General features: G+C 39.4%; 3 protein-coding genes across 12 annotated transcripts; 1 reads left to right on the top strand and 2 right to left on the bottom strand.

Annotated features, from left to right (window-relative positions):
• The first annotated feature begins 2,647 nt into the window (after positions 1–2,647).
• Positions 2,648–37,967, top strand: MIER3 (MIER family member 3). 8 transcript variants are annotated; one of them, XR_012671081.1, is made up of 16 exons: positions 2,737–2,861; positions 3,645–3,669; positions 5,783–5,928; positions 7,823–7,957; positions 9,349–9,469; positions 11,733–11,818; positions 12,012–12,084; positions 14,580–14,731; positions 15,220–15,301; positions 19,555–19,649; positions 21,533–21,660; positions 21,845–21,990; positions 22,074–22,916; positions 26,039–26,166; positions 27,386–27,461; positions 37,726–37,967. XR_012671081.1 is itself a non-coding variant. In XM_075138345.1 (13 exons), the coding sequence occupies exons 3-13, from the start codon at positions 5,830–5,832 to the stop codon at positions 22,529–22,531; spliced, it is 1,575 nt and encodes a 524-aa protein (XP_074994446.1). In that variant the 5' UTR covers positions 2,648–2,861; positions 3,645–3,669; positions 5,770–5,829; the 3' UTR covers positions 22,532–25,990. The 8 variants fall into 8 exon arrangements, 5 of the variants coding, with proteins under 5 accessions (XP_074994446.1, XP_074994442.1, XP_074994444.1 ...); XR_012671080.1 differs by lacking the exon at positions 37,726–37,967 and adding an exon at positions 32,305–32,871; XR_012671082.1 differs by lacking the exon at positions 37,726–37,967 and adding an exon at positions 32,305–32,871 and having other exon boundaries at positions 26,039–26,158.
• On the bottom strand, positions 33,125–41,113 carry SETD9 (SET domain containing 9). Of its 2 annotated transcripts, XM_075138346.1 has the most exons (6): positions 40,971–41,113; positions 39,842–40,206; positions 37,963–38,086; positions 36,618–36,733; positions 35,314–35,419; positions 33,125–33,269 (listed from the first exon to the last, which is right to left on the bottom strand). In XM_075138346.1, exons 1-6 carry the CDS (start codon positions 41,054–41,056, stop codon positions 33,182–33,184), a joined length of 885 nt encoding a protein of 294 aa, XP_074994447.1. In that variant the 5' UTR covers positions 41,057–41,113; the 3' UTR covers positions 33,125–33,181. The 2 variants fall into 2 exon arrangements, with proteins under 2 accessions (XP_074994447.1, XP_074994448.1); XM_075138347.1 differs by lacking the exon at positions 35,314–35,419 and having other exon boundaries at positions 40,971–41,098.
• Positions 41,114–45,152: 4,039 nt separating this feature from the next.
• On the bottom strand, positions 45,153–109,982 carry MAP3K1 (mitogen-activated protein kinase kinase kinase 1). 2 transcript variants are annotated; one of them, XM_075137848.1, is made up of 20 exons: positions 109,847–109,982; positions 71,726–71,876; positions 68,965–69,171; positions 66,986–67,186; positions 65,952–66,068; positions 65,244–65,392; positions 62,695–62,816; positions 61,876–61,957; positions 61,566–61,743; positions 60,493–60,783; positions 59,955–60,076; positions 57,194–57,285; positions 56,760–56,949; positions 55,159–56,437; positions 54,093–54,245; positions 52,585–52,747; positions 50,906–51,037; positions 49,762–49,904; positions 49,151–49,282; positions 45,153–47,834 (listed from the first exon to the last, which is right to left on the bottom strand). In XM_075137848.1, exons 1-20 carry the CDS (start codon positions 109,852–109,854, stop codon positions 47,685–47,687), a joined length of 4,062 nt encoding a protein of 1,353 aa, XP_074993949.1. In that variant the 5' UTR covers positions 109,855–109,982; the 3' UTR covers positions 45,153–47,684. The 2 variants fall into 2 exon arrangements, with proteins under 2 accessions (XP_074993949.1, XP_074993950.1); XM_075137849.1 differs by lacking the exon at positions 109,847–109,982 and adding an exon at positions 108,674–109,179.
• Between the last annotated feature and the right edge of the window lie 34,197 nt (positions 109,983–144,179).

Here is a 144,179-nt window from a genome sequence, read left to right on the forward strand (position 1 = left end):
AAGACACCTTGAAATACAGAATTCCACACCGTCTTGTATGCCCAGCAGCTATGGAAAACTGCATTTGCATTGATGTAATTATTTTATTCCCTGTATATATGCCATACACATGTTTTGTTCAGCCATCTCTAATTCTGAGTCCCTGCAATCTCATGTTGCCTTTCGGCTCAGGGAGACGAGGCAGAGAGCAGAAGCACACCCGTGAAACCACTGGGCTCCAGTGGAAGCTCCATACCAGCGCCATACCAGACTCCACAAAAGCACAAGGTAGTTTGGTTTCCAAGCTACACTTTAAGAGCATACTACGCTCTCACCCGTTTCTGGAGAAAAATGCTAATGGAGAAAGAGGTGGTGCAATCACATCCTTGTTTCTTTCCATCCCCTTCAAATGAGCTTACGCCAGTAACTTCACCATCCTCACTCTTTATCTTGATCTATACTCAGTGAAAACCACTGAGAGGTAAAACATGTTGCAACAGCATAGAACATAATTGCATTATAGATATTGCTGTCAAAATCCAACCCCCACTCAGACACAGGATCATAGCAGCCCTTTTCAATTCTTTGGGATCCTGATTTTCACCATCATTTTTTGTAGGTATTGGAATCTGCAAGTATTTGTAAGCTTTTCTGTATACCTGCAATTTCCAAGCGCAAAACTGAATCTCAGGGAAAGACAGGAAAAGAAGATGCTTGGTTTTTTCACTGTTATGCTTTAGAACCCAGTAGGTTTTACTTTTTTTTTCCTCCTGTCTTGCAACCCCCTGTCCACAACTCTGAGCACTAGTTTTTCCAGAATTCTTGCTACAACTTATACAACAGCTCTGAAACACACCTCATGACCTGCCGTGGTAGAGCTATGAATTTATACTATTTTATCAAAGTGGTCTGAATTATAATTAAAAAACCTCAGTTCTAAATCTGACAAAATATTTTAAGTGGCAAATTAACAGCAGAAGATTTTTCTGTAAAATTTCACACAATTGAAAAACTTAATCATGTTAAACAGTTGAAAGACTGTGAAGTAAACTGCTTCAGAAGTTAGGAAATACCTAATTGCATCCAAATCGGGCAGAATTCATATTAAGAAAGTGCATATAGTAGCAAATACGTACTTCCCTAAGTTGGGGATTCTTCCTGCTGCACTTTCTGTGCTATTTTGTTGATAAGATGAACAAGTCTGTGTATGTGTTACACATTCTATGTTCATGAGAAGCTCTTTAGCCTTACCCGAGCTGAGGCTTCAAGGGAATAGGGATAGGAATTGGGTTTGGTGTATCTGGAGGAAACGAAACTGGAAAAGGCTAAGGAGCATTAGTGGGTTATAATGGCATTCCAGACCAGTCAAAGGTGAAAGGGATTAAATCTTCCTTCTTAATTTTTGAGTACATGCAGTGTGCTCTGACATAGCCTGCCTGTCTGTCGCTGATCATTTTTACCAAAGACTGATCAGGGATCAGAGGATGAGGTACTGCTGGAGCTGCTTGTGACTGTGACAGCTTTCCTAAAAAAATGAGTTTCTGCAACATCTTGGGATTTTTATGTTGTCAACATCTTACCTCAGGTACATCAAGAGCAGGTATGTCTACATCTTAGGCTGCTGTGTAATTTGGAGGTACACAAACAGTTTATATACTGGAATTAGACTAGACTCAGCAGTGCAGCACGTGACCCAAGTTAGTTTACTCTGTTTCTCAGAGCAACAGGTCCCAGCAGAATAAATCAAACAGTATAGAGCTCCACTGTGTAAGTACCTAAACTAGCTTGGGATCTTTACACTGTCTGCAAACCCAACTCAGGATGCATCCAAGGAAGCCGTTCACTTTGGGATCCAGCCTTGAGCCCCCAACTTCCCCAGGTGGGACACAGTTTGGGGCACTGTTGCACCTGAGTGTTGCTGTGATGCACACCACCCCTCCCGCAGAGCAACATTTGATATAGCAAGTATGTCAGATGCTATTTTAGCCAGAAGCAGAAACATGTGACTCCAAAATGAAAAGCATGAGTCTTTATAGCCTGGGATGAAGAAATCAAGCTGAAAACAGTCCGATTCCCACTTCATGTATACTGGGACAAAAAATACCACTAAAAAAAAGGAGTAGATTTTACTTGCATGTAAAACGCCTCAACTGTCACCTAGAAAAACCCACTGCAAAGTAAATTTCGCTTTCTCTGCTTAAGCTACAACAGGCAACCAACAACAGGAAGGTTTGAAGGCTCCAGACACTTCGGATGTTGGGTGTCAGCGTAACCGCTAGCCCTCCTCCACACCAGCACCCAGGAAGGGGCTCGATACCGAGTGAAGCGCAGGTCACGCAGCCGGGTTCCGTTCCCGCTCGGCAGCCCCGGCCCCGGGACAAGACGGCAAGCCGCGGCAGTGACAGACACGCTGACCCAGGCGGGAGGTTACCCGGGCTCCAGCCGGCCGCGGGGCCCGGCAGGCAGCACGACGAGGGCGCCGCTGGCTGCCGCTCGCCTCGCCCCGGGGCGGGCTGCCTCTGTCGGCCCAGGCTTTCCCGGGCGGGGCGGGTGGAGGGCGGTGGCCGGCGCCGCGCCCCTCCGGCCTGGGCAGGGCGGCGGGCGCCCTCTCCGGGCGGGGCAGGGCCGGGGCGCGGCGGGCCGGGGCGGGCAGAGCGCCCTCGCCGGCCGGGGCGGGAGGCCGCGGCGCCCCCGGAGGTGCGGTCCCGCGGCTGCCCTTGCCCCGGCGCCGCCTCCTCCGCCCCAGCCCGGTCCCGCCGGCCCCTCCGCTCCCTCCCCGGCCGGCTCCGGCTGGGGCTCGGCGGCTGCCATTGGCTTAGCGGCCCCATCCGGGCACTCGGCGCAGCGCTGTTCCTCAGCCCGATCGTCCCAATATGGCGGAGGTGAGCGGGGAAAGCGGGCTGGGGCGCCGGGGTTCGGCCGGCTCCCCGCGGGACCCCGCCGCTGGCAGGCCCCCCGCGCCCGCCTCGACATCCCCGTAAGGCGCCTCCGGGGCGGCCCGGCGGCGCAGGGGGGCCGGCGGGGCGGGGGGGCGGCCGGCGGAGCCGCCGGCGCCGGGGCAGCGGGAGCCTGCGCGACTAGGCCGCACGGCGGTGCGCCGCGCAGCGCGGGTGCCGGGTTCGCAGCCCGCGGGCGGCCGACAGGCCGCGGCCGGGCGCGGAGGGGGGCGCGGCCGCCGCGCCGGGCCCCGGGGAGCGCGGGACGGGCCGGCGGCGGCGCCGCCGCAGCACGGGCGATGGAGAAACGCCCGGCGGGAGGGAGGAGGAGCGAGCCCGGGCTGGGAGCGGGGAAGAGGCGGCGGCCGGTCTGGCTGCCTCCGCCGCTGCCTGCCCCTGTCATGTCCCGCCCGGCCGGGGCCGGAGGGAGTGGGAGCGCCGGACGGGCCGGACGCGGCTCCTGAGGGGCTTCTGTCAGCGAAGGAGCAGGGAGGGAGAGCGGCAGGCGGGGAGCGAGCGGGGGAAGGAGGGATGGGAGAGGGTGAACGGGATGGAGGGGCCAACAGGGCGGGACGCAGGGGCCGAGGCCGGCGGGGAGCGTTGGAACGGGGGGGCGGCGGGGGAAGGGGCAGCTCCGGGGCCGGCAGGCGGGAGCATGAAGTGAAGACCCCTGCCTGCTGCCGGGCCGGAGGGAACCCGCTCTCACCTCGCTCTCTCTTCGCCCCGCAGGCTTCCTTTGGGAGTTCGAGCCCAGGTTCGTCCTCGCCCACCTCTTGCTCCAGCACCCAGCCTGCCGCCCGCACGTCGCTCTCTCCTTCCTGCTCATTCCCAAATTTATCCCTTTACAGCTTTCCTAATGCTTCATGGGCACGCAATTAACTGCCTGCCTTAAGAGAAGGAGATGTGTGCTGTGGAGTCCTTCCCTTAAGTCCGGTTGCAGTTAGTAATTGGCTGCTTGAAACCCAAAATGAAAAGAAAGTTTTGTAGCACTTTTAAGTCAGCATCTCACTAAAGCCATATAGCCTGGAGAGAGACTGCTGCTCCTGTTGCTGATAACTACAGGCTTGTGTAATTTTTTGACCTCTTGGTAATAACAGAAAATGTTTAAAATCATAATGATAAGTAAATTTTTAAGGCTTTATCTGCTGTTAAAGTTCTGTGGAATACCTTACGCAAGCAAACATAGTTAACATCAGCAGGGCTACTCTAAAAGAAGTATTTGGCGAATGTATTTGCTTCTGTGTAACTGCCTTCTGAATTGGCTGTTTGTCATCTTTTTTAACTACTCATGAAATTTATTGAGCTTTTATTTTTGAATATGGTTTTAAACATTTTAAATGGGATATTGAGCATTCAGAGCTACTAAAGAAGTGTGACTTTTTTATCTAAAGTCTGTGAGTGGAATAGAACTTCGACTTGAGTTATTCAAACATAAGATGAGTTAGAACAGCGATTAGAAGCAATAATCTTGAGCACACATATATAAAAAAATATGTATTAGATTAAGGCAGTTGACTTCCTTAAAACTGGATCAGGATGTGATGGCCAACAGCAGGAAAATTCAACACATAATGTCATTATTGTAATTGGAGTAGTGTTATGAGCTATACTGGAAGTTCTATGAGACGATAATATGAATAGCATGTGAATAAAAAGCATTTTTGCCATGAACGTTTCTCTACAGTATGATCTTACAAACTTTCACAGTGTTGTCTTAAGCCAGCTAAACAGACAAAGTTTACTTTAACTACCTGCATAGAAGGAATGGAGGATTGAAAATTTGTAGCTATTTCCTTCAAAACTTCTGAAGAAGTTCTTACATGGATATAATTCTTAATAAACCTTTTCTTTGCTGCTTGTAAGCCAAGGATTCCAACAGAGCACTAGTATGTAAGAACTAGAAGAGGAAACCAGAAGTGAAAGAGAAATATCCTAATCTGTTTTTTTTTTTTGTCCATCCTGAAAACCGTAAGAAAGTGAACATTGTAAAGAACAAAACAATCCAGTGTTCATTGTAGAACACTGACTTTGCAGTGCAGAATATTTGCATCTTTCAAACTGGTTGAATCTAATGATAACCTTTCTAACAGTTGACAAAAGGCACTTAAAATAATAACAGTACTTTTTTGATGACTTATGAGTATCCTCTTGAGTAATGAAAAAGTGTCTGTTGGACTACAGAGCTGTTACAATGGCTTGTTAATTAATGTGATCTATTAGAAGCATTTTGTTATGTCCAGTATATTTTCCTCAATATTTCTTGTAACTCTGCTATGTTTATTCTTCCTCTCTAGATCAAGTGCTAAGAATTAAATTAGTTTTAATAAAAGATCCATCTGTGAGGCTAAACTAATCTGAAGGGAGTATCACTGTTTATTTTGCTGTTAGTAGAAAGCTGCTTCGTAACCTAAGTTAGCTGTTTACCTGTGAAAAACTATGTTCGTACCATATAAATCACATAAATAGAATCAGAGTCTATAAATCACAGTCTTGCAGCATCTGAAATCTTGTGACGTGTGTGCTTTGTACCTTAATGATCATTTCAAGGATGTTTTGAACAATCTTTTATTCAGTAAAACACTAATTTGGCATTGTACTTTCTGAAACTTTGTTTTACTAGTTCAGGTACTTCTCCCAAGTACTCTATACTGCAAGAGGGAAAATGGTACCTGTTATTTACAACTACAAAAAGGGAGGGCCAGCTAAAACAGCTGAATTTGTCAAGTAGTTAGGAATTTGTTCCAGTTATTTCATGGAGAGTTCTGACCCTATATGTAAAAAAATTCATGCAACTGTATTTTTTTCTGCGATGTAATTTCATATGTTGATACAGAAAAAAAATGACTCAAATTAGGTTTTTTTGATAGTTGGCTCTTTATCGTCTGAGGATCATGACTTTGACCCATCTGCTGAAATGCTGGTACATGATTATGATGATGAACGAACTCTCGAAGAAGAGGAAATGATGGAAGAAAGCAAAAATTTCAGCTCTGAAATTGAAGATTTAGAAAAGGTAAGAGTGACTTGCTGTCTTGTAAATGTCCATACGTGTTGTAACTTTTCCAGTGAAAAGAACACTCAACCTGTTCTTCAGTTTGTATTGTAATATGCAGTTTCCTGCAACATGCCTTTGCAGCTTGTTTAAAAAAAGAAAAGAAAATCAGGTTTGGTTAGGATATAGCAGTGCATCCTGACAAATGGCTGAACTTAGCTTCTCAAGGATATTAGTGTTATGTTAAGTTCCTTTTTCATTTAGTAGTCCTTTCACTTTGGTAGAGAAATCACTGAAGCAGGTTTTAGAGTCCTACCATCTAATATCGCTTACCACTTCTAAGTTTTGTAAGTTAGATATAAGTTCAAACTGTACAGTTTACATACTATTAAGTGACAGCTAGCTGCATTTCGTTCTGTTGGTCAGGTTTTGCTTTTCCAATATGCAAACAAACAGTCCTGTTTTAGGCATGATGGGTGCCATTCATTTGCTATATAAATGGTAGTTCTATGTCTTAGTTTAATCAGTTTGGCATTCGGTGGGTGTACAAAATGACCAGCATGCTCCTTGGCGTTTCCTATTCCATTTTACACTCTTTAATTACATGTTTTTCCTATTTACACCTCTTGTTCATCTGTGGCAGTGCATCACACGTTTTAAACACCTCCTAAATGCTGAACACCCACAAATTGATGCTGCTTGCATTACTGTTCGGTGACCCACTTACACCACTCAGCGTAACTGCAGATTTTGGTCAACAGAGTTCCAGGAAAGTGTAATTTTTAGCATCAAATATGAGACTGTGGTTTTGTAGTCCATGTGAAAAAAAATTTTTTTTTTTTTTTTTTGGTCCTGCTACCTTTACAATTATATTTTTGCTGATTATGAACTTGCAATAATAATAGTGAAGGAGCTTGCCAAGTCTGGTGGTTAAAATGGAGTTGTTACTCCACAAAATTATCTTATTGCTTCTATAATAGAAGGAAGAAGAACTGAGAGCCACTCATCTTAAACACTTTATTACTGTAGGTCCCGATCCTGAAAAGACTTGGACATGAGGTTACGTTTACCCATTGTGAAAAGTCTTTGCAGGACTAAGACCTTAGCTGACTAAAGAAAACAAGTAATATAATCAGTATATGAGTTCAACAAGAAATTTTTAAAGGTAATATAACTTTTAAAGGTATAAATATTGGAAAATATTTTTAATATTTGATGACTTTAATCAGGTAACTAAAAAAGTCTCCACTGTTTATTGCTTTATTAATTGTATTAGGATGCAAGTATGATGATACTTACTAAAATGACTTGATCAAAGGCTGTTGGAAAAAAAACCTTATAAATCAAGCCTTTCTCTTGATTTTTGCCTTCTGTATCATTAGCTGTCTTTCTCCTGTTACCTTCTCAACTGTCATTATAAAATATATTGTGCAGGAGATGGAAAAGAGGGCTTAAAAGTTGCTATATCGGTTTACTTTAGTGGGTTTTTGCACGCTCGCAGCTGTAACTGTAGGACTAAAGTCTTCAAGTTTTTCTGCATTTCTTTCTTGTAGGGGAGTTGTTAGTGTTTCTAGGATATCTTCTGTCTTGAAGAAATACAGGCAAATCATGCTTTACAGTATGAATCAGATAAGGAGGAAATTTTTAATCATTACTCTTTAGTTTCATCCAGTAAACAGTTTTCTTCAATAGCTTGATGGGACTTCACTATATGCCAAGAGACATGGTTATGAATTATTTCAGTCTTGTGCCTGAAAATATTTTAAATCTTTAATGAAGATTCCTGCTTTCAATTAAGTTTTTCTTTGTTTGTTTTTTACTTTTGTTCTTCAAAATACATCTTATCCTTTAGGCCTTATCCTGTTTACAAGTATTTGGCGATATGTTGAAATGTTTGTAAATCCTCTTGTTTTAGGAAGGAAACATGCCATTGGAAGATTTACTGGCATTCTATGGCTATGAACCCACGATTCCAGTTATGGCAGGTTCCAGTGCGGATAGCTCTCCAAGTGAACTTGCTGATGAACTTCCAGATATGACTCTAGATAAAGTAAGTCAGAACCGTTTTTCCCTGTATTATGGTTTAAGAGCAGAAATCCAGGTGACCTTGAATTGTACTTCACTATCTCTTGATATTATAAAATATGTATCTTTGTTAATTTCAATATACAATATTACTCTGAATTCATTCTTTTTCAAGGATATTGAGGATCTGATTCTAATTATCGCACTCACAAATGCATAGCAACTTTCGTGGCACTATATAACTACAAATGAGAAATGAGTAAGTTAACAGTTGTTCTAAAACACATCCAAAGAACTTTAAATAGGTGGTGGGTTTTTTTCATGAAAGTGGGATTTTTTTGATAATGTATGCAATGTCCAGAAATAACAATTCTGGCTTCTAACACACATGTCAAGTATCAAAACATTTGTGGGTAACTTGCACTCCTGAATGTTTTGGAATGTTGCTTTCAAATGCATATCATTTGGAAAGGTCTCAACTTTGGGGAGTCAGAGAGATTGTTTTACGCACAGTGTTGGATTGCTGATGTAAAAACCTGAAACTTCATGTTTTGTCATTTGCAAGCTAACTTTGAATTCTGAGATTTTAATCTGATTTTTGGCTATAAAGCATATGCAGCTAGTAGTTTGGTTAAAAGTATGTAGGTAGTAAGTATATGTCTTTTTTTTTTTTTTTACTTTCTGTGAGTATGATGTAATGGTAAACTCCACAGAAAGTAGGGTATAATGATGGCTCTGCACATCTGATTCTCATTAGGATTCACGATTGTGTTGAGGCTACAAAAATGTAGTCTGCTTGTTGTCTAATACAGTTCTTTCCCCTCCTAACCTCTATGCAGAGGGGTTCAAACTAGTGTCTGCTAGTGGAGGAAGTGTGCTTTTTCTTTCCTAATATCTTCTTTTTTAACCTACAGAAACGTCAATTTTTTTTCTGTTTTGGGAAGATAACAGGTTGTCTGTTATCTGTAACTGTTCTCAGCAAAAGTCTACAAAAGTGCCTGGCTGTTTTATTTTTTTTTCCCAGAGTTTAGGGGGTAGCAGCCTTTTAAAGCTTCGGTATATCTGTGATGCAAAGAATGACACAATTCTAAAGATTTGTGGCAGTTTCATTGGAAGCAGTTGGAGGAACATCTGAGATTGATGCTTGCAGAAGTTACTTCTTGTGCATTTATTTTAATAAAAGACAAAGGGGAAATGAACCTCTATGCGCAACTCTGAAATGAGTGGTTATATTTGTTCTTAGATTTAGGAGGAGCGAACTAGCTTTTTAATTAAGGGAGTATGGTCTGCTAAATTTACTTATGGTAAAATAATTCATTTTAATTAATGAGACTTACAATTTGATGAATCTAAATGCTCTCAAGTCTATACTTAATAGTCAGTCTGAGGTTTTATTTTTTTATTTTAATGATACAGGAGGAAATCGCTAAAGACCTCTTGTCGGGTGATGATGAAGAAACACAGTCCTCTGCTGATGACTTGACACCATCAGTTACTTCACATGAGGCTACTGACTTCTTTCCTCGGCCATTAAGATGTAGGAAACCTAATTTTATAATAGTACTCAAAAACTCTTAGCATTATATATAGCTTCCTAGCTTAAAATATAAAAATTGCAGAGTAGTGCTGACTGTATCGGGAATTGAGAAACAGTGCTTTGCAGGATGTTGTACATGAATGTTGTCTTTGATTGGTATTACTCATTACCTAGAAGACTTGTATTTGCTACTCTGCTCAAAGCGCAAGTAAAACTAATTTCTCTACAAATACAATAACTTCATAATTAATAGTTAATGTGGCATTGAGGAACACCCTTCATGATTTTCAATATGACAGTGAATTACATGAATATGTAACCCATTCTTTTAAATAAGTGTTTCTCTGCTAAAATTTTTGCTGCTGCTTTTAAGCCAGCGACTCCTTTGTGCAGCCTGTGGATGTGAACTGGGACGTGGTTTCTTTGTCATTATTTCCCTTCACACATTCAACACTTTTCCATAGGACTTCACGGGATGAACCAAAGTGATTTTTTGTGGGATGGGGCCTTTAAACCCACGACCACAAAATTTTACTACCCATGGAGCTATTATGGGAAAGATCTGAGAACCAGTGGTTCAGTTACCTAACCTGGACAAGATACCCCTCATTGCCTGTTGCAGCTCATTTGTTCACTGGTATACTAGAGTTAGAGCGATGAGGAGGGTTTTTATCACAGTTCTGATTTGTCAAGTATCTTAAGCTATTCCTGGGGAATTTCATTCCTCTAGAGAAGGGGGATGATAAAGGGGATGTGCTGTCTCAGTCATCAGTAATCGTAGCCCTTTGCGTGCTGCTGATTGTGTAATAAATACAAGGCATTTGTATTGAAAGAGACATACAAAAATGTTAAAAATTATAACGCCCTTTTTTCAGTTAAGCAAACCCCAGACTTGCTGGCACTTAAACATTGCTTGTGAACTGTTAATGAATACAACACTGAAAAGTGTGGCAACTTTATAGAAAAAATGATTAGCCCCTTGTCTTACTGAGGATTAAGAAACAGTCATCTTTGTTTTCAGCTATCACGGTTTTCTATGAGAATGTTACTTTCTCTATTAAAACTTTTTGCCGGACATTTTAAAATGGAATATCCACCATTTCAGGGAGGAAAATGTCAGTTCTCTGTGCTGTTGGCAGTTTCACCTTTTTTTCTGATCTCTGTCCATTTCTCAGATATTGAGATAACATTAAGAAAAGGTAAACATGTCTAATACATAATATGGGCTATTTTATTAAATTTGCCTTAATTGAAAAAAATAATTGCCTGTAATTATCCAATCATATTGTTATTTCATGCATTCAGGTTAGCTTCTTGCTTGCTACTTCTAACAACAAAAAGAGATAAACTGGTGATTGTAGTAATGACTACAGAAGAGCCTCAGTCCATACAGTCTTGGATGTTGTCTCTGATATTGACAATTCTGTTTAGTTGTGATGAAGCTAAAATTGCAACCCTATTCATGAGCATGTTGTTTCTGAAGTTTGAGAATACAAAATAGCTTTAATCATATCAGAACTGTAGATTCCATTCTGCCGGGGATTATACAGCTATAAAAATAGAATTACTTCAGAACCCAGTACCACAGCGTTCCAGATTCTAAAATATGAGTTCTTCTATGCAGTGCTGTATTTGAATTGCTTGGAATGCTCTGCTGTATTTTCTCCTAAGGAAAATTTAAAAAAAAAAAAGATTAAAGAGGAATAAGCAGTCTTTGCTGTATTTTGCTTATTCCGTTTTGTTTCTCTCTCCTGTATCTTCACTCTATGCCTAGGCAGCCTTGTTTAAAGGAATGTTTTGAATGCCCATTAAAACTTCTGATGAAAGGTTTTAGTAGGTAATAAAGGCATGCCTTCAACTGTACTTTCTTTGTCATTAACCTGAGGCTAAGTCATAGACCTGGAAGTTTTCTGTTTGTCTCATACCTTTTCTGTAACGTGTAAGCCTTTATTGGAGAAAATTGATGAAGAAAAATTATCTCATTTCCTTTTGACTGTTAGAAATGTAGTAGATTGTCTCAGATGCAGTGATGATAAATGTTTCAGTTCTCCAGTATACAAGTACTGGTGCCTTCTGACTTCACGCTAGTTTGATAGAAATGTAGATTAACAGACTTCTGATAGAAATGTGTATCAACAGACTCATCATAAGTGTCTTCCAGAATAAAAGCAGGTGCTCCTTTCAAAAGTAAAGGGTATCTTGTGGTTCTGTGTTTGAACTGAAAATTCTTTCTAGCTAAAAACAAACTTCTTTGTGTCTAAAGCAAACACTACATGTGATGGAGATAAGGAATCAGATGGCGAAGATGTAGAGGCAGACAATGGTAATTCATCTGAAGATTTGAGAAAGGTAATAATTATATCTTTAAAAAAAGTCTAAAAAACTTCACTGTTAAGGAAAATACATTAAGATTTTTAGTACATATCTAAAATAGTACCTGAATTGTGGATTTCTCTGCCAAAGGTTTATGGCATTTTTAATGCTTCCGTACACAAAATATTAAGTTAATACCTTTCTCTTTTCATTTTTATTACATCTTCAGGAAATAATGGTTGGTTCACAGTACCAGGCAGAAATTCCACCTTACCTTGGCAGATACAATGATGATGAAAAGGGTAAGTTCTTCTGACTGTTTTACTTCTTATTTTATATTTATACATAGCACTTGATGGGAGAATGTTATTTAAGTTTATAAGGTAAATTCAGTGGCTTAGTTGAAGTCTCAGAGACCCTGAAAAAAGCACTAGAAAACTGAAGTAACACAACCACATAACTGTATTTCAGAAATGTGAATCTTCAACTTTGAGAGGACATTCTCAAGAAAACGTCAGAGGGTGGATTACCATGTTAATTCTGAAGTATCTAGTAATATTAGGAGACAACAAACTGTGGGTCAAGAAGAAAATATTTTCATCAGAGTATCATAACTGGGCTATGAGCATGTGACTTAGTTTACATTGAAGATCTTCAAAACAGTGTTTTTCTTTGCTTGGTTTTTGGGAGGCACAACAGTGTGGGTTACAAAATGGATATGGAAAACAAAGCAATAAACTATTTAAAATTTCCATAGCATAAGTAGAAGGTCCTGAAACACTGTCTTTTAAAAAATATGTTTGAAGTATGATGTTATTCCAGTGTAAATTTAGGTTAAAAATTGCAATTGTGCTAGAGTAGAAAAAATAACTTGTTTAATAGAGTTTTATTTGGTATCTTTAGAAACCTTCACTATGAGAAAAGTATAGCACATATAGCTGTGGAATTCAAAAAGCAAATAATGAAAGAAATTTGCTCGTGGGTGGAGCAGCTGTGAAATTAAGGAATAGTTTGGCAATACGTTAATAAATGAAGGGCATTCTGTTTTTTCCTATAGGTTTTCAGTGTTCTGTAAGTTGCCTGTGTTCGAACTGTAATTAATTTCATGGGAATATTATTCTAGTGAAGTATATCAAGTCTTTTCACTATTACCAACTGCTTTTTTGAAGAATGATCCTTTGCAATAGAGAAGAAGAATGTTTGGTATGGATGGAGTTGGAAGCATTAGCAAGTGAACATCTCTTGGGTTAAGAGACCTAGGGAAGTCTCCTATTTTCTAAGATTCAAGCATGATGCTTATGGGTTGTAAGAAATGGAGGAGTAAGAACTGGATTTATCTCGATAGTCCTTTTACTATTTACACATCTTGACTTCTCCTCAGCCAAGAGTTAGAGAAGGGCCAATAACCAGATGATGACCAAGAAGGGGTTAATCTGACAACGTTCTCTGGAATAAGCTGGTGCTAGAGAGAACCAGTGTGTCTTGTCTGCTGGCATGGCTAAGAGCAAAGAGGTAGCTCCCAGATCAGAAAGCCCGAGGAGCTCCTTTTGAGATTATCAGTTATGGACTCCAGCAAGAAGTGCTGACTTGTCTTGGTTGATAAAGGAGGTTGAAGGTGAGCGTCAGCAGTGCTCGGAGAGGTTGGACTTGGCTGTAGGGGTGGAGGATTCTGTGAAAGCCTCTTCTGTACTCCCTAAAGAGCTTGAGATGGCAAACGGGCTTTTATTTCTGCTATGTAGTCCCAGCTACCAGAATTGTGCTAGAAGACAGTTCTGCTCTTCTATGAACCTTAGACTTGTAACATTTCATTTGAAAGCTTTCCATGTTCTTCAGCTGTAACAGAACTTTCAGAGGAGGTGTAATTTTCTTCTTCACCTTAGCTTAATACTGTTTTCCTGCAGTTTTTTGAGAGATTTGAGAATCTTCATCTCTTCTACTGTAACAGCTTGTGTGTGTTTGAATTGAATAACTCTCTAATTTTGTATCGCCAAGAGAGTACGTGAAACATGTGCAACGTTAACCACATCTATTGATCAGAGTAAAGGATTTATAGTTTAATCTAGAATTGAAACGTGCACAGACTGACAAAGGTTCAGGCCAACTCTTGCCTATTTCTAATATACTGTCTTTCAAATAAGCTACTTAAAAGGTGCATACATGATTTCAGTATACTATGAAGGAAGATTATACATCCTGATTGCTTGTAAAGTATGCAACGTACAAGTTCTTAACAGCATTGAGTTGTTAATGAATGGAAAAACAAATTACCACATTGAGACCTAGATTTCTATCCTGTTAAGTAATTTTTGGCAAATTTTAGTTGAAAATGACCAATTAGCCACCTCCTCTTTTTTTTTTTTTTGACATGTAATATTTGAAATATTAAACTAATAGCCTGCACTCTTTTACTGTAAACTATAGTTTATTTTTTGAAAACAACTGAATAAAACTGTGAATGGTTTTGCTGGTTTGTTTATATGAAGATGATTACATATGCATAATTTGACTTGAATCATCTAGCTGTCAACAAGCTGCTTCTCTGTAAAGATTCTTCATCTCAAGAGTTCAGTCCCTTATCTCATCCTCATGGAACCTGAATCTCTTTGCCATGCCACACTGCAGAGTCTGTCTCTTAACTGAAGCTTTTGGGGAAAAATTGAGCTGCAATTTAAAAGTGGCATGATGGTGCTTGATTTGATTATTTCTGTGTTCCTGTTCTTTGTCTTTGTGAAAGAGCTTTTAATATTATAGCCTTAAAAATGTTGCACCTGGCATTAATGGATTTCTGTTTTAATAGCCTATGAAAATGAAGACCATTTACTTTGGAAACCTGATGTAATCTCAGAAAGTAAAGTTAAAGAATACCTTTTTGAAACCTCCTTAAGAACAGGAAATGAAAAAATGATTGGCAGAATTCCTGAAGGACTACATACGCGGGACAATGAACAAGTATGTTTTATATCCTGTTCCATTTGTGACATATTGTTTTGCAATTAACATGTGTTCTCTTTCTGCGCCTTGTATTATGAAGGCAGCAATACTCAATTTCTTTATTTTTTTAATTAGATGTTATTGGGGTCAGGATCTTATTTCCAATTTTAAGCACATGCTTAAAATTACGAGTATTTGAATGTTGGTAATGTTGTGATCTGTGATGTTTCTGATTGACGTGCTGTTGACAAATCCAGCTTTTTTAAATAATTCCATATAATATTTTACATTTTCTTAATTAAACCTTGCCTCAACTTTTGGATGGCTTACCTTGCCTCAACTTTTGGATGGCTTTGCTTTTGGTTGTTACTTTAAAATTTTCATCATGTATAAAGATAAATCCTCTTTTTTTACATTAGATATGCTCACTGAAAGGCTAGTTTTAGAAGTCTAGATTGGATATTTGCAAACTTCAACTCTTTCTAAAGACTTTTTCTGTTTTATAGGCGCTGTATGAACTTCTCAGGAGTAGCCATAATGTTAAAGAAGCAGTTGAGAGATACTGCTCAAATGGAAAGGCATCTCAGGGTAAGAGATTTCAGAAATGTGTGTTTGAAAAAAAAAAAAAGAATAAAAAAAGGTTGTGTAGAAAAACCTTGAGTAAGAATCAGATTGATGAGCACATCCTTTTCCATGATGTCTTTAGCACAGATTAGGTATAATCTGACTGTTGGCCAGTTGGAAATTCCTGCTAGAGAAATTTGCAACTTGTATAAAGGTTGCAGGGTCAGCTTTTCACCTTCCCTTCTTTCTTCCATTGCTGTTGTAAGAATGGTACAGACTGACAACAGGGGTGGGGAGAGTGGTGAGTTTGCTCCCATGAGGCAGTTCTGAGGCAGTTCTCACCCACAGTACAGTATCTTTTTGAGATCATGATATAATCTGATGACATCTATACAAGAATCAGGAGAACATAGCTGGCTATATACATAAGCCCCACTTTCTTTCTCACTGTGCTAACATTGTGCTATATCAACCCTAAACTGGTTCTACCATATAGTTCTATACGTCTTTGGTAGAGCGTGGAGAGCTTTGCTCAAGTTTACAGTGGAAAATGAGCTTCCATCTTGTTTATCCCTAACTTTATTATTCCCTTAAATGAAAATCAGAGTTTATCATTTAGCAAAGACAGTTCTTTGTCGTGTATTTTAACATAGGTGTAACATAAAGCAGAAATGGAGTAGGAGCCCTGGTATAAGTTGATATTCTGGCAGATAGTCGCTACTCAGAACTGTATCCAAAGGGAACTTGAGCGTTTACAAGTTAGGTGCTGTGAAAGCTAAGTATCTAAGGTAAAGCTGAAAGGGACAATAAGGGCTCGCAGAGCAGTGTTTCAGAAAGGTCATGTACAAGAGGGATTGTGTAGACCTAAACGATAAGGAAGTATCAGTTGCAGGGTTGTATCCTAAATCGCACACCTCTCTAGGATTTAGATTCCTGTTTCGGGTTTGAAAAATAAATACCACTGCCCATTTGTGGTTCAGAGCCCAAAATTCTATCCTAAGGACTAGTACTCACACTCCCCCCTCGCCTCAAGTCAGATGGGACTTACTATACCCTCATTAAAAATGGCAAAGGATGATAATCCTGTCAGTGCCTGTCTCTTAGAGTAACCATTATGCTATGATCTACTCTACCCACTGAAGTTCACTGCTATTCTCAAGATGGGAATTAAAAATCCACCACTTCCAAGATAATTTCTTAAGAGTGAGACTTTACATGGGGATCTTTTCTTCTCTTTGAAGCTTGAGAACTCTCTAGTAAGGAGTGCAAAATTAATGGGGTGAGAAAGAAAGAAAATGGCCTTGCAGTGGTATGATTATCACCTTCATCTGGGAGCAGAAAGGTCTTGGTTCCAGTGTCTGCTTCCAGAAATGTTTTGAAATGTGGTTTTTCCCCCCCGTTGGCCTTAAATGTCAGCTGAACGGAAACTTTTTGGATCACCATTATGAATGTAAGATGCCTGAAATATCCCTTCTTAATTATACATAGACCCAAAGCCATAATCAAGATGGGAAAGCAACAATACTTGAGACAAAACTGACCTATTCAAATAGTTTGAGCTACTCTTTTTTAAAAATTTTACTCTTTCATAGTGATTTTTTTTGTTGTTCGTGAAACTAAAATTCAGTTTTAGAAACTTTTTATCTTAAAAAAAAAAGAAAGAGATTTGCAGTTCCTCCTTAAGCAGTCTGAAAGGGTTATTCGTGGGATCTTTAGGAGCAGATAGTTGTTTAGTTTGTTCCGGATTCCCGATACCCTTGTTTTTCAAAAGCCTGGATCAGACTAAGTATAGGCCCAGTCAGTTGGCCCTGTATGGCTACCCGAGGCAAGCCTAGTGCTAAGGCTCTCCTCCACCGCTCATTATGCCTTTTCTGGGGGTCCACTACCTCACCAGGGCGTTTATGAGATCAAGGAAAGTGTCAGGGGTTCTGGGGCGTCTGTGTTACTTGCCGGATCCATCTGCTGTCTGTGTCAGCTCAGGATTGCCCTGCTGGTGTTGGTTCATCCCACGCCATTTCTCAACTATGATTTACAATGTCATGCATCAAGTCTGCCCAGCTCAGGATGGGTTGGAGGTGGGGTTGGCCATCGTGACCCTCCTGAGCATTATGTTGTACATTTGTCTTATTTCATCCCTTTTTGCAATGAGGTACAATTTTAAAACAGCTGGGGCTCTGCTTATTAGTGGTTTCATGGCTTTGGGGTCTACAGGGGCAGAGATAGCATAATCACCATGTGCCCCTCTGTCATTTGTAGCCTGAAGGCCGGCTGCTTTTGTAACAGCAGTAAAAAGCTCACTTAATGATCTTATTGGTATAGCAGTGGGCTCCCCGCTATCCCAAGGGTCTGTGCCTCCTGCCCAATACACTACTTGACAGATAATAGAGTATGGTTCAGTGTTAGGGGATGGTTCCTCGTTCAAGAACACTCCTGGTCCCCAAAAGCCATCCTAATCTAACATAATACAATCTCCTCCAGTTAAGAATGCATGCCAGAGATATTCAGTCTTGCTTTCGCCAGGCTTCTGCCCATATTTTTCATGCAGGTTGGCCAGTTGAAGGGGGTCCCATAGAGTGGTCTTAATGTTATTTCTCTGGTTGCCCCCTTGAGGTTCAGCACATACCTCAGTTTCAATAATAGGGGCTCCCTTAAATTCTGATTCATCTAATTCACTCTCATCGCTAAGTTCATTGGGGTCCTCCCAAATATCTTTGTCCCAATCTTCTAGGGAAATTACTAGCTTACGAATTTTTACAGGATCTGGGCGGGGTTGGGGCCCGAATTACCATAAGTTCTAGTTTATCCTCTACCTTCCTGCAGTTTGTTTTTCTCCCCCCCAGTTGTTTAAGCAATTGGTCTATTCACAGAGGTAACAGCATTTCTTGTCGCTTCCCTTGTTCAACCTCATCTTGTAATTTCTTGTTCTTCACACTTCTTATACTGATATGCAGCTCCTAAATTCCTCTTCAACATCTTGTGTATTACTATTACCTTCTCTTTACCATCTTTGAGTTTCCCTCTTACAAAGTTCAACTGTTCTTTTATCTTATTCCAATTATCCTGCTTTTCACGCACCCAATCATCTGAAAATTTCGGTGAAGGGTTAATTCCGTGCCTCTGTAAGTAGCCAGTGATTGAATCTGCCATCCTGCCGACTATGCCCAATTTTTGTCGCAGGTGAAGTTTTAAGAAAAGTCATCATTATGGGGTTAACTGAAAGGTTTTATTAATGATTAAATGATCAAATTATAATTAATCGATGATGAGTAATTAAATTGTAATTAAGCAAGAATTGAACGGTAATTAAATAGTGATTTAACAATGATTTAACAATCAGTAATTAGGCGGCAGTCAAACACTCTGCTACTTACTACACTTCTAATAATTAAGTTATAGCTTGATATATATACATGTTGCTAGCATGCAATACACTTTTAAGCGTAATGTAAAATGTCACTTATCTTGCTACAGCCATCAGGTGCTGGGTAAGCGTTGTCTTAACCCTGAAGGGTAACCTTGAGGGTAACCTCCCCCTGCTCAAGCGGAGGTCAGCTCTGTGCAGCCTGCTGCTGTACAGGAGAGCTCAGTGGGCTCGGGGAGGCCACAGATATTTATAGCGTAAAGTGACTGACTCGTAGTCAACCCCCCGTTGGCGTACATGCAGGTGTGCAGCTGTGGCGGTTTTAGTTTTGTCTAGTGCCGGCTCGGGCTGGTGCTGTTAGCTGCTGGTAAGACATGGCCGAGACTCCTGAGTTGTGAGAAGACAGGGCCTAGCACAGCTCTCACAGTTTGCACAGCAGGGCTGATTTCAGTCAGGCCCGCTCGTCGGTGATGCCTGAATTGAAGTACTGCTCACTCAGTCGGAGCGGGGGCATCTGTCACAACAGGTTGTTCCTTCGCTCTTTTTTCCAATAACCACTGTTCTTTGTATCCTATGTGAGAAGAAAAATTATCTCACTGATATCTCTGTGATGTTATCACGCCTTGTTTTTTTGATGACAAACTTATTAAGAAATAATAAATCAAATCTTTTGAATGTGCTTTGCCCTCAAGGATAAAAGATTTCAAACTCATTTTTATGAGTTTTTGTAAAGAAGAATGTTACATTTCATGTAGGATAACTGTACAGCAGAGGAAAGAACATGGATCTGAATAACTGAACTATTGTTTTTTTAGAATGCATTTGGATATTCATCCATTAGCAACAAATACTTTATTCTTTGTAAAAGGTTAGTGAGTGAAAGCAAGTTTATCATGCTACTTTTGTAATTGTCTAGAAGAGATGACAGCATGGACAGAAGAAGAATGCAGAAGCTTTGAACACGCACTTCTGATATATGGAAAAGACTTTCATCTCATACAGAAAAACAAGGTTAGTATTTTACAGTCAAATGGAAGAATTGGTAGATGATACAATGCTGGAAATCTGTAAAAGCAATACATTTGTCAGAAGCCATGCAGAAGAGTGAAACAAGGACCAACATATTAAAACCAGCTTGGTATTTTTGTGCTAATTTTTCCTCGGATGTCATTGGAAAAGCTAGGCATTGCAAGATGAATCAATGTATTATGTCTGAAATCGACTTATGTTGACATTACTTCCATTTATGCATTTATATTATAACTTAGTTTAAATGTGTGCCTCTCCTAGAAGTACAGTATTTCCATACCGTGGCTGTGGGAGGGGAAAATGCATCTTGTTTTTGTCACCAGGAAGGTACAATTTTACAGAAACAGGCTTAGCTCTTTGTGTTTTCAGAAAATGTAGTCATCCATCAGTACCCTGCTTTCTGGCCAGCAAAGGAGTTCTAATCTTGGTCTGGATTGCTGCTGATTGACTCCTCTGTGCCTGAAGAATAGGGCTTTTTTTTTTTTTCAATCAAAAAGCAACAGTTGACAATATGGATGTTTCCAAATTTTCTGCGTATCTCCTTTATGCTTTGATACCATCTTGAGGTTTTTTTCTTTAGGAGTCTGGTGGTTTTGTTGTATTTCAGGTAAACTTTATAGGGCCATGGTTGATGTTCAACAACAGTTAGCTAGTCCTGCTCAATACTTGGTTTAACCTGTCCTAAACAATATTTGTGTGGTTCAGATTTTAAATGGACCTTACCAATAAACAGTAATTCATCAGAGATGCAAAGAAATAATTTTAAAATATTTCTTCCAACATGCAAGAAAGTACATGGGTTGATGTATCTGTTACTATGGACCAGAATTTGTCTAAGAAATCCACTGGGTTTCTTAGTGGGTAAAATGCCAGAAAGTTTAGAGAAAGTTCTGGGACACAGCATAAGCTGATGTCACTTGTATATGGGAAGTATCAGCTAGACAAGATTTAGTGCATGGAGAAATTTAACGAGATGTTTCCTTATCACTGTACTGCAAAGCGTTGTTAACTGGGACTTTATATACTAGCATATGGACATCTGTTCATTTCCTCCCCTGCCTGCTATGTTTGTGTCTAAACTAGCAAGGTTTACTACTACACCCGAGGCATTTTGGATTTGCCTCTGATGTTTCTATAAGTTTGATTAAGCTCAAGTATAGTTTACTGCCAGACTGTATCTGGATAGAGTGTTATATTCTAGTTGTAAAACTTAAACTGGAACTGAGGGCTGATGATGATGTGAAATGTTTCTGCATCTAAAAATGGGTATAGTTTATAAGAATATAGGTAGAAGTAGTGACTTTTTCTCCAAGAATCTGACTTCACATAGCAACCTCCATTTTGGGGAAAGAGACAAACAGTTAACATAGATCAAAATGAGTCTTTTGAATCCTTTATACCTTCTCAACAAGATTACAATTTTATTTCGTTGTTTAGGCATTTACTGTTGTGATTATCTGTTGTCAAAGCCTCCACAGTTCTGGACTTTCCCAAAAGGAATAAGTACCCAACGTCTTTTCTGGTTCACTTTTCTTAGGTCATTGATTTGCTCAGCTTTTTTCATCTTAAGAAAGAGTCTATCTTATAGTTTAAAAAATTGTTATATATACTTATATATATATATAAAAATGCTTCAGATGTAGATACAGTTTCAATCTAGTTTTAAAAAAGCCAATAATGATACAATAGAACAAATGTAATACTTACTTAAAACGGTCGATCTCTTTGAAGTCTCCTAATTTAATTGGTTTGTTCCAGATACTAGAACAATAAAACTAACAATATTGTAGGAATATGGGAATTGGGGAGATGGCAAAATGTAAGTATTTGCATTAATCTTGTCAATTCTTCTTGCCTTCTTTTAGGTAAGAACCAGAACAGTTGCTGAGTGTGTGGCTTTCTATTACATGTGGAAAAAGTCAGAACGTTATGATTACTTTGCTCAGCAAACAAGATTTGGAAAGAAGAGATATAACCATCATCCAGGAGTTACGTAAGTAAAACGTTCTTGGAATATGTTTTCTGTTGCAAATCATAAATTTAAAAGAATTTTTTTTTTCCGTCTGTCATTGCAGTGTAGTGCTGCAGTGGCTATGGCAACTGAAATTAAATCCATCATCATTTTTAGGCCTTGTTTTCCTGTTAAATAATACATTATGAATGCAATATTCTTTTAGGGATTACATGGATCGTTTGGTAGATGAAGCAGAAGCCCTTGGTGGAGCAGTGCATTCTTCAGCCTTAACATCTAATAGTCGAACAGAAACCATTCCTGATCAACAGCTAAGCATTCTGAACTCTATCACTGCCAATGAGTTGACAGGTAAATCAAGAAAAAAAAAAATCTTGTTGTTGTAACTATGCAAACAACTATTTCATTTGCATTTGTGTTCCTCTTTTTTCCAGCATTGACAAATACTGTAGCTACAGTCTGCCACACTTCAGATGTGAACTGCCTGGATGACACCTTTCCTCCTATGGACAGCTTACCCCGAGCATCAGTTAATCATGTGCCTGTTGGAACAGAAGAATTGCTTAACTTGCCTAGCAATGGTGAAAGTGATTGTTTTAATTTATTTGAGACTGGCTTTTATCATTCAGAGCTAAACCCAATGAACATGTGCAGTGAGGAGACAGAAAGACCTGCAAAGAGATTGAAAATGGGAATTGCTGTCCCAGAATCTTTCATGAATGATGTCTCTGTAAATAACCTTGGTGTGGACTTTGAGAACCACACACACCATATTACCAGTGCCAAAATGGCTGTTTCAGTGGCTGACTTCAGCAGTCTATCTGCAAATGAGACAAACGGTTTTATCAATACCCACACTCTTCACCAACATGCTGCCCTTCACTCAGAATGACTGTGGAAAACTAAACAAACAGTGGGTACTTTATGCAGTAGTAGTAAACTTGATGGGAGCTATCAGGTTTGCTTAGTCTTTCACTGGAAGTTTGAACTTTATGACATCAGTGATGTCTTTGTATGTATAGAACTATATCTTGATTTATCAAGAGTAATTTCTTTTTTCAGTCCATAAATGTGGAAATGTCATAGGATGTTTGGCAGAGTTTGGGACTAAGAGAACTCTGTGGTGCAGCTTTAAGCTCTGCTTCAATTTTTTTTAAAGCCTGTAGACGGAGGCCACCATTTCAAAACCAGCACAGAAGTTCTGAACGGATTGGAGTGGCTTTTTAGTCTAAGTTACTTTTGCTGTAATGGATGCAGTGGAATAACAATGTTTACAGGTACCGATCCTGATCCCTGCTCAATGTAGCAATTTTTTTTTTCCTTATAAAGGCAGGGATGGGTTTCTTTAATTTAAACTGCACAAACATACAAGGATGTTTTTTAAATGGAACCTTCTCTCATGTGATACTAAACTAGAGCACTTCAGTTTACAAAACAGCAAGTTCATCTTGGTGGAAGCTAGCACAAGGGACTTAACATGAGTAAAGTGTGAAGACCTACACTTCAATGCTGTTGCAAAATTATAGGCCATGGCTACCTTACACAGAAGTAATTATGCTGCCATAGGTGTCTGTGTACTTTAAACTTACTTACTGGCTGAAACAGGTGCATTTTAGACTATATTGTATTCGGATGGGTTTTGTCCACGACTTTGAAGAGTAATATAATCAGGTACCTTAACTTTCCTAAGGCAGCTGACGTTGTATAAAGCTACAGGCTGCACAGCTTAGGATTTACCACTAAACAAACGGTGTACATTTGGAAGACATCTTAAATTGTTTGGAGCACTGCAGTTCAAAGTGTTACAGTTTTGAGGGACTATCTAGTTTATATAGGAATAGTGGAACCTTGAAGTATGTATTTGAAAGTTTTTCTTTAGTGTGGATTGATTTATTTGTTTTGGCTCAAAAGTCATTGCTCAAAAATGGCACTTCACTACCTTGGTCAAATAGGAAAGGATGAGTAAAAATGTTTCCCATAAAAGCATCTATTTAACTTCAGTAATTTTTTTATTTTGAACATTGAGTGCAATTTAGCCATCTAGGAAGTTTGTCTTGCAAACGTTTGTTCTAATTCTTGCAGAGTCAAACCAAACATAGTATTGGCTTGTAACATGCTGTTGTAGCGTATAACTTGCAGTGTTTTTTAATGAGAATCTGAACCTTACTTCAGTAGGACTACCCCTTTCCCTCCATACTTTTTCTTTGCACTGTTTGTATCACAAATTTAATTGCCACTAATTTGTTTTCATTATTCAAGTGATTTAAGTTTGCGTTTTTGATATTTGCTTCAAGGTTATGCTGAGTAATTAGAATGTAGTGACTTTAATATTTGAAAGGGAAGAGGGTATTTATTATGCATACTGTGAACTGCATTGACATCCTGAGGTTCGGATGCAGCATATGGAGTTTTCTTTACAGCATTGTAATGAAGATTGCTTTGAAGTGTTTACGCAATAGCACATTTACCATATTAAAAACAAATTAGTTTAGCACAGTGGACAAAAGTAGAGATAATTTTGTAATCGGTTCTTAACTTACACATCTGAAATATGTAACTTCAGTAAGTACACAGTAAATAACGGGTAGCCTTGGCCCTGTGTTGTACTCTGACATTTTTAGCCAAGTTGTCAGCTTCTTGTTGCTGTGTTTTGTGCTGAACTTTGTACCTTGTTTCTTTTGTTTATGAATCAACACATTTTATGTAATTTTGTAAAATACTGGCCATAATCCTCCATTGTTATACATTCAAGTTTATCTATGGGTTTACAGTGAGTGGCTGGTCTGTATAAAAATCATTATACAAAGATGACTGAATGCTTATACCAGTTGCACTTAAATGAACATGCCCATTCTCATTAGCTGATGCAGTAATATATTCAGTTTATCTATGCATTGCTGGGCTCTTAATGTAGACAGAGACTTGTCTAAGATTTGGGTTGTCAGCAAGTTGAATGGACACTTTAGTTATTTAATAAAGACTTTTGACCAAAATTCAGAAATTGATATGAGAGAAAAATGAATTCCGGCTAGTCTGATAGATTTTTAAATGCTGATCTTATTTAGCCTGTTGGCTAGCTAGCTGGTATCGTTTACTTTTAATTCCTTGTTAAAATGAGGCAATAATTTGCAAGATTTTGTAAATATGTAAATTCTTCATATCTTTTTAGATATCTATTTCAATATTTTCTGACTACTTCTGTGTATAGTAACATTTTTGTGCATGCTTGATGTGACATTCATAAATTTGTACCACTATGACTTTACCCATGTAAAATAGCTATTTATTGAACTTTTCTTTTAAAAGCTGGACTTACTTATTTTTCTCTCAGTTTAAACATTTAAATGGAGAACTTGTTACTGTTTATTAAAAGAATTGCGTTTTGAAAGTCAGCATGAAGATAACTGAATTGCAACCATATGAAGAAATTACTTGCCTTGGTTCTTAGATGGTGAAGCACAATTCTTATAACAAACTGTGATGAATTCTTTGTCCTTTGCCACACTTTTTCTTCATACAAACAAACCAAAAAATCCATAATGGGCACCTGCAGTGTTGGTAAATGTATGTACAGGGAATCTGAAGAGGGTAGCTGATTCATTTAGAAGTGTAACTGGTGCTGTGATTATAGCAATACTTTTACTTTGGTTAGTCATACGTCATCTTCTCATGCTAGGTTTTTAAATGTTTAATTTTCCTCTTGTCATGGTCAAACTGCTGAATTTACTTGAAGGATGTACAATACTGTTCGAAGAATACTAAATTGTGTACAATTAGGTCAATGAATTGTGCAATTGTTTCCTGTTTTTAATTTTTAAAACTAAGGGTCAAAAATATAGGAAAACTTCAGATCAAGTAGAACATGGTGATACTACTTAATTTAACCAAAGTCTCTAGCGAATATTTCAACTTTGAATGTAAACTAATGAATAAACTGACCAACAGGGACACTATTTGCCCAGCATTACAAGCACATTGTCTACAGACAGGGAAACTAAATACAGTAATTTATAAAATAATGACAAGGTTACTATTTTTTTTTACTCCTATTTTTCACTGAAAGAAGAAGGAAGATACTATCAATTGTAAAATACAGTAGGAATGGTTATAGTCCTCCTAATAAAACAGAGATTCCAGTTATTCTCAGTTCAGAGTAAGTACCCTGTGCGTAACAACAGATCTAGTGACAATCGGAACATGTTTTAGTATCAGATGTTCAAGAGGAAGTCGCTATTGTTGCATTGGTTTTAATATTTGTACATAAACACTGATTTTTTTGAGCATTATTTTGTATTTGTTGTACTTTAATACCTGGTGTACAGTTCCAGAAATAAATGTCTGGAAACCTTTACTTGTAAAGCTTTTCATGCATCTGCACTGTTTGCTACTTCATTTTCAGAAATACTTAGCAGTAACTCTGAACACGTTTTAAGAACTCCGGGTACCGCTAACGTGCACGCTACCGCACTACCTGATGTTACACAGAGGAGAGTGAAAAATGCAGCATGCAGCAATGCAGGTAAAAGAGTAAGTAATGATTTCCCTCAAACATTAAAACATTATGGCTTAAGTACAGCAAAATCTTAGATGGGATTTAAACTTGGCTTCAGAGTCACGCATCACAGCAGTACAACCCGGTATTCAAACTACGCGGTAAGCTGGGGCGGAGACATTCCTGTTCTCTGGTGTAAGAAAACTGGCCCAAATCCTTAAATCCCTCTCACAGGTGTGAATACAAAAATTTCACTTGGCTTAGGCCTTATTGCTGAAGTTAAACTATTTTAAAACCTTTTTGTCTTGATTTTCTTTTCCTTCACGAATCTCGGACCCTGAAAAGCACTGTATTACTTCTAAGATCTTACATACCAATTCTGTCAATTCCTAGGCCCAGTGTGCTTGTTTTTGCAATGGCTGGCACAATAAAGCTTTGGGTAGACAAATGATTACTTATTTTTTAATTAGATAGGAATGGAAGCTGATAAAATTCTGAATGGCAAAAGTTGTAATTTGCCAAGTAATGTAATAAGCTTGCTTTCCCTGATGAAGAGATGCAAGATAAGTGTCTTTGTAATGATGGTTGATAAAAGGTGTAAAACAAAATACCTATCCAAAACTCTTGGGTGACAAGCTGCACCTCCCTTTTTCTTGTAGTTTAGCATAAAGATCAATGTTGTTAGAACAAATCATAATGACCGACCCCATCTAGTCCTTTTGTGTTTTGATGCAACTAATTGTTAGTCTTGCAATACTGGAGTCTTGAAAATGGTTTTAATTAATATAACGTAAACCTCTTCCCCCAGCTCAGTAGTTACTTTAACTACTTACATTTCCATTAAAGTAATCTTGGGACACATCCAATTCCGCCACTAAAAAGAGAAGCAGCACCTGTAGTCCTTATGGTGCTTGCTGTTTGGTGCCCACGTCCTTGTTTTGTCCACAAAATGCAAGGCAGCAAGGACTAGAAGCACAAACCCCAGCAATCAGTTCGTAGGGAAAAGTAATTTCGAGCTCCCAGCAAATCTTGGTCCTCCGGTACGGGAGGAGGCCCGGATGCCTCAGCAGAAACACGCTCTCCTGCTGCCTCCGTGCTGTGCGGAAGTCGTGGGCCTTCTCCTGCCCTGCAGCGTGGCTGCTTATCCCCACCTGCTCCTCTGCCTTAGCGCTGGCACACGCCTGCCTGCTGTGCAAGCAGATTTGACGCAGTTCATCACCGTGGCAGAACATACCTGGTTTTCTGTGTCGCCAGGTGAGCTCCAGAACTAGCGCGGGGAAGGAGCGCGCAGCCAGGGAGCAGAGCAGCCCGGCAGACGAGGAGCTGTCAGGTAAGTAAGTACAGCATCACCTTTATATGCAAAATAGAAGTGTCTTAAAGCATGGCTTCGGAAGATCCAGTGAGACAAATTGGCAATTTGCAGCCACCACCTATAGGCTTCCTGCTGGCTCTCTCGCTCTGTTTCAGCTCAATGCAATAGCAGAAAACAAAGCAAGCGGGAAAGCCTGGGGCTCGTGGTGGCGGTGTTGCCGTGTTCAGCAAGTCAGACCCGCTCACGGCAGGGTCTGACGAGCAGTGGCCAGGAAGAAATGGTGGCTTTGAGAGCAAGGGAGGGGGGACAGGTCAGCAGCAGCATTTATGCACACTCACAGCTTTCCCCCTCTCCTCCTACCAGCGTGCCATGGGAGTTGCCTGGGGAACTGCAGCCCCTACAGCAGTCCCACTTAGATATATGTATACTTGTATAGAAATACACCTGTATATATGGCTGAATATATACACACACACACATATATATGAATATATATGCACACATACATACCCTTCAGTAGTTTAACAGATGATTATACTTTTTTCAGTGCCTGACAAACTCATTCTCAGCCCTTCCAAATCGGAAGCGCCACAGCAGGGAGATGTGGTTTCTCTTGATCACGCTCTCCATGGCCACGCACGCCGTGGTGACGGATAACAAAACCCTGAGGGAAGGGTGGCCTCTCAGCTGCCACCAATCGCCCCCCAGCCCAGCCCTTCAGGGTGGACTCCCATGTGGACAGGCGTTTCAAACACAAGTGTGCCAGCCAGGAAAGCTGACACAGGCTATTTCATGTCCACCTGCTCTAAATCATACTGGTGATACTTCGGAATCTTGATTACCGAGTACCTCAGTACTGAGTACTTCAGCAGCTTGATTAGGAAGTGCTTTTTTAAAGTGAGTTTCTGATTCTTGTGCTGACCCCTTGCAGCTCCTCCCCCAGCAGACACGTCCCTCTCCTGCTGTGGGCCATCTCTCTCTTCTTTCTGGGAGTCTGCAGCACCCCTGCAAAGTTTGTTAGCTCATCTCTTGATCTTTCAAGCACATCTGTTCTCCTGCCATGCCAAATCAACCGGGATTCCAGTTAACAACTTAACGTCCTGGAGAATTACAGTTGACTGTTACCACCAGCTTTTGGCTTTTGAGCTAAGAAGTCACAAGTCAAAGCCTTGCAGACCAATTTTCTTCAGAGGAGCCTGGTGAGATCAGCTGGGTGACTCTTGATGCAATATCTCATTTATTCCAAAATCTGATTTCACCATCTCAACAGCAGCAGCTGGCCCTCAGCGTTTCCAGATCAATACTGTAGTGTCAAGGGCTCCATCCTCCTGCTCCTGCTGAGGAGGCACATGGAATCAGCCCAACCTGCTACACTTCTCAGTCCTTCAACCCTCCACAAGTCAGCAAGCTGCACTCTGGTGCCAGCAATCAAGGGACTCCCCTTCTGGCAGCACCAGGACCACCAGGACATTTACCACAGGGATAAGGAGTTCCGACAAATCCAGGAAAGATAAGCCTAAAACTCTCCACGCGGTGTCGAACCTTCCCATTTTCCCCATGCACTCCTGGTTTTGCTCTTATGTTGGTGTGGTGGGTTGACCTTGGCTGGCTGCCAGATGCCCATGGGGGCGGGGAGAAATTAAGATGAAAAAGAACTCATGAATCAAGATAAAGGCAGTTTAATAAAGGAAAAGCAAAGGCTGTGCAGAAGCAAAGGAAAACAAAAATACTTACTCTCCACTTTCCATCAGCAGGCGATGCCCAGCCACTGCCTAGGAAGCAGGGCCTCAGTACGCGTAGCAGCTGGTTCAGAAGGCGAACACCTTAATAATGAATGCCCCTCCCCTCCTCCTTTCTCTTAGCTTTTATTGTTGAGTGTGACATCATACGGTATGCAGTATCTCTTTGGTCAGCTTGGGACAGCTGTCCTGGCTGTGTCCCCTCCCGCTGTCTTTCCCACTCCCAGCCTGCCGGCCTTTGGGGCCAGGGGGCTGGAGAACCAGCCTCGATGCTGTGCGAGCACGGCTCGGCAGCAGCCAAAGCACGGGCGTGCTACCAGCAGCCTGCTGGCTGCCCACACAGAGCACGGCACCGCCAGGGCAGCTGCGGGGACAGTTAGCTCCACCCCAGCAGGGCCTGAGGCAGCTGGTGACCCTCACCAAGGATCCCAGCCAGCACATCACAGCTGGCAACAGACTGAAACATACACATTCTCTCCTGAAATAGTACAGTATTTTAACATGTGCGGACTATGGGTCAGCATCTGGGAGGACGACTTTGCGGATCTGGCCTGTCAGTAATTGAAATTACCTTAATTTTTAGTTTGATCTCCCTTTCCTTCTACCACCATTAAGAGTACAAGCATATAGAGGCACAGTTAGCCAAGTTAGCAAGACTGGGGCCAGTCTTGTTCAACATCTTCATCAACGATCTGGATGAGGGGATCGAGTGCTCCCTCAGTAAGTTTGCAGATGACACCAAGCTGGGCGGGAGTGTTGATCTGCTGGAGGGTAGGAAGGCTCTGCAGGGGGACCTGGACAGGCTGGATCGATGGGCCGAGGCCAACTGTATGAGGTTCAACAAGGCCAAGTGCCAGGTCCTGCACTTGGGTCACAACAACCCCATGCAACGCTACAGGCTTGGGGAAGAGTGGCTGGAAAGCTGCCCGGAGGAAAAGGACCTGGGGGTGCTGGTTGACAGCCAGCTGAACGTGAGCCGGCAGTGTGCCCAGGTGGCCAAGAAGGCCAACGGCATCCTGGCCTGTATCAGAAATAGTGTGGCCAGCAGGAGCAGGGAGGTGATCGTGCCCCTGTACTCGGCACTGGTGAGGCCGTACCTCGAATACTGTGTTCAGTTTTGGGCCCCTCATTCCAAGGACATGGAGGTGCTGGAGCGTGTCCAGAGAAGGGCAACGAAGCTGGTGAAGGGCCTGAAGCACAAGTCCTGTGAGGAGAGAACTGGGGTTGTTTAGTCTGGAGAAGAGGAGGCTGAGGGGAGACCTCATCGCGCTCTACAACTACCTGGAAGGAGGTTGTAGCGAGGTAGGTGTTGGTCTCTTCTGCCAAGTAACTGGCGATAGGATGAGAGGAAATGGCCTCAAGTTGCGCCAAGGGAGGTTTAGGCTGGACATGAGGAGAAATTTCTTTACCGAAAGAGTGGTCAGGCCTTGGAACAGGCTGCCCAGGGAAGTGGTTGAGTCACCATCCCTGGAAGTATTTAAAACACGTGTAGATGTGCTGCTTAGGGACATGGTTTAGTGGGCATGGTGGTGTTGGGTTGACGGTTGGACTCAATGATCTTCGAGGTCTCTTCCAACCTTAATGATTCTATCATTCTAAGTATGTCCCTATTTTTAGGGAATTCCAATGAAAATCACCCAGGCAAATCATCTTTCGAGAGAGAGATTGTACTTACTGCAATGAATAATTTATTATTAACAAACCTTGAATAGATTGCATAGAGAATTTTACTGGGTTACTATCAAATTGCACATTACATCTGAAGCAACATCAGAATGCATCCTCCTCTCAGGCACTGGCGGTGTCAGCTCGGTGGTAATGAATGGGCACACAGGGCATTAGAATGACTTTCACCTTTAACGAAGAGATGGGAATGTAAAGATGATATACCTGAAGCCCTTTCATAGGCTGTAGCACTTTACTGGACCGTTATTTCTACTCTTCCATTTTCCTTTCTCCTGCTCAGTCCCCATGTTGTGCTGCTTCTCACTCAGAAGAACCACCTGACTGCACCTCCTCCACCTCCTGCCACTTTTTGGCTTTCTATAGCCACCAGAAGACAGAAATCAACTGCTGCTGCCAGTTGCAGGCCAGGTCTTGCTTTCCCTCATGTATGAGCAGTCCCTAAAGTAGGCCGTCAGGTTTCAGTATTTCGGCAAGGAGAAGCCAGTCCCACATACCCTGTTAGCGATAGGCAGCCTGCACTTCAGCGCTGCGATCCCCCACTCAACATTCACACCCAGGAGGCAGCAAGTGCAGGAAAGCAAACCTTTCTCAGTAAGAGTTGTAAACCTAAGCTCCACAGCCGTCAAACAGGAGTATACTTTCAAATCTGGCCATTTAAAAAGTATTAACAAGTGTATAATGAGACAGCTGAAGTAGTCTATGCCCCCACATGACAGCATCTCAGCCTGGAGAACAGGAACAGCAGCTGCTTCTTCTGGCATGCTGAGACTGGTGTTCCCTACCTACCCATAAACCCTGGCCCGCTGAGCTAAGCAACACTGCAGGCGCCCTGACACCCAGCCTCCTCTTCAGAGATCCAAGAGATGCCCAGCAACCTCCTCCCAGAGACAGCTGGGGAGAAGGCCCAGCTCAGGAGAGAAGGGATCCTCAGAGTGATGGAGGACAAGGGTCTTCTTAGTGGACTGCTAAGTCTAGATCACTGCCTGCTTTCATCTGTTACGATGCAGTGAGGACACAAGGACTATCCCTAGAAGTTGTCCCCAGCACCTTCATAAAACTTGTACAACCCATGCTGAGCTCTGCTATTTAAATCTTCCTGAAAAAGCCAGCCCTCTCTGGCTGAGAAGGACTTCCAGATAAATATGAAAGACAAGGTTCAGGCTTGGAAGGAGACCAAGCAACACAGACACCAAAAAGCTTTGCATTCTGAAAAGGAGACTAGGTGCTTCTGCAGCTAAGCAGGGCACCCTGGCTGCCCCAACCATTACCAGATTTGTTAGAGCACGCCATCTCCGTTCTCATGAGCTTACCCCAACCACAAATTCATTAGGCGGCTTGCTTGGACTTTTGCAGTTAATACTCAGATGGTTTTTCTTTCCCAAGCTGTTTAGCGAGACCGAAAGACTGACAAGCTGTCTCTTGTTTACTTTCTGAAGGCAGTTTGCAGACAGCAGCAAGAATTAATGTGGGAATGGCTGGCTCTGTTTATGCCAGCAACTCACAAAAAAAAAAAAAAAGGTCAACAAAATGTTTGGCATTATTTCCTCCAGCTACACTGCAACATGAGGTTCTCTCTCGTTGAGAATAAAAGCTATGAAAGTTGCCACATGTCAGGAAACTTTCACTGAACCGCTGAAATTAGGATTGGACAGGGCTTCAAGATACACACAGTCTTTCCTCCTACCCCAAGACAGGCTCAAGCTGGCCTCTTGACGACAGCACACCAGGCAGGCACATCTGAAGCGCCTATTAGCACTGTTCCAAAACTGGCTTCATACAGGATTTGGACAACTGGCTACATTGAAATACTTTCTACAAGGAAGAAGATACCAAAGGGACCAACTCCAAGAAAAACAGAACAAGAACTAGTAATTACTGTGAACCATGAGGATTATCTGAGGAATAGTTCATGAGAGGGAAGTGCTTTTTACAAATTGTGTCCATTGTAAGCACGAGAAGTGAAATGGCAAAATACTAAAACTGAGCCAGTTACAGACAACTGTGCAAACTAGAAGATTAAATGACATGTCCAGAATTCAGGTTTTTATTTTATGAGCTATTGTAGGGACAGCTGAACACCAATAAGCAACAATACCAACAACAGTAGACAGCTGAGAACCTAATGATGTAAATGGTTAAACCTTCACCTCTGCACCAAAAATGGAGCATTTTCAGGGAAATACAAGCCTGCAGCTTGCTTTCTGAATGGTAAAGCTACAGCCCTCCATTATGTAAAAATGCTCACGAAGCTTCAAGTACACACACAGTAAGTATTTTAATGACACAGATTTCTTCAGTCTTGAATCTATTAATTCAGCTGACAACAGTGTAGTAATTAGAAAAAAGTTCTTCTCCTTGCTTGATGTCTCTGAGAGTGACAAGCACTACACACCTCGGGTGGCTGTAAAAAAAAAGCAAAAGCAAAACATGTGGAAGCAAACAATTATATTTCCCTTTCAATTTTTCTAATTCCTCATGGCAAGGAGCTAAAACAATGGCTCTCTCTAGATTACTTTTGGGAGTAATGTGCATAATGCAGGCCAGGGAGCCTGGAAAAACAACACTGAAATACAAATAGCAAATGCAAGCAAAACCAATATAATTACCAAAAAAAAGCACAATTATGTTTCACACAATTATTTAGAAATGAAAAGAATTAGTCAAGACAGAGAAAAGACACTTATACAGACAGGAGGAGAAGCTACAGCAAAGTTCACAGAGCAGAAATCATTCCTCTAGACACACCTACCCACAGGTAGTTGGATAAACCCACTCTCAGCCAAACAACATCCAGAGGGATAGCTCTGAGCTGCATCAGAGACCTGCTGCAACCTATGATGATGGGTGAATTCTCCATAAACCCCAAGCTGAAATCAGTGGCTGGCAAACAGTGTTCTTACAGAGAGATTTAGGAACCCACCCCCCTAAACTTCCTTTAAGCAAAGGTCCATGCCCTGAAGCTAAAGTATCTACTATTCTAGGAAGGAGAGCATATTCTTCTGATGCTGATGAATGGGAAAGTGAAGAACAGCATCAACCCAAACAGTCCCCACTACCAAGAACTTTAGCGTGAGGCCATTCTGAAACAAATCAAACAACAACAAAAAGGTAAACAAGTACTAAGAACTCTTTTACAAGACAGAAAAATATTTAGAAACCAGATTACCTGTGTTGTCAGCACTGTAAGTATCAGTATCAAAACAAGATGGGATCTTTTGTCTAGTGGCTGTACTAGGAGAACTGATGACTGAAAGACCGTATTTTCTTGGACAGATTCCAAGGAAGAGAGCAAAATTCCCCCTTCCTGAAATGGTCCCATAGCTTAGCTCTGCTCACTGCGCTTTCACACTTCAAGCACAGCATCCAGGCTTCCTGAAAGTTCAGTCTTACCCCTTCTTTTATTAGCATTTTTTTTATTTATCTGCAGATTTCAAATGCATCTTTAACTTTGCCTCAACAAAGTTTAATCAGAAAAGCCATTCTTCCAATATGCACCATAACTTTCTCCAACCAAATTTCACAGTTTTAAAATAGCTCCAGAATTACATTAGAAGTCCAGATGATCTGCTCTAAAATCCTTATACATCCTGTAGATGAAGCAGATTATTTGATTCCTGAGGGTAGCAACTGGACCAGAAGCACAATTTCTTTGGTGTGTTAAATTCAGGACCAACATTACAACTTATTTTCTCACAGTGTCAAAGTTATTCTTGACTACATGCCAGTACAGGACACTCACTTCCAGACATACTGTCTGTCCTTGTTGTCCATATTGCTCCTTGTACACATTCATCTAATGGTCACTTTTCCCATATTTCCAAACAAAAATCTAAGAAAGGTTTCCAAGTGTTTTGATTTCTAAAAGAGGTGGATTTTCAGGTGATAATGAGGATGTTGTAATTGTATAGTGTAATTAAAAGTCACACGCCTTTAAACTGCATAGTATTTCAACACAAATTAATTTTAGGTTTCTTCTTGCAAATTCATCTGCTTATTCCTCACATACGCAGAAGACATGGGGAACAGGAGAGTAAGAAGCCTAAACAAAACTACCTTAGAAGGGCTTTGATAGGTTAAGGGTTGCTAACTACATTTGAAATACATACTGAAAAACCCCAGTACAATAATACAAGCAAAACATAACTAGTGCTTTATGGGATTCAGAAAAATCGCACTACAGTGTAACCACTGCTTGTGAAATTGTGTCTTCAGAGCTATGTTGATCTCATCTGCAAAGACGTGGGAAAAGGAACAAAAAGAAAGTGTCTTGTAAATCACTTAAAATTACGTCTATTCAAAAAGCTAACTCTTCCATACAGGTGCACACTTTCATGTAACTCATCTTCCTATGGAATAATATTATTCTTCAACCATGTTTGTCTTTTTTACACATACAGTACGCTTTGTATCATACAAATCTATGAGCTCTTTGATTCTCTGCTAACCTCTCTATGTCATGGCTGTAGACGATGTTTGGAAGATACTGTTTCAGTTCTACTGGAAAATATCCCGGCACATCAAACTCCTGATAACACACATTGGCTGCTTTTTCTAGAAATAAGAAAAAAAAAAGTCTCTATAATACTGAGAAAATCTTAAATAAGGTTTAGAGATGTGTAAAAATATCAAATGTACTGCTGCAAAAGTACCAGATGCTTCATCAAGCCTGAAAACCATGCCTCTGTTGGGACCTACTACACTCCTCTGGAGTCCAACTTTGAATTTACACAAGAGATACAAAACCAACTACAGGAGCTTTAATCCATCCTTATTGCATTAAACAGGATGACCTGATTATCAACATGTATAGGAAGGGGCACAACTTGCATAGCGCCAGGGGAAGCTTACAGCATTGCTAAATGTTGTTAATATGCAACATTTGCTTTTACAGTTTAAAAGAAAAATCTTGAAAAAAACTTTCCTGGTGGCAAAGTATGTCATAAATACAGACAGGGAGAAAATCACTATCTGTCCAGAGGGGAATTTTGTTTACATGGACACTGGACCTGGAAGAGAGAGTTTCATGGGACAGCCCTTTGTCTCCTTGACAGTCAATACCTGGTTTGCTACTCCAGCCACCTTTCTGGATGCTACTTGGAGGCAGGGTATCTTTAGTGTAATGCAGGCTCTGAAAGCCACTTAGAAGCTAGGTATGGTAGCAATTCAACTTTCTGTATCTCACAACCATTGCCATGAGTTATTTATTCCCCCAAACCTTAAGACCAACACATACTGTGTGAGACAGAATAAATAAATAGTTCCCCTCTTCACGTCCAACAGCTAGATCATACTAAGAGTTTCCTAGATTTTGCTCATAAACGTAAGAAACTGAGCGGCAACAGAATCTTACTGTACATGTCACTGTGCACATGGTTTTCTCATGAACCATACTGAGGAACCTGATCTGCAACTCTGTGTACTGCCTCAGCCCAACGGTCCTTTGCCAGATACCCTTTCCCACCACCTCACATTTTGGGATGTGTGCCTTTCATTCTACATACCAGGAGTGAGACTGGGGGAGTCAGTGAGAAAAGCACAAGGGGATCTGAAGCGTTGCTGTGCTGAAGGATTCTAACAGCCAGCTGTCACAAAAGGCCTCAGAAACTCTTTATCCTGTAAGTGCTTATCTTGTTTTAATCCACACTGTTGTCCCCAAAGATCAGTATCAAAGATCAGACTCTGTCGCCTCCAAAATAATTTATATCCATAAAGACAAACTCAAGCCTGGAAAATTTACCTGTCAACCTACCATGTGAGCAGTTGTTGACATACTGTCCCATCGCCAGTGGATTTTGCAGGGCAGCTGTGAGCCAGCTCTCATCACTCATTTGAAATGGGCCAAGTTGATCTCTCCTGCAGCAAGACCTGAAATGACCGACAGCCTTAACATGAATCACTGCTCCTTCAGTAAAGAGGTTATCTGTACTTCCTCCTGTAGAAATGGCCACAGTTGCTGAGTAAAGTTACAGCTGTCCAACCCACCTGGGAGACAGGAGAACACTGGGGTGGGGGGGTGCGTGCGTGGACCAACACTGCACATGGTGATACTTTAGAAAGTACATTTAAACCTCCCACTAGTGTGTGGTGTCTTTCAGATTGGTGGAAGAACCTGCACAAAATCACCACGTACAATCCCAGAAATCCACAAACGTTACCATTACAGAACTGTCAACACATCTCGTTCACTTCTAAAGATGTGAAGTTTCATTACAGTATCAACTACAAATTCATTCCCGGAATTAAAATCTGGTATTAGTAGGTATTAGTATTCAAATTAGGTATTATTTTAGATCATTTTGCTTGTTACTGATTTTATTTTCTTTTAATATCATATTTAAACACAAATTGCTACGAATTATATTTTAAGGTAAGCTAAACCAGTCCAGGCTAGCTGCGTGAGGGAAAGTTCAGATTGGGCATTAGGAAAAGGTGGTCGGTCACTGGAACAGGCTCCCCAGGGAAGTGGTCATGGCACCAAGCCTGTCAGAGTTCAAGGAGCATCTGGACAACGCTTTTGGTCATATGGTTTCGTTTTAGGTAATTCTGCGAGGAGCAGGGATTGGGACTCGAAGGTCCTTATGGGTCCCTTCCAAGGTGAGATGGTAAATAATAATAATAATAATAATAATAATAATAATAATAATAATAATAATAATAATAATAGTTACTGCTCCCTTCTTAAGTGCTGCTCATCTGTAGACCAGAGCTGGAGTTACCAGATTCACCTTTTTGGTATTAGTAAGTACATATAAAGGCTTTTTTTTTTTAATCCACTAAGCAGATATGAATAACAGTTCAGAAGCATTTAAAAAATTTTATGCTACATCCTGCTCTTACTAAAACTATTTTCTTTACAGGAAACAGTCTCCGTACATCAAAACACATCTCATTGGCGTTACAGATGAAGACACAACAGGTACATAACAGATCACATCCAGCTCTTACCCTTGTGTTGTTCGCATTACGAGATGCACATAAGTGGATGACATTCAAATATAACTCAATTTAGGGTAAGATAACAGGGAACTGAGACTATTAGTACCATTGTTTTCAATCACCTGAGTGACAATCCCCTACTTCTTTTGACTGCTTACCTGTACACTGATCTTGATAGTCCTTTATCATTCCCATCAATAAGGACGCCATCTATGCACCTAAAAATAAAGGGATTGCCAAGGGACTGGAAAAAGATGGGCTCATGCTTTCTGTATACTGTACCTGTTGCAAGACAGATATGATTATTTCAAAAGAAAGTAAGTTAACAGTCAGAATGGGCTTACAATATCATCCAGTCCCCTCCACACAGAAACTCAAAGGAGACAGTGGGGGTAGGAAGTAACTCCTTTCTCAGTTAGTAACATTAACACTTGTAAACCTACAAGCTTTTAGATGCATCTTTGTGAGATGCAAAAAAAACCTACATGAGCTGAGATATTCCAAAGAGAGAAGCCACTGAAGGAAATAATTAAAGAGACGGCCTGTGTACAGTATCCACATGAGAGGCAGATGAAGCATTACAGCCAACTGGCCTGCTTCAGAGAGGAAAAGGTCAAATGAAGTTTGTTCAGGAAAGCACAGATGAAGATATTAAGCTGTTTTGTTACTACTGTGTCAAGACTCTTTGAAAAGCACACACACAGACACCAAAGAACCTGAAACACCCCTCTCCACTCCCTGATTCAGAGATTTTGGTACAGGAGAAGGAAAATGCCAAACCAAAAACAGACAAATCATTTCAGCAGACCGTTTCCCAAACCTGTGGACAGGACTTAACCCACCCTGGGTTCCAAGCACAAAAAAGTCACAGCAGACTGGCTTACAATTTTTCATGACATTGCAGTCCTGCATCCCTTACACCCACTACTTCAGCAACCCTCTGTAGAAATCCTTCACTGCAATCTCACAAGGAGGTAGGTGAAGGCCCTGCTGGCAGGCTGCACTCACTGCCGAACACCAGGCAGAAGAGCACTGACCTGGTCCCTCCACAGGGTCCCTTCCCCAGCCAGCAGCACTGCAGTTTCCTTCATACCCCTGAAAAAGGAAGGCATTTCAACAGGCTCATCCTCTTGTTCTGCTAGATGAGCTGCTAGAGGAGACTCTCAATGAGCCTACACTCACATTTAGTACATGCTGCAAGGTCGCAGGCTCATTCCCTGATTGTCATTTGACAATTAGTCAGTTTACAGTCAATGGTAATGGCCAGACACTCCTGCTTTGGCACAGCAAAACACGCTCCGCTGCCCAATGCCTGGACTGGTCCCGATCCTGCAATGCTGGCACAAGCTAGAGACCACATGCAGGGGATGATTCTGTTGACAGATGAAACAGAAACAAATCCAAAGCATTTCAGCAGAGCTGTCCTAGTTTGGCCATACTGACAGAATTACAAATCTTTTTAAGAAATGACAGCAAATACAATTAAAAGAAATGAGGAGGAGGAGGAACAGAGAAGTGCTGATTTTCCAAACATGCTTTATGGAAGGGAGTTCCGCTAAATAAAGGTTTTATTTTCGTTCTCCAATTTGTATTTTTGTCCTTTGAAAAAGTTATAGCCTTGTCTGCTGATCTGTGGAGATCTCAAAACCTCATTTTTCAAATCCTTATCCAAAACAGAAACCCCAAAGAATTAAACTACATTGTTCGTTTACTTGAAACTGCTCCTGTGCATTTGTGTTTAAAGAATCTGCAACAACTTTTCTAGCTGCTGAAAAATCAGATTTTGAGTACTGAAAGGTTTTTTTTTTTTTTTTTTACAAACAAAATTACACACCCCCCAGTATTGCTTTGCTTATTTCCAAAAGAGCTCTAGTCAGTTTATAAAGAAATATTCTCATTTACCACAACTTGTGATTTTGTTAAGGAATGACCAAAATAAAACCCGTAAAATAAAAATTAGTGTAGAACTTTGGCATTCTACAGTTAGATGGTTAGAAATCACATCTAACTTAATCAGAAAAAAGAACATTCCATTACCGGGATACATAGATACAACCATCCCTTTCGGTACAAAACCTTTGGTAACAAAGACTCCAGTTCCAGCAGACACCAGGGAACTTCGGTGTCGAGTAATACTGAACCCTAGTGTATTAAACAGAACTTCCTCTGGACTAAACACATGTCGATTCTGATGGTTACATGAATTTCCTTTTGATCGCTTCTGCTCAACAGTCAGTAATTCCAGATATTTACATTTGATTTCTGGAAGTAAGGCCAAAATATGTGCTTGTCTACTTAAGTCATTTATGAACAGAGCTTTAAATATTTTCAGTAGTGTTTCAAAGACATCTTCATCAGAGATAATTTTGTCTTGTGAGCTTTCGGGAACATATCGGAGGGTCCTGTAAAGAAAATAAAATATTTTAAACATTTTTCCTAAATAAAATACAGAAGAGCCATTTTATAGTACCAACTTACATGCACTATTGTTTCAAACAAACCCAAACTCTAAAGAATATTCTTTCATATCTGTCCTACTATAACACCATCATCTGTGTATTTACGGCAAGGCAATTAGGTTAAACCCCATTGAGCTCTTAGTGACAAATATACCAAAAATCAAATATATGTGATTATCAGTTTATAAAAAAATGTAGTTCATTACACTTTAAATGAGGCGAGGACAAACATTATGCTGACTAGGGAGATTTTAATTTATGCTATTTATAACAATGTCGTACTCATTTAAATTCAAGCACTACTTTCACCTTTAAAAAGAAGACAAACACATCTTACCAAAAAAAGAAAAACCCATCTAACTAGTTGTAACGTTAAATACCATTTTAAAGTATCCAAGTATTAGAGTTTTATGCCAGCGAAGTGACACCACTTTCGCTAAGTGAACCACTTTCACAAAGCAGCCACTCCCAGTGAAAAATCCGAGTTAGCTCCTGCGACACCCCCGGTCATTCCTGAGAAGCCGGGAGCCGGGTCTGGGCCACGGCAGCTCCTCGCCCCCAGAGAGGAGCTCTCACCCAGCTCCAACAGCTACTCGAGGCCGAAAAACCCTGCGGGACACCCACCAGGTGGCACCAGCTGCCGCCACCTCACCCCGCCGGAGAGCAGAAAGGCCCGGTGGCACCCAGAAACTGCCCCTCCACCTCACCTGCGCTTGCGGCGGAGGTTGAGGGCCAGCCAGGGCACGAAGCGGTACTTGTAGGCAGCCCACCGCCGCCGCAGAGCCCGCAACATGGCGACTGGCGAGCTGCGCCCGCTCCCTCACGACCGCTCTGGGCACCGCCCTCTCTCGAGCCGCGCCCGCGCAAGCGGTCCAGCCAATCGCCGCTCCGGACGCGCGGCCGTATTTGCGTACGGAGCTGCCATTGGCCGGTGGGTAAAGCAAACGGGCCGCGGGGCGCCGAGCGGGGTGTAGTAACAAGCAAAACCCCACCCCTGAGATCACCTTTTAAGCGGCAGATACCAACTTAATGTAACATAGCTGTGCGCGTAGCACACAGGAAGGCATAATTGCAATCCACATTTTTAAACGTTAATTTTTTCTTAAATTGATTTTTAAAAAGTTAATTTTTCAAATTACAATTGACACAGGTAATGAAAAAAGCCTATATACTTAAATAAAATAAAACAAAGTACAAGTCAGCCCTGGGAACTGATTGACCAGAGGGGGCTTCCTCAGGCTCACCAGGCGCCTGAGGCACCATCTTGTCACCGCCTGGGGAAGGATCCCCGGGGATCAGGGATCTGGCAGGACAGCTGGATGGGCCTGTCCTGCACGACCTACAGCTAGGCAGGGAGCAGCTTTCACACAGCTAAGGAGAGTAGGCAGCTCACAAGCAACGAGAAACTTTTTAATGCAGACAGAGTTGTTGGTCAATGAAATTGGACTAAAGTGGGGCTGGGACTCCCTGCTCTTCAACAGCTAACAGCGCATGAAGAGCTGGCTAACCATAGGTAGTAAAAAGGCATGGTGTATTTGCACCAAAAAAGGGAGAGCTGCAGGCACTGGAAAAGAAACTCACGTCCCTTTGTTGTCCCTCAAGTGTACCCGGTGCAATAAGCCAATCTCACACCCAGAGCCGAGACACTTGTTTATTCCACGTCTGCGCAGAGATGGGTGCTAGGTGGTAACTCCACACAGCTAGCACAGCTCAGTTAACACACGGCAAGCATTTTATATTCTCCGAGCAAAAGTTACCAGTACTTTCACATCCACACTTAGTCATCCTTGCTTCTATTGCCTCGTCTTCACTTCAAGTCACAGTGTCCTTTCTTTTTACTGCGCATATTCAGTGGGGAAGGGGCTTTGTTGGGTAGGGGGTTTTCCTGCCTGTTTGTGGGGTTTTTACTATGCTAATTAGAGTAGGTCAGAATAGGTCAGACTACTCTAGAGGAATTTGCTGGGCTTCTCTTAAACAATGGGGTTAATTGGTAGCTCTTACCTAGTTTCAAGGATGTACCTCCTCACTTACCTCACCAGAGCCCCCCAGGGACCCACCACCTCCGGCGCCTCCAATCCCCAAGACAATGCCAATGCAACCCAAACTATACACCGTGGGTGCATAATTGCATATGTACATACACACACCTCTCTCTATATCTAAATAGTGTTGTATGCTCCTTCTATGTTTTATTAAACAATCCAAAAAGGGAAGATTTGATACCAAAAGGAGATTTTAAAATTATCTAGAAGCAGCGGTTGAACCCCACCTCCTTGACAATTCTGCATCCAGGAGCAATCCCAGCACTATCAGATCACCTTTCCAAAATCATCCTGTGCCTGCCTCTAGTGACACTGAAGACTGTTAGTGCCTCAGATGATCCACATCATGAATGGATCAATAGCCCAGGGCTGAAACCCGTGACATTTCTGTCCACGCTTTTGACTAGTATTTAGCCCTGGTGACAAGGAGACATGAGTTGTGCTTTGTAGCATCATAAGCAACTGCAGCTTGAAAGGTGCAGCCCACTTACTGGTGTGAAACAGCCTGCAGCATTTACTGCAAACCTAACAAGCCAGACAGAAGGGATGTATTACAAATCTCGAGCATTTACGACTTGAGTCGGGGCAGAAGCTCTTTTGGTGCCACCATCAATTGGTTCTACCATCAATTGTCTGTAAAATAAACAAACAAACAAAAAAATCTAGTGAACAAACCAACAGATCAGCAATTGATCTTCAAAAATTAACAAAGGCCCCCAAGTAATTCTTTACAAATCATTAAGTTAAGAGATATCAAGATAAGGGTAATGTTATCATCTCCTTGGCCACTGTTCTCCCTTCTCTGCTTGGGTACCTAGTTTCATAAAACTTTTATCTTTGGATGCTGCGCCTTATCTGCAGTTTTACTTAAAATCTGCCAATGAAGTCAAAAGTTATTGGGAAAAATGAAACAGAACATGACAGCATGGATCTTACTTTCTTAGGAAACTAGTTTAAAAAAAAAATCATATAGAGCTAATGTTTGAGAATTGGTTTTGGGGTGAACAGAGAAATCAAACCTCAAACCACTGTCAAGGCTTATACTCCTATGTCTGGACTTGAACTCTTGCGAAGAGTTTGGGATTTTGTGAGGCAGGCCCACCAAAGCAATGAAACAAGCAGAATTAACTTCCCATCTCAGAGCCTTGCAAATATTTATAAATTGCCTCTTGATTTACTCCATATTCACTTTAATTCTATCGTTGACCTTGCACATCTTTTCCGAGAATAGGAACTGAGTGATGATATGTTTTTTGATTACTGAAATAATTGAGAGAAACAAAAGGAAATGGCACAGTGGCTGCCTCAAAATGCTTTCCTGCCATCTTCTGGAGTTTCTTGGTAATGACAGGGAAGAAAGGTCTCAATTCACAACTTAAATTCTGGATTTCAGCAGCTGTGTGCCATAACAAGAAAACAACATGCACGTCTGCCACAGTATATGCATATTGTGGGTCTTAAAAGCAAGACTGTCACATTCGTGATTCAGTTCAGCAAGGAAGACTAAGCAACGAGAGAAAAGTTAGTAAAGGAAATACGGTGTCTTGGGAGGTGGGCAGAGTTAGGTCAGAACAGCCACACACACAAGTTGCCCACTCAGATGACGAAGAAGAAATATATGATCCTTGTGACACGCCAACATGTTCTGGAAGCAATTGTTACCTTTCAATGAGAACTTGCAAAGATGAAACGCTGTCAGACTTCAACCTATGACCATCACATATAACACAGAACATAACATTATCCCCACGGGAGAAATCAAAATGGGCATACCTTACTATTCGTCTGTGGAAGAACTGAACAAACAAAGACATCTGGTTCTGTAAGTAGGTGTCTTGACATTTACTGCCAACTGCTGGGGACAGGTGATCTCTGCCATCCCTTGTTCCTAAAAAGGAAACTGCAACATTATAATTACCACAAAGTACTGTAAGATTCAGGAGTTCTATAGTAAATCAAATAAAGGAAGATCCATTACACTCAATTTATCTTTTATTTAATCCTTGTCATGTATTTTCCTTCTTGACATTTCAGTTAGTACATTTTTCTGATTTTAAAAATCAGATATTAGAATTTATCTGAAGATTGCTGCTGCCAATTTTTGCTGGTGAATTGGTATGTTCATCTCTATTTGCAGAAAGTCACATAAGTAATGGAGACTACAAAGAGAGTGATCCTTTAAAATGTAGAATTTAGTAGTCACAAAAAAGGCTACAGAACACTTGAACTTAATTTTCAACTATCAAAAAATGGATTAATTTTAAAAATATCAAAAAATCAGGAGAAAGACAAACAACTGAAACAAGTCCTAGCTTTGCAATACATATTCAGATTGCCTGAATAAGGAAAGGTTTATGTTTGCTACTTAAATCACAAGCAACAGAATCATTTCACTGAAAACATAAAATAGCAGATTAACTTCCAAGATACACCTCAATGGCTCCAGAACTGATCTAACCAAATCAGCTCACCTGACTTGGTAATTAATAGTTACATTTGCAGTAATGCAAAATTTAGACATCTAATGTTTGATCTAAGGGTATAAGCAAGTGAGGTTCAGAAATACCGTGTTGTCGTAAGAGAAGTTCCTACCTTTATTATCGATTAAAAAAAAAAAGTGTTTGTTGCTGCCCTTTATCTAAGCATTCTTTATTGATACACCTAAGATATATGTATATCAGCCAATACTCATTCATATGTGTCATTTAATATTAGAAACTAAGTCTTGATATATTGAGTGTTGCATATGAATTGCATGTGAGTGTATAAACAGTGAAGTGTACCAGAAATATTTTATTCACATCAGTAAACTGAACGCGTTTACATTACAATAAGCATAGGACACAATTTGTTCAAAAACTTTTATTTACTATAAAGACAAAAAACACCAAAATAGGTACAAATTATACTATATAAAATTGGTTCAATGGGGTAAAAACTTTTAATTAAAATATCTTGATATATTTAAAATAACAAAGGATACAATGAAGCCAAATTTCTTAACCCAGAGATTTCTGTAAAATTTGCTTGCACAGTAAGGTGCTAATAGAAGTTAGCCCTTAAGCCCTGGAAGTCTTAGGAATCAGTCACATAGCAAATATAATTTCATTGTGAAAGTGAACTTTGGTAGAAGAAACTCTATAGGACACCTGAGGTAGTAGAAACTGGAATAAACAGCAGTAGACGTTATTTACAACTTAAGTACCAAATAACATTAAGAACACAAAAAAATAATTACACAATACAATTTTCAGTCCAGCTTTGATCCAAAGAAAATAAGAATATTACATCACATCTGCATTTTAAAAACACCACAATTACCAGCAAGCTGAGGGAAACGCAAACTCAAACAAATGCATTTGGACACCTAGAGGCAGTTTGAGTTTGAAATGTGGTAGGCATGGTGATCTGCAAAGTAATACTGATTAGCTGAGGTTCATCAGTTTATACAGTTTACATTTCTGCCAGAAATAGTATTAATCTGACAACTGATCTTCCAGTATATGAATTGGCAAGAGTGCATCCTTTAAAGCTTGCACATAAGAAAGACATGGAAACAATCTTATTAGAATGAGAAATTCTAAAGTGGTCAAAAAAAAAGTCAAGTACAAACAGTTAGAGCTACCAAACTTCACATTTCAGTATTATCTTTTTAACTCTTCGAAGTCTGCCAATTTTCTAAAACAAAGGAATGTAAAATTTTCAAAAGAAACACATTCACAACTAATGACACTGCTTTTTTTATTAGGATGAGCACTATCATTCCTGTAAACTTATCTTTAAGATGTTTTACTTCCAATTTGTATTGTACATTTTTAATGTACTATAGCTTATCTAGTTTGTCCTGAGTCTTTGAAAATAACCAATTCTGTTTCAGTCCAACAATCCAACTGGCTTCTGAAGAGTTAAAACATGAACAGTATTTTTTTTCCAAATGGATTAAACACAATCAGTATTCGATATAAAAAGATCCCCTTTCTTAAAAAAGCAAAAGAAAAGCTGCCATTTTCCTTCAGTATTACATGCATCAGAGTCTAAAAACCTGCCTTTAAAATTATTTTAAAAACCTGTTTTAAAAAAAACACACCTGCTAAAAACCACAAGTTTTGCACTACAGGTGAAGCTTTTCTTCACATTTTACTTTATCTTGCTTTTCAAGTCCAAGTTTGTTTCTTGTTAAAATAAATACCTTTCTTATGGTAATATTTTTAACATTTTCAAATTAAATTATCACTAATGGCTACAGTAAATAGATGATGTATGGCAGAAGGAAAACAGCAGGTAAAACTTGTTATCAGTAGAGAACGTGACCTCAGTTTTGTTACACAAAAAATGAGATTTGCTCATAGTTGGCACCTGCTCCCACTGAAGTACAGGACAAAGTCTCCCATAAACTTCAATGGGAGCTAGGTTTGGGGCCTTAGACATGAAACTTCTCTACATGATTTGCCAGAAGAAACTGCTATATGAAAAGAAGGCTCAACAACTTTTAGCATGATTCAGACTAAGTTGTTTTATGCTGAACAATCTTGGTTTTTTTTTTTTTTTTTTTTTTTAAATAACCTACAGTATCAGAGCCTTCAACACTGCCTTGTTGAAGGTGGCATTTTATATTATTCCAAATCTCCAGCAAATCTGTTTTTAAAACTCTTGTGTCAGCACAATGTTCCATGACACAGATTGCATCTTTTTCTAAAGACTATTTTAAAAGATCACCTTTCCCTGAAAGTTAAAAATACAATTAAAACAAACTTCAATTTCAAAAGAAATTACATGGCCAGCAGTAAATGCACAGTGAACCACAACTGCCTGCTGTTACTTTAAGGAAGGCAAAATGTTTTTTTAAAGTATCCATCAATGTTTGGATTTGTTACTCAGAGAACTTTGTGTAATTAAAAGGGACAGATACAGAACTTCCTTTTAATTAGTGCTGAAAACTGGCTAATTGTAGAACCCTCCGCTGACATCTACATGATGTGAAATGGAACAGTGACTGCTATATTAAAATAGATCCTGAGCCCCTCAGCTGCTAATATTGCTGAAAAAGTGCTCCAAATAAAATATAAATCACTTGTCTGCTAAATAATCATGCAGATTTAAGTAAAAATGCTTTTGTGTTCACATAGAGCCGGATGTTTGAAAAGGCACAGTTTACAAATCTCTGCACAAGTTGTGAAATGTTGCATACTGAGCTTAGGTAAAGATCTCGATTTGTCAATCACATACTTAGGTAAGGTCCTCCACTGGCTTCACGTCCTTGACGTATCTATCATTAAGGTCAGCAGAATAATACAATTTGCTGTGCTTAACTGCACTGCAAGACAGTTATTATATATTCAGTAGCATCTTCTTCAGTATATCAGCCTTATACATAAGTAGCTACCATGTAGTACGGAAGACTGGATGTTTCAGCAGCTCCCTTGATGGGGGTCTGTCCTGAGGTTGAAGTTCTAAACACCGAAGAGTCACATCTTTCAAGCCAGGAGACAGATGTGTAGGGATTGATGGAGCAGTAGTTGCACTAGCAATCTGAACAAAGGAAAAGTAACTTTTTAGAAGTCAGTGATTCTTAAGCCTCCTCTCCCACCCCAAAAACCTTCCACAAGCTGATCATTTTCAGCTGACAAGTTATATTTATGAGCTTTTCTCCACTTAGCATATTTCCTACTGCAGTTTGAAGATTACATTACTGCTTCCATTTCATAAAATGGGTCTTAAGTTGCCTTTATGCCTATTACCTTTCACAGTCTGCTCTCTCCTTGCACTTTTCTCTAAATTTCCTTCTTACAGCAAGATTCTGCAGTGACCAACTGCTGAGCAGGCCGTTAAGAAGAGCTCTTATGCCATACATACGGGTATTCTTTAATCTACTAGTTGCCATCACTGTTAACTGGCATAAGCCAACATGGAGATATATTAAGCTGAGCGATGTTACATTATGGTATGTTAAGCTGGGTATGCTCTCTTGCATTGTCTTTACTGTATTTCTGCTACGACTCCAAAAGGCAACTTAATTTTGACCTTCTCTAGATCAAGTTAAGCAAGATCATTGAGAACACTGGAATGGCACCACCAGATTCACACAGACACAGAACCAAGACAATTACATCTCATCACAAGTGATTTGTATTTAATTCAAACATATTAGAATACTGCTGTGCTAGTTCTGTTTTGTGGAAATGCTTTCTTCACTCATGCCAGTGAAAATGCTAATAATCACTTTCTCCAGTTGCGGCAGTATTTTCTTCATTCATGCCTACAGTTCAACTAGACTTTTAGAATTAAATATACCTAACTGATTTTAGTAAGAAACATGAATGCCAGAATGGATGACCTAGAAAAAGAGGGGGCAATATTCATATATAGCATGGCATAATGGTAAATATCTTTCAGCAAAATCTGAATGTGGAACATCAGGTTTTTACCAATGGACATTCTCCACTATGAAATATGAATACACACATAAATGTTTTATGGTAGAAAAACTTCTTTTCCTCCCGTATTTTACAGGATTGTAAGAAAGAGTGCAAATCCTTGACTCTTCTGCTTAAGAGTCAAGATCAACTCTATTCCCAAATTTTTTTTAGCCCATTACACTATGTATTTTTATCTTAGAACAAGAGCTTTTTCTGCATATTATTGTTTTGGTAGCCTTTTTTTTTTTTTTTGAACAAAAAAGTATGATTATGTTCGTATCAGTACTGATTTTGTACTAACAGTTCCAATATAAAGAAGAGCTATTGCAACAACCCCTACTACTTGTATACTTTTCTAAAATTCACATTCCTGTATATGAAATTAGTCAGCGTCTTTTGTAGCATATTGGTAGCAACAAAATACCTCACCTTAAATATCAGAGCAAGATGATTGGAGTGTTTCTCTGCATTCCAGGGAGGTTTAGCACAAGCCATTTCTATTACAACACAGCCAACGCTCCACACATCACAACTCCTACCATATTGCTGACCTCTCAGAACCTGAACAGACAGACCAAAGCTTAGATTATCCGCTTCGAAGTCTCTTATCTCTAAGTAATTTAGATGCAAAAAAAATATAATCAACCAAATGCATTCTGATTAACATTTCAGGTTGAGAGAGTGATCAGTGATGTAAAATGCCATAAGATTTATACAGCTGTAGAGAGCTAGTAAATAAAATGCCTGATCAAGGGGCAAAGCAAAGTACCTTGCAATAGTCACTTTTTAACCAAATGGTCATTTGGGCTTTAGTAACAATACTTACAATAGATATATCTTGTAACAAACTACTTAAACAGCTTCGACAAAGAGAAAGAAATGTCATTATTACCATGATGGTATCATCCCTATTCTTTATAACAAGTACATTTAAAACATATTTGAAGCATTTACAACAATTTTCTGTTATTTGGCTGTGTGAATCAGCTTAGAGAGTTCAAACAATTTTTTTGAAGTAACTTCCAAAACTGGTTTCTTACCTCCGGTGCCATAAATGCAATAGTTCCCAACAACTGTCCCTGAAACTCTCCAGCACCAGTTCCTTTTGATGCCAACCTGGCTGCAGCTCCAAAATCAGCAATTCTTAATCTATGACCTGTGCTGTCAATTAGCAAATTGGCACCTGTCAACAGCATAATAAAAATACTGCTAGTTGGCTTTCTATTGAAGGCAAAAGGATGAACAGACACTCTTCCTTTCTCCACTTCAAAACTATAAATAGGTTGACTTTCCCCACCCCCAATATCAAGGGAACCTAAAAAACAAGGACAAAGTCTAATAATGTCACTTTTCTGTTATGCCTGAATGATACTGCACACAGCTTGAGGCTGTCCAAGAGATTTAAAGAAGCAATCAAACTTTCAAAAGTAGGGCAAACACAGGATTCTGGAACAATGCCTGGAGATGGAATAATAAAGGAAAACAGTGACCTAAAACCCTAGAGGTTTTCACTGCCTGCAGCTCCCTGTGAAATTTAAACTTATTTCATCCTTAAGCAATTTCGAGTTGTCTTGAAGAGAATTACAGAGCAATTGAAGGTTTTCCTATTTTCAGAAGAAATATTAAAGACAAATGTTTGCTATCACTATGTTGCTGCTTATCTGGATCTCTCTCCAGTTCATGGACAGCTATCGTGACATTGAAGGGAAAAGTTTAATAAGACTGGTAGTTCCCAATAAAGTCCACATTTTGCTCAAACACAGTACAACTGTATTTATGTTCAATTATGTTCAATGAAGGAGGAAAACTCATCACAATATTCCTATAAATTAGAAACCTGACCTCTTTATCTTGGCTTGTTCACAGATTTTACTACCATTTCAGTGTAAGCATTTACATTAATTTAACTAGCAATCTTTAAAGCTATATGGCAACTTCCTATTTTATTTGCACAAATTGAGAAAACCAGTTTTTCTAAACTATCGGTGTGGGTAGCAAATATCCCAAGCATGCTATGAACATTCTCATTAATTTCAGTAATTAAAGGTTCTTAAGAATGATCAGATAAACCCACCAGAAATACCACTCTTGAGATGGTATCTGAGAGAAGCAATACGTCTCAAGCCAAAATAGATGCTGCTTTCTGAATATGCCTTTTTAAAAGACATTCTAAGTAATTCTCACCTTTAACATCTCTATGGATTATCTGATTCTCATGGAGGTAAGAAAGACCACGTAACAGTTGTTCTGTGTAATTAATAATAACCGATTCTTTGAAGGCTCCATATTTACTTAACAAATGAGCAACTGAACCCCCTAGAAGATAAAAAAAATACATTTTATCAACACTTATATTTTGTATTAGTAGAATGCAGCACTGCCTCCTAAAATTGGAACCTGATATTGGTATTCCTAATTTATAACTAGATTTCTCCCCCCCAAAAAAACATCTAAAAGTTTCATAGCTAGAAAGTAATAAACTTGGTTACTTAATTGCTTTCTACCTGGAACTGTACACATTAAAGACATAAGTCTTCATGCTTCCTAATAATTTTATACTTCCTTAAAAGAATGTACAAATCCCTTAGTGTACAAAGTACTGTTGCTGATAAAAAACTACACCCATTTATCCACATTTTGCATTAACGCTTAAGCAGCAGAATACTAGCTTTCTTTGGGGCAACAGATACACGCAACCTCCAGCAAGCATTCCCTCTGAGGATCTTGATTTACTTTTGTTACCATCCAAATACCAATATACAGAAGCAAGTAGACAAGCAAGGAAAAGCAGTATCTTCTTCTGTTTTCCAAAGTTGTTACATAGATCCTCACGATTTTGGATTTCCATCGTGCCTCAAAGTATTCTAATAGAACTTGGGCTTGAATGAGGTAAAGACAATTCCTGACATTTCATTATCTAAATAATATTATTTCAGAAAAATTATACTTAAAAAAGTTAGACATCCTTAGTTTTGAGAAAATATTTCCTGCACCACTGCTTGTAATAACACATACTTGGGCTTCGCTTATTAGCACTCTAGTATTCCTAAGTGGTTTCTGCCAAAGAACATAAGTTAGGTGGAATGCTTTATTTTATAAGAAATAAGGATGTATAGAACACCAAATCTAGTCTTGGTAACTGGATGACAACAACATATAATCCCATTCATAAAATTAATAAAGCTCCTTCTTGAAAAAAGTATATAGACTTTCTTGCCCCTGCTCTATACAATAATGAAAAGATTTCACTATTTGTTACTAAATTATCACTTCATATATTTAAGATTTGAACATGTTTTTCCTGAAGCATCCTGCTTACTACCTATTATTAGAAATTTACTTCAAGTTCTTAAATGCCTTTGCATGTCACTTCACACAATTTTTATGAAAATGCTTGGGACAAAAACAAGCGACAGGTATTCCAAACTTCGCTAGAAAGTTATTTTTAATAATAACTTAAAGTTACACAGGTACACTGAAAATGCAACAGTGATGTATTTCCAGCTGAAGTACCTGTCTCTCAAACTTTCTAACTCCTCATTTAGATTCAGAAATTGAGGAAAAAGTAGTAGAATTTTTGTTCAGGGCTTTCAACTGCTTTAACTGTATGACAGATTAGGCATGGAAAATTCCAAATCAAAAAAAGGATGCACCAGTAAGAATATTGCTACGACCACTTAAAACTGTTAAACTGGTTAGGGGGGGAAAAAACCCCACCAAACTTACGGTAGACCTTTATACTGGTTACCAACAACAATGAAAATACAAATTTGCAAACTGAAGTGATGCAAAATGCAGCATGAAACTACATAGTTCAAGACTGAACTGATATTTTCATCTTCTTTGACATAGTAGTTGCTTACCTGCCATCCATTCAATAAAGAGGTTATAGTTGCTCTTCTCACATGTAGCACCCAACATCCGAATGATGTTAGGATGGTTCAGATGACTCATCATCCTTATTTCTTCTCTCAGTGCTTCAACTACCTCTTCTTGCTCAGATGATGTGTTCCTAACATATGTCACCTGTTTTGAAATATAATATTCAGACTTACCTTACATAATTACCAGTCCTGTAACCCCACTTTCAGTACAGTAACAAGAATGGATGGTTTTCCATCCCTTTTCACCATCTGGAAACTGCAAGTATTCTTTTATCTCAGCTGAGAATGTATCTCCATGTGAGACAGTCATAGAAAATAAAGAGTAATCTTCTGGGGAAATACCAACAAAAATCTCTCCAAGTATGGAGTGGGGAAACTTCCCTCTTCACTCTCCTCTGCTTAAACTAGGAAAAAAATATTTTTTTTCCCGATGTTGAAGAAAAGGAAGAAAGGTCTGAAATGGGATTCTGACAGTGTTGTTATTTGTAATATTTTTACCAGTTTAACCATACTATCTGTTTCATATCTAAACCTCTTATCCCAGAAATTCGATGGGGGTAGGGGGGAAGTAGATCAGAAGTCCTGTAATGGAACTGGAGCCAACCCCAGATCTGAAATAATGGTTTGCTGCAGAGAATTTCCCCTGGGCATCAGAATCACCATAATCTCTCCCGGAGGAGCCTCAAGGACTACATGGACAGCCCTACTCTTTCACAAGCCAGAGAGTTTCAAAGGAGGAATAGCTGATGACAGATATTCTCTACCCCATTAAATGTTTTGAAATTGCTCAATGCCATAGGTATAAGTTCATTCCAGAATTAGTAAGAAAATGTTAGGACTAAGATTCCCTCTATGTTGGCATCACTGATTCAGACCTAAGGCACTTTAAGTGTGAAATATTTACTCACATCTAGAACCTTCAAAATCTTGAATGAAGCATGTGCATTTGGGCCTCTTTTCTGTCACACTTCTGTGTCTGTTAATTTAAATATTAAAAATACTTGCCTCAAAGTTGGCTGTTGGATTAGAGGAAACAAGCATTAAACTATGTTTCCCTCACTTAAACTGTTCTAGGAAAAAAAATCTTGACAAGTAAGGGGAAACTTCTTTTAATAGCTACCTTGCAAATAAGGCATTGATTTGGAATCAAGAGATCTGGGCTCCATTCCTAATTCTGTCCACTGATTTATGAACTTGATAAAAGTAAAAATGCATTTGAAGAACTATGAAAGAAAATGGGCATATAATAAAAAGTATTTTTTTCATTTTAAGGAGAAGTGGGGAAAAAAAAAAGAAAATACTATGTTAATACCATGTACATAAAGACTTTTTATTACGTATTATGTGAAAACACATGACAGGGAGCAGAGGAAGCAAGGAACACAAGAAGTCTATGAGAGCAGAGAGCTTTTGTATTTAATATTCCGAAGAAATATTGAAGAACAAGCACAATATATTCAAGAAAGTGAAGTATTTGAAGTATTTACCTGTTTTACAGCCATTAATGTCCCTGTTCCTACATCTTGAGCTTGGTAACAGGAAGAGAAAGCTCCAAGACCAATTTGCTGACCTTTAAGCCATTCTGCATCTTCTCTGTAATGGTGTTTTGCTTTGGTATGTCCAGGCAGGGTTTCTGGTGTCTGCAAATTAAATTCCAAATCAACTCCATGTTTACTGGCATGCATCTAAAATGTAGAGATTCTGGAAGGTTACGAAATATCCAAGCTTATATGCCTCTCCTCTTCCTTACAGTTCTTTGTACTGCATGTTATACATGTTTCAGCTGAGACCAGAACACCAGTGTATTCCGTAATCCACATACTCCTACTGTAAGAACAGAGAGCCTCCTCTATGTTACTACCTGAAGGCGAAAGGCAAGATTTAAGGACATAAATAGGAGCAAGACTTTTTTCCCTATTCCTGATCTCATATCTAGTTAAGGTTTTTGTTAGCACCTACAGTAAACACAACCAAAATCACTTTGTTTTCTACTTAATTTATTTCTCCCATTTTATACTTCACATGCTGTTGCCTCATGCAAAGGATCACAGATAAAATACTCCTTTCTCTATTCTTATTTCTTGTCTATTTGCCAACAAATATCTTTTTTCTGACTTCTAAAGTATCTCACATCTCTCTCAAGATGTGCCGACAAGATCTCTTCCAACTCTGCCTTTTCTTTCAGAAACTAGTTTGGTTTTGTACAATTGCCTTCAACGTAAAGCAGCATTAAGACTCAATACAGTTCTACTCCTGCTTAAAAACTTTGTTCTCATTTCCTAGTTGCCTCACTTTTACACTTCCTTCTCTGCCATATTAAAGGTTGGTACATGACATGATGTTTCTCTTCCAAATACCTTCTCTAAACTTGTTAATAACCGTGGAAGGATTCTGTTAGCACCCTCAACTGGCAGACTGTTTATACTCCAACTCCTAGGAGAGGGTATTGCATACCTTTGTGTTTTATATGACTTTACAAATGTAACAGCACTGTTTTATAAATTCAGTGAACCTCAATTGAGACTTACACTAAATTCCTATATGTATACTTACGTCCTGCTGAATGATTATGATATCCTCACCATTTTCGACCTGTAGTTGGGGAATTATTGGCAGGGCATCTTGAGATGCTGACATTGCCATAGCAATAGCTAAAGCTTCCTCCTCTTCCGCTTCCATCTTTTCCTTGCATTTTTTATTATGATTTACATCATCTTTGTAAGTATCATCATTTTCTGCTCGCTCAGGAGAAAGGACTGCAACTTCAGACTTGAATGTAACTGTGCCATCACTCGTTGGCATGGAGGCCTCAAGTAGGTCCTCAATACTGGAATTGAGCTCTGCATTAACATCCAGTCGACATTTTTCATCTACTGGTGTGAACACTGTCTCTTCACTTGGTATAACTGCACTGCTGCTACTACTACTATTGCCATCACACTGTGAAATATCATTCAGGTCAAGTGTCATACAGTTTTTTAAGGTTTCTTCCTGCTTGTTCACATCACTTTGGGTAGGTCGTGATGGCTTTGGCCTGTGTATGTGACTGGATGGCAATGGCCTGGCTTGGGTAAAAACTGGAGAAAGTTTCTCTGGTTCTTTATTTTCAGAACAGTTTCTCTGAAACTGGAGAGAAAGTTTCCGCTGTGTTTGAGGAGAAGGTGAGGGGATTTTGCAGGGAACGAATCCCTGAGGTCTGAGTTTAGAGACATCTGTTACAGTGCCAGCTGGTACAGATGGGTTTGAAGGAGACTGAAGCGTTGGGAAGAGTGACTGGGAATGACTGCATGAGGGAGAAGAGTTCAAACACTGACTGTGGGGTCTTCCTTTTGTTTGAATGGCTGGCTTTGGTTGCTCAGTGGTTACTGATGAAACAGGAACCCCCACAGCAAGGCCAGCCAGCGTCTCAGAAATGTCCTCTGGACTGGCACTCAGTGTCTTATCACTTAAACCTTTTCCACTTTTCCCTGATAACTGGACAGTATTGTTAGGAGTATTACTTTCTGTAGCTTCTGGAGAGTTATCTGGTACAGGTAGCTGCAAAAAGTCTTCATGTCGACATTCCCCAGAGTGCATTTCTTCCATGCCTAGCTGGATGGCTTCTGCAATTTCCATTTCATCTGCTATTGCCATCAGACGTCGACGCATCCTTGCATAATGAGTTGAGCTCGTCATACTCAACATTTCTAACAGCTTTACAAAAACATGGGGCACTCTTGCTACCATTCTTGCAGCACTCAGAAATACTCTCCGCGATAGTTTACCAACCATTGAGTGGGAATTGTCAATTGACTGCAACGCGAAAGTTAAGAGGGAGAGAAGTTTCTTATACCTAAAAAAAGAAAAAAGGTGTTTTATACACCGATATGCTCTAGTTAACTAGTGCCAAGAGAGCCATTTCAAGATAATGTATTTAGCTGTCAGTTCAGCAGTAGAAAGGAGACTTATTGCTGCACTGGTGCTTCAAAATTGATTCGCAGGTCAGAAGTTTTAAAAAAAGGCAACCACTTACTCTGTAAAGTAAGTGCACTTTCGCATATAAATATATGCTATTTGTTTACAGGAATTAGAACAACTTTTTTTTTTAAGAAATCACCAACAACACATTCAACTAGTAAGACTAAGAGTAATAGTCACATAGTGTAAGCAAGTACCTGTCTACTATGGTATCAGCCTGTAAAACATCTCCACAGACAATGTGGGGATAAAATTCACCAGGAAATTCCAACAGAAGTCTGTCTATTAGACAAAGTCGCCCTAGTAGTGCTTGCCAGTTGCTAGATTCGGTTTGGGTTCCAAGAATACAATTTAAGACATAATCAACACCACCAATACCAATGGACCCTATAAAAAAAAGTTGATAAAATACGGGTTAGATATGTTCACAATCTAAATTCTGATCTAAATAAAGATCAGAACTGTATCATACAGAAATACACATTCTGTGCCCAAATTACCCCCCTTCCCAAACTGCCGAGAGAAATACTGTTCTCTTTGCCATGCTGATATTGGATAAATCCTATATGAAAACACTTCAGTATATTTGCTTGCACTTCTAATTCAGTTATATATGAAGAGCTATTATTACCAGATTTAAGTATCTCTCTCCCAACTGCCAGCTCGCCTGCTTGGCCTTTACACATCTCCAATAGCGTTGAGACTGAAAGTTGACTTGTTCGACTATAAGAAATTAAAACCAAAAAGTAACTCTTTTAGCAGATGCTTTCAAGCAAAAACATTCTAATCATTATATTTCAATAATCATTAGCTTGGAATTGTGCATGGAAAATGATTTCACATCACTTTATTCCAATATATTTCTATAGTCCTCTATCTGTAAGCTACCAATAGTTGTGACATTTTTTAAAGGATACTTCCAGAAATGTAATGTCTATCATTAATACATAAACAAAAACCCAAATAGGACCTCATCCCCTTGCAAAAACAAGCCAAACACAAGAATCCAGCAACACAAGGAACAGTTCTATTTTACTTATTCCTTAACTTTAGATATTTTATTGCTAGACTATTGCTGGGGCATCTCTATCTGCAGTTTCAGAAGAAATGCTGCTTAGGAACTAAACCTAAAGTGACAAAAATCAAGCTGGTGGACTTCTGCATCTACTTTACAGTACAGGTGAAGAATTGTTGGTCTGGCAGAACAAACAGGGTAGCTTGGGACAGGAAGAGAAGGCCTACTCAAGCCAGAAAGCAAGGGTATTCACTCAGAATAGCCATCTCCTAACATTACACTGTGAAATAAAAAGTAGAAGTGCTATGTTAACAGTTCATAGCACAGACGTACAACAGCTCTTGTTGAAAAAGGAAATGTACATGATTAGTACTTGCTGAAGGGTACTTGCTGACTGCTTAAAGGTGAGTCATGAGAATTAGACCAAAGCAGTATCAACTGAGATGGCTGGGATGGTTGATGACTGCACCTAACATCTTCCTTTATTTTAAGGGGAAAAAAGACCTTATGAAAGCAAAGTATCTTTTAAGATACTTCTAACACTTAAGTGTTAGAAAAATACAATCAGGTGCCTTCAGGAGCTGGAAGATAGGGACAGACAGCAGGATAAACCCCCCATAATCCAAGAGGAAGCAGTTAACGACCTGCTATGCCACCTGGATGCTCACAAGTCTACGGGGCCAGATGGGATCCACCCGAGGGTACTGAGGGAGCTGGCGGAGGAGCTTGCCAAGACGCTCTCCATCATTTACCAGCAGTCCTGGTTAACTGGGGAGGCCCCAGACGACTGGAGGCTGCCAATGTGACGCCCATCTACAAGAAGGGCCGGAAGGAGGATCCGGGGAACTACAGGCCAGACAGTCTGACCTCGGTGCCAGGGAAGATTATGGAGCGGTTCATTTTGAGAGTACTCATAAGCAATGTGCGGGACAACCAGGGGATCAGACCCAGCCAGCATGGGTTCATGGAAGGCAGGTCCTGCTTGACCAACCTGACCTCCTTCTATGACCAGGTGACCTGCCTCGTAGATGAGGGAAAGGCTGTGGATGTGGTCTGCCTGGACTTCAGTAAAGCCTTTGACACTGTCTCCCACGGCATTCTCCTAGAGAAGCAGGCGGCTCAGGGCTTAGACCGGTGTACTCTTTGCTGGGTAAAAAACTGGCTGAACGGCCAAGCCCAGAGAGTTGTGGTCAACAGAGTTAAATCCAGTTGGCGGCCGGTCATGAGCAGTGTTCCCCAGGGCTCAGTTTTGGGGCCTGTCTTGTTTGATATCTTTATCAATGATCTGGATGAGGGGATCGAGTGCTCCCTCAGTAAGTTTGCAGACGACACCAAGTTGGGCAGGAGTGTTGATCTGCTCGAGGGTAGGAAGGCTCTGCAGAGGGACCTGGACAGGCTGGATCGATGGGCCGAGGCCAACTGTATGAGGTTCAACAAGGCCAAGTGCCGGGTCCTGCACTTCGGCCCCAACAACCCCAGGCAACGCTACAGGCTTGGGGAAGAGTGGCTGGAAAGCTGCCCAGAGGAAAAGGACCTGGGGGTGCTGGTTGACAGCCGGCTGAACATGAGCCGGCAGTGTGCCCAGGTGGCCAAGAAGGCCAACAGCATCCTGGTCTGTATCAGAAATAGTGTGGCCAGCAGGAGCAGGGAGGTGATTGTGCCCCTGTATTTGGCACTGGTGAGGCCGTACCTCGAATACTGTGTTCAGTTTTGGGCCCCTCACTACAAGAAGGACATGGAGGTGCTGGAGCGTGTCCAGAGAAGGGCAACGAAGCTGGTGAAGGGTCTGGAGAACAAGTCCTACGAGGAGGGAACTGGGACTAAGGAGGCTCAGGGGAAACCTTATTGTGCTCTACAACTACCTGGAAGGAGGTTGTAGCGAGGTGCGTGTTGTCTCTTCTCCCAAGTAACAAGCGATAGGACGAGAGGAAATGGCCTCAAGTTGTGCCAACGGAGGTTTAGACTGGACGTTAGGAAAAATTTCTTTACTGAAAGAGGGGTCAGGCCTTGGAACAGGCTGCCCAGGGAAGTGGCTGAGTCACCATCCCTGGAAGTATTTAAAAGACGTGTAGATGAGGCGCTTAGGGACATGGTTTAGTGGGCATGGTGGTGTTGGGTTGATGGTTGGACTCGATGATCTTAGAGGTCTTTTCCAACCTTAATGATTCTATGAAAACCTACATCTTTCAAGCCAGAAGTTTATTGGTGGCAATTAGACTTTAATAACAACATCATATATTTATACTTATGATCCACATATTTTATTTCACCACCAACTATAAATGGGTTTCCTAGTTCCACATAAATAGGAACAAATGAAGCTTCAAGATATTTCAGTACAATCCAAAATGAATTTGAAATTCAAGAGACACCATACCTGTTGGCATCTGCACATTTAACTAGTATCGTCTCAACAACTGGCTTGAGAAGTCGCTGTAGTTTAGTCCTCTCTGCCAAAGTATGACAGGGAGTATATACCAGCATGGCTCTTAAAGTTTTCTAAGAGAAAGGAAAAAAGCAATACATAGGAAATCAAATTAGCTGCACAATTTTAAAATTTTTTTTTTTAAAGAGTTGTAAATAGTTTTATATAAATTGCATTCAAAATATCAGTGAAATGTTCAAAAGATAAATAGCTTACTACATATTCACTGAAAGAATTAGTCATGTATTCTTTGAGATTGGAAAGAACCTAGTCATACAAGTAGTGTAATACTTAGCACTGTAGCTATATTTGCCCAGTGGAGTCATGCCATTTCACCCTCGCTGAGGATTTTGTTCATCCTGTTTTCAGATGAAGGTTAAAAGTTAAGTCATCAGTGGTACTCAGCAATAATTACTAGGATTCCTGACTTCATATATCTCTCTCTTAAGTAACTTCGAAATTACTAAAATACAAGTAAACAACTACTTACTAAAGCAGCAACATACACTTTGTAGACAGGGTCAGCACAGACCATGGACAGCACACTGCAGCAGGATTCTACCACCACATCTCCTGAGACACTGGTCTGAGATGACCCACTAGCTGCTCCCAGAGCTCCAGCACTTGTGTTGTTTCCATTGCTACTTCCAGAATTTCCAGTGCTTTCACCATTAGCCAGTAATAGAGCACCACTAACATCATGGGAAAGACGTCTAAGTGCCATCTCTCTTATATTCCAGTTTCGAGAAAACAAGCAGCCAACCAACTCCATTCCAAATACCTGCCAAGGAAAAAGCAACGTTACTGGAGTCAAACTGAATAACGTCGCAACTTAAGTACCTAAGAAGATCAATCAAAAAGAGCAAAGAAATGTTTCTGGTGAAAAATCACCGTAAGAAGTCTGACAGCAAAAATGTATCAGAAGGTACAGTGTCTTAAAAAAAGATTCTGTGATAGAAATGAAACATCATAAATGATAAGTCATTGGTTGTCCAAAAACTCTGTTAAGAGAAGCAGGAGGATGACTGTATGGATGGTTTCATTCACTTTGAATTTTAATTATTCAGTATGGAGTTTCTTTCTAGACGTTGGTATAAACAACCCTGAAGCCAGGGTCCAGCTATACCAGACAAAAATTACAGCAGAAATATAGGCAATACAAGTTCTCCCACTTTTAAGTGTGACCCCTGCTCAGTTGAGGCACTCTAGACTCTGGAGGTTATTTAGGTAATTCGGCTCCTGCAACACAACTTGGGTAACAGTAAGTGCCAACTTTGTATTTATGGGACACTTGCACAACCAAAACTAGAGTTAAGAATACATTTTATTACATGGACCTTTAATTTGAGACCTGAGATGAAGTCCAAAACTGAAATCCCAGTTAAAACAAGACTGGAAAACCTTCTCTTCTGATGCAAGTTAAATAAAATTATTTCCAATAATAATCAACCATAAAGCTGATGGGATTCAAAATAAATTTTTGAATTGTTGATCTGACAAATCTAGCAAAACAGTTCAAAATCAGTTTTTACATTTAAAACTTCTTTTACAAAGTGAAATTACCTGAATCCATGGCTCAGCTAAATCTTTGTAGGCAGAAGGGATCTGTTGGACCCCATAATGAGTAAGGTTAAAATTGCTATCTTGAGTTCTTCTCTGTGATCCAGCTGTAGATTGCTGCTGAGTTTGTTGCTGAACCACACGGAGAACAGAAGAATCCACAGGGCTTGGCAATTCATGACTACAGATTAACAACAAATAACATGGATTAACAAATGAAACATTTACTGAAGTAAATACTTCAGCATATTTTAGAAACATCAACTGAGGATCCAGAAACAGATAGTTTGTTATACACAGGCTGAATCCTTACCTATAGAAATCATGAGATCTCCATTTAGATCTACAAAGAGGACAAATAAGTGGCTCTCTGTTTCTTCTGCATTCTTCTGCCCCTGCAATACAGCAACAGGATAATACAGTGTGTACATACAGTGTGTAAAACCAGAAGATGGCACTACTATTTCTAATTTTTACTGAAGAATTTTAGTTTCAGGATAAATGCTTCTGAACTGAGCCATTTGCAGCAGCCTGATAAATATGGGCATTTAAACATTTTTTGCATGCAGAAATGCTTCTGTTTAGCACTACAATTGATATTAAAAGTTATCAACTGAAATGCAGTTCCTTTTGTCTTCAAACATAAGCAATACTTTTTCAAAAGTATTAAAATATGGGAGATGGAATTTTATTTGTTAAAGCGAACTGTAGCTATTTATATACTTCATTTAATGCAGTATGTAAGCATAGTAGGTAATTCACTATGTAATTTCAACTGATAGTAGATGAGTTTCATGTATTCTAATGACAAGTCACAGGGGGCTAAAAGTCTGTTCCTAACCTTGCTCTAACTGGACATAATCTCTTCACTCAGGTAAAAGAGGCTCAAACCTCTAGCCCTTCAGTTAACTTCTTTCTCAAAGTTTATTTGTGAATAACTGATAAAATATGGCATATCAACAGTACCTGAATGATACCAAACTCTCACAAAGAGCTACCAGTCATCACTTAGAAGCAGGTTTCTGGTTTTTTGCTTTTAAAACAAAAACCCCAATGAAAACACACTAAGTTATAATACTTTTGCATATTTAGAGAGTCACCAGAACTTAACAAGACAAAGACGACAACGTACATATTGACATGCAGTGGTGGTGTAATTTGTTCCTGCAGCCATCTTCGCACACAGTTAAGCTCTCTTCATCCAGCATGCCTAGCAAACAAATGGGGCACATCTGTTCTTCTTCATCCTTCATACTATAAAAATAGATATTTGTGATTCTAAAAGTGTCATATCAGAATTCAGAAAAGGCTTTAACAGTGAAAAAATATTAACTTCTAGTTTGGAACAGTCACTTCTGAGTAACTATAGGCTATTCATGAATCATTCTCTTAAACCTTCATCTGAATAAGTAAGCAACCAAATTTTTAGAAGCACTGAGTACAGACAACACTTTGTTGAAATGAAAGGGAAAGTCACAAATCGCATGACATCTTTTCAAACTAGGTCAGATACCAATTAGAGATTGAAAGGCCCAGCCTTGGGCACTTACATTTTTTTTTTCCCCTAAGGCTTCTTTCAACAAACCAACCTTCCCTTTTATACTTATCATTTGGTTTTGAAAAGCTAAGCAATTTTTATAGTTTTAAAGCTACCCACATTTTTTTTCCATCACACTCCTTTCAGAGTATTGAGTCACAAGGTAGTGTTTAGCACATTACAGGAAACTGTAAATATATTTGATGAACTTATGTAAAACTCAAAAAATTAACAGAAGATAACAGCCACTCAAGAATTTTCTGCCACTAACAGAAAGAGATGCAATAGATTCACACAAACACTAACACACCTACATGTCACATGTAGATTTTTTAAAAAAACATTTTCCCCGTTTTACACGTTGCTTCCATTTTATTTACCCCCACTTTAATTTTTAAATGGATATAACCAGAGATTTTGCCAGAAAAATTATTCTGAATTTAAACAACACATAGTGAAAAACACAGATTTTAATCTTCTGTAATATTGTTTAAATGTGCACTATTCATAGCAAAAATTTATGTTATAATTGGTGTGTGTCTAAAAGTTTGCAGGAACCCTGTATTTGTTCACCAACAATATATTTTTAAAACAAAGTTAATTTGTATATACATTATTTCTATACACATACATTCACTTCTATTTCCTTGCAAATGGTTGCCACTATTTTTTTTCCTTTAAAAATCCATAAAAATAAGTTTACAGTGAAAAATCCATTTCCACAGCATGTACAGAAACACAAGTATTAATTTAAAACTTATTTTTGAAGAATTAGTAGTAAACCAAAAATAATTGCAAGTCACAGTAATTATCAATACTGAGTGAACTTCTATCTCAAATGAATCTGATGCTCAGTGTTGTCCAATACTTGTATCATGCAAGATTAAACTTTCATAAAACAGCAACTTATCTCATTGAACCAGTAATACTAGAAACTAATCATCAGGTGTACTGGCAAACAACTGAAAAATCTTTCATCCTGTAAAAAAGTGAGAACTAATGCAGTGAAGTTCACAACCCAGTGAACCCAATTCTATGGGGTGGGGGGGAAAGCTCCTACGCAAGGTATCTACATGAAAGGAACTGGCTTGCCAGATACGTAGTTCTAGAGTAGGTTATGTATTTAACTACTTTGTTTATGCGATTTATTTAGAGTGACACAACTTGGCAATTTGAAAAAATAAGTAAAAGAAATTAAAGTCACAGTCTGTACATCAGAATTATAAACCTGTCTGAATATATTCATCTAACTACATGGTTATTATCACAGAGTAGCATATCAAGGTACTCCTTAAGTTAGCTTTCACTTTACACACAAGAAAGCCTTAGTTTAGGTTGCCTTCTGTGGTTTGACCTCTCTAGTGGGTGAACTAGACATCCTCTAACGAACGCATGCACAAATCACTTGTTAAAAAAATTAACCAGTATCACTTCAAAATCAAGAAAAACAACACGCAAAAGCACTCAAGTAGTAGAAGTCAGGAAGGACTTCTATAGAAGGGGGCGGGAGGAAATCAAAGAATCAAGCATCACTTAAAATTGATAAATAAGGTATCATTTAATATTGTATAAACTATAAAAATAATAATAGTTTAATAGCTTCCTTAAAATAATTTAATCGCCCATTTTACATGAAGTGTTTTTTTAAATATATGCTTACTTATGTTTTTATATGTTTTTTTATATACGTTTATACAAATAGTGCATTTACCCAAAAATTTTTCAGTATATTGTCATAGGCGCAAGCATTTCTCCAGAGTAGGACAAGAGAAAAATGTTTCTTCATTTGTCAACATTTGCACAAGTATTTGAACAAATGCACACAAACAGGTTTCCAAAGTTAATATATGCTTTAGTCTTACACTTACATTTCAAAAGTTTGTTTCCCAAATTCATAAAGGATCAAAAAAATTCTTTTCACAACTCTACTTAACATTTTTCAAACAGAAGCTATAAAGTAAATATGCCCACTTGGTACCACGGTGACTAATGTATGCTTGACTCGATTGTTTACAAATACAGAGACTTAACGTGGTTTGAAATGAAAGCAGCTTTGAACAAAAAGAATGTAGGTGATTCTAAACCTCCAAAATTAAAAGAAAACTACAGAATAAAGCTTTTAATTCCTGTAGAAAAATACTAACCTGTTTTCTGAACTAGATGTAGAAGTACTAGATGATGACAATGTATGAGAATTTGACATGCGTGAGACAAACTTCTGGATGGTGTTACGAGATGGAGCTTTGATCCTCGAGCTACGCCTACTGTGATATTTCTGGAACAAACTCTCAACCTAACATCAGAAAAAGACAGCAACAGTCGTATTTATGCTATGAATAGCTTGTAATTAAAAGTAATATTACTGAAGCTTAACTACTGCTAAAAAAAGATCTATTCACCTTCACAATAATGCACTAGCAGTAGCAGCACTAGGAGGAATTTCAGAAGTCTTACTAATAAGCAGATCACAAGAAACACTTTACAACAAAAACTTATTTGCTTATTAAAAATAAATAACAGCTTTAAATATATACACAATTACTTCTGAAGACCCCCATTCTGTTTACCTTTCTGCTCATCTGTGAGACAGATACAGAAATTTGAGTAGAAAATCCAAGACTGGAATCATTCACTAAACTACAGCTTTCTACTATTCTTTTAGTTATGTCTTTATTTACAGCTTTTTTTTTCTACTTACAGAACTCTTGAGATTGAATTAAAGATATAATTAAAAACATATATTCTTGTTGCTTTGAAAAGCAACAGTTTTCAGCATTTTAAGATAATGTCCTAGTGCCTTTTACCTGGAGTGTATTTTAGATCTGCCATTAGATCTATTAGAAATTGATTACCTCAAAGTTCTTCAGTGTCTTTCTCCAGAGCATTGGGTCTGAGGGTTCAAGCTGGAACACGCGCAGCATAACGAACAGCAGATGAATACAAAACGTCCCACGGCCACAGCTACAAGTCTGCAAAGAGAAGTATATGCTAAGGCACTACTGAATTGATAATTACATAGATAATTCTTCCACATTTAAAGGCACCATAGAACATATACTACCCACCCCCCTTGCCCCTGAAAAAAAAAAAAGTAGTTTATGCAAAGTATTTCATAAGTACGCATAAATACCTTCTTATGTGGCCTTACAAAAATGTGAATTCCCAAAATATTATTCCAGAATATGTATGGAAAAGCAGACAATTATTACACCAGTTTTGAACTGACTTTTTTTTCCCCATTTTTTAATTTGTTAAAAATCAACCGAAGCTATTGCCACGCTTCATACTAGAAGGAATTTATGCATATCATCATCATATATCCATAACATGACAGCAATCAAACTTAAATGAGATGCTTGTTTACTCAAAAACCTAGATGTTCCCCAATGCAGCATCACATTAGTACTACGGAAGTCTATGAAAAGGACCTCACTATGGGTATTAATGAAATTATCACACCATTAAAGGAATTACATCATGTGCTTGTCATTTAGATATATCCTATGAATAGAGGAAATAAAGTGTTTCATAGTGAGAAACCAGGAAAATGAAGTGACCAAATTTTAGCGAAAAATACTTAAGATATATAATTCGGAGCCACTTCTAGGAATGAGAAGTAGACAGGACAATAGCAATTACTTTCAAACTAGAATAATATTTTTTTTTAAAGAAAAACTTCAGACAAAACTAATATACTTGCTACATATTTGACAAAATACAAGCTGATCATGATATTACATGAGCACAGATTACAACTTTTAAATATTACTTTATAGAAGTGTTATCATGGGTTGGCAACTAACTTGATCTAAATTGGTTTTGAACAGTTTTCCAAGATTAACTATCAACTAATAAAAGCTACAGACAACACAAAAATGTTCTCTACCTGAGGCCCAATAAACACTCTGTATTTATTATCAGGGCTGTCTCCTCCAATTAAGAAAGAGTTGGGTCCGATCTGCTGCAGCAAGTACAGCCTGGCTCGCATAACTTTGTTGACACGACGATTTGTTTCCTCAGGGCTGTATGGAGAGAAGCCATCCGGAGATGGGGCTCGTCGAGGTGGTGTTACTCGTCCACTCTGAAACTACATAAGTGGTTCCATCATAAGCATTTCCAGGACAACAGTAAGTTTAATTAGGTCTTGGGTTTTGGTGGGGTTTTTGTTTGTTTCTTTGTTTTCCCCTCCAAATGACATAGGATATGAGAGTCCCCGAAACCTGAAACTACTACAACCTGCTTAGACTATATGCCTTTAAAAGGATTACTTTTCTTCCATGCCCAGAACTCAAGGGCAGAAAAAAAACTGAATTTTGTAACCAAAATTTTGTCTCACATTATGACAGAAAATTATTTAAATTGCTTCTATTTTCAAGTCTTCATTGGTTGCCTTAACATATTACTACTGAATTAGCAAATATAATTCGATCAGAAGATAATCATGGACTTGTGACTCAATACAGGAAATTATTATATAATGTTATAACACTAATGTATTTCATAAATGAAGAAATCCTACGACTACAGTTTACAAAAGGGAATATACGGTCAATGAAGAACAAAAGTTTAAGAAATTCCAAAGGAAAGGAAAAAGGATACAGCTTCCTCTCCTTTGCACAATTAAAGCAACTTTCAGTTCAGGATAGGATTTTTTTTGTTTTGTTTCCCCATGATCAAAAATTCAATGGCCCAAACCTTTTATTAAAATTGTCTTAATTTAAATTCTTCACATTTCTAACATTGTGAGATGCATTAATGCCTCTGTCCAATTTCAAATCTTCTGCTCTGATTTATATCCACTTTGAATTTTATGTTATGATGTAGGTTATAACTGACTTACTATCCATCAGTTAAGTAAAAGATAGCCTGAACTTCTAAGGTTTTTTGTGAAAGGTTAATATAAAACAAAGAAAAACAATCAAGTAAAAATGGATCAAAGGCTAAATTAGATAGTTTGGTGGGTTGTTGTGGTTTTGGTTTGGGGTGCTTTTTTTAACTTTTCAATTTCTCTTGTGAAGAGGAAAGGAGCTGTGTTGCAGTGCTGTAACTTGTCATATTCGTCCCCAGTTCAGAGGAATGGCAGTACATATTGTAACTGATTTTTGGAAACCTTGTTTAGAGCAATGGGACAATAAAAGCAGTTAGATCTTATTCTTACTCTAATTGCACTATGAAGTTGTAGACAAGTCAACTGAAGCTTAGCTGCGGAGGAGCATTTTTAAAACAAGCAAACCCGTTAGATACTATTGCTCAAAACATTATACTCTTGAACTTCTTTAACAAAGCCAGTCACTATTGCTCAAAACGTTCTATTCCAGATCTTCTTAAATGTAATGATAGAGATTTTAGTCTTCTAACAATGCATACACCTAAATCTTCCCTAATCTGTACATAAATATCAGTTCTGGAAAAGAGGATCACAAATAGCATACCAGTAACACTCTTCTGCAGAAATCTTCATCCAGACAACAAACCTATCCCTGATGGAATATGCCTGCCTGGAGAACTGACATGCAAAACTACAGCAAAAAACCAAACTACTAGCACCTCTTCGTGCAAATCAAGCTAAGAGAACATACACATCTTCACAACTGAGTATCTATATTTCTTCATTTATTTCCTAGAAATAAAAATTGAAAGCAGAACGAAATTAAGAAGAAAACACACACCTAAGAGTAGAGAATAAAATTCCACACATGAGAAACATAACATGAGATATGCTCTATGTTTCTCACTCAAGTGATACCCTGTCATAACCTCTTTGTATCAGCATCTTACCCTACACAGGGAAAATTAATTGCCTCTATAAGCAAAAGATTGCACAATATAGCCAAGTTAAAAATTACATCACAGCTTGCAACTTACAGGCACTGGAGATACCCTTTTTCTTCTAACACCTGGTGATTCAGATTTAACCGTCCTAGAAGATGATGAAGAGGAGCTACTAGGAGAAGGACTACGTCTTCCTTTCTGTGTAGGTGAAGCAGCAGTGCTTTGCCCTTCAGCTTGAGGTTCTAGAGAGAGTTTGTTCATTTCTGATCCATCTCCTTTCCCAGGAATAGGTTTCACCACCTTGCAGGAATTAAACCATGTGTTAGAATTACAAATTGATCATTTTACACTAAAGCAAAACAAATTCATCAAAATTTGGTTTGCTAGCACCATATAATTAAGCCGTTACCCAGACATTCAAAGTTTGATATTCCCTAGGTTCTAATATTAACATCTAATAGGGGTTATCTTGTTAATCTACACACAACACAAAAGCAAGATCCTTTTTTCCTCTCCATTTGTGACGCTTATGTTAGTTGTGGCAGCAAGTGATTTGACTCTCCAAGTAATTCTGTAATTCTCATTCATGATATCTCAAAGGACAGCAGTTCCCCTACTTGGATAGCAGAAGCCAAAAGAATTTTTTTCCTACAGGCATTGTCTGCTTATTAAGAGCGATAACATTGGATCCATCTGTTATATACAGTAAGCATTAGTTGAGAAATACTAGGGTTGCTATTTCTACAGCACAACACTTGTTGCAAAGTAAAAATTACTTTAAACCTGGACACAATGCAGCAAAATTAAGGTGTGTTGTGCCCTGTAAGAACCATACCTGGGTTTTCTGCCTGCCATACAAGTAAAACAGCTATGCCACATCTGGTATCTGAGATGATCACTATGGACAGTGCTGCACCACATGAACAGTCACATGTGCTCAAGCAGAGTGAGTATATATACGTCTAATACAGTGCTTTGTTGCATGAACACTGAATTTTGACACTGAGGTATGGAATGTATCGAGAAAACTTTCAGCTGCCTGCTTCTCAGACCCACATAATGCCTGAGAAGAGTACCGCCCCTGGGAATTGAATTAAAAGCTGTCACAGTGGGCAGATTCAGTTTTAGTTCTACATTTTTCCATGTCTTGGAGGCTTGACTCAAAAGCTGGAAGAAAGCTTCAAGTAACACTTCAGATTAACAGAGCAGACCTCTCCTAGAAAGTTCCAGAGGTCTCCGATTTAGGCAAAAAACGGAAGGGGCTTTCCCTGCTCAGGGTATGCGGAGGAAGAGACATCCAGACTCAGTGCCTTTCTACCTGATGATTTAGACTGCATCCACAAGGTCAAATGCTATTTTAAACTGAAGCATTTAACTCATCCAACTGAAGCTATTCCACTATCCTGAAATGCATTTCAGTTTCAGCAGGCTACAGGGAGAAGAGGACAATGAGAGATTGTGGTCTAGCAGTTATGCACTGCCTAAAAGAAGAAAAATCTGCATTTACAGCCTTGATCCAAGCACTGCTCATTTTACTTTAAGAAGTCCATATTTTATGTATTGCAAACCTGAACTTTTCAGAAACCTTTGTGGCTATTGTTTTTAAATACACTGCTATCTGATTATGAAAGTGAACAGGATAAAGGAGAAACATAAAAAGCAGTGCAGCCTTTTTTTTCCCCTCCTACCGATTTCTGTAATGCTTTTTATTTCCTGGAAGGTCAGAATGCCAATTCATGTGTCTATGGACAAGTTACAGTTACCAGCTGCTAGTGCTTGAAAACATTTAAAATGTAAATTAGAATGGTAATAATTGAGAATCTGGAACATCAAAAGCTGTATTAAAAAAAACCCAGAAACTTCAAGGGAAGTGGGCTGAGCAGAAAAACAATTTCAAGCTACGCAGTAATCAAGATGCATTTAAAAATTTTTAAAGTAAGAACTGTTTTGTGTTATTTGACCCTTTGAGGTACTGCTTTTTTGGTGCACTTGTAAGTATTTTCAATGTTCTTCCTCATGACAGAAAGTTACCAACAGAACCCTCTTACTTCTTTTCTAGAAAAGCTGTCCCCAAACACTTGTTTACTGCATCAGATGATCTTAGCTTTAAATTAGCACTCCCATCCAGTTGTACACGGGAGTCACGTCGACAAATGCAAATACACTTACAGGTAACTAATAGCTATTAATTAACCAGCATTATACTGAATAGAATTGTAACTATGCTTAGTAAGTTTCAGGTTTATCTGCTCACAATTTCTTAAAACTGCTTCTGAGCCATTTATACAAAAGTATTACCCAAAAGGCTAATAGAATACTCTGGCATCCAAAGTTTAGCAGAGTTGAGACTTATGTGAAACAGATACTGAGCTTTGGTTTTTTTGGTCCTAGTAAGATTGCAGCTTGTTTTTTTATCTAGCAAAAATTCCATATACTTCCATCACAATACACAGAAAACTTTAACATTTTCAAACTAAGGAAAACTGAAGTCAGTCCCCCTAAGAATCAAAGCACTATAGTGCAGTTTTGCACTCAAACTTAAGTTTTTACCTAATGAACAGGAGCTACTTTTGTTGTTGACATTAGAGGGCAGTGTTGTTACAGTATTATTTTATACTACACAAATCAGCAGCAGAGCTATATGCCTTTTTCTTAAAAATAAAGCTTAATAAATGCGTGCATTTCAGAAAGTCAGCCACAGTTTTCTGTTAAACAGCTCATAAAAAATGAACAGGAAACCATAATTAAGAGTATGCAAAGTGTTAAGAAAAAGAGGTTTCTAAAAGAAAGATGTTTAAGCTATATTTATTTGTAATAGCTGTTACTGTATTGCCTTTCCATCAGTGCCACTTACCACAGGGCCTCTCCTGCTTCTTCTTTCCAGCCATTCATGCTTCCAGGCTGGCATACACGTTGCCTTGAGTTTCTCCCTGATCATGCGCTCTTCTGGGCGGTCATCCATCTTCTGCAACCCCCTGAGGGTTTCTTTATTCTCCATGTCACGACTACAGCAAAGAGAAAATAATATAGTCATAAACACAATTAATTTTAGTTAAAGTATAATACCACAGCATTCTTAAACTTTGTGCCATCCTATTCTCCCTCTCCTTACAATGCAGCTGCTAAAACATTACTGCCAACTGACTGCAGCAAGCCTTTTAAGAGTTACGATTAATTTGCTAGTCTGCAATTTGCAGCAATTCCTGTTTTGAGAGCTATTTCTTTAAAATTTGTGTACTGTTTGTAACATTGGACACCCAATAAAAACAAAGGTTTTGGCAAATATTAAACCAATACAAAAATTATCCTATATGTCATGTTATTTACCAAAGGTTTCACAAGTGTTGTGAGGGTTCATGCATTCCTCGGCAATTCAAAGCTTGCAATCTCTATTTTAAAACAATTTACAAAATGAATATAAATTAACGGTGAAAATTTTCCATCTTCATAGGATGCACAAGCATGAAACTATGTATGTAGTGCCTCTTCCTATACATGAACTCTTCCTCAAAAAAGAGGACTTGTAAACTAATACACAGTAAGCATGTTTAAATTGGACACCAAAGTCATGAAAGTAAGGCTAGTGGCCTTGAGAGTTGCTTTCTGAGTGACTGATGACTCAAAAGCTCTTCAAGTCAGCTATAATTATAGCAAAATTCACAGCAAGTTCATATCCGTAAAATGAAAGTGTAATCCATCTAGACTTGTACTTTTTTGACCTACGGCAAAGTAGTTGCTTTTGATTGCTGGCAACAACAAAAAAGCAAAAAATACTGTCAGACGCTGAAAAACAAATATGAACAGTCTGGAAGATTTCCTGATTCTGTTGAGCTATCTGCTAAATCACCAGGAAAACCACATTCTTAAGCAGCAGCACATAATCCCCACCCATCTTCTTGAAGTTAGCCATCTTTAAAAATAAGCAACCTTGATTAAGTCAACTCTTAGAATGAAATTTTTTTTCCAAAATAAAATCACAACTTGAAGTGGAAGATAAGGCTATATAATAATTTAGTTACAACCGCTGCTTTCATGCATGCAGTCTTCAGCTTCTAAAACATTTAGCTATGCAGTTAAAACTACATTTGTGTACTGTATGATGACCTACAACATATTCCCTGTAACATTCATTACAATAAGGTGATGTTAAAATTACATCCCTGATGATGTTAAAATACATTCCTATCTTCATCAGCAATGTATTACTAAGGTTCATTTATCACAAATCTCAACTTAGAAAAACGAGAAGTTTTCACTGGTCAGAGGAGTACTCCTGTTAATTTTTTTCTCTCATTGTAGAGACAAAGGAAACAAAGTACTCCGAGGCAGGAAATAACTCTTCCTGTTCAGTGCTGAAACGTAATAAGCAGATGGATACTGTAAACAAAATACATTTTCTTTCAAGCAAAATCTAAATCTACTGTTAATAACCGATTTTAGACACTCAGAACTGTGTCTAGCAATTAAAGACTTAAAAATGTTTATAAATAGAAACACAATCCACCTAAGAATAAATGTTTTTTCAGAGGTTAAGCATTAATGCTTGCTTAACTTCAAAACTAATGCAAGTGACATAAAAATTATTTTTGCCCCAGCACTGAATTCCATGCTACTGCTTTCTAGAAACAGAGACAAAAAACTAGTGATAATTCATGAAAAACAAAGATTTTATAGCAGGAGGTAGAGTCCAAATGGAGAATGTGCCTACAAGTTTAAAACAGGGGAAAAACTCTTGTGTAAAAAGGGTCAACTTCACATTTTTTCCTCAGTCAAAAAAATCACTTCAAAGACAAAAATCTTTGCATAAGAACAGTACAGCTCCAAAATAATATAGGTGCAAGTGAAAAATATATGAAGTTACTGGGTTTTATATTAGTTATTCCATGGCATGAACCATCTCAGTTGCATGAATACTTTGTATACAAGACAGAAAACACTATCCCAGCAGTGAAAGAATGGCACAGTATTTCATTTGTTCATATAACCATGATTAACTTCCCAACTGATATAAAAAAAGTCTTTTAGAGGCCCTTGGACTTGAATTCATGAACAATGTAATACAACAGTCGAGGCTTCACAATCTGTGCTTGTTCTCTAAAAAGCAGAAGCAACTATCTTCCTCTCATGTGACAGCTAAACCGTTCTACTCTCGCCTGCACAAAGAACTCTTGTGCTTTTCCTCCACGCAGGTGGGAAAGAGCAACCGAGTCTGAAAGCTTTTGCTTAGTAAACCATGGTTATCTTTTTGCAGAATTTAAGTATTATGTGTATTTTTATAGAACACAGTTTCTGAAGTGCTCAGGAAAACTTTGTATTTTAACACAAGCTTGGCTAAAATATTTATTAAATATTCTTATACTGTTGGGTCTGTGGAAAAAGTATTTTTCCTGTGACAGCACAAAGCTCCTGCATACTACAGGACATCCTCATTTTGTGGCCTTGAACCTGCAGGGGTTTTTTCTTCTTATTATTTTTTTAATCTAAACCATACCCCCTCATCTATTCCAGGCGAGCTAGTTTTCCTACATAACAATGGCTAGGTTGCCAGTCTCCATATCACTGTACGTCAGCACAAAATAAAAATAATAAATCCAGAGCGTATTCCACCAAGGACTTGATCCTCCTGGATACAGAGCATTCTGATCTTCATACAGCAAAACCTATTCATGAGTCAACATAACGATGTGCTTAAGTGACGGCCAGGTGGTGCTTTATTTGAACAGCAGTGACAAAGCTAAGGAGCAGGCCAAAACCCAAATCTCAGAGAGCTTAGACCAGGGAGGCTGACATTTCTCAACAGCCCACCTCTCTGCTTCATCAGGAAGCAAGGATTTTGCTCTTAAATGTTTCAGCTTTTCATGCATCAAGCAAAAAAGATACAAGGCTTTTTTCCAGATAAATTTTGACTTTTTGACCCTCAAAAAGGCAGCATTAATGATCTTTTAAATTCTTTTTATTAGTAGTTTTAAACCAACAGACATCAGCTCCTGTATTATTAGTCAAGAAATTCCAAAGAAATGGATTTAAATTATAATTGTAAAGTACTGAGCAAGCTTGACAGTGTGATCACTACCGTTTTTTCTGTGCTCAGTGGTCTGTACATTAATAATTGCATTATTCACTTTGGATTATTTGCTTCATGAACTATAAAACTAAATACAGTAACATTAATGTACTGCATGGAAACAGTCACTGCAACATCTTCTGCAACAGAGAAGGCAAAACATTGTCCTTTGTTTCTGTGTCTTAATTTTGAAGACTTGCAAACAGTAATTGAATAGTTAGATTATTAACCACTTATTCTCTATGGATCAATGATTCAATATTTTAAAACAAGGTATGCAATGCACATGTTATTTAGCAAACTATTGTGAAATACATAAGCAAGATTTACTCCTGAATAGCACAGTAATTTAATACTAATTCTCATCAAGAATTTTCTTACAAAGCTGAATCGTAGCTCTTAATTCATTTTCCTGTGCGTCTCAATGTTTAGAAACAGTTCATCTTGGTTTCTCTGCTGTCTTATTTGGGCAAACAGCTTTATCCAATAGTCATGCTGGACCAGATTTTATTAGCAGTAGGAAAACAGGAAAAAGGCAAGTTCTGAAATGGGAAAGAGTCAGTTCACCAAGAAAGAGAAGCTCTGTCTGCTATACCCACAAATACCCAAACACAGGGAGGAAAAAAGTTATTAGCTGCTGAGTAAATTTTTTTTTTCCCCCCTTACATTTGTCTGAAGCAAGTTAGCAAAGGTAACTTGCATATCAGCAGTGGTCAAACCATGGGTGACCACAGAAAACATTCATGAACAAAAGTGGTCACACAGCAGCTCTATCAGAACAATCAGTGCATTTAACAACAGGTTGTGAGGACAACAGCCCAGAGTTTGATGGAAAAGCACTGAATGAGAAGAAATTAATATGGGAGAAATTATATATTCTGCTCAGTGCAAATGCCATATCTAGTGACAATCAATACTGGGGGCGAGGTTAGATGGGGTGTACAGAGGGGACCTTAACCAAGAATTGGGGGACCTTAAGCAAGAATTAAGAGTATGAGCCCCCAGCTACCTGCAACCCAAGCCTCAACAGGTCCCAAGAATGCTGGGCTAGTCAGCTGGCCTGGAGGCACGCTAGGAGCAGCGCTCAGTGTGGGGAGCAGGGACAAAAGAGTTAGCCATTCCCTGAATTGAGAAGCTCTTAGTGTTTTAGATAACTTCTTGCCAGTTCCAGTAGTTCTCACAGCTCCAGTAGTGCTCACAGTTTCTCTTTTGCCATTAAGTATTTTTAATGATATCAAGATCAGTAAAAAAATCACATCAAGATGGGCAAGGCATGGTCTGTCCTCTTGCCAGTCTCCCATTCCTTCTTCTCCTGATGCACTACTGCTGGCATCTACCATCTAGCCATTTCTGTCCACCCTAACAGAGCAAGAGACCAGGTATGGCACATTCTATTAAAATGAAAAACTTAATAGGGAACTTTCTCAACCTGGTACTAAATGGCAGCAACTGCCTCTTCATCTAGCCATTTCTGTCCACCCTAACAGAGCAAGAGACCAGGTATGGCACATTCTATTAAAATGAAAAACTTAATAGGGAACTTTCTCAACCTGGTACTAAATGGCAGCAACTGCCTCTTAAAGACAGCATTGGACACACTACTTCATAGCGACTAATGAATCTGGCTTCCTAAAATAGTTACAGGGATTTTAGCCAAATGTTATATAAGTGTAAAACTAAGTTCTATTCTTCTGTTAGAGTACCTGACAAACACAAAAGGGAAAACAATAATCATATTTCTTTTTTCTAGCTGCCTCAGCTTCTCCAATAGCTCTTCATCATCTTCCCTTCAGAATAATGTAGGCTCTCTTCATTTGGCCAACACACCATCCACTGAAGCTCACAAGAAGTATATATGGAGTGGTGCTCTATATCCACTGTTGGCCTTTCACTGACATTGCCACTTTCGTATGTCATTTAGATGAATCACTAACAAGCATTCTGCATTAGAAACACCCATCTATTTACCTCAAATAAACTTGTATCTTCTATGTATATTTTGAAACACACTTATAAACTATAAATACATTTTTATGTTATAAAATACAGAAAAAGCATAAATAGCCCCCAGATGTAATTAAACAGCAAAACATAACACCCAGCAGGTTCCTGTGGAACCTCTGCTGCCCTGGGGATCCCAGGGATCTGCAGTGCGAGAGCCCCTGTTGGAAAAAATCAGGTGACAGCCACTGCTTCTTTTCAAAGTAGTTTTAGAAGCTAAAACATATCCTATTTCTTCCAGAATTTTTCCGTAAAAGGGAAACAAATCTGTACAGAGTGTGAAAACATGAAAGAAAAACCATTCTGTTGTTTGGCTCTAAAATGAGAACTGCTGAGCCTACACCTCTACTAGTTTGGTAATAATCGTTATTTAGTCACAGTTTGATACACCCCTTGTCTTCCCTCCCTGTAAAGTCATTTTATCAAGCATCTCTCAAAAACCAGTATGTCAAAAGATGTATTTGTCAAAGAGAATATTTCACTGCTAACAAGACAATATTCACACGCAAAGTTCTAACTCCACAGACTGAGCCATTACCTTCAGTGGAACCTCACAAGCTCTGGTCAAGCAGGATCATCTCCTCGGTGATGAAGGCTCAACTCTCCAAAGATGGACGTATGGATGTCTAAAGTTACAGAGGTAAACTACCTGCCTGGATTTTCTAGCTCCTATAAAGTCAAATCCACCTACTTGAAGTATGTAAAACATTGGTTGGATTGCTTGCTCGGATGCCACCTACCCATACGTTGAGATTTTGGCACTATTCAGCACCCACTGAAAATTAGTCCTCCTAAAAAACAAGCCAAGAAATATCAGCCTCTGTTTGCAACAGATGCTTGCTACAAAGCTAATGAAATGGGCTTCTCTCTTCTGCATGTTTCTTAAGAAAGCTATCAGACATCTGAAACAAGTATTAGAAAAGCTCCTAGGGCTCTCTAATCCTTCCTGCTGTTATTTAGTCTCCCAGTACCACATCAGATGGATCAAGGTATACACATACTGTGGTATTTTCAAGATGTAAAAATAGCAGTTACGTTACATGACCTCTCAGGCTCTTCACTTTCATACTAAAAAGTTTGCAGCGGAAATCTGGTATTTGATCTCTATAAAACTAAAAGTTTATGCCATTACTGAGCAAAATTTCTCCAAATTACAGGAAGTAGATAATTTAGATTGATACATGAGACCCAATGCTACTAATAATTGTGCAGCTTAATTATTTTCATAGTTTTATGTGCTTGGACTAATATATCTGAAGTGTGATAATACAGCTTACACAAAGATTCATATGTATCATTCAAAGATACTACTGTATGATAAACTTCAGTACCAAACAGAGAACAGAATTCAGTATGCCCAGTTCACGTTATGGCAACTGAAAAGAATACGCAAGTCCTGCCCTCATCCCAGGGCAACATACTACTGGACCCTACTCCAAGAACAGCAGTAACGTCATTAAAAATAAAAAGACTGGAATATGAGTGCTCACTGACAGTCAACTATGTGATTAGTTCATCTACACCAGGTTATAGGATCTCAAGCGCAGGTGTTAGAAAGGGATTTTTCTTCCCCAGGTTAGCTCACCAGAGCCCTCCTCTATTCTCTTGCTGAAGTGTAAGACCAAGTTTTTACTTGGTCATATATCAACTACGTCAACTCCCCTTTTAACAGAATCAAATTCACTGGTACTATGCAGTTTAATCTTGTAGGCACCAAACTGAACTTTGGATTCAGATTCTTTAAGCCTGTCATACCCCAAAACAGAAGTATTAGGTGAAATGCAATTGGCTAAGATGTAGAAAGTGTCAGGTCAGAACAGATACGGTCCTTGCTGATGTAAAAGTCTGAAGAAAGATGGGATTAGAAGTATGATTAAACCCAAAATAGAAGTCCTAAAACGAAGTTCTCATTGCAGATTATTTTTATATGTCCATATATTTGGTATATGAGAACATTCATACTGTTTTGAGTTAAGTGTCTGTCCCATTTTTAAAGAATAAATTACTTATTGCATATTGGATGACTGTCAGAGCAGAGTAAAACATCTCCACACGTAGTGCACGGGATAAAGAGCTTCTCAGACAATTTAACTCCCCTATCTGCAAGAGAGAAGCACATCAGATATTTTATACAAAAAAAAAATTGTATTTTGAATCAGCTTAAGCTAATAGGGATAAGCAGATAAAACTGTGCATACTACATTTCCACCTCCAGTTCGAGTGGTGGAAATAAGATAGCATACAAACAAACAGTAACTTGGACAGGATGAGCTACGTAGAATTTCAAAAGCTACAAGCTATTAAATAATTTCTGGAGGAGTTACCAACGAGAAATGGAATTTAGACCATTCTGGCACCATTCAAAACAGCAGGATTATCAGCAGATACCATATGTTCCAAGATTGCTGCTGGAAAGAGAATTTTAAAGTTCTCTCAGCAAAAGATAATCATAAAAATAAACGACATAAGAAAGCAAACAAAAAATTAAAGGCTTATAAACATGTTATTTCTAGCAAAGAGACATAACATACTCTAAAATTTTTAAGTCTTAATGACTGGTTAGACAGTAAATGTATGTAAGGCAAATGGAGAACCAAACTTACTGTTTTCAAAAATAAGTCAGTCTTTAAAGGATTTAACGCTAACTTCAAAAAGTTATAAAACCCAACAATCTCTGGCCTTACAGAAGGAGAGCACAGAAAGACGTTTAACAGGTTTGCTCTTGTTCTTTTCTGAAGAATGATTTGACTGCCATGTTTCTGTGATAAAAAAATATTTCTCACCACGGTTATATTTGTTTCTTGCGTATACTGCTGACAATTATAACAAGTTATTATTGTCATCTACTAGTTGTACTGAAGTAGCATTTAGAAGTCATGAAGCAGGATCCTAGTATGCTAATCATCTCAATTTGTTTTTTTATTTATTTATCTTGTCTGTGTCTGGTTTTGTTATTTATATTAATATTTTTTAAGCTTATGCTCTGCTTTTTTTTTCTTCTCTTTTCATATTTCTTGTCCATATATTTATCAATCTGAGTTACACCGGGAATTAATACCATTAATATGATTTCTTATGCTATAGGAATAATAAACTGTACTAAATAAGCACTAAGCCTTGCTAAAGAGATACCTGTCTTACTCACCAACACTCAGAGACCCATTCAAAATGTCCTTCTCCTGCAAAGACTCAAGCATATGCTTAATTTTGCTCCAAAAGCCAAAGAGGACTGAACATTTCCACATATATTTCTGGCTCTGGCATAAAGCTCTCCTGGGGTGCAGAAATAAAGTAAAAAATTCCTTGCAAGCCTATTCTGAGTAACTGCTAGGTGAAGAAATACAGCCTTATAGCAACATATTAGAATCCTTCACCCACTTACAGTAGATCCATAGTGGACAGCATATTTCCTATAAGCAGAAAGTCACAGGTGACCTGGCTCTGACCATGAAGACCCAGACTTAGGCTCTTCAGTTCCTTAACTCTCACACATGTAACGCCCTTGCATATATACAGAGTGCTCGGTGCTGTACGGGGAGAGCACTGTCTCCCTGTGCAACAAGGAGACCTTTCGGTGACATCTGTCAACTAATCTACCCACAAGCACAGGCCAAGCACACAGCAACTACACCCACTTTAACAATGGCAGCTACTATTACGAATGCTTATTTTTGTAAGATAATAACAAGCTAGCATGACAAAAAAAAAGACAGGAAAAGACATTCAAAACTTCTGCAAGCATATGGCTAAAAATGGTTATAGTTTCAGTAACTTCTATTCCGGCTTCTTTAAAATCCATAGTATAAAGAGAAAATAAGTGCAGGACTCGTATCTGATGAGGAGGGGAGTATTTAGTGAGGTAACTTAAAAAAAAAAATTATGTCGTTAGCAAGCAATAAAAACAAATTCCATAATAAGCAAATAGGTCTTTGATAACAGAGCAAGGAAGCCAATTGCAGGACAGCAAGTATATGGAATATTCCTTAACAAAAATATACCATTTTTTCTTATCATTCTTATCAGTCAGTATTCCTGATTGAGTTTTTATTTTAAAATTTTGCTGCATTCATATCTCACTTATAACAATGTACTTAAGCTTTTAATTTATAGTAATGCATACTTCTTTAGAAATGTAATTCTTGATACTAATTACAAATTACATAGTGTCAGAGTAAAAATGCAGTGAGCTCACATCCCTTTGATATGGGCCTGGATAAAGAAGAAGGGATATCTTCAGTATTTGCTTAAAAATTGACATAAAAATTGCAGACGCATTCACATAGCGGTGTGAAAGCATAACACTACAGAAGGATCACTTTACAAGAGCTCCAGCTTGTCACCAGTGATTTGAGGAAGGACACAGTGTTCCACGAGAACAGAATTTGATCAGAAAGGCTTTGCATTCAAGTTTCAGTTTAGTCATTCCCTCCCAGGCTTCTAGGCACCATATATTCTCCTGCAAGCAAGCAATTGGGAAAAACAGTTTCAGAAACCATGGGCATCCCGCCATAAAAAGATAAAAATAACATTACATATATCTAAAAAGATGCATAAGCATTGAATTATATAGATAGATATTACACTTATGCAAAACATGCTAATATATGAAAAGGAATAGTCTAATTTCATCAAGACATACTGTGCAACAGCAACTAGAAGCACTATTAAACAGTTACACAGTATCTGAGGGAGGATGTAACAAGTAAGAGCTATTGGGTCAGCTGGATACAATTCTTCCTATCTGTGAAACAATCAAAATTAATTTATTGTTATCTAGTGAGATCTATGTGGTCTTGCTAAGTCCAGGTTCATGAAAGAGTAGCAGTATTTGATGTAAAGTGCAAAGTCTTAGTTTAAAGAGACACTGGTAGTGAATAAAGATGCCTTCATTACCTTCAGATTTCAGTTAGAACACTGACTTCCAGTGGACTACTGCTAACCTTCAGCAGGTTTTGTGGGCCATCAAGCATTCTGTCATCTCTCTGCTTACTAAAACCAGTGCTCAGTACATACAGCTCTACACGCCAGCTACCTGCATCCCACTTTGACCACATTCCCAAGTTCTCCAGACCAATGGCTTCAGTAATCATTACAGGGAAAGTAGTAAGTGAAAAATAAAATAACAAAAAAAAAGCAAACCTACACTTCCTGCAAAAAGTCATCAGATAACATTTTGAATTCAAATCAAGTAAATGCTATGGAGGAGCTGGGGGTGGTGCCTTTCAGCGGTCTACCAGAAAATGCTTTGTCCACTTCTCATTTCTTGCATTTATTTTTGAAATCAAACAGCAATTTTTGATTTAAGGATAGCACTTTTTAGGATTCCCATGCTTCCCAGCTACAAGAAATCTTTTCCTTCCATCAAGATTGTGTAAAGTGATTGTTTTGTAAAAATTTGTGAAGTATCATCACTGTACTGATTATGCCACCACGCCACTTTGAACACTGAAAGCAATTCTGTACCTAAGGAAGTACAGAAAGATTAAAAGACATGACCAACAGGACAAAATAAACCACACTAAGGAACAAACCCAAATCTATACTGATATTCACCCATCTCCCCACTATTGCAGTATTCAAACATTCTGGTATATGTACTTAGATGGTAGTTGGAACAAATCTGTCTCTAACCTTATGTGGGACTTTGAGGCCACAAAATATATTGAAAATAAGTACTAATATTTTAAAATAAGTAATGAACTCTCGATCATGCCAACTGTACCTATGTTTGGCAGAACGATGAACAATTTCTTACTGCTGTTAAAAACCTCTTTGAAAAGGAATGGAGGAAAGTTTTCCACAACTGGAGAGTTCGTCTTTCACTGTGCCTTCTAATCAGCAGCACAACTGAGTAAGAGAGTAATTCCAGTTCATAACTCCATTCTGAGATCTCCTCCCCAAGGTAACTGTCTGGGGTTTGGCTGGGAAGGTGTTACAACAGTAACTGTCATATACTATTGTTAAACAAAATCAGAGTAGCTAAATTTACTCATGTTATCTTTTTACTGATCCAAACGAATCAGGGAAGGAGAAAAAAATTTGCAAAACTGATGAAATTTATAAACTGGAATAAGCACAGGCAATCATGGTACACAAGTTTTGTGGACATACAAGCGAGTTCAAAAAACTATAAAAAGTCAAACAATTGAAACTGTCAAAAATCTCAAAACCACTTATTTCACAAATATCAACAGCAGCACTCAAGTAGTTTTCTTTATTGCCATGAATAGGTATCACATTAAAGTGACTTGTAAGAAAGCTTTTTCATTTATCCTAACCCACAAGCACAAAAAAGAAACGACCATTGTCTTAGAAGAGGAAGTAGTCTTACACTACAAAATAAGTATGATTATTAAAAAAAAAAAAAGGCATTTTCTTGCTTATTGAGAGAACTGTATTCAACAGTATTGGTTATATGATAAGCACCAAAGGTATCTTCAGTGGGATGCATGCCAAGTATACCTGTAAGATAATTATCTAGACCACGGGAATATAGAAATATATGTATACTTCAGGCAGAGAAGATGTTTTCAATGACAAAGATCTCTCTCTCACACATATTAGATTTCCTTAAAAAGGGAACTTCAGAAACAGAATTACAATGATGCACTTAAAATTCAAGTTTGGCTTTATCTGGGACTTGTTTTTAAATATTTAATACTGACCATCATCAGAGATGGAATAAATAGAGTATTTAGTACTTTACAAGTGCACAATGTCAGATCCTTCTTTCAAACTATCTGCCCCTTTAAAGTTCTTACTTCATCAGAAATTGACTGTCAGCATTCAAGCTAAAGGTTCTGATTTTCTGTATGTTGTTGTCCAGTTAAGAAATCAGCTACATTTAACACCAGTGATACCAATTTTTCTTCAATCACATACCACCTACAACTACTCAGGCCATCTTTCAAGTAGCTGATAGAATAAGCCTGGGGCCCACTCAAGCTTTTCAATTAAGACAGTCAGAGCAGAACTGCAAGAAAGACTCCAAACCATGAACCACCAATCAAGGAAAATTTGGGTAAAAATTGCCATGCAGTCCATCCATGCTACAGGACCCTGCAAGGTATAGATAAGAAGCAGTTTTAACTTTGTGCAGTAGCCTCAAGCATTGCTTCAGCTGAGATAGCAGCACTCAGTGAAGTCCATGGCTTTAAAGAAAAAAACACATTAACTCACAAGTGTACTTTCAGATTTTTAAATTGCTCTCCCACATAGCCCAAAAGACAAAGATTGTGTTTGTTCTCCAATACTATACATTAGGCTTTTGTGGACTAGTCGTGTAAGCCCATCAATGCAATCCTCAAACATCCATCTGCTGTCCAGAATTGTGTTTGCCCTCTACCAATCAAGTCTGAAATTTAATGGAACAGTTCTCTGGAATTCTGACCATATCAATAAACTTACATTAAGAAATCCAAAATATTAATAGCAAGGTCCTTTCATGAATATTCCCAATATAAGGAAGAATGCTGAGATACTCCTGTATGAAGTTCACGATGCCTAAGTATTTACATACAGCAATGGCAAGGTTTCCTTGCTTCATCCCTGCGTTCCCACCCAAAGGAACTAATTTTAAAAACTGATATAAAAATATGTGGCAGGCTATCATGAATCATTAATGCTTACCTGAGCTTTACAGTGAAGTGAAAGCAGTGTACTGCTTCCCTGAGACCAGAAAAACAAAATGTACTAATGCTTTTATAATGGTAACTTTACTAATAAAAATTAAAGTATACATAAAAGTAAGCTTTATCCAATGTGGCAAAATTAAAATCAATGAAAACATTTTTGATAGGTTCAACAATCACTTAGTTACACATACATGCAAAGAACTTCGACAGTTTTCTCAAACTTCTCATGATACATGTTTGAGACAGTTGTATAAACAAAAAAGAGATCTCCTATCATCCATCTGGAAGATGACATTTCACTATTTCATGAGAAGCAAAGACATATTGAAATTAAAATAACAAGGAATTAGGTTTTCTTTAGAAGGCTTTCTTACCAAGCCCAAATTTACAGCATGGTTTCCAAATGTCATGATTTGCAGACTTTATTTTTCATTTTAAAATTATACCTTCATACAGAGAAGCCTTGCTTTTCTTATTTTTACAGAATTTGTGAAATATAACTAAGCTATAAACCCTGGAGAAATGTGTAGGCCCCTGGTTCAGGAGTGCCTGTTCTAGAACAAAATAACAATAGAATCAAACAGCAACACTGACTTTTTTTTTTAAGGTGTCTTCCATCACTAAGCAGATTTGGAGACTAGTTGGAGACTAGTAGTATAACTTATGTGATTGCATGTCATTCATTTATACTGGATCCTCAAAATCTCAAGCACAGAAGTCCCCTGCCAACAACATACTCCACTGAAAGCACTTTCTTGTCCCAACTATTATTTTTCTACATTTCTCAGCATGCCTCCCTAAAAAATAACAAGCCCAAGTGCTACCACTCTGAAGCCATTTGAAATAAGGGAAAGTCAGATTGCAAGTATTTTTCTTATATGCCTTTGCTTCTTATTTGTCACTACCACCACCACCCGATTAACAAGAACAATCATTATTAGGGATTAGCAAGTACAATTTAGGCAGCAGTGGAATTGAAAACATTTTTGCATTTTATTTAAAACCGCTCAAGAGAAACTTCAGTCCTGAACAGCAAAGATTTGATTCAAATTATCCCTACATACTTTTGTTTTTGTAAAGTAAAGAAGTATCAGAGCTTTGATTTTCCGTTTCACATGTATTAGCGCTGTCCTTGGATTTTTTTTTTTTTTTTTTTTAAGAAAGGTCTTGCAAGGGCAAGTTAAAGCTATTGAGAAAAGCATGTAAACTCTGTCAGTCCCTAGTATGAGCGTCTCTTTTATGAAGGATCATAAAATGAATGGACTTAATCTTAAATTTTGTTGCCACCAATACATTAAACATTTTAAAAATCCACACATTAAGCAGAGAGCCTGCTACACAAAGCCCTATGTACAGGACAGTATTTCCATAGCTCTGTCAACTTTCAAAAGGAAGACAGAACAACTTTGGATGCTGCTGCAAGAATATCGCATGTATGCCTCCCTACAAGGAAACTTTAACACAAATACTGTTTTCATGCACATATGTGTTCTACCCATTACCTGTATCAGCCTACGTATTGTTTTAATGCTGCCCCCGCAACAATGTTGGATTTCAGATGGTTTCAATACAATTATTTCACAATCAACACTGTAATGACAAAAAGTAGGAAAATGTGGTCTTGCTTACAGCCATACTTACCTGCTCTAGAGGGATACAACAAAATTGCAGCCCTTGTCTCCTAGAGCAGACTGGTTTTCAACTTACTGCCTAACACTGTCAGTGCAACCGATGTAACACAAAATTCAGCATTGGATGGAATGGGCAAACACGCAGTTAGACTAGGAGTCCACGCTATTGTAAAATGCCATCCTTAAATTTAGTTGAAGTATTAACGAGAAAATGCCATTACAGCAGTGTGTGACAGGCATTTAGACTCATGAAGACTGCTGTGCTCCCTTTTTCAGGGAAGAGGCACAGTTAGAGATGACAAATTGTAGGCATAGAGAGCTAGCTACTATGTGAAACCAGCAGATTTGAAACCGAAGCCTCAATTGAAAGCTTTGTTTTCTATGCAGTTCAGTCCAAAATAATTACTTCCTGATGGCATTTTTTTAAATTCAACTTCCTAAAGTTCAATTTATTAAGAAATATTAATGTTAGGCTATTAAGAAAAAACCCTGTGTAATTCATCTTTCAAAACCTGTCATGCATAAACACAAGATGCAACACTTTCCCTAGTTAGCTCATTAGAAAACACAATTAAATATCAATTAAATAGAAATGTTGAATTTTAACTCAAAAAAAAAACAAGTAAAGCTGACAATATTATTTTTAATATTCCAACTAAAGGACGTACTCATACAACAAAAAGGAAATTGGACACATAAAGTCTACTCTATAGGCTAAAGTTGAACTAGATCATAAAACAGAAAAATCAGAAGTACTGCATTTTTTTGCAACATAAATCAGCTCACAGCAGGCTGCAACAAAATTCTAAACCCCTCCAAATTACTAGCAGTATGTGACGGAGATATTAAGTTATTTTAGCATTACAATGTAGTCTTTAAAAAAAGCTTAATTGAATCCCAGGGAACAGTATCAAACTGAAGGTCATATAGAACATTTGTAAAACTGGAGGTTCAGAGAGATTACTGAAAATTTATTCCATGGGACAACACAGAAAAGTAAAAATTGCAAGTTTTTTTGTTTCTTTACTACACAGCTTTCAAAAGTTTATGAGGAATGAAAAGCAAAAAAGTTAAAATAATTTTTCAGAGTATTCATCTGAAAGCAAACCCACTTAAGCAAGATATCCAAATTTCATTTCTTATCGCTCCGCCATCTGCCATTCCACATCCATTAAGAAAAGACAAGTTACTGCTGGTGTGGGTACTTCAAGTTTTTCAGTTTGGTTATGGGTCTAAATCTCCGCCATAAACACTTAACTTTTATAGATTAAGATGCTTTTAAGCATGAAAAAATACACTGAGTATTTAAGAAATAATAATCAAACAGCAAAGAGTCCATAAAATATTTATATGCAAGTAGGATCTTGAATTTGCTGCTAGAATACTCTTAGATCAAGTACTAACATTAGAACTAGAGTGGTAACAAGCCTAGAAACACATTAGGCAATTTAAATACTTAGGCTCTGAATAAACAGCTATATATGCCACTACAGCGGAAGAAGGGGCCAGCAGCTATCCTAACTTGGGTAGGTAACCTATTGAGAGAGTTCTATGTACCATCTTCCCAGCAGCAACGTCACTTTGATGAGTTCCTACTCCCCATCTCCCCACAATAAAATTATTCATTTCTATTCCTCCCTACTGATGTGGATCTGACTTAAAATAAAAACAAACAAAACAAAAACAAAAACCCAACCAACCAAAAACAATACCACACATTTTGAAACTTGAAGTTGGAGAGGAGAAAATGGAAAACTGTTGAACTGGATTTAATGTCCAATCCAATTCATAACATGGCCCTGCAACAATTTCCCAGGAAAACAGACAGGATGGCATTTCTGAGGAACAAGCTTCAGTCAGTCTTTTAAGACGTATAGTAAGGTCTTCCATTTTCACAGTAGACATGTACTGTGATACAGATTTACTCCAGCAGAGAAGACGCCCCACATGCAGCAATGGAATTTACCACACTGGAGACTACAGTTTCATAGCATGAAGAAAGTTTTATTATTAAAATGAAGCTGTAGAAGTGGGAACTAGAGCCCCCAAAATCTGAAGTTTGTTCTCCTTCAACCTGAATTTACTCAGTAAGATAGCAGGTGTTATGACCTGCAGCCATGAGATTAGATGTATTGGAAAACTTAACACTCTGAAAGCAATTAATACTACTTTTTTTGTTTTTCTGTTCAAGAGGTTATTCCCCCAAATTAACTACTTCCTTTGTTTCCTTTATGGTAGGAAGAAAATGCTACATTTTCATGACAGAAAGGAAGCATGGCAGTATGACTCAAAGATAAATACAAGAACAGAGCTTACAGGCAACTGCAGACCCTGTGCATTCACAAGGCTCCCAGCTGCATAGTCTGTCACTCTACAGGATCTCCGTGTAAAAGCATCTTTATAAGACCAAACCAGAAGTCCACAAAGCCCACTATCGTATGTCAAACAGCAACTACCTGTGCATGCTGTGGTAAAACTACAGGAACAACCTCTGAGCAACGCCTCCCCCTAGATTCTTCCCCACGTTCATCAGCAATGTGTGGCTTCAGGCAGGAATCAGAGGAGGATGCCTCCGTATGAATTTGCCCAATTGATTTTTGATCTGCTGTAAGCTTTCATCTGCTGGTTTGTATGTAGTCTGCACTCTAGAAACGGAAGGCATGTCATGTGAAATGACCCGAGATGTTTAAAAGAAGTTGAGCTGACCTCAGGGAAAAAGAAGAAATGATGTTTACTCAGCACACCACAATACTAAAAAAAATAAAGGCAAGATGACAGCTGAAATTAACTGTAGTACAGAAAGTTATGTTAGATACATGTTAGAGGTAAATGTACATTGTTTATTCCAATTTATATGCCACCCTTGTGTACAAATGTAGGTCAGGGAACAAAACCCACTGTTAGAAAACAGAAAAATTGAAGGCCTTGGAAGAGAGTAACTTAAAAAAGAATTCCCATAAAGACACACACATGCCCCCCTTGAGCTCTCCCCTTTCTTCTAAAATACTGATGCAAGTTTAAAAAAGTTGTAATCACCAAACCTGCTCCTGTAGATAAGTCAAAAAGGAGGAGGGTACTCAGGTACCCGCCCGAGTACTGAGAAAACTAATCGGTCCACAAAGTACAGCCTTTGCTTTCCCTACTTTTGCTTTGAATAAGTTTATCCTAAGGTCTTTGACTTCTCTACGTAGAAGACATTGCATGTCCTTGATTACACGTCACATTATCAGCATTAATACACAAGAATGCTACAACAAATCCCACTGTTTCAATGCTCAGAAAATCTTACATGAGAAATGCCATTATATATAACTGCATTTAAACTACAAAACCCAAACAATTCTCCCAATGTCGAGAACTCCATACTCTGATATATATTACCATAAATTACACAGATAGCATCTCCTAGCAATATATGTAATCTACTACCTTAGCTTTCCTTAAAACTTCTTTCCCCTTTAGGAAGAGAGATGGATGAGGAGGCAGAGAAATAATACTTAAGGTTAGGACATCCGATATTCCCATAAAATGCTTTATGTATTCAATGAGTAAGTTTCACTCAAATCAAACTGGCAGATGGAAAATCGCAAATGACCTACTTGACCTTTTGGGGAGCGAAGAAGGAGAAACTGTACAACTATGGTTTATGTTAAAACTTCTAAAAGAAGCTGTCCATGCAAGCAGACATTCAACAAACAGATCTGTCAGTGTTATCATGTACATACAGCCCAGAAGAGGAGAAGAACGAAGGCAAGTTCCATTTCATGAAGGTTCTTCCCAGGTTAGCTATACTGGCAATGAATTCTTAGAAATAAGGTCTGATTGCACCATGGCTTGTTAAAAAATGACTTGTAAGTCATACCTAAAGAAATCAGAAGATGATTATCAATTACTATGGGGGGGGGGAGGGGAGAAGAAGTGTTCAGTTAAATCAGTTTCCTCACAAACAGTGAAGCTAAAACAGAAATGCTATGTTCTATCTTGGAACATGTTCTTAGGGATCTCAGCAGTTCTTCCTGCTTTAGGCATTGAAGTTTCTGACAAAGTGTAAGAAGTCTGTAATTTCCTGCTTTGCAAAACTATCAAAACGATTGTCACTTTTTCAACATTTAACAGGCAGACAGGAACAGATTACTGTACCTAGATGCTGATAGTGTTCATTAGCATGCTGAAAATGGTACCTCAGCTATGAAGGAAAGCTGGCAGCAGAATTAAAGATAAATAAAACCCAAAAACAACCTCAAATTCCTGAAGGCATCAACAACTAAAAGGCAATCTCTTCCCAAGGCCTAGACAGACCAAGACCAGACATTAGTCCAGAAAGTTGCATTCGCGTGCTTTCTCTGAAACATAAATACAAAAAGGACAGAAATTTCAATACAAACATTAAAGTTATACTTGCCGTAACACAGACAGTATGAAGACAAAGACAGTTACTAATGGAAGTTAAAGAAGGCTTCATAAGGATTCCTTCCCTTGCAGAAGTGGGGACTGAAAAAACATTTTGCAGAAGTCAGCTGCATGCTTTCAGTTTCTCTTATCTGGCTAAGAAAAAACCCTTCTCTTTCCTGTTGTAGCACACAAAAATCTCTGTGAAACTCAGTTCATGGGAGGCAGAAATCTGAAAAACAGAAGTTATTTTCAAGTGCTGTTTTAACATCTGAGCATGTTTTATGAGGCAATTCCTTTTCTACGGATCGTTACATTCAAAAAATCAAAATGGCTGGACAATGTAGAAATACAGCTGTTTGTTTCAACAATTATAGAAAGGGAAACGTGTGTGTGACAAACAGTCACATGACTTTTGCACTGAATTGTTATGAATAGCACAGAACACAGTTGACTTAAAGTACATAACAGTTAAATAAACTTAATATATATGATCAGTACAGAACTGAATTTTACTATACTACACGATCTATCACAATTCAGCTTCTCCTCAGATAACTTGTTTAAGTAATAAGCAATTTACTATGATAGAGCTTTTAAGAACACAACAGGAAGCATTTTGTTGGAGATCAGGACTTTGCTTCCTTGCACTGCAGAATACACTCACTGGGACCATTCTTTGCAGTAGTAAGCATTTGGTTACTTTGCATAGAGTCCACAGCAAACTCACCACCCCCTAAATATTCAGCTGCATGAGGTAAAAAAAAAAAAAAAGGCACTTGTTATCTGCAATTTATCTCAGAAGACTTTTACAGCAGTATTTTTAAAAGTTCACCTAGGAGCAAAAAACTCAGGTTTGCCTTTTTTTTTTAGGGACCGTTGTTTCACAGTTCACAAAATGCAAATATTTCTCTTATAAAATTATTCTCTTTACAGAAAGAAAGAAATCTTCTGTCATTCACATATAATACATCCAGTTGAAAGTGGTACAGTAAAGAAAATATTAGGTAATTTGGGAGATGTTACTACGCAAGTAGCAGCTGGCTGTTACGTTTGCAACTTACCAGCTCCAGTTTCACAGTGCATTAGAGAGTAAACTACTTACATATCCATAGGATATGGGTATCTTTTATCCATAGGACAGCATGCCATACTCTCTCCTCAATCCAGGACCCAATAAGCAAAAAGAGGTGTTCACATCTATGTAACAGCATTAATTTAAAAGCAATGTTCTTACTGAGAAGAAAACAGAGCATGAAATCTAGCCCATGCATGAAAGTGCTGCCAACAGAAATTATGATCAATGTGCGAAGCAAGTTAGTTATCTGGAGTTCTTATTTTAGTTTACTCAAGCAAAATATCCGAGGTTTTTCTCCCTTATGAAGGGCAGTAGAATTCAAATGTATGAGAACAATAAGCAAAAATGTCTATGTCTAATTTAACACAATGCACAAGTGCCACTAGCGTCTGGCGGGGTGAGGTGGTGATACGGGGGAGGAAGTTATCCTTGTATCTTTTTCTGGTTTCATGTATTCACCAGTTAATACAATTATAAGCAAACAAGATTATATTCCATTGTATACCCCTTCAGTGCTTCACAAATTGATTTGATCATTAAAAGCAAGGCTTCTAGTGTAGAACATACACATACTGTTAACTTGCCATCTGATCAAAGGACATTAGAGCTACACTGGTATTAACTGCAGCCCCCAAATCAATCAAGCAATTCTATCTAAGCAAGGAAGCAGACAATTAACACTAAATCCAGAAGAAAAAACACAAACAAAAAAGTCTTGAAACATTATCAGAGAAAGTTCAAAGAAATCACTCCAATATCTGTATCACCTCCACCTCAAAAAAACCCAAAACAACCCAAAATCAACCTATATATTCTTTCCTTGCACTTTATTCCATGTATTCAGGTATCTCATAACTGTCACTTGGTACATGCCCAAGTTTGCTGGTAAGCTCCTTGCCTATTAATAGGCAATGAAATAAATTGAGACAGGAGACTGAAGCACTGTTTTTCTAGGAAGTGCTGAAAATCAGACATGACAATGATCCTTTGACACTATTTAGGCATTTTTGTGAAGTAATTCCTGATATAGGCAATTTTGCCATACTATCATAATTATTACACTATTCGTCATTGCCATGAACTGGAACTACACTACTCAGCAATATTTCACTTGTGAAACCAAACTATACAGCAGGCCTGAAAGGCATCCTTACTTCTGCTAGGTCCAAAATTTTCCCAACTGACATTGACTGTCACTGTCTGGGATCAAAAGAGATCTGCTTCAATTTTTTTCTCCTTTCATTTGGAATAAAGCATTTCAAAGATTAAAAAAATACTAGATTGAAACTGTGGAACAAGTTTAAATTATAACTTCCATATTTGTTTCCCACTTCTTTTAACCATTGTTCTTTAAAAGTGGCTTCCAGATTTCTCACTTCATAGCAAATCCTACGTGGTGTTTTTATGCTGGCGTATTTAGGGCACCTTTCTAACTCACATATGAAATGCAATGTAAATGGTTACCTGATGGAGAATTTCATACCAATCTGCACGTTAGATTTGTGCATCTGCAATGAAAGCAAACTGCATAATTCTACAATTTCTCTGATTTTAAAACCTTAAGAAAATATCCCAGAAAATAATCAAAGTACTTTGCATACCTCCTTGGTAGTAGACACTGTTCAAAAAAGATTTCATAAATGTAAGAGGTTTTAAACAACAGTATTAGACCTAGACATGGGTGTAATTAAGGAAGAATATGCACTTTATTTTTTAATGTTATGTTTGAAAGCCACCTATATAATTTTGCACCTACAAGAACAGCTTTATTTAAATTAGCATTCCTTGGGTGTCTGTGCTTTCAGGAAAACAGCCAAAATCAGATACCCACCTCCCAAAATCTAGTACAGAATCTAATTACAGAAATATTTTTCCCTTAACTTTCACCCTGCTGTTTAGCGCAGTGAAGAACAACGAATGGAAAATACTTGAAACATCTGCGTACAACAAAGGCAAATCCAGAAGAATAGGCCATAAATGACAATGATGAACCAGCTCCAGAGTTTCAGTAGCCAAGACCTGTCTCTTTTCCGTTCCACATCCCACTGTCAGAGACAAATCCCTACCAACACAGACTACAAGTTTTGAGGCTGGCTGAGAAACCATTTTCTCTTACAAAACGTCCAAAACCCTGATCGCTTGCAAGTGCTGCCATTTCACTTTGGGACTAACTAAGAAGAGAGTTCCTCAGTCACTTCACAGCACTGAATTCACTGATTAGGATAATTTTTCTGCACTGCAGTTTTAACAGGAATTTCTGAAACTAATGCATACATTCTCGCAGCAAGTTTTTACTACAATTTATTACCAGTTTCTCATGAAGATTCTCCAGTAGTTTTGAACACCATGATGCCCTAAAATAAGAAAAGTACTAAGTGAGTATGTGCTTTCAAGTGTGTCTTAACCTGGTTTCCAGAACTTTTCCAGTTCATTTTATTGCAGTGGCTAAGGGAAGGTTAAACTAATGTTGACTGAATCTTGTATTTCTGTTCAAAACCACCTTATAATTTCTTTATAAAACAATAAATTCTGGTCATTAAAATGACGAAAAAAACCTTATCAGTTTTCAAATCAGTGGATAAAAGCCAGCTAGTCTCTCTTCAAAAACATTTAACAAAAAGCACCTCAAGCAAGTTACGTATTTTGAGAAAAGTAAAATTTTGGCATTATTCTCGGAAGATTCTTAACCACTTCCAACTTCAAATTAATAATGCAAATCACATTTAATATTGTGCACTCAATCCTAAAAAAGTCAGAATAAACCACATCACTTTGAGCAAACTGTCTGATAAACATACTCTTCTGTTAATTTGCTCCCACTGCCAGCATCAGAAGAAGAGGGCATTACATTTCTGAAGAAGGTGAAAGACTACCACTGACTGCTGTTCTGGATTGTTCCCCTCCCTGCCTTCACATTACAAAAGCTTCCGAATTCATATGGAAGTATTCACAGGAGCAATTTGGTTTTCTAAAAAATTGCCAAGCTTCCCACAGCTGTTACCAAATTTAGGCTTCACATTTAAGTAACTAATTCTGTATTTCAGCTGTATTTAAAAATCCAATCTTCACTTTCTGCATAAGCAATTCTAATCAAAGAGGGCACAATAAAGAAAAAAGAACAGAAGATGCATTCATCTCCAGAAAACACCTAAATCAAATACCAACAAGAGAAATTCAGAACTATTAACTGAAATTTAAAAGAAATTTGAGTAACTCGAGTGGTTGTTTTTTGCATGAACATTCAGACAGAAGTGTATCAATCCAGGAAGCAGCAATAGAAGACAAGAATGTGTTTTAAAGCGCCAATATTAAAAAAAAACACTGAGTAAGGGACATAACAGTTACTTTGAAAAAAAAAGCCTAATCATGAGGAAGATGAGACTACACTGAATGAGAATCCAACTGGATATGAAAAAAAAAGAAGAAGTTGCTAGCTAGAAGTTTTGGTATGGTTTGTGATTTTATTCAAGTACCAGCATGTACTTAAGGCACACGTGAGGCCCAACTCACCTAATCCTTTTTTGATTTTTGGATTTGATGAAGCACAACTCATTTCTGTTTGATCTGACTTCTGTAATTCTCTGTACACTCAATTAGGTTAAAGTATCTTCACATTGTAAAAATCTAAACTTGCACATCTCAAAAGGGTGTCTATCTTTATGGCTTTATTTTTTTTCTTCCTTCTGAAGCAAGTTATTAGTTGCTCACTCTTTGTACTAGACTCATTAGACCAATTTTTAAACTGATTTCATTTATTTGCAAGCAGCCATAACTGTCTTACTCAAAATTAAGTGAAACAAAAATGAAGAGCTAATTATCATCAAGAACATTCATTCTTATTTGGAAAGATCAAATTGTCAAATCTGCCTTATAAACCTTGCCTCCAAAAGTTTCACAGATGTTTTCTTCAGAAAGAGTCATAAGTGAGATCTCAGTAAGTTGCGTGTTGTCCATACTTCCACAATCTATTTGAGGATTTAAAATCAGAACCCATATAAAAATCAGCAGTAACCTAAAGCAGAGTGTTTTTTTTAAACAACACATTAAAAGATAAGAAACACAAAAGACAAACTAGGACTGTGACTTGAAGCAGTAATACCTACTCTAAGAATGAAACAGTCATAAAAATGTGGGAAATAAGAGAGCAAGGTTTCACTCAACCAACTTAAGAAAGCAGAAATTATCCCCCTTGTTACAGAAGAAATATCTTTCACTCAAAGGAAACCAGTATCAACAACTGAATCTGAAGTAATTCCCTGAGGTGCTACCAAGAAAGCTTTTACTCATCAGCTGTGCTTCAGCATATGAAAGGATAAAGCAGCAACAAATTGAACAGGTGATTGCCAAGCAGTCTGACCAGCATGGCAGCTGTACTAGTTTACAGTCCCATTTGTGACCACCCTGCTGTGTTATGTCTCCTTTGAACAGACATTCAACCTTAGTTAAAAGCAACTTGTGTTAACATGACATAGTAAGAATTTGTCTGATTATTACAAATTCATAATCCCATTTCATTTTCTCTACGTTACTACACAATGTAAGTTGTACTTTGAAAGAATGAAAAAGGTGGGAAAAAAAATCCACACCTCTTACAATTGTGGAAGGTGCTCTAGTTTAATGGCATTGCCACATATTAAGAGATTACAAAAGGAAACTTATGTCAAATCAACGCGTGATCAGATGTCTTACAAGCTTAACTACCATCACTGAAACACATTTGCAATATGCTGATTTTAAGGTCAATGAAAAGCATGCTATTCTGAAAGACATTTACAAGACAAATGTCTAAGAAAAGAGGATGTAAAAAGCATTTGCTTTAACACATAGCTAAGTTCCTTATTAAATTTTAATACAATATTCAAAGATTAAGCAAACATTTGTGATCACTAAAGATGTCAGACTCATTTTACTTCTTACCATGAGGACTTCTATCACAGTAGCAGCCTCCCAAAAATGGGACAGTAACTGAGAAAGCAGTCGCACTTCTTTAAACACGTGTGTAAGTGCTTTTCAAATCACTATGAAACTACATCACATATATAAAAAAACAGAAATAAAAACTGTTTTCCAGGAAACCAGTGGAACTATAGTTGGGAGAATGTCTGTGTGTGAAACAAGTCATGCCCTTGTGTCTTAGTAATGGACTATTTATGGAAATACTTTCCTCAACAAGTTAATCTTATACTAGGTACTGGAAGTGACCCGGCTGAGAACTAGAAGCTGAAGACTGATGTTACCCATTGAATTAATTGCGACACTAAACTGACAGGCAATCTGTGACTAGGGTGGCGGAGCCCCAAGTCCATGCAGATATCAGAAGGAAGACGCACCTTTGAAATGGAGTTGGAACAAGGCCTGGACTGCACCGGACCAGTGAAGAACACACTGTCACATAATCCTATCCTGGAAAACTAAAGGTGTTTGCATAGTCAGCTTCAGCCATATTTCTAACAACAAGTACTACATGAACATTCAGATACAGGACCAAACTGTATCTCTTTGAACACCATAGACAGGGAAGGTCAACAATTTCAGAAGACAGCCTTCCCATCCACTTGCTTAATATGTCTGGGTTAAGCATTAGCCAGCCAGCCATACATCTACACAAAGTTAGAAACAAGCTGCTGTACAAATATGGAATAGCACAGTTCTCAATTCTTATACCCTGACTGCCCATTCGCAGCTTCTGAAGGACTAGTGTAGTTAAACTGAAAGAGTTAAACATTTCAAGTCCTGTAATTATAGATTATTTTAGTGCCTGCAAATAAGTATACAGTAACCCAACAAATCCTTATCAAAAGTCGCCATGGTAAGAACCAGCTGCACTAACCACTTCCCTTGTGAGAGCCAGCTTTATCCCCTCCCAGTTATAAAAACATGCCATTTATTTGAATATGGAAAGGGAGTAACACTGCTAGACCCATATTGTCTCATTTCCCATTTCCTTTTAGGTCTCAAAATGCAGACCTTGTCACAATAAGGCTCAGAAATGCAATGAAGCAGACATTGGGCCTTCAGGAGAGAAAGTGAGATGTTGGTTCTCTAAAGTGAACTTAAGGGGGAAAAAAGAGCAACTTCTACATAGTATTTTTTATTTTCCGAAAGTGATTGTAAAGAAACCTGAGGAAAGACTGGATAGACTGACTGTTACTCACAAATGCCAAAACCTTGCCCAATTATAACTACAATGAAAACTTTGACTGCATTTATGCTTACACACTAATTATTTGTGGTTTCAAGGAAAAAAAGTTTTAAAAATTTCTTTAGGGCAAAATCCATAGGCCTGCTTTGTGCCTCCACCAAATCATAAATTTATTTGTCATCATGTTTGCTGCACAAGAAAGCGTTTTGAAATCCGGAGGCAACAGTGTCTCCTCCCCCAGAGATTACCTGAAAATATTTAATGGAAAAAAGAGCCTGTCCTTCTTAAAGTACCAGCTCCCATAACACAAGCTGTGCTCTCCCCACAGAGGGGAGACAGAGCATGGCTGGTCCCAACTAGTATAATCAGTAGAGCTCTTTTGCAGAGATGACAACGTTTCACAGATCTGAAAATGCTGCAATTGCATAAATCAGTCCTCCATCTGTTTTTGGCTTTGTTCCAATCCAGTTTACCTACTTACTAGTTGTGCAAATCAAGGAGATGTGTAGCCCTTTTGACTCTCTGATCAGAGAAACTTAATGTACATTTTGTACCAATGGTAACTGGAGAAGATAAATTTGTTCAGTAGTCTTTCCCTTACAAACACTGGAACAGTGCTGAATTATTTCCCAATAAGCCGGAAAAAGCAAACTGAGTATTTTTTCAAAATCTTATGGCTCCTGAAGTATAGCTATTTATAGTTAAAAAGGTCCTAAGAAAAAGAAAAAAAGGAAAAAAAATCATATTCTTACTTTTGACAAGTTTCACTGTTACATCCTTTGAACCGGGGTTTTAATCATGACAGAAACTCACCGTTTTTAGATATTTCACAAATCAGCATGTACCAAAACACTATCAGCATGGCCATAGGCAGAAGCAACCTAAGAGTGCTAAACACACGTAAACTGAAACAGACATTTATAGTGGACAGTCTGTTAGAACCACGAGGTCTTGCAGTTTTTCACACATACCACACTACCAGATCCTGCATCTTTCTTTTTCCCCAACCTCTATAGGCACCTGCTGCCTGAAGTATCAGAGATGGTCCACCTCACTAACCTTATGAGTCCCATACCAAGTTTTATGTAGCTGAGGGCCACAAGATGCACAGCACTTACCTAGTCATTGTGAGTAAAACAGGTTTTATGCTAGCATCACCCCGCTGCCAGTAGCTTTACAGAGTTGACAAGCAGAGAAGCTTCACTCAGAACCCTGCAAGAGTCACACATAATTCCAAGGTGGGCATAGCGGTAACTTGGGTTCTGATTTTCCTCTGAATTGGGATTCATGTTTTGAATGAAACCCAGATTAGAGAAGTTTCACCTACTCAGTGATAAACCTTGCTTTATTTCAGCTTAAGGCACCAATATCACAAATGGGATAGATACACAAGAAGTGAATGTTTGCTCACAAAGAATACCAATAAAGCCTATAAGGCTCCACCATTGCATAAGGGTTTTACTAGAGGCTCACTCACAAGATTAAAACCTGTATTTTTGTTTAAGTTCCAGCTATTTATGGTTATTTAGGACTCAACTACTTACGCACATGCGAGTACTTCAAAGACAGTGGAAATACTTATACATACAGCTAAGCTGCTGCCTATAAAGAAATATTTTTAAAAAAAATGATTTGTCAATTCAGAAAAAGTCAGATGAAGCTCCTACGGAACTTTATCTACGTGGTAAAAGCTGGCAGACTTCCTACTAGTTCCCCTTGCTAGCTCCTCAGCAGTCCACCCTGTAGGCTGAAAGGAAGCCAAAAGCCTCAAAGTTCTGGCTGTGCTCTCCCCTGCAGTCTTGATTCCCAGGGTCTACAAGTGGCCTGCCCTGGCATTGGACCTATATTCCCATTTGCAGTCAATTTTAAAATACAGGGATGTAATTCATACATAGCTGATTTCAAAATGCTAAAGCAATTGTCCTTCCCCACTTGGCTTTGCTGGGCATCCTCACTAGTGGCAGAACTGTAAAATACTGCCACAAACATGCGGCTCAGAGCAGGTCAGAACAAGCAAAGGGTAGAGCATGTTAATTTTCTGCTGAGGTACTAAAGGGAATTATATACTTCAGCTTATTTACCAGGACAAGATGGTTCACCATTGTACCTGAACATGCTGGAACTTAACCACATGCTTACAAGACAAAACTGAAGATAGAGTAGCACTGTTCCTCTCACCGTACGTATATATAACTTTCTAAAGAGCTAACCTATACTTCAAAATTTTCAGTGTAAATGACGTAATTTCAAGACCAAGTATAATTATACTCCAAATGAGTTTAGAAAGATAAACGTTAAACAGTTTCATTCATTTAATATCATTAGAGAAAACAGGGGAAAGATTTGGTGAAAGACAGTACCTTTCTGAGAAATACCAGAGCTTTCACAAAGGTTTGTGATGTTTTTAGGAAACTTATATTATATAGACTATCCCAAGAGCAACAGCCAAGGAAAGTTACTGACATTGGTGTATTTGGTACTGACAGTAAACACTTGTATGAGATGTCATCAAGATCTTTCTCATGGACATCTCATAGGGCAACTTTCAGCTCAAAGCCTTCCAACAATTTTTTTTTTTTTCCGTCCGAAAGGGAAGTCCAGCTTCCACTGTAGAAAAGAAACAGAATTTGTAGGAGAGTTTAACAGTGCAGTCTGCAAACCCTGTCTTCTCTTCTTTCGTGGACAGAAAAAAGCTTGCCCTAAAATGACAGGCTGAAATGATGAGCACCCCAGGTACAAGGAAACACTTCACATTTGTTTATTTTACTGATCTGCTGCTTTCTAACCTTTTCCCCCATGTTTTCCATTCCCGTAAGAGTCACTTGGACCCATCTGGCTTTGAAGTACCTATACAAAGAAAAAGTTTTCTTTTTAAGAATTGAATCCTTCACTACCAATCATATAGCTGAAATGAGTCACAACAGTAACCATTTTGAATGGAGGCATGCTGACCTGCAGCAGAAGCCAAAAGCAATGGTCAGGCATGTAACCCACTGCAGCAGTTCTAAATTATCCTGTATCACTTAAGCCAAACACGTTGTCAATCATTAATATTTCTCCTCATTCAGTTTGCTGAGGGTGTCAGTGTATGTTGGTTTACAATGCTGAACACATCCTTACATGAAAGCACCTTACAGCTTTGCACAGATGGAAGACGTCTTAGTTTAATCCAAAATATTTTATTACTCAGTTCCCTGATGGGGATTATCTGCCTTCTTCCCACAAAAAATGCAGTCTGAGTGTCAGTCTGCATGTCAATCTTCACAGTGAGAGAAACCAAATAGATCAGTCATCCAATCTTTTCTGTATCAGTTTGGCACAATCCCTTCTAAAACGACAACCCTGACGACTATCTGCATTGCTCTCTGCCAAAGATATACATGGCTTAAGGAGTTTCATTTCATGCCTTCTTATACACAAGGCTGGGGTGGGAGGGGAGGGAAGGGAGCTCCTTCTCCTCCCTCTTCCTGTAATACTGGCTTAAAACAAATACAGAGAACAATCTGCATGTCTTTAAGACCTATTCCCCACTACTCCTGCTCTTCCTCCCAAGAGCCTCTGGGAAGAATAAGAAACATGCAGTTGCAACTCAGAGTAAATTCTTGTCACGGGAAGAAACTGGAACTCTCAGTTAATTTTAAGAAAATGTCTCAAGAAGGTGTGAACAAGCCTGTGTGGAGCAAAACATACCAGTGCAGGAGATCTGGCCCTGACCTTGGAGCTTCAAAGAGAAAGAAAGAGAAAGCTGGTTATAGTGACCTTGCCTGCAGCCACCACTGCACAGCAGGCAGTGAGGAGCCTGGCTGCGTTTGCGGGGCAGTATAGAAGAAGTAGTTTCCACACTTACCATGGAAAACCTAAAAGAAACCCCAGTGCCCTTTCTACGGGTTGGGGCATCCAGTGTGCCTGCAGAAATCAGGAAATCCACTGTATTGAGCTGTTCATTACAAATACAGTTAAAAACCCAACAAATTGATGTCTGTTCTATATTTACAGAAGAGCTCATTTTCTGGAACTATATGCAGACATTATTGAAAAAACTTTTTAAAAATGAACATGCATATTAATATAGTTCTAAGAGAAGTTCCATCCAGCTCCACCCCATATAAAAACCAGCTGTTCACATTTCCATTTCAAGTCCAAACTGCCTAAGAACTTTAGACAACTATAGGAGCCATCACCTATGTTTTATTTATATGAATAATCCAGCAAAATAAATAAGCAATACGGATCCTTAATATGGGAGATAATTTCGAAATTCTTAAGAACACATTAGCAGTGTTTCAGTGAGCTTCCAGGCTAGTCACAACTGCAATATTTTCTTATATTAAATAAACGAGTCTTTAATCGTAGGCTAGGCATCTGTAGAGGCATTTACTTTAGCGAAATAACAAACATTTCAGATGTTTTTTATGGGAACATTTAAGGTATTGATTACATATCTGGTGGTAAAGTTAAAATACAGAACAAGAGAAAAAAATTGAAAGGAGTATTAGTATCATACCCGGCAACTTCGCAGCCTAAAAACATGAAGAAGTAAAACTGTAAAATATTGACAAACGGAGAAAACTGTCACTGACTACACATGAATTTTCAAAGTACATATTCAGCAACCAGAAATTAAGGTACTGTCATAACCCAAAGCAATTAGAATATTGTCTTAACTGTGACAATAAACAAATGCTTGCCTGCTAAAGTGTATTAATCTGACAAACTCAATAAACTCTGCATGAACTGCAAACTGGAGGTCGCTGCAAGTTTCACCACACGTTTCAGATATTTGCATTTTGTATGCCTCTCCAGATGCTGAAGAGTTAAATATTACCTGAAGGTAATGGGGAGACCTTATTATCCACTGAGCTTTGAAGCTTCCCTTTTAAAGAATACAAAGAAATACTAAAATAAAACTCTGCAGGCATTTATTGGCAGTATAATGAGAGGTAACAATGACAGTTTGCTTAAAAAATGAAAACTGTTTCTTGATTTGGTATTATCACAAATTAGATTTTTTTTCCTTCGACACTTAAAATATTTACACCAAGTCCTTTTAGTACCTAAAGGAACAATCCTGAAGATACAAGCGTGACGGCCATACAGGACATACAAAAAATTATCAGGGTGCAAGAGGGTATTTGAGAGAAATAACTAGTGAAATGAAATGCATATCCGTGGGCCAAAACAAGGAGTATTAGTTGCACACCTTTGAGGGATAACTACCAGCTCGCAACAGGACCTGATCATCATTGCTGACAGCTGAGCAAAGACTCAGTTTGCTCAAAAGCAAGATGACTGGATGTTCAAGAAGAGGATGGAGAAGAGCTCAGAAAACAAGATGCCAGATGTGGTCAGATGTCAGTGTGGTCTAGCAGACGCAACTCATTTTTCCAGCAGTCTACTCCCACCTTCCACTGTGACCCTGGGTAAGTCACAAGGAGCTGCATTATATCAACAGCACTGTGACATCTATTGATGGGAAATACTAGGCAAGAATTGAAGTCACCCAGCGTAATAAGTGTAATAGCAGCCATTCCGCTACAAATTAGAATATTAGGACAAGAGAGATCACAACAAACAGTATTACGTTACATTTCAATGAATGATGTGAATAGTTTACATTTCAGCGGCACAAAAGAAATATATGGAGACAGTGTAAAAAAAAGGTAGACTGACTTGAATTCCAGTTTAATCTCATAGCAGAGAAACAGGAATACTCAATGACATACTAAGTTTAAAGAAGAAAAAACACTTTCTGCAAACACCTTCAAATCCTTAGTCATCAGATGCTGAGCACTATCAGAAAATTGGACATTTCTGAGCAAAATTGAGAGGGAGTAATGGCTCTATCAGCTTTTATTAAAAATAAATATCAGTTTCCAGAAAGTAAACAATTCCCAATTTCAAACGACTTCAGCATCAAGTAAATAGAGCTGCTATTTTTTCAGGACATTCTTCAGCCAAGATCCAACAAAATTGATCTTCCAAAAAAACACCCCCCAAAAACTCAAAAAACACCCCAACAAAAAACCAAAACCAACCAAACCCAAAAAAACCCAAAACCCCACAAACCAAGCAAACAAACAGAAAAACCCAAAGCACACAAAAAAAAACCCCACAACCAAAACCCCAAAGATATCTTATAGGAAAAATATAATCAAGACTATTCACCACTGAGCAGGACTCTCCAGTTCTGCAACATGGTGAGACAGGAAACCGGAAGCATCCTGCAGGCAACACACAGAGCCTCCGGGTAAAGATAAAAAGGGAGGGAAGCAACAGAAAGCAACTTTCCACTTAACCACGTTCTCCTAGTCACCTAGAGACAAGTAACAAAGCCCTCTTAAAGGCTTTCTGTTCACTTTGCCTCAAGCAAAAGAATGAGCCGTAATTCTAGAGTTTTAAGTGAGAGCAGAGCAGATAAAAAGTAAAATAAGACACCCCTTGGGTCTTTGCAGAGAATCTTCCAAGAACACCAAGATTAGCAATAGAAACTCAGAATTCAAACCAGATCGTTTCCCTTATCACCACTGCTGCTGAAAACTAGCATTACAAGTTTGTTTAAAGAACATCTACATGGCAACATACCATTTCTATTTTAAACAAGCTTAAGCCAAGTTTCACCAATACTGGAAGCCAGCAAAAGCCAACAGAAGCATTCCCACAGTCACCCCACCCCCAGCTGCTTGTTTCCACTCCCACCTCATCCTCTCCTGCACCAGGATAAATCTTTGCACAGCTGCACCATTACCTTTATTCCAACTTCAAACGACAACAAATGCATTAGCATACTAAAAGATCTCATGAAGTTCAAATCCATCATACAGAAGGAAAAATTGATCCTCAAATCTTGTACTCTACATGTTCGACCTTTGGGTAAGACACGATTGCACATGGCTACACACAGGTATCGCACTGAGCAGTACTTAGACTCCACAGAGTGACAGTGGAGACTGAACCTTCAGTATCACTAAATCCAATGAGACAGAAAGCTCCAGATTAGTTAGTTACAATCTATTTACTTTGCATAGGAACAAAGAAACTGCCATACCAGATCAGACCGTTTAAGCAGAACCCTACCACTTGCAATAACCAAGAGTGATAAAAATCAGACTCCGTAGAGAGTAACCCTCTTCCAAAAGTACTCTCAAGCCATAGAGCACAAAAGAGGTAGGAAGTTAATCTTCTCTCACAGTAGTATCCAGTTCAAACTGGACACAGAAAATCTGGTGGCTTATTTAAGCAGTTAAAAATATCCAGCATTATGGACTTGATTAAAACACATAAGATTATATTTTACATTAGCTAAGAATAGCCAAGGTCAAAAATAAGCTATATTTTTTACCTTTGACAACATGAACAGAGAAACTTATCATCATTTCAGTAACAAAAAAAAAAAAAGGCAAGTCAAACCTTGGCTTTCACTGTACATACTCTCCGTCTGTTCTGACCCCATTGCCCAGTCCAGTGCTCTGCTAAAGCATTCATGCCCTCCTTTGAAAGTCATCAAAGGTGCTACAAATTGATAAGCAGAGCTAAAACTGACGAGCTTTTACTAGTACACTTGTACAGATAGTCAAAATTTAAGTTTCACAATGTGTCTTTGGTGTCTCTAGCAGGCATCAAACAGCAACTGCAGAAAAGACAGTATAAATATCTACAAGGGTTGTCTTGCAGCTGAACTATTGACAAGTCTGCCATATCTAACATACACATTTTCAAATTCAAACACTTAATTTGCACACAAGTCACACAGTACATGGTTACAATATGCAGAGAGACAAATTGCACCATTTCCTGCTTTTCATTTTTATAAAAACATGGCTATGGCAGTATAACACTCGGGGATGTAATAAGTCACCTACACCAATTTCAGACACAAATAACCATCACTTAAAGGGTCTGAATGTTTTAAAAGAACATTGTTAAGGTCACAGAGAAGGAGATGCCTTCATGGATTTCCCTCAAGTTTCAAGAAATCATACTACAGTTATCACTGAATTTGCTGTTTGGGTCTTTTTATATAAATCAAATCAATATACTGTCAGCATAGATATGGGATAAGAGGTCTGAAGTGCTTTATGTTGAAGCTGCATTTCCTAGTAAAACAACTCCCTCCTCCTCTTACAGTGATATAAAAAGATAGCTTACAACGTTCACAGCTTTTAGTGAAAATATTTGCTCTACTGCCATGACAAGCAGAATGCTTGAGAGATTAAAGAAAAAAGGTAATATTTACATTTAGGACTTAACAGAAGAGTCAATTTCCTTTCTCAGCTACGTTCTGAGGCTCATGCAGGTCTTCCAGCATAAACAGAAACAGAAATCTATTTAAAAATAAAGTAACTGTAATACCAAAGAGACTGATAGGGGGACTTTGGAGCAAGCACAGTATCTTTTAACTAATAGTAGATCCTTACAAGAAAGTACAACTACTGTATTTAAAAACAGAATAGAAAACCTCCACATAATACATTATTTTGATTATGTCCTTCAGTTTGCCTCTTAATAAATGTCTGGGCAACAACTGCATGCACAAATTTAATGTGTAATACGCTGTTACTCACATACAAATTAACCTCCCTCCTTCAGCTAGAACAAGTCAATTAATATTACAATAAGGGCAGAGAGATGTTTTAAATACTTGATACGACCTGACAGAGTAGTACTTTGCCTAACGTGTTTACTGGTAACATGACAGAGTGACTGAGATACTCTACATGAGCATTTATAGGATATTTCTGAAGAACAATCACTATTAATGTTGCCATGTATTTTCAACTGTACTTATGATAAATTCAAAGTAGACTATCTCACTAAAATACTAAAGAGAAAAGCACTTGGCATTTAGTATTTTCTATGATTTGTTAACATTCCTAGTTGAATGTCAGAGAGCATTTAGAAGGGTTTTAACTTGTACACACACTCAAAACACTGACTTGTCCAAATGCAGGTACTTAAAAGTAAGCAAAACTGCCCATGTGAAAGGAAAAAAATTCCACAGCTGCTCTGTCATTGCTGCTGTGGGACTGACTAGCAAGGATGGACTCAGTGTTCCAGCATCAATGCGACATACATTGACCTTCCTGAACCTCCAATATCAAGCCTAACTCCTACTTGTTATCACCGTAAGACTCTCAGTTGTTTTAAACGTGTTCCAACACTGATTCTTTATTTCCCTTGAAAGCCATGAAACTGGTTACAATCGTATTACAAGATACAGTACATTATAATTTCATTACTTGATAGAGACAGATGGTGCTAAGAGTCATAAAAAGACAAGTTACTCCCCAAAATTCACACATGATTCCCCCCCCCCCAAATACTTAAGATCTCCCACTAATTCTTCTGTAAGTACAGAGGCATTTCTTATCTGTTACGACCACATCGTATCAAGTATTTTTACACTGTCCTAGAAATAGGCCAAAATCCATCTGAATTGCTGAGAATTCATGTAAGTGGAGATTGGTCTAGAAAACAGTTCTTATTAGAGTAGTCCCCAAGATAAGTCAACCTTTAAAAAATATCCTTGAGGTTTAACTGACATAAGACACAACGGAAAAGAATACACAAGCCATGTGTCCAAACTGGAACTAGATTTCGTATGAGGTTTAAATAATTAGCCAGACAAACTGTAAGGCAGCATTAAAATAAGTCCTTGGATGTTAATACTAAGTCCTCAAACTACACAGTCCACATCATATAAAACCTTATAAGAAATCCACATGAAATTGACAACTTCACATCAAAATTACACCAGTGCCTTCCCACAGTGCCTTCCCACACACATACCAATTAGACCAAGCAAGTGCACGTTAAAGCTGAAGTGTGCTCTGATGTACTTAAACTGCTTCACCATGGACATGAGTTCGCTTTCATCCTGAATACTTCTACACATGTCAAATAGGCAGAATATGGGCAGTTCTATAAAACCTCAGGAAAATGGACTTATTAAATAATACATACAGAAGGCAACTATGCGCTACAAAACTAGGGCACTACATGAAACCACTGAAATGTATCACTTAGACTAAACCACCACAAACTTACTTTCTCTTGGGAAAAGAGAGAGGACGTTTATGTTTGAAAGTCTTTTCTCCCCCTTACTAAGAATTAAAGAAATCAGTTCTGCAACATCACGATGCTGCAAATTGGAATTAGACTTCGGAGAAATCCTTTAGGGAAAAAAAAAATCAAATGGCACGATTTTGTGCAGCAGACTGCTAGGACAGTGCAGGAAGCGGTCAGGTGCTCGGTGAGCACCCGAAGCAGAAGCGCAGCCGCCGCCTGCGCCACGGCGCAGCCCGCGCCCTGCCCCGAGCTGCGGGCAGAGCCAACGGGCTCCGCTCGCCCCAAGACCCAATGGCTGACACATCCGGCCGCGGCGCCCGCCACCACCCCGAACTCACCCTTCAAAGCCTTTCGGGACTCCGGCAGCAGTTAAAGACAAAAGCACCCCCCGCAAACACCCACGCCAACCCCCGCAGCTCGGCTCCCCCACAGCCCGACCCGCTCCTCCGCTGCCGGGCTCCGCGCAGCCCCGCGCTGCTGACAGCTGCGGCCGGCCGGCGGGGCAGCCCTCCCTCACTCACGCACCAGGTGCCCCCGCGCCCCGGCGGAAGGCGGCGGGCGAGGGCTGCCCGCCGCGCCCCAGCCCTGTGCTCCGCGGGCAGCTCCCGCCGCCCCCGCATCCGCTGCCGGCCCGCGGCCAGGCGGCGGCCGGGCGCCCGCGGGGCGGGGGGGTGGGGGGGACGGGACGGATCGCCGGAGCCCACCCCGAGCCCTCCCCGCGGGAACAGGCCCGCCGCCACTGTCACCCGCCGTCGCCCCGGGTCGAGCCCTGCCCACCCGCCGCCGGCGCCCCCTCACCTCGCGGGGGGGGACGGCTCCATCCTCCGCTCCGCGGCGGGGTCGGTCCCCGCCGGGCTCCCCGCCGGCAGCGGCTCCAGAAGCTCGGCGCAGCGGCTGGGGGAGGCAGCGGGGCTGGCGGGGCTGGAGCGCGGCGGCCCGGGCAGGTAGTGGAGCAGCAGCGTCTCGGGGGGCTCCGGCGATGAGGAGGAGGAGGAAGAGGCGGCCGGGGCGGCGGCGAGGAAGAGGGGCGCCTCGGGCAGCCGGTCCAGCTCCACGCTCCGCACTTTGCGCAGCTGCTTCCGTCTCCAGTCAGAGCGCTGCTCCCGGCCGCCGCCGCCCGCCTCCCGCAGGAGCCCCCCGCCGCTCCCGGCGACGCTCCCCGCGACCGCGCCGCCCTTCAGGCTCCCGCAGGCGGCGGCGGCGGCCGCCTCCGCGCCGCTGCCCGAGGATAATCCCGACGACGAGGTGCGATTCCCCGCCGCCGCCGCCATTTTCTCTGGCGGGTCACATCGGGCTCCCGAAGATCGGGGGGAGAGGGGGGAGCCAGCACTCCGACCCGCTGCGGAAACGGCGCTGCCTGCGCAAACGACGTACGGAGGGGGCGGGAGGCGGGTGCGGATTGGTGGCGGCGGGCGGCGCGGGGCGGGGCGGCCGCCTGTAGGTGCAACGGGGCGGGGCCGCGCGGCGCCCTGCCCCGCCCGCCCCCGCGCAGGTGTTGGCGGTTGGAGGGGGCCGCGCCCGCCGCCGCGCGCCGCGCCCGCTCGTTAGGGGCAGGGCCCGGCCCCGCCGCGAACGGACGGGACAGGTCGGGCCGCGCCGCGCCCGGGAGCCGGCGGTAGGCGCCGGGCAGGGAGAGCGTCCCCGCCCCCACGCGGCACTTCCCACGTGTGGGAGAGCGGCGGGGGCTCCGGCGGCCCCGGGGCGGAGGGCCGCGGCGCGGGCCAGCCGCTGCCCTGTGAGGAGCTGAGGCGCGGGGAAGCCCTTCCCGAAACTCGGGCTGGCTCCGGGCGGCCCCGTGCCGCAGCTCGCAGTACCCTGTCTGTGTGCTCCCTCTCCCCAGCACCCCCAAAACTTCCCCACGCGGTGTCCTGCCCGGGAGCCCGCCGAGGGGCGAGGAGGGAGTAAAGTGCCTGCGGTGCCTTGCTGCGCTGCAGCGAGCCGCTGGGAAACCGCTGCTGTGCCCGAGCTTACCTGCTCATTTCTCTCTGGGATTAGTACGAAATTCAATGCACATCCTTGCTTGCAGCCTTCACGCGTCCTTCTCTGGGCTGCCCTCACTTGGCAGGCGCCGCTTCACCCGTCCTTGGATATTTTACCATGTCTGCAACTACTTAGAAGCGTTAATGTCTCATCGGAGCACACCCGTTTCCATATGTGCGTACGTACGCACATCTAGTTTAGATTATAGCCTGCCACATATACCTACCGCTGCGGCTGTTTCCCAAGAGACTGGAAGAGAGAAGAAAGGCAGGAGACATCACATGACCAGAATCTTAGGGAGGTCCAAGTAAAATTTACTCTTGGTCTAGATTTCCACTCGACCACAATTGGGTGGTTTTGCTTTCAACCCCCGAGCTGCAGAGAAGGGACTCAAAATTTTATAAGAACAGAAGGGTGTACATTGCTGTCAGAAAGATGCTGTTTTGCTGCCATTAAACAAGCCTACCTATCTGAATGCTGATTTAATCTGAGACGAGGAAAGGAAAACTAAATGTCGCTCTGCATATTAGGTTGTTTTCAGGATGGTGTGATTTTGGATACAGTAGAAGTTGCACAGTTCAAAGCACTTTTCTTTAGCTGAGTGTCTTAGGCTTATTTCTCAGAATTTGCTATGTATGCCCCAAGTGTAACATTAACTAAGAATCTCGACAATGATTATTAGTATGGTCACTTTGCTGGGATCACTGCCTTGATCTGAAGCACTAGTTGAGTGAGAAGCACCTCCTAAGAGAAGCAGATTCTTTCTTGCCTTACGTGTGTGATCAGATGCTGACCTAAATGTAGAGTCTTCACTGAAGGATGTGACGAGCAGATTAGAAGAGGTCTTTCCCTCTAGACTTGCAAGAGCAAAAGCCTGAGGAGACTGTTTGTTCTCCATATAATTGCAGAATAGTATCAGTATGCACATGGCCTCAAGGTCACACTAAGTGAATCACTTAGGCGGTCTGCCGAAATGCCACGCTCTAACTACCCTTATGAAGGTTCTTCAGTAAAGGATGTGAGAAAGTCAGTTGTGTTCATTGTCATATTGTAAATAGGGTACCTCTGGGATAAGCAGGTCATCTAAATAGCCTCTTGTAATGTACAACTCAGGGATGTACATTTAAAGAGATTCTGAATTTCATAAAGATTATTTAAAGTCTCTATTATAAATTTAGGGACAGTTTTCTGGAGGATTCCTAAACCAAGCCTTATTGTCAAAGTGAGGATGTTACTAAACGCAGGGAAGAACAGAGCAAAGTATGTGCTTTGTAGAAGCGGCATTAGATTAGTTGCTTGCAAATTCTGAAGCAGATGGTTGAAATGAACTCAAATTATTACCAGTTGTTGGCAGCGTAACCTGCATGTACACAGGATCCTCTAGTCTTCAATAGGAAAAAAACCTGACAAACAGTTCACAATTATATCTTTTCAAATATTCCTCTCTGCCATAAAATCACATTCACAAAAAAAAACCAACCTGTGCTTTTAAAGTATTGTAAACAGAAAAAAACCCCCAGCTTTAGGAATTTACTAAACACTTGTCACATGAAGGAGGAGTAAAGCTTTGAATAGCAATTGGTTAGAAAAGGATACAGAGAAGAAAAAGCAAATCTCTAATAAAAGTAAATCTAGGAGATAAGAGTGCATACACATCCTTTTGGTCTGACAGAGTCCTAGGGGACACCTCTCCCAGAGTGCCAAGGCTCCAACAAGACTTAACGGAGAAGGAAACTTGGGAAATTCAAGGCAAAATGTCAGAGTGGCAATGGGGTACTGAGGTATATGCATGTGCACTGAGGTGAAATGGTTTCTGGAAAGCAGCTAAAACCAGAGCAAACCGTGAAATCCAGGGACAGTGGGAGGCACCAATGCAAGAAATAATTAAGCGCGGACAAGTGCTGTCACCATCCCTGTTCAGGCACGACTTTGCCTTTTGAGTAAGGCCAGCACTATCAAGGTTTTGAGTTAGTTTTGGATAAGATGGGAAATGAAAAAAACTCACTATTTAGTCATTAAAGAATATATGGCATGCTTTATAAGGGCTGTTTATCCCCTAGGTATTGGCTGAAATCCAACTCTAATAAATTACATTTTGCCCATGATCCTTATATTCACTTTATTGTTTCAAATGGATGTTTCTCCACTCTGCCTTGACCAGGGCAGCACGGTGGCAAACAAGAAAACGCCTGCCATGCCTCATTCCACAACGCTAGGTAATGCAATGCCTGTATGCAACATAGATTTATGCACAATATAGAGGCTCTACTAGAAGCACTAAATTCTGAAATCAGTAATTGAACATGCTGATTGATGTCCATGTTTTCTTGTGACCTGCTCTTAAAAATGCTTTTGCACTTAATCAGCGTGAGTTGACCTGATTGTAAAAAGCATAAAGCTTACTGGAGAGCTCAGAAAGATACTCAGTTACCTCTTGCACAGATTATTTCTCAGTCTATCTAAAATACAGCTCTGGAGGGTAACATGAGACTTTTAGCACTTTTCAGTGGGCCTGTTTCCCCTAAGTCATAAGTAGCGGCACCCAGGGTTTGTTATGAAACAGAAGCCTTTGGCCTCAAATTAGCATCGTGCAACATTTGGAACATCAACTGTTGTACACAAAGAAACTTCTGTTTGGGAACATACTAAGTTTTTGCAAGCCAAGGAGTTTTCTTGTTGCACAAAACCTGTAACAGTGTCATGAATAACCAACAATTTTCAACATGCTAGAGATAGGAATCTGCTGTGCCCCTGAATACATAACCTAGGCATCATCATCCACAAACAGAATAAATATGAGAGATAACACAGTCCGTAGCTTCTGGTCTTGACTAAACATGTAAAAACTGCTTTAATGCTGTATACAAACTCGATTCTCCCCAACTTGTTCTTCCGTGTAGAAAGACTTATCCCTACCTTGATCTTCCATTCATTCTTTCCATTGTGAGAAAGGGAAAACAAATCTGCTCCTAAGCCATAATCCTTTCCTGTTTATTCCTCTGTGTAATGGAGAAGTCAAGCAACTAAATGAGGACATAGAGTCTGAGGTCCTTTTCATTCTTGTTTCCTAGGACCTGCTGAAAATCTGCTGGTGTCTCTGTTGCCTGTAGAAATGCTTTGCCATCTTGCTGATGTTCGTTCTTACTTCATAGCCTAACAGGTGTGCCTTTTAGAAGCAATGCCACCTTAGAAAACCAGGATGCCATATCACTTTTCAGGAGAGAGAAAGCCAGGTAAAACCAGTATCTGTTACAGGGAAATCTATGGGTTTAGTTCAGACACTGGGAATGTCTAGTCTCACTGTTATTTAAGTATTTTTCTTACTGGTTTACCTATTAATTTCAGCATTGATTTCCATGGAAAATGTGTTTAAAGATTTCTACCCTCACATTTCAGTTCACACAGAACTGAGCTTTTATTAAAAATGTATTTTGGATCCACAAAACTTAAGATTACGTCTTGACCTAGGTGTCAGACACATTATATAAGAAAAGAGCTGTACTTAAACCTCCTTTTGCTGCCAAAGCACGTAATAACAGTTCTCTGTTTCTTTTTAAGAACTAACAATACTGATGTTTCTTCTAACAGCCCTGCACAGTCTAGTCATATTCATCACAGTTATCAATTTTCTTCCTGTAGCATCTACTCATGAACTGCGGAACCTTTTGGTCTATCCACCATATGATCCAAAGAAAAAGATGATCTGTGAAGTACGAAAGACAAACAATGAACAGAGCAATGAGCAAGCTAGATTGCAGTCCTTGCACAGTGGAAGTCTATCTGCTGCCTTGATTTTTTTTGTCACTAGTTCATACGTTTTGCATTAACTACTAAAATCAGTTCAATTTGTGACCTCAGGTAGTCTTTAAAATACCAATACTTTGATATCTAATTTGGATATTCTTCCTGGCTGTGCTACAGAGGATTTTTCTGACCTCGAATAAGTCGCCGTTATCCTATGGCTCAATTTTTCCCAACTGTGACTGGGTAACAAATAAATTTACCTACCTCAGGCCTGAGACAAGGCTGAGAGATTTAATATTATTGAGTTCCCAGATGAATCTTTGCTCAAAGGAAGTATAGTAATGAAGTGAGCAAGATCTGTTAAACCTCTTCCCGTACATCACTGAAGAAGACCAAAGTTATTGCAGCTGTCAGCTCTTTTTTTCATATTCTTCCAGAGTACTAAATTGACAACATAGCTCTCACCCGGATCAGCAGTTACGTCTATTGTAAACACCACTATCTGTTCCCTCTCCAGGGGAAAGCAACCGTACCATTTCAGACTCAGGAGAACAGCAATAGCTTAGTTTTCCTTTACCCTACAGTCACCACTGGCTGTTACATCTCTTTCAGCTTAGGGGCTTATTATTCCTGCTGTTCTGTGAGGCAAAGGCGCGGAGCCTTAGCACAGCTGTTAATGAACTGTGGAAGCTTTGCTCTACTGGAAGCTGTACATTTCCAAATTACAAAGGAACAGACACAAGAGTTTCACTCTTATTTTTGTCTCTAAGGACAATATAGCAACCTATTGAAAGGGAGCGTGAAGGGTCAGGATGGAAGAAGGACCACTTCCTCACTCCCACCAAAGAGGACCCCACAGTTATTCTTTTCCTCTGCCTGCTGCTCTGTCATCCTTCTTCTGCCAGCAGCAGAATCATGCAGTACCAACAATAAACTGCAGTTACTAGAGGACAGTAACATGACAACAGCATAAACATTCAACCATCAGCAATTAAAAATGAAACCAAGTGTTGTTAGTGTGTCTCAGCACGGCTGAGGTTCAGGGTGCGAACCAACAGTCTCGCGTGATTGATATATCCAGCACATACATGTATGAGGATCCTGTAGAAGAGGAGCAGACAAGACTGACACAGTTTGACAGCTACCTCTGGATAACTGCCTCCCTAAATAATCACCAGACAGGCAAGGAAGTGGCAAGAATACCCTCCACAGAGTACTCTACTTGCTTTCTCCAGAGCGGGTACATATCTGAATAATCATTTTTGGGTGCAGTAATGGCATCCAGCCTGACACATTCTCTCCCTTCTTTTTATTTCTGTTCATCCCACCCTTCCCCTCTAGTAATATTGTCTGTATGCTTTCATTCATGATGGCTAGCAGTGGTGGCAGAGCTGTTTCTCTTACTAAATCCAGCAAAAGACCCTGCCAAGGCCCTCACAGTTGTCAGAGGGAAAAAGAAAACTCAGTAGCAACATTAGTGCCTAGTTCATCGTGTGATCCATTTATACCAAGCCTGTCAATTTTCTGGCACCATGGCAGAAGTGAATCAAATAGCTTTTTGCTGTAAGGATGGCAGGGAGTCCACAGATCTTAAAAATAGTTATGGGATCTTTTATGTCCAAACAGTCAGATCTTTGTCATACCCACAAATGTTTTTTAGAAAAGGCCGCATAATTTTTTTCCTAAGCTCTTAAATGTAAGTTATTCCCTCCAGCAATTATAGTAGGTGCAACGCTACTTTATTACTTGTGTGCCAGTGACAGTCCCTGCGAATGGTGTTTCCAAAGCCACTTAATCGCGGTGTCCCAAGCTATCATCTAAGATAACCGTCCTCCAAAGCCAGATGATCTGGACATGAGTAGTAGGCATTTGCCTATCCCGAGACAAAATATTTTCAACGTTGTGTTGCTTCAACAGTCTTCTCTTCTGTGCACACATAAGTAATAAGAGCCCAGGAGTCATAAAAACGTTTCACAGGCAGTTTCTGGAAAAAGAAAGATTGCACTGGAGAATTCTGAGGAAAGTAACTTTTCGGTCTTACTATTTGGTTGGTATTAAAACCAAACATCTTACTGTATATTGCATGAGCAGCTGGCTCCAAAAGAAATACAATGAAATAAAATACATCTTTGCAAAACAAATTTCTTACCTTTCTTGAGATCTGATTTATTGATAAAAAGATATTTCAAAAAATATTCTATCTATTCCACAGTATAAACCTGCTTCTTGAATTTGGTTGCTGTTCCTGGGGTTTATTTATCATTCATAGGGCTCTTGCTGCTCTACATCATAGCTTCCTTTGCTGTACCCGGTTCATTTACATTTTTATGATATTTGTAGAGACTAATGAATCTCACCAGTAAATCAGTAAATCATCACTAGATAAATCCTCTGCTTTCTGTATAGTTACATTCCTTCTCTTAGATACTGAAATCACAGAAAACAGATGTAATAGTTGATTGTTTTTGACATTTGCGAAGTTAATTTGCATGTAACATAAATACATGTATATACTATAAATATATGTATAACATATATATGCTGCTTCTGTAATAGATTGGTTTTATACTTCGCAATTTTAATTTTTATTATTTCATTTCATCCTGCTGATGCAACCTAAAAACATTGTCAGGGTACAAAACTGAGCTGACTTCACATGCTCTACGTGTTTTCCCTATGAAAGGCCTTGAGAAGCAAAGAATGACCTTGAGAGATGATGTTTGTGTGGATTTGGGGGAGGGCATTAATTTAATGCTTGCCAAGGTAGGATACATTATTTTGACAGATTGCCTATTTTCCTTGTTCTTTGTGGTTTAAGCCAAAACTTTTCAGATTTTGAACAGAAGCTTGCAAGTCTCAAGAGCATAACTGACCACTTACTGTTACATGTAAAACTTTCAGTAAGTTGCGCAACTGCTTTTTAAGGACAGTGCGTTAATCAAGTTTGTCGTGCGCAATACTAACAGTGCAAGTCAGATTACTTCAAAAATTCAAAAATACATGTCACTATTTTCTCTTTAATTTCATTAACAAATGAACACTACTGAGCTGCTGCTCTTAGTTTCCTGTCCCCCAGACATAAGATTTGGAGGTGATTTTATATACAAATGTTAACACCAATTGCATTGTATTAACTTCATTAGGTAGTCTCTAACATCTTAAGCATAAAGCTGCATGAACTGTCTGCTGTATGTTGAAAAGAACAATCTTCCTTTTAATTTCCATCCAAGATAAGAATGTGTACTAACACATTTACATATTAGTCACAGAACTCTTGAGATTATAACTATTTGTTTGCACTGTTTAACGAGAACAAAGGATCCTTCTCAGGGCGGTAACATACCTTTCAGTTACAGTAAGAACTACTGCAGGCCCCTTCCTAGTAACTTTTTTCACCCTCTGAATCATGTCCATGTATTTTAAGTTCCTAACCCCAAAACTTCTGAGTTATTCCCAAATTCCTTTGTACATTCTAAGTCCCCATGTTTACTATGAATTGTGACAATACATATTCCTTCTTTTTTGCAGAGAACTCAGATTTATTTGGGTTTAGTTTAGTGGAAGCACTTACACATAATGGTAGCAACATTTTATTTTAAGTATGAGGAAAGCACAGCTCTCCATGTCAGTTAAGCTACAGGCAGACATTAAACTCATTAAATACTAAGCAAAGGTACTTTTCTCTTCATACAGCCTCATAGTTCAGGTTAATCCTTTATTCTTTTATCTCGCCAATTAAATTTTGATAGAGTAGATTGCCATTCACTGCATCATTAATCAGTACATAGCTCTCTTCTCTCCCTGACTAGTAGAGTCCCTGTTCTTTTCCACATTTCCAAAAATGCCCCCAGATTTTTAAAACTCAACTTTGTTTTTGGGAATCTTCAATCTCAACACAATAGTCAGATGTAGAGTGCTATACATGTCCACCAGAAGCTTCTTTTTCAGATTCTGAACGATTTAGGGTAGTATATACACTACTATATGAAAGTCTAGATATCAAAGAACATCACAGCTCATCTTTTCACCATTCTAAATTATCCGATGTTTGAAAGAAGCTGAAGACCATTAGAAAAATATCACTTGAGAAAATTATGAAGAAAGAATGTGACCAATTGGAAATGCCTGTAGAAAGACAAAATTCCTATTTTTTAAACCCAGAATTTCCCCTAATATGAGTGGTATAAAGCAACTTATTTATGTCTAAAATAAAACAGGACTATTTCTCTAACTCATGTGAACACGTGTGTTAATCAGTCAATAAATGCAAAATTTTTTGTACTTAATTTTTTTCCCTAAAATTATCTTTGGTTCTTATTTTTCATTCTAAAACTATTAGTAACAACAGCATATTAGAGAGGTATGTAACATTAACTCCTGTCTCCTTCCTCCTTCCCTCTTTTTTTAAAGTCCTGAAAGAAGAGAAGCTAAATTCCAATGCATTTTGATGAAGTCATGAAAGCCAAAGTTGTAGCTATAAAAAGAAAACATTCTATTTCCCCTGCCCCCAACAAAGCATGAGATAAATAGCTACTATTTGGAATAATAAAGATTCATATCTGAGACTTAGACTAGCCTTATAAGCCTGTCAATTAATTGTTTAAATCCATAACCAAAAGTAGATCTGATGTCAGATGCATGTTACAGAACTGCGTGAGGATGTTTGTAGGGTGTGTTGGTACATGGAAAGGCATTCCAACCATCTTATTTTAGTAATTGTACCACACCAAAGACAACAAAAGCTGTCCTGAGATTGAAGTGTATGATGCTTTCGAAGCGGGTTCATTGTGAATGTTTGGAAGGTCGTAGGTCTGAATTCCACTGATGTCTCGCATTCTAGTCTTGCTGCAGAAGATGGGAAAGTATGAATGAAAATTTTCCTAGGAAGCCCAAGCTTACCATATGATTTTCTGAGTATTTTGGCACTCATTGGTCTAGAAGAGGATATACAGAGGCTCCAAAATTACAGAGAAGAGACAAAATCTATCCACTGCTCCTTTGCAATCTCAGCTAAACTTTTGTAGAGCACCAGTCACAGTCCAGATGGTTCAACTCCAGTGATGGGGGAAGGATGCTCTTACCATTCCTGCTAAGGTTGCTGGGCCCAGTGAAGGCAACATTTGCCTAAAGTCCTCTCTTGCCCAGCGCCCAACTTTAAGGGTTCTGGGTCTTGTTCCTATGAGAAGTTCAAGTTTAGAAGAACCTCTTAAAAAATGAAAAGTATTTTAATCTAAATGAGGTAAAGATAAATCAAAACACTGTGTATCCTCCTTCCATGTGTCTAATGAAAGGTGTGTGGCATATTGTATTAATACTGATATGAAGATCTCCTTAAGCAAAGCATTCATTACAAGGTAAAGTGTTAAGGTTGCCCCACACCTTTAACACTGTAATTCTCTGAATATCCAGACTTTATTTGTATAACAGCAATTCCTAAAGCACAGACAAGCGAAACAACTTACCGTCACACAGAAAACTCATGGCATAAGCTGGAAGTGAAATCGGATGAGACCATCTGCTCTGGTCACTAGGCACAGGCACATCTTGTGGAAAAGTAAAGCACTTATGGGGCTTCCACATCATGGCTTGGGCTTGCTCTTTGCCTCAGCAACAAAAGTTTTGAAGACAGAGATATAGTGCTCTGTTCAGTGCTTCTTAGTCTAAATGCCATTGATCGCAGTTAAGATAGTAGTTTGGCTAGATACTGTTTCTTTTGGATTCAAGCATCAAAATACTCTTACCGGAATCCTTACGGCCTCATCTAAAGCAGAATATGTTTAACTATCTTTGCTGCAAACACATGCACTTCTCCCACAAATTAATAGAAAGTCATCCGGGATTGAATTAATTCATCTAGGCCATTGCATTCTTATGCCCTCTTCTTTTTACTGTCAAAACCCCCCATATTAATACTTTTAAGCTCTAATAATTTTTTTATAACATGAGTCAGATAAGGGGGATTGTGGCAGCATCATAGTGAATCACACAGCTTTTTTGCACTTCAAGAACATGCACAAAAATTACAACTCCTGTCACAAGACACATTGGACAATGGCCATGGTTCAATTTTCACTAGGTCTAGGTAGCAGAAACCATGACAAAGGGGCTAGGAAGTCTGCAGAATAAAGAGGCTGCGGTGGTCACACCCTCCTTTTTGCCTGCACTGGGCTCAGCAAAAAGCAAACTGAGCTGGCCAAGAATGAGTTGATTCAGCATGCTCTGCTGAAAAGGCTCTTAAGCTGTTCCAGACAAAACTATGAGGAAAGATGACAGTGACAACACCATCTATCCTTCAGGCTAAGTCCCCCCGCTCCAGGCTTTGGACAGCTGCCAAATTGAATCATCTCTGCTTTAAAATATACTAGGAAGTCCATGTCTGGTACAGGTTGTTCCTTAGTTGTTTTTAATTGTCCTCTGTGGCTGCATGATCTGCTGAAAGTTGCAAGTATGGTTTGTATTGCAGCACAGAATAATGTGTGATTGAACTTCAGGTAAAAGGGCTGGGTCTTGTTTGCTACTACATTCATTTGTATAGTCTGATCCAAAGTTAAAACAGGAGGAGGTGAAAGCTAGTGAGAACTGTTTGTGACTGAGGGGCTTGCTTCACAGAATTTTGCTCTGCACTGCTTGACCTACTAATACATTCCCTTTCCCTGTACTTATTGCTTCGGGCTTTTTCTTTGGTCTTGTCTGTACCACAGAAGTTGCAATGATTTAATTAAATCAGTTTCTAAATGAACATATTTAAATCAGAGCAATCCTCTTGTATGAAGACTCGGAGCCCCGCCGAGTAATTCCCAGAAATAAGACCTTTTATTTAGTATCAGCAAAGTTTCTCATTTATTTTTTTCATCAATAGATCTCAAAGCACTTTATAAAGTAGGTCACTGCCATTTGCTCTGTTTTGCAGATGGGGAACAGATGAAATGATTTGCCTACAGCGGGCAAGTAGAAAGCTGGGAATAAAAACCTGTGTCTGCCCAATTCAGTGTTTCAACCACAAAGCCACATGGGGTTTCCAAGTTTTCCTGCCATGAATGTGCTTTGAGGATCACATTTCTGCTAACCTTGTAATGATGTACCAGTGATTCCATGGTAATCATAATCAACTTGAAAAAAAGACAAAATAATAGGTCTAATTTGGTGTACTTCAAAGTGTTTTTTATACAATGTTAGCTCCTAACAGAGCCTCCATCTTTTAGAACTTACTTTTTGCCATGCAAAAAATATTGGAAGCATCTGTAAAATGTCTAGAGCCTCTCTTCCTCCATCAAATTCAGGCCACAGAAAATTCACTCCATGTTCAGATGATAAATAAACCATCTAACAGCCAAAATACAGTGCTATAGCAGAATATAAATCAGCCAAAATCAGCCAACTCATTTAACAAGGAGCAAGAAGCAATAAAAATGATTGTATTGAAACACCACCTCATTTTCCATCCAGCCTTCAGGGTGCAGAGATAAGCTTAGCTTACGTTTTCAGTAAGGCTGTCCTAATACTGAGCTATCAGGTAGTGGGCTGCTGGTGGATAATTTTTCTATTAAATGTTCTTCCTCTGTCACTGGAACCTAAGGGATGTAGTGACATCTCCATCTTTGGAGGTTTCCAAGGCTCATTTAAACAACATCACAACTGACCTGATTTAATGCTGGCAATAGTCTTGCTTTGAGCATGAGGTTGGACTAGATAATCTCAAGAGAGTCCTTCCAAAAAACATTTCAACAGTCCTGCAATTTTAAATTCGGTGTGAGTGCAATGGATCTTACATTTGCATTGGCCTGTAAGGATAAGAATGGATAAGCTCTTGCAGAATTGCCAAGTTAGTAAAATTCTTCATCTCAGAAAAATGGAAACACTTGATTTGCCATGGTGTGCTGTCTGTTATGGTAGGAGAGGAATTAATCATGTTTTTATATTAGCTAAGTCTTGTATTATGTACAAGGAGATGCTGAAGCAGTTTATTAATAGGTCGCAGTCATTAACCCTGTTTTACAGATGAGTAAGAAGGTGAGTCCCTGTTATGAGTGATACTTAAATCTTTTCTGGATTCTGGTATTTGTCTTTCCTTTTGCAACAAAAGAGAGAAAATTGCAGATCGGCATAGGTGGTGTGATCTGTAACCTTTTTCTTTGCCTACCTTTTTGCCCAGTACTTCTAACGGCTACTAACTTGCAAGGTGGATCTGATGATGGGAAAGGTACCACAGTCTCATTTGATTATCAATGCCTTATTAAAACTGGGAAGACACTTACCTCTTTGTCACAGGGAAAAAGCCAAAGAAAGGGAAGTAAAAACATCCATGTTATATGCTATAATATAGGGCATAGCTAGTCTGAAGCTACCATTTTCACATATATACCATGCATTACTGCTAATTAGAGCCAGGCAGAAAGAGTTAAGGGAACCATTTTCTACCTGGAAGTGTAATCACATCTCGAACGGTGTTTGGCATATAATTATTTGGCTAAATTTTGTTTGGTTAGAGAAGCCCTTTAAGGATTCTGATAAGGTCTAAATGTCCTCTTCTGCTGTTTTGTAATTTCTTTTCCTGTGCATTTTAAGTTATTTATTTCATATTATAGTACATAAATTGATCATATAGCAGTTAGACCTGAAATGAAATGTCTTATCAGAACAAAATGTTTGGTTGATTTCAGCTGAATTTTTTTCCTCAGACTTTTCCTTGGAGTGTTAATTCCAAATTCAAAAGAAAGCCAGATTTTGAAATGATTAAATCCTCCTGCTGATGGGTTCCTGTGCTCAGGTCTGTTACTAGTCACATTTGCAAGATTCTTGAGAGCTCTTAGAGACAAGTGAAATCTTGGCTTCCTTTAAGTCACTGGGAGTTTTTACTCTGACCACAGTGGTAATCTTTGGGTAGAAGTATTATTTTTTAAACAAATGAGGTGCATATGTTTAAGGCCTTTCTTTGGGGACACCTAAAATACATTGGGTTTCAAACATTTCTATATATCACTGTACAACTGCAAACAGTCTTTGTATACTGCTGAGTTTTCCCAGAGTAGTTGATGATGAACAGTTGCTGAAGCAATAGTAAAGCAGTATTAGGATGGACATTTATCAAAGCTACCAAAGTTATTTTGCTTAGAGTGAAAGTTAATGGTATTTATTCAGTGTCTCCTGCTAAGCTGATTCACAGAATAGTATCTTACTAGAAGAAATATGTATAAATCAAGACAAAATCAGAAGCAACATGAGTATCAACATGAGTACATTGGAGTTCTTGTTAAACATGGATTCATTGTGATTATTTTACAACTCTAGAAATCCTCACTTCAGACATAGAAAAGTAGCAAGATGCTAAGACGACATATTCAAAGTCCTGGTTTTATTCTCCCCAAAGTTTTTTTTTGTGCTGAAAAATAGAATTATATACATAGCAACAGATGCATATTAGGTATATTTTACAATGTTAAGTCAAGGGTCCTGCTGGTTTTTGTTGCTACAAAAATCATATGTCATCCTTTTACGTAACTGCTCACAGTACCATCAAACGAAGAGCAGCCGGCAAACTGTCAGCTCATGCCATCTGACATGACTGGATACATCAGTAAAATGGGTATGCAATTAATTAAGTGAAGTTTCAAGTTCAATAATCTTATTTTTGTTGGAAATCCTGAAAGATGCTTTAAAATACTTTCAGAAGGGAAGAGGATGTGCCCGATTTGTGACAATGTATATTTAAAGAAGAATGGAGTACAGGAAATTAAGATATACATGTGGAATACATGCAAATAAAAATTCCCAAAGTGTTGGTGTATGAAGAAAGCTCTTTTGTTGCTTCATTTTAAATTAAATAAACTTATGTTTCTTATTAGTCTCTTTTACTTTAGGTTGTTTTTTTTTTATACACAGTGATTTTCTTCACCACATAAAACCCAGAAAGTTTTGGGAGCATAAACCTCCAAACACTGGCACTAGAGAATACATGTATTCTCCTTTTATAGCCTTCTGAATCACAAGCTGTGTCACACTCAAATCTTGCACTCTCATTTGGGTTATCTCTGCGACCAGACTGGATTCCCATTACACATGATTAATCTGTTGGGAGCAAATCTGTTCAAGACATTACCAAACTTCTGAGCCCAGCAGCTTGGTCTCAGCATCCCAAAAGCTTCTGTCCCATGGTTGTGTCTGTTCTGTTTCTTATATGACTTGTCTAAACCAAAGTTGTGCAATGACCTGCTTAAAAACCCAACAACCTCTGCCAAGAGCTCCGACCCCTGAGCAGATGTGGCATGGCTGAGGCTGGCAACTCAGGACACTGCTCTCCATGCACGGACAGCTGAGCTGCTCTCACAGATAGCTGCCGAAATACTGCAGATTACAATGTGGCATTTGCCTTCAAATTTTGCTGTAAACTGCGCTGGTTCAGCAGCTTGTTTGTGTATACCTCAGCCACCCCTGCAACTGGGGAGTGGCAAATGAATTTGTCAATAACGACCTTGTCAGCTACCGCGAGGTATGCTTTCCCCTCTAATGAATTAGAACCTTTTTTAAAGGCCGCTGTTTTTGTTTGCTTGCTATTTTTTGGGTCAGATCATAAGCATATCTAGTTCAAAGAGCAGCCACAGCAACAGCTACTGTCACAGCAGAGGAGATGGCAGCTTCTAGCCCAGGAGGCAGAAAAAAGGGGCCATGGCTGATAACCTTGAAAACCATATTCTGTCTTGACAGAGTCCTGATGTCCCGCCACAGCCCTGCTCTAATATGATAATTCAGTCCACTTATTGCAAATATACATATGCAGTCATTCTTATCTACAGGGAGATATGCCCTGCTGTCCTCACCCTGATAATGTCACCTTCTGTCAGATGGGCCCTACAAGCATTCTCACCTTCTGTGGTAGTTCTTCCCCGTGCAAACCTCATTAGTGCCCATGGCACATGTGTGCAAAGGACGACAACTGCGGGAGATCCTGGCATGGCCAAGTCCCGGTGGAGTTCAGTAGAGAAGTTGGGATGAGGCTTGGGGTACCTGGGATTTTTCTGGAGCTCTGCATAGACTTACCCACTCCACCTTGATGTGCAGTCCAGGCAGGGACTGTTCCCCCACGTCTTGATATCCAGCTCTGTTTGCCTTGGCTGGTGGTGGCTGCCACACTAGGGAAATTTTGGGCAGAGTTTGAAAGCAACTAAGAGCAGGATGTGCTGGTATGGGCTGAATTAATTAGCCAGATCCCTTCCCTCTGAAGAGAGATGAGCCAACACAGGCTGGCAAAAGGGCTGGACACAGCCCAGCCTGCCCTGCAATAGAGCAGTGGGACACGGAGTCATCACCCTCGTTTCTGTCCAAACCACTTCTAAACCTCCTTCTACCCAACCACAACAACCAGTAAACCGAGGTAAGAAACAGAGAGTCTGCTTGCATTTTATAAGCCAGTCACATAAGAACCATATGTGCAGAGTGTTAATAGTCCAGAGGCAGAACTTTCAAAATCGGAAGCATCATTTCTTCCCTAACATCTGAACTATGTAAATAAAGGCCATGACTACATGCATTTAAATGTAGATCAAAGTCTTACTGACTTGAAGACATGATGCACAAAAGAAATTAATTTATCTGGGAATGGAACATCAAAGACCTTGAAGAAGGCAATATAGATGACTGTCACCACAACACCGTTCATATTTGTGACTTCTAATGTTCCCCTCTGTAAATAAAAAGAATGAGAAAGTGATCCATTTTTTTGTCTGCAGACAAAGAAATCACTGTACCTGCGTGCTTTGGAGTGACAGGAAATCTCTGCCCATGGCAGCGTCAAGATGGTAGGGGCCAGCACAGTTCTCTGCAAAGGATGGACAGGTCCTTGTTGTAAATGTACTGATAACTACAAATGTGCCCCACTGCAGGCCTATGACACCAGCACCGGCAGCAAAGCACAAGACATTTTCTTTTGCTCTGAGAAGCCATGAGACAAATGCAGCCACTTGGCAGGCCAGTTACAACAGCCAGAGAATATGTTTTCCAGCAGCCCCTCCCCTTCTTTGGGATTTTGACTTAGTGATATGGTCCCAGTCACCTAAGACCATGTTCATCACCTGAGCTATCCCGTCTGCCTCCCGCAAGGTGGCAAAACCCAAGCGATCTCAGGTACTTGCTGAGAAAAAGCTTGAGACTTTTGAAGTCGCATCAAGATTTATCAATCATGCCTCATATCGAGTTCTTGCAATTATAGTCAGAGATAAGCATTCGTCTCATATCTAACACGATGGTAATGATATTAAAACGTATTTTTGCAGCAGCCTCCCTCCTCCCTAATTTTCCAGCAATATTTAAAAGGAAGTGTAAACTGATAGCAATGCCTGTCGCCAAGGCAGACTAGTTTGTTGCCTCAGCATTGTGAAACTGGTGTTGTGAAACAGCAACTGAAAGAAGCCTAGCCCAAGACACAAGAGGGGTGATTTGTGCTACTGACTTGAGAAAGAAAACTGTCCAGACACTTTAAAAATAAATAACGCAGTGGGATCTTTTAACTTATTTTTGTAATTATTGCCAACCACATACTGATTTCAAGTCTTTATACTATACAAAACTAGCAGCAGTGAAACTTGGCAAGGAATTAGCAGCTGAGAAAGACAGAGAAGATGAATCATGATCATACGGATACAGCGCTGCACGTACTTAGCACTGAAAGTTGTATATTTTGTAAATGCAGAATAGTCATGCAAAATTTCAGTATTCTTTCAATTACAATGCATTCACAAATTTTAACAACCTGTAACATAAGAACAGTTCTACCAAAGCCATTTTGGAAATCAAAATTCAAAGATCTGAGCGGGAATATGCATTGTAGAGTCCCTTAGAGCAATCACTGTCTTGTAAGTAATGTGCAAAGGAAGCATCCTGTGTTTAGACAAGCTGAACTGATTTCAACAAGGATTAAATTGGTTTAAAGGTATGCACACTCTGGGTCTACACTACTTAAAATTAAGCCAGTTTTAAAGTCTACTAAGATCTATATGATCTGTACAAACACTCGTCAGCTTGGTGCTGTTTCTCTCCCAGAGGTGACTACATGTGATACTTTCTTCACTGTATGTAAGAAACGATCAAGGGGGTTGATAATGTATCCTTTATTCACATGAATCACTCAAGACTACCTACTTAGAAAAATCAAGTTCAAAACATGTCTCTAGCATCATATTCCTCTAAGAGAAAATGGAATATTATTGACATTAGGGTGGTAGGTTTTCTTTTTATTTCACTTATTTTTATTATTTAAAGCTCTGTAATTTTTATGACCGATTCAGACAGTCCACGGAAATATGCCCTCTAACATTTGTAATAAGAAGAAGAGGAAAAAAAATATTTAAAAACAATCCATGCATGGATTTGAATTGCTATCTGTTTTCTTCTTTTATAGCTTCATACAGAGGTAGTCAATTAAGTAAACTGTTACACAAAAGTCGGTGATAGCTGACCATGTCTGAAAATAAAAAGTAAAAGGTATAGGTCATTTTGCAGATGATTAGATCGGGTTAGAATAATTAGATTGGTTAGAATAATTTCTAGTTCAGCTCTGGGGTAGATCATAGTAGTAATTAAAAAAGACTGCTGTCTGATTTCTAAATGCCAGTCTTCCTCCATTTCTTAAGGGCTACATATCCGCATTAGGATAGGTATATAGCCGACAGTCTGAGGCTAAGGAATGATCATGAGAAGAAATCATCTTTCTAAATGAGAGGTCAAGAGACTTCCAGGGCAGGAGAGGATTGCAGCAGTAACACTGCATGCAGAAATCGGTACTATTGTCATGTAACCTGTGATGTATTGCTTAGATAAGGGAGCTTCATAGTTGCTCCAGACACAATAACACAGTAATTTTATTAAACCATGAAATGGCTTTATCAAAAAGAGGTTTGGAGCCTAATTTAAGCTGTTTATTTTCTGCCAAACCGTGCTATGCTTTTTGGCATAGCAGGGAAAATTTCAGGCTTGATGCATCTCTCTTCTCAACTTGTTTCTCGTTGTACCAATTACCCCAACAGAAAATTGGGGGAATAATTATCTTCATGTCTAGAAAAACAAAATAATCAAATAAAGGCTTCTTTTTCCCCACAAGAAAACACTTGAAAACACTTTCTTTTTGAGGCAGTTTGATGCACAAGAAAGCATTATGTTCAGGGAAAGGAATTTACAATTTATATAAGATCAGGCTGTTCTTACAGCACGTTGCTGCTACACAGCATGTGGTGCCTTGTCTGAACTCTATTGTTAGACCATACTGGCTTCAGCTCAGCTCTTCTATAATATACAGATACTGTTAGGGGCAGAGAGACAGATTAGGGAATATCTATCTTCATTACAAAGTTTGGAATAAAGTTTGCATTGGAATGAATGTGAAAACATATTCTATGGCACTTACATTAAAGGCAGAGGAAGGTTAATTTTCCTTTAAAAACATAGAGTAACATATGCCTATAGACATGGGAGAAGACAGCAGTGTTTAATCTGAATAGAAGTCTTTTTTATATTAATGTGGTTGTTCAAGGTGAAACATACTTCCCTGGATTCAAAAAGAGAATATGAAATTCAGAATCTTCCATTTGGCCAAGATGTATTTTGCAAAATACTGAAGACGACTTACAAAAAGTTTTATCACCGACTGATGTTGTTGGAATGAAGAAAATTGGCTGGCGCTTATGGTAATATCTGTGCTGGAATGCCTCCTGATGTCCCCAATGTTTGGGGAACATTGGCTAGGTTACTGACTGGCCATGAAAGTTGTCATATCGTAGTTACTCAGGAAGTACTTACTACATAAGCACGTGCAGAGTTTAACACAACCCTGAAAAATCTTTAGGATTGTCTATGAATCAGTTATGGGACTTAGATCATCAGGTCCTGAAAGATTACAAAGCACGTTTTATCTGGATTTCTTGAATGTGATTTGAAGGCTCTCCAGTTAGCTGGAATTTCAGTGCAACAGACTATTTTATCTTTCAGGAAACTCATCACTCTCAGCAGGTTGAACCTGCTCTGCTGAAAGCACTGCTGAGGACTTCAGATGCGCCCGTGCATAGCATGCTCCTAGCAGCTGTGAGCCAAGTGGAACAGAGTCGGTCTCCTGGCCTTCAACTTACCTGTAATGATGCATGATTAAGCATCATTAATCCTTTAGTTGGCATGGAGTAAAACGCTATGCATTTGCATTTCAATATATACAATGACAGGAAATATCTGGAAGCACATCTGAGTATATCTACTACAAAGTTACACTTCAGATAATATTCTTGCAGGCTTGTGGACCCGAACACTGGAAAATTTGATTCAAGATGTGCATGATTGTACACTCGTGTGCTACTGTATATGCAAGGCTGTAGCAAGGGCATCATGCACACTTACTAGGACGTTGTGCACTGATCACACAGAAGATGAGATAGCCCTAAAAACCAGAGGCTTACGCTGAGCTGTAGGATCGCATGCCTGTGCTGTGTTCTGCAGTTCATCTTATTGTGTCCTTAGACAAGAAGTTACCTCCGGGCCTTCAATGCCCTAAGCCACCCAGGACCAAATCAATACTTAGGGGAGAAAGAAAAGAAGGAGAAAACACAGCACAGATAAAGGCGACTTTGAGGCGATAAAATGCCAAGACAGAAAAGCAAAAATACATGACTGGAGACAGAAAGGGGGCAGACCAAAGGTCTGAGCCTTATCTTTTATAAGTGAACATGTATTATTTCTGCATGGTTTGAACCCGTGTGCTATGATCACAAACATATGTTTACGAAATTCAGGGTGTAGTGTTTGCCTACACTTTGGGGAGCAAATCTGAACACTAGTAAAAGAGAAAATGATGATGAAGATATAAAAATATATCTTATTTACACCTATTATATATTTACTACACTCCTTTGATTGACCAGAGGATGCAGTTAAAAGTGTTAAATATTTTCTCTTCCAGAATTTAGTAGAAGGATTGATCATCATGTATTATTCTTAAACTGTGGTAAGAACTCACAGAAAGCGTTTTAAAAATGTAAGTGCTGTCAGAAACTTTGGTTATATGAGCACCAGCAGTAAAAGCTGTAAGCACTACAAAATATGTCGTGAACAATCTTTACGATTAATTATAAATGTTTTATTACATGAGAAAACAACATAACATACTGAGGATGTCAAAACATGAAAGGCTTATATGTTTTCGCTTTTCACTTAATATCAGCTTCTTTGACAAGAATGATCTACTTAGCTCTTACAGAGGGAAATTTTATAGTCTGAGTATCTCAGGCAGGAATTTCCTCTAATTTTAGTGACTGGCTGTGGAAACATTAGCCACACACTTGGGTTTCCTCAGACCAGTCCTCTACGTCTTTACATTAATTTAGAAGCCACTGATGTTATGAGAATCACAGCAGTAATTCTATATTAATAGAAATTATAACTTGCAGGATTTTAAAGATCTGCAAGTTAACCAGCCCCACAAAATGGAGGCAGCCTTGCATTTCTCTTCTTTGAGATTATTTGTGTGTTATAAAATATGAAACAGTTCACACTCATCCTGGGCTGTCAGTACCTAAATCAAGTGCCTCAAAAGCAACCGGGATAAAATAATGCTGTGTAACCAGTAATAAAAATGACATGTTGCTAAAATGTCACCATATGTTACTATTTTGTACACTTCAAAAAGCAACACTCCAGCCTTTACAGGATGAAAAATAGAGACATTTGTCTGGCTTTCAAAATGTCATTTTCAATGCCCCACCCATTAAAAAAATTGAAAGTTTTAAATTAGTTCAGAAAGGCATCATGTTTGCCTTTTAGTTAACAGCTCTTTGTCAGACAACAGCTAGAAAACGTTCTGACAACTGGAAATTGTCAACGAGAGGAACCCAACAGTCTGACATCTATTTCTATCTCTTGGATTTATGATTTGAGAAAAACTGCCTTTCCAACTCTCTGATTTCAGACCACTGGCTCCTGGAGTGCTCATTCCCTGCTATATTCTGGGGAACGAGGGATGGCATGGAAACGAATCAGACCAAAACTGCAAATCTGTAATTCCCTCAAAAAAAATCACCAAATGTGTCTTATTTTGCCTGATGTTAGAGATTAAGCTGGACTTTTTAGGGGGCCACCCCTGGGACTGACAGGGACCCCTGGCCTCAAGGCAATGATTGGGTCACTGGCAAGCATGACCCAGGGCCACACCTGGAGGAAGAAATGAAATGAGGAGCTTATCGGGCATCAGTGCAGCTGAACGGATGAACTGCTAGGAAGTGAACAAGTCCTGATAATCATTTATGAGTCATTCTTGTAATTAGATAAAAATAATAGCCTGTAGTCCCCTTAAAAGTCATTTGGGGGCCGCCCGGTTTGGTACATACATGGAATAATTGCAAAGCACACAAAACAGGGTTGAAAGACTTTGTCTTCCATTTACCTTATGGAAATATAGGTAAATCCCAGGTGAGAACCTGCTCTTGACTCTCTCGTGCTCAGTGGCAGACATTCAGCCATATTTTTCAGCCATTATCAGCCATAACAACATTTTTGACTGTCAAACTGGTGACTCCACTGATGGTTTCCAGCACATCCAGGCACTGAACTAATGGCAGCTTTACAACTAGATCAGACCCCTGGGATGGGATTACAAGGCAAGGCATGAAGGTCTATGAAGTATTTGTCCTCCCTCCTCATGCAAGTATTGGACCATTTAAGCCCTTCTTTAGGGTCAAATGTGCTGCTGCAGCCTTTCCTGAAGGTAATTGAGGCACATGACTGCCTGACCACAATTTGATCCATACCTGAAAAGGGCATATGACTTAAGATTTTCAAATATGTGTTTGCATTCATGCACTTGAATCCATATGTAACAATTAAATAAGTAGCCTGATTTTTAGAAATGAATTAATTTGATCTTTGTATTGCTTACAGTCAGTAGCCCTTAAGATGCGTACGTTATAGAAGAGCCTTTTTTAAAAATAACTCTGTTACAAAAGTCTCTGTAGATTACTTTTCAAGTGTTTTGCTCATTATTAAAGAGCTAGATGGGATTATGCATAACATGAAAATCCGTGACAACCTTTGGTTAGATTTAAGCCTGTAATACCACTTTGATTCAAATATCTTAAAATGTTAATACAGGCTAGTCTGCTCAGTTCCAGTCCTCACTCAGGCGTGTATAACTAGACTGTCATTCTTTGTCCTACAGACAAAAAGTGCAAGGTTACACTTATAGGTAAGCTTATAGCTTGCCCTTCTGACCAAGTACATTTAAAACAGAGGTAAGGACAAAATTAACTAATTCACTCTTATTAAAAAATCCAGTCTGTATTTACCTGCATAAAAGCTATCCATTAAAATGCAGTTTATTTTCATTCACTCAAAAAATAAGCTTAAAAAAACTAGAGAGCAAAATAAGTGATGAGAGTTTATACTTGTTACCCAGCAAGGAACTAACAATCCTGGTGCCTTCCTTGAAATAGAGTCAGGGATTCTGTAGATTTATGGGAGATGACTGTCAGTATTTGCTTTGTTGTGGTGCTCGAGGGCTACAGCTCAGATATGAGTCCCACTGTGCTACCAGAAGCAGCGAGGCAATCCCTGCCCCAAAGCATTTTCAATCTGAAATTGCAAAGGTACAAGGACTGGGGTGGTCTGTGCTCCCCCTGCTAAATCCTTGGCTCCCTGCATCACGGGGCGGTTGAGCTGAGTTTCCCCAGGTGTCCTTCGCTGTCCAGCTGATTAAGAGGATCCGTGGACGTGGTGCCCACACCGGCGCTTCATGTCTGCAGCCCAGGCTTTCTAGGAGTCTGACCAAGCCAGTGCTTCAGTTCACTGCTCTCTCTCCCCAGGCAAACAGCAGCTGACTCACATAGCACATTAAGCAGCTCAACAACTTCTTTCACATTTTTACAAATTTGGACTCAGCACTCTGGGATCAGGGTCTCTATTGACCAAAGTGTGGGATCCTTTCTCTCTCAATGACTTTCTGAACACAACTTATGTCCTAAAATGTGCGATCTCTCTAATCTTTTCTTCCTCTAAGAAATTACCTACCTTTCATTATCTTAAATCTTCAGATGACGCTCATCAGCTGTTTTGTCCGTTAGTTACTTCTCCAGAGAAGTTCAGATTTAAACTTAATTTGTCTTGAGCCACCTCTTTAAATGAGATTGTTTCCATGTGAAGACAGATCTCGCAACTACTCACTTTGCACATATCCACCCAGCACATATCCTAGATCATTTCCACGTGACACTGAAGCCTCTACATCAGGAATTCAGATAAGCCTTCTAGCAGTTCTTTGTCAGAACAAAACCCACCGTCTCACAGGCTGGGCTTACACTAGAACACCTTATTTTACAATAAATAATCTGGCCCATTGCCCTTTTACCTTGTCGCTCTCTATTGCACATTATCATTCTACTAAAATTATGCTAGAAACCCAAACTCCACAGTGACTGCACGTGACAATGCATCTTTCTGTAATAAATTTAAAGCAATCAAGCTACATGATTATGTGTGTGTGCTCAAAAGTAGAAAAAGGCTTGGCGATCCCTTCCTAAGCCCTGATGAGGGCTCAGGGGAGAAATTCTGGGATGGTTTCTGTGACAGCCTGTTTCCAGCACAAAGCTGGATGATCCGTGAAGTCACATTTAAACCTGGGGCTATGTTATGGAGCATAAAAATGGTTTTATGTTGTAACATTTCATTTAAAATTGCCTGTCTGTAATGCCAATTTGTTTCCTTTCTTTTCATTTCTTCACACAAATTTCCAGTTTCCATGAACAGTGTTGTGTTGCAGAGAAATACTTTTAAGGATGAGAGTTTCTTATATATCTTGCACACAGAACGAATCAAATCACAATTTTAAGCCTGTCTAAAGAAGCTAAATAGGAAATACTGTTTTCTGTTGAAGAAGATAGTAAATAACCAAATTCTATTTCCAAACAGAGCCCAATGGCTGCTTTTATAGATGCAGAGTTTGGACCATCAGAAATTATTCATGTGTCTCTTATCCACTCCAGATGTTTAAAATTTTTTTAATGATCCATATAAGTATCTGTATACAACAAAGTGACTGTATGCTAACAGCCTTCCAACTTGTTTCCCTTCAATTTCTGTAAGCTATGTTGATACAACTGCTAATGAAAAATGCTAGGAACATGGAGATACCAGGGGAAAAATTGCATTCAAGTGTAACTTCAAAAGTTCTCATTAACCAAAAATAACCAAATATTTTAGTAAACAAGCTTGATTACTAATGTTGAAGGCTAGAGGCTCTTCTGTGGAAATTCAGTCTAGCAATAATCTTTTTTTATGATTCACCCTGGGAAGGAATCATAATTTCACAAAGCTCAGAGGAGCAGGGCATTTGTATGCAAGAAATAAATCTTCACTGAATATTTATGAAAGAAAGAATGCCTACAATGTAGATGCTTCCTGTGCTTGAATAAGAAATAGTATTGGAGTCTAAAATCCCTCCAAAATACGAGCTAATGATCCTGGAAGTCTAGTCCTCTAAATACAAAGGAGCAGAGATGCAAACTGATCAAGGCTCTTCCTTGAGTAGGGAATGATTATACATAGGTGATACTTTGGTTATCATCTATGTCATATATCTCTGAGAGAACTTATATCTTTGTTTTCAGATATGCAGAAGGATGAAATGTAGATAGGACCTTTACTAGATAAAGTTGGAGGGAAAAAAAGGAGATAGAAGCTGACATTATTTCCCCTTCTATTTTAAAAATGAACAAATAAAGATTCTAAGACATAAATCGTTCAGTAAGTACAGTCAAATTATACAACCCCATTCAGCAAGGTCATAGCTATGTAACCACTGAACATCAGAACCCGTGCTAGCTAATACTGAGAATTAAGAATGACTCTGTTGGAAATAGATCATCTCAGTCCATGATGACAGGAAATATCAAATTAAATATTATTAAATATGTATATGCATACATATTATATGCAATTATATGCAATAAATATGTATAGCAATTAGCCAAGAAAAATCCAAATAACTGTCAGAAGATACCAATACCGCTTTTCTTTGCAACAGCTCAAACAGGGAGGGTGCTTGAGCATGCTATTGCTAAAAGAAATTTCTTTTCAGTGGTTAAAATCCTAGTAACTGAGGTTCTCACCACAAGACACCATAAAGAACCTGTGGCATTTCCCAGCTTCTGAAGAAGGAACCTCTATACCAATGTCGTAGCTTAGCAGTTACTCTTCTAAAGGATTTGTGAAAGACAACCCAAACACAAGTACATTAGCAAGTAACTTTTTTCTTCTGAAAAGTGGTTTGCACCCACTTGCAGATTTTTAGGGGCTTCCAAACAGAAAGAGGTTGAAAAGCATTGCTCCAGCTAATTTCCCACTACATAATTAACATTCTTCTGACTTTTACCATCCCCAATTTCCACAGTGTTTCCTGCTCCCTGTCACAATGAACAGTGTTGTGTTACAGGGAAATACTTTTAAGGATGAGAGTTTCTTGTATATCTTGCACACAAAAAGAACCAAATCACAATTGAAACGATATTGATCCTGTCCTATTTCAAAGGAACGGACAGATCAGAGCTCATAAAAGATACTGAAATTAAATGCTAATAGCACAGCCTATCACACTAACAAACTGCTGCGGTTACCAGAGATGTCAGAATGTACAAGCTTAGCCTCAAGTACTGATTTTTAAAATGGCTCTTAAGAGCCATCTGGGTTCATACAGAGCACCTGAAGATGACTTATACTGAAACTCAAACAGGAAGAGATGTTCTCAGTTAAAGCAATAGTGTCCACAACTGTAAACTAAGGGCCTGGGTCAGTTAAAAATACATAAGAAACCATGATTTTTTTTTTTTCTCTCCTAGTGAAGGGCTAAGGAGAATCAATATCTGTCTTTCTGACCTGGTAATGTGAGTTATTCCATTGAGTCATGGGGGCTAGTTACAGAGACTAAACAATGCTTAATACTTTGAGCAAGATGGAACTACTCAGTATCTCATAAGATTTGGCCCTCAGACTGCAGATATCTATACGTACTCCTGTTAACCTTATTATTCTTGATATAGAGCCATTGTCAAATTGCCAAATTTTTTTTTTAGAACCGAGAGTATTTTCTATTTGATCTATTTAATGACCCTAGTAGTACAACATTTCCTCAAATGCCTCATTATTATAAGCACTCTCCTTTCGACACCCATATGAAGAACAGAATAGTGTGCTACACAGCCTCCTTTTTACGGATGATGGCAGTGGCTCCTGGACTCCAGGTGAGGTACATGGCATTTCATTTGGGCAGTAATTATACACCAGCTGAAGAAAATACCACAAGCTGATGCTTTCCACGGGAATTTGGACTGGCAGTGGTATGAGACTATTTTTGGTAGCTTTATTTAAAAGAATCCAGGAAATCACTTTCATTTTAGTAACGACATCTATTGATGAAATACAAGGGATTTCACTTTGGTTAGCTATCTTGTACATGAATACTAAATGGGGAAGCTCTTCAGGAGGTGGCCAGTTTACATCAAGCCTAGCTAGCAGAGTTAGCTTTCCACAGGCAGGCAATCTGTCTGTCTCCATGTAATTAAGGCATTTCTCCTCCAAAAACTGCCAGGCTCTATTCACTGCTGTTTTCCTTGTGACCTTAAACAAGAATATCTTCTTGGGCCCGGAGGTCAGGACACAGGAGTAGCTGTTTATATAAAACACAGAGTAATGGCCCTACAGGGTCTGCTTTCTCTCCTAGGTTTGACCTCAGTCAGACTACAGGTCTATCACATCCCTGCCTACTGTTAGACAAGTTACAAGTAGGCTTTTCCTCACTCCCCCATTTTTTTGTATTTTCTAGTCTTTTATGGCAAATCTTTTTATAAGGGAGCTTGCTATCCACTGTGCTTGCACACCTGAGATGTGTCTGCAAGGATGGGCATAAAAAAGAGCAGTACCATCAAGAATATCCACAATTGTAATCATAATAACATTACCTTTGATCTTTATTTCAGGATTAGACAAATGACTTCTCCCTGCGCCACGTGTTTTTCCTCGTTTGTGAGAGTGGAGAAAGTCAGTTTAGTCTGCTTATATCCTTTCATACGCTGGGAAAGGCTGCCCTGTAATTTGCAGTGAGCTGTGTTTAGCTTTGCCTCAGAGTTTGTTTGTCCTTACAGAATTAAAATAGTTTGCTTGAGGTTATGTTTCCTTCTAGGAGAGTTTCTACTAAACCTTTATGTGGAATTAAAAGCAGACCAGAGGTATCTTGCACTTCAGTGTGTTTATTTCAGGGTATGCTTACAATTGCTAGTACTGATATGTTTAAACTACTGCCAAATGAAGACTGAAATGTTGTATGAGAAAGAAAACTGTTGATTACTTACTGTAAGACAAAACAATGCAACCAAGTGCCAGTCATGTATCTAGCCAGAATAAATATATAAATAAGCCTAATTTTAAATTCTACTCCCCATCCCAAAGACATACCCCCCAGGAAGGCATCCTGGGAAACAAGTGTCCTCTATATATATAACAGGAAGATAAACACAACCATTTTTATTAAAAAAAAAGATCAGAAAATGTTTTGGTGAATACCTTGAAGTTTTCATATAGCAATTTTTAGTATTTGCTTTTATAGTAGTCTACTCTAAAATTAATTATGTTTTGCTTACCATGCTGTGGGACACAACACTGTTTTCCTTTTCCCACAACTAAATAACTAGAACTCACTAAGAGCCATTTTATAACTATAGCATTTTTAGAGGTGTGTGGAGAACTTAACTATACTACTTCACTCTTATAAGAGTGCCTTCTGACTACTTGTGAGTAGCCAGACAGCTGAAGAATTTGAAAAAAAAAAAAAAGTATTCTTTTTATCTCTTCCATTTTCATAGACTTCTGCTGAGTATGTTGCTTAGGTGCACCAGGAAATCCAGGTAAGTACTATGCAAGGTCATGGTAAAATGTACCCAAGCTAACTGGAAGCTAGATTTGCAAGCAGCTCTCAGGTGTTGTAGTAAGTAGTTTCAGTGTATGAACAATGTTAGTGCACTCACTGGTCCAGAGTCGGCCCGGGCTCTTCCCAAGGCACAAGCAGTCACCCAAAATAAAATCCGTCAAGGTCAGCATGCTGTTATTTGTGAGTCTGTACAGGGGAAGTGAGTCGGCATGCTGTACTTGTGAGTCTGAGGGGGAAGAGCTGAGCAGCATTGCTTCTAGCATAAGTTATCTGCTGGAACTAGTGTCTTCCATCTGAAACTCCTTATCTGAAGGCATCTAAACCAACTACTTTCTTTCTCCTTGTCTTTCTTTCTCTGTTTTTCAAATTTCACCCCACTGCCAAGTCGTGACAGCCAGTTGTAGGCTGTTTACAGGAGAGACTTCAGTTCAAATCCTCTCACTGGTTGATTCAGATGAATAACTTGACCTCCTATTTTCCATGTCCTGGTTTGGCACACAGACCATGGCTGGTGGATCCTTCTGAACTGCACTGTTCTGCATAGCAAACAAAACGTTCTCTTTGGGGTGGGACCCTAATGCCAATGCTTGTCATCTCAGCCCATGGTTACAACCATTCAGACCATGATCAAGGTCTCGGCTGTGAAGCAATGTGGCTTTGTAGCAAGGCGCTGGTGGGAGGTGAGGTGTACAGAGAGGTTCGGGTTTGTGTGTCTGCGTGGAGATGGGAGGAGGTCGATGTGGATGCAAAGCAGCAGTGGTAGCTTGTAATCGGTTCCCTGCCTGTCGTAGGGAGACAGTAGTATTTCTGTACCTCAGAGAGATTCATGTCTTGTGATGGGCACTTCAGAGAAAGTACTCATCTTCTCTTTATCTGTGCAGACCTCCCACAAAGTTATACATGTTTTTACCTAAATAATAGTAAAATATCTGTTCTCAGCAGCTGATCTTCAGGTACCACAAGAAAACATTGCTAGCCCTATTTTAGATATGGTGAAACTGAAGCTTGAGGAGGTAAAGGGCTTTGAGCGAGATGACCCAGCCAGCCCCTGGCCAAGTTATCTGTGAAGAAAGCTTAGGTTTCTTGAGTTGCATCCCACCACTAGACTGTGTAAAAGGTGAATTAACATGGCAGGATTTAGCCTGTCACAAATGACTTGATCTCACAAGCTATCCTCTGATCTCAGACAGTGAGACCAGAGCTTGTTCTGGTGATGTTCTTGTGACGTTTCTTTCAGTCTTCAAGCTGAGCACTGCACTGGAGGGAAGCTACAGTATCGACTCAGTGACCCAAAGGTTGGGCTCTCAGCCAAGATCCTAAGCAAAAGTAATGTGTCAAGATGCACGTATTATTCGTTGGAGCCAAAAGCTGCAGCTTCTTTTAAGGACTACATGTCTGCACAAGCTGTGTGGCATGAGTACAGGTATCTGTCATGTCAGTACAATGTGACAAGGAAAACTGTGTCCTCTCAAGTATCTAAACACACTGGAAGAGCTTACCCTGAAAAATGTGAATGTCCTCAAATCTGCAACAATTATTTGTCCTCTGTCACTGGCTGCCTGTTCACCAGGACACAATTCACCAACACCCAGGTAGATATAATGATTTCCTCAACATATTTCCATTAAGAATCCATTCCAATATAATGACTTCCAGAGCAGTGAATGTTTACAGTACTCTACGTAAAGATCTATTGCTTGATGCTTACCTGCACTCTTTTACAATCATCATGTTTTCCGTTCTCCCTATGCAGTGGGCCAAATTCTTAAAGTAGGTCACGCTCTTCCATACTGAGCCCTCAGACACAACTGGAAAGCACTTCCAGAAGTGCTCACTCAACACCTAACCACTCTCACAGTGGAGCTGATCGCCACATTCCAAAAAACTCCTGATACACAACTTTTTGAGCTGTCCTGAAGATCTGGGGGCAAATGCTAATGTGCATTTGAGAGCTAACTTAATTTGAAAACAGGTATAGTTGTGGTTTCTAAGCTCTTGTAAACATTTTTGTTTACACTGTATCAGTACCCCTCAATGGGCATCTTCTGACCTACTTCACCGATTACTAGAATTTAATACTATTGTATGTCTATATTTAGTATTTCAGGATTTTATTGAGAAAGGAATTTTAGTCACCGGTGCTAAAACAAAAGAAAAGCAAGCAGTTAATCGGAAATAATCCACAGGCATAGGAATACTATAAGTAGGATAGTAAACCTAAGCGTTGCTGATGAAGTGAAAACTTTCTGGCTTCCTATTTCAGTTTGATAGTCACCTAAAGCTGCAATGCAAGTATTGTTTCCTATGCATGTGACTCCATCTCTTTACTGACAATTATTATTAGCTGTTCTTGGGCTTCAAAGATTCTCTTTTCCTATATTTGGTAGCAGAAGGCGAATTTAGATCTGCATAATCTCTCTTGACTACTAATCCATACTCAGAAAAAGTAATGCATTTTTAGACCTCTCTAAGTGCTTAGAAATGATTTTTGAACTCTGAAAAGCAGATCTGTGGTGTGAAAGAATGGTCTGCCAGTGAACTCGTATTCTTACGATACCTTGTATTGTATTCTTACAATAACTTGGTTTGAAAACATAACTGCAAAAGTGAGTAACATTAAAATTGGAGACCAAGTGTTCAATTTAAAGCTTTTTCAGATTAACTGGAACAAAATTAAACATGGGTCAGTTTAGAGCATCAAAGGTCTAAAGTATATTTTGAGTGTCTGAATTTATTTTTAAATCTCTTCTGCATAATAAATATGGAGGAAAGAAGCACATTTCAAAACTGTGTGTTAAGGTCTGGGCCATATGCTTACAACAATATTATTTCAGTGTTTTAAATAATATATGGGAAATCTGATAAATATTGTTTTCTTTGCATATTGTCTCCATAATATATACAAGTCCATTTGATTTTAGAGGGGAAGAACAAGCTGGTAATAACACAGTCCACACCAATGGATTTAGAATAATTTTTACCAGTGTTTTGGAATTCAAAGCCCTCTCTGAGCCTGGGGCTGCGGGCAGGCGTCTGATGGTAGATGTGCACTGAGTCAAGAGGCCGCTCCCAACTCCCTGCCTTCCCCTGCAAAGGGCCCAGGACGCTGCCACCACTCCCATGAGGTGCAAGCAGCCAGGGTAGCTGTGGCTGATCAGGCCAGTCTTTGGTATCCACGCTGCACTGATCGTTGTCCCACCAAACCTCTGCTTCCACATTTTGCTGATCATTTGCATGGTCAGCATCTCCTGGGCCAACCAAGCCATGGTGAGGACTTGCTCTTTAGCTGCAGCAGTGCTCGCTGCCCCTGTGCTTACCCCTCAGCAAGTCAGGAGGCACCTGGGAGGCATTTGGGAGTGGTCATATGGAAGTGGTGTCTCTCTGGTGGACTGTTTCTTTTTTGCTAGTCTTTGTCAGATGCTCCTGAGAAACTGTTCAGGCAATGGTTTTTTGTCTTTTTTTTCCTGTTAACTCCAGGAAAGGTTGGATCATGCCTTTTAATGTGAAGGTTTCTCTGCTGTCATCTGTGAATGTCAAGTACAATTAGAAAGAAGTTTGCAGGAGCAGTACAAAAGCTGATCCATTTGGAGTCGTCTTGAGCACTTGACCTCCTTTTATCTGGAGGCAGTGAGCTTCACAGATTAATGAAGTGTTTCTAGACTGTTACTCTTCAACATCACTGGGTGCCAGCTTCCCTGAAGACAGACCACCACGACCACCTTGTTCATGGTGTGAAGGCCCTTCTTGGGTGAGTGAGGACCAGCTGCAAGGCAGCACCACAGGGCTTGTAGGCCAGGGTAACACTGGTGAGTTGTGCAATCAGCCTGACCTGGGTAAAAGGCTACTATTGTTGGAGAATTTTTATTCAGTAGCATTTTGTCCCAACTTTGCACTGGAGCAAATGAGATGAACAGTCCAGAAAGAATCAGAAATCTATAACATTCAAGGCATTTGAGGCCACATTTCATTCACATCTGTATGAATTCTGAGTTGGCTACATGAGGAAAGCCCATATCATACTCTGACAGCCTCAGGCTATTCCAGTTACGCCCCATAAAATGCAAGAAATGCAGAAGCAAATCACTAACCCCAGTGAAAAGCAACCACCCCCAAAAAATCATTAATCTCTGAGCCCAGTCAACCCTTGTACATCTGAAGCCTACCCAAAAGCCCAGACTAATAAATGGGCTGATTATACTATGCCTGAAGGTCAAGAATTTGGAGCTATTTCTGGCCACAGGGGAGGTGGAATGAATTCCAAAATCCAGGAGCCCTTGCATCGTGCAGCCTCCCAAAAGTCCTCCTTCAGCTGAAGATGCAGCAGCCCCATCTACCCCCTTGGCTGGTTATTAGCAACTCTGGGACCTCTGTCTTCACAGACTGGCAGCTAGAGTTTTCCTCAGGGTTGCTTTGCTTTTGCAGCCTGAGCTGTGTCATGCTCACCCCTGCACAGCCAGCCCGTGTTTCGGGATATCCTTGGGCCAGCCGAGAAATGGGGCTGATGTGTCCCTTTTGCATTTTGTGTTGCGTGTAGCTGGGCATTTTCTCCTTACTGTTCGAGCACTTTTAGGGTGAGGGAGGTTGGTTAAAGGAAGAGAGGAACGAGTTTGAACAAATCCAGACATCTGATATCTTCCACCTGGGTGTTATTCATGAATAATCATCATATTCCAGTAATATCAAAACTGCACATCAGTTGAACAAAACAGGAAAAGATGCAGTGGGATTTTTTTACTATTATTATTATTTTGATTTTTCTGAATTACCAGTCTGAATTAATCTTTAAGTGCTGTGTAAAGGATAAAAGTACTACGCCTACAAAGGGTGGTATGTTCAAGGCCCAGTGGATCTGCTATTTTATTCTGAAAGGGAATACTGTACCTCTTAGGTCTACCCAAAAGCAATTCTAGAGGCTTGTCCAGTTTGTTCACAACAGCCTAAACTTGCCCTCAGAAATCCTGGGAAGCTGCTTTAACCGAAGAGTTGAGCATAACAGGCTAAAGCATGGAACGGCTCCTTTTGAGATACATTCAAGCACTTGGCAGCTTGAGGTGTCCGTAGCAGGTGCTGGATTTGCTATAAGTGGACAATTTATAAACAGACCTGACAACTGGGAAAACAGAGCGGCGGGAGTGCGGCATTCCTGAGCTGGTAGTGCCTTGCCGATCGGATGGTCCCCAGCACACGGTTTGGGAGAGCGACCCTGCTCAAAGGGGGCTAGCTGGCTTACGAGCAAAGCAGTGCTACCACGGGGCGTCCAGCAGTACTGCTAGGTATTTTCAACAGGCCAGTGCAAATCAGTTTTTTACTTTTGCCCTTCATTAATCAATAGTATATATTGGTTAATTCTTGCATTAACTAGTCTTTACTGTCTGCATTTTGTAAAGAGAGAAACCCCAAAACATTTTTACTCAGGCTTGCTTTTAAACATTATTTAAACATGCTATTTTCTGCATAAGCAGCTTGGCTCACCATATGTTTGCACCTTGGTTTTGGAGCTAATTAATTGTCTTCACTGACCATTCCTCAAATTAGACTGAAGTCTTGAGTGATTTAAAAATATACAGCATCTGCCAAAGAGGCAGGGCTTGTAGGGCTTATTATAGCAGATCTAGCTGTAAGGGAGACACTGATGCTGCACGGCGGCCAGCTGGGAGGCCAGCCCCAGCCCCTTGTTCCATTAAACTTCATGCTTCATGGATTAGATGATCCGTGCTTTCATTTTGCTTTCTGAGGCCAAACAGGTCCAGCAGGAACAGAAGCATCTCCACTCCTTCCACAGGTTTTGATTTGTTTTCTTCAATCTAAAACAAGCCAAGGAACAGAGGAGAAAAGGAAAAATACTCCCAACTCTTTTTCCCCCCTCTTGCTTTGGGCAAGGATCCAATTCCTCTGGAGAAGGAGTTCTGGGGTTTCAGTCCCTCAGTCCCTTCCTTCAAAGAACAGGTAGTATTGCACATGCTCTCACTTCTCATGGTGTGGTTGCAAACTCACAGTTTCATTATTTTGGTCAGGGGTTCATCTGCTTCAGCTTTGCAAGCAGCTCTTCTCCATTCTGCTTTCTACTTCCACATTTGTCAAGAGGTCAGATACACATAGAGATATGAACCTTTTTTTTTTTTTTTTTGCAGTCCTGCCCTATAATGCTGCAACCGAGGAGCTGCAGCGTATACCTTAAAATTAACTCTGATGTGTTAATCTTAACAGTCCTTTTAATATTTTCCCTTTCTTAGCCAGAAATGGGAGGCAAAACCTATCTCTGATCCCTACTGACACCAGTATAGTAACCCACTTCTTCATCAAGGCTCCCTTTTAGGACACTGGAGATAGGTTCGAATCCTTGCTCCATCTGACTGATACTGGGAATTTGCTTAGAAGACACTTCTCCTGCTGCCATGGATTCATACTATGTAAGTAATTAAATATTCATTGGGCTAGAAAGATGAGTTTTGCCGTGGGCAGTAAATCACTCACAGCAGGAGGCTTTTCCCTCTGCAGGTGAAGTGAAGCTCTGAACATCAGCTTACCTGCCATTCTGCAGCAGGGCTTGTACGTCCACTCTCTCTGCCATTCTCCTTCTCCAGAAACTCATTCCAGGAGCCAAGGAGCACTGATTGATGCAGCTGACACTGCATCAGATCTGCT

Source organism: Calonectris borealis, chromosome Z (genome assembly GCF_964195595.1).
Source record: "Calonectris borealis chromosome Z, bCalBor7.hap1.2, whole genome shotgun sequence".
NCBI lineage: Eukaryota > Metazoa > Chordata > Aves > Procellariiformes > Procellariidae > Calonectris > Calonectris borealis.

Coding starts and splice junctions, on each gene's coding strand:
- SETD9 (XM_075138346.1), bottom strand. CDS start 41,056: ATGTTGCGGGCTCTGCGGCGGCGGTGGGCTGCCTACAAGTACCGCTTC. Junction 36,734..37,962: donor CTATCAAGATCAGTGTACAG/GTAAGCAGTCAA, acceptor CGGTCATTTCAG/GTCTTGCTGCAGGAGAGATC. Junction 35,420..36,617: donor TGTCAACAACTGCTCACATG/GTAGGTTGACAG, acceptor TCTTATTTCTAG/AAAAAGCAGCCAATGTGTGT.
- MIER3 (XM_075138341.1), top strand. Junction 12,085..14,579: donor ATACAATGATGATGAAAAGG/GTAAGTTCTTCT, acceptor CTGTTTTAATAG/CCTATGAAAATGAAGACCAT. Junction 21,661..21,844: donor AACCATCATCCAGGAGTTAC/GTAAGTAAAACG, acceptor ATATTCTTTTAG/GGATTACATGGATCGTTTGG.
- MAP3K1 (XM_075137849.1), bottom strand. CDS start 109,146: ATGGCGGCGGCGGCGGGGAATCGCACCTCGTCGTCGGGATTATCCTCG. Junction 67,187..68,964: donor AAAGGGTATCTCCAGTGCCT/GTAAGTTGCAAG, acceptor CCACTTATGTAG/TTTCAGAGTGGACGAGTAAC. Junction 56,438..56,759: donor GCTGATACCATAGTAGACAG/GTACTTGCTTAC, acceptor TTCTTTTTTTAG/GTATAAGAAACTTCTCTCCC.